Source organism: Pelmatolapia mariae, linkage group LG5, assembly GCF_036321145.2.
Source record: "Pelmatolapia mariae isolate MD_Pm_ZW linkage group LG5, Pm_UMD_F_2, whole genome shotgun sequence".
Taxonomy (NCBI): domain Eukaryota; kingdom Metazoa; phylum Chordata; class Actinopteri; order Cichliformes; family Cichlidae; genus Pelmatolapia; species Pelmatolapia mariae.
The window spans coordinates 21,606,766-21,716,832 of record NC_086231.1 but is presented as its reverse complement, the minus strand read 5'-3'; the positions used below and the strand labels follow the sequence as shown (position 1 = coordinate 21,716,832).

The window sequence follows — 110,067 nt, the reverse complement described above, 5'->3', positions numbered from 1 at the left end:
ACAAAACAATTAAACATCCAATGAGCATCTCAAGAACATCTCGAACAACGTAACCTCCTCTGTGTGCAGTCATACATGCCCCCTTTCCCTTTCTGTGAGGATAATAAATAAATAAAGGAACGACCAGGATATCACTGAGTTACATGTATTAGTGTCTTTATTTGTTGCTCTTCTGGTTAATAATACAAAAATGTATCCATTTATATTTTATATTAATTTATGATATGGCATTTGTTTTTTAAAAATTAACACTTGAATATTTTATCATGATAGCAATGACACTGCTCAGACTTCACATGTAATATACCCAAATAACCTCATGCTGTTGGCACTTCTGTAGCATCTCACTCACAGCCTACATGTGGATGCCCTCTTTCAGGAACACATCACAACCTGAAATCATAACGTGCTTCTGTTTGCTCAGCAGGGGCACTGTTGCCAGACATGTTGCTAAGTGACAAAGTAACACAACACATTTTTGTGTGTGTGTGAAAAGAGTTGAGCTGGGTGCCGTGTATCAGGAGCATGCAGGCGGGGGAAAAGGAAAAAAAACAGGACTCAGGTCGTTTCAGGCGAGAGCTGTAAGACCTCAGCTTTTCTCTGTGTCTCTCACAACTGTAAATAATTAGATCTTGGATCCAGAGTTCATCATCCTTTTCATTTTCTCCGCCAGCAAAACATTTTGGCCGAGGAGTCACCCAGTTGTCTTTCCACACCTGCAGACAGATCACTGGAGCAAAATGAAAACAATGGTAAAAGTAAAACGACAAGAAATTCTGCCTACCTGCAGAGCTACAGACAGATTACTAAATCATAAATTGAACTGAATCATAAATGCTGGTGTCATGGTTATTCCCACATAGGTACCAGTTTATTTTGCGTCACTTCCACCATCCTTGTTAAAAGAATCAGGTTTGTGAGAATAATCAAGTAAAAGAAACTGGCCTTTTCAAGAAAAATGTCTCTAATTTCCAATTTGTTTGTGATTTTATAATATATTTAAGTGGCTCCGTCTCATGGAGGTAATTCTGCTCTGAACCGCACCACCGGCAGCCCGTTACCTCCTCTGACTCAGGATGAAGGTGCAGGTAATGATTCTCTTCCCTCCCTCTTGTGAGCATATAACAGGTGTCACATCAGAGTTGGTGATGAACTCTTAATTTAGGTATCGGTCTCACTGCTGAATCTTTATTTTGTTTATGTTTTTTCACTCTAGGCACATTTAAAAAAAACAGTGTTTCACCTCGAAACATGTCCCAGTACAGGAATGTGTTCAATGAGCGTGCTAGGACGGGCTTCTGCTACTGGCTTGTGGAGAAGAGTCCAACATGTTAGTACTGACTGAAGAAAAATGAAGCAAAACGTACAATAGATATCTGCTTATTGCAACTTTCATGCACGTGTTGCTGGATTATCTAATGTGATACTGATGACCCGAGTTCCAAAAAAGTTGGTAAGCTGTGCAAAATGTAAATAAAGACAGAATGCATTGATTTGCAAATCCCATGAACTCATATTTGAGTTACAACAGAACATAGAAAACATATCAAATGTTTAAACTGTGAAAAATTTACCATTTTAAGATAAATATTTGCTTATTTTGAATTTGATGACAGCAACACATCCCAAAAACGTCGACACAGGGCTGTGGTTACCAATGTGTAGGGTCAGCTCCTCTCCCTTACAACAGCGTGTAAACATCTGGGAAAGGAGGAGACCAGCTGTTGAACGTTTGGGGGAGGAATGTTGTCCTAACCTTGTCTGATACAGGATTTTAGCTTCACAGCAATTCTGGGTCTTCTTTCTCATATTTTCTGTTTCATAATGTATTAAATGTTCTACTGTGGTGCCATTGTGTTGTAGTAGATCAAGTATACGGTTTAGCATTATCTAAAATAGGTGAGGCCTTCCCTGAAAAGTACATCATCTGGGTTTTTGATTTTTTTTTTTTTTTTTTTTTTGTAGCTGTGTCCATTGTGCACAGAAATTTCTCTAGATTCCTGAATCTTTTGATGATTTTAAGTAGATGATGATGAGATACTCAAAGTCTTCACAATTTAATGCTCACAATAGAATAATTTTATGTTCTATTGTGAATCTAATTTTTGATGGCAGACCATAAAATGAATCAAGTGATTCTCACAATCAAAATCTGTTGCACCACAGCAGATGATTGTATAAGAGATAATTCTTATACAAGAATGTTCATGAATGGGTTGCTGTTATAAGGAAGGACAATGATACATGACTAGTTTACACATTGACATCTTTTTCTTTTCATTCCTCTAGGTAAAGGATGCAGCTTTGGTGCATATAAAACCTTTCTGGGATTACCAAAAGTTTGAAGAAACAGTTCACCAGACCTCTTCTAAAGATGCCCACATTAGTTTGAAAAGCTGAGCTTGCACTTACTTGAAAATCTGTAAAGAAGCATTATCAGAAATACACATACTTCTGGAAATTTGTTAAATTTCTTATTTTTTTCTGCACAAGTAATGAGGTATGGCAAATTACAAAACTTTATTTCCAAAAGAGACTTGATATATAGCCTGCTCAAGTTCTCTTCGCAAAAGAGTTATTTTGTTTTTAACATAAGTAATAATGATAATGGCAAATTTAAATTTAATAAGTTAAGCCTCACCTCTCATCACCTTCCTTCACAAGTTGAGTGAAAATCTTGTATATTCCCTTGTGCTATAAACGCTGTATTCGTCTTTTTTATGGTTGACTTTGTCTTTAGTTTCAATTCATTCAGAAATGCCTCTAAGTGAATATACAGAATACAGCTGATTTTTGCACACACTTTGCTGCTTTAGCCGGTGTAAACAATTCTCGCGAGATCTTACACGATTGCGTGGCGAAAGCGCAAAGGAACTTTTAAATGTGCGCTCTTATCGCCACCTAGTGGTTAATTTTATAACAAACCTTTCTTGGTTCAACTCAATCCATTAATAATAAGTGAAGACAGTGAAACGTTTCAGTGTTTTTGTTTACAGACCGGTTTCTGTAGGATCCGTTTAAGCTGCTGGTTGACGCTTTAATTGCCGTTTCCACCGCGGAGACCTACCAGGTAACAGCTCCTCAACGTCAGGCAGTGCTACTTAAAACAAGCAGCTTAGCTAGATTAACGTTTTATAAATGTAAAATAATTGTAGTGATGTTGATTTAACTAGTTGGATTGAATATTTTGAGGTAATGATTATTGTTGGCAAACATTCGTGACCGGGAGTTTTGTGGCAGTCAAGCTGCTAGCTAGCACACAGTTATTGCCAAAGTTTTACCGTCAAGGCGCTTTTTTTCCCCTGCGGAGTGCTTTCACACGGTTAATTTAGTCTCACAGCTTTAAAAAAAAATACACAAAATCCTACTGTATATAGGTTATTAAAGCTGTGTTTTATTGTTTATCCCGCTAATAATTTTATCACCTAAAATTGCCTCCAGGTGCAACCAGCGGAGCCCAGCCCTGCACTTAGAAACAGATATATTAGACCCACAGGTAACCATGCAAGTTAATTCATTAATAAACAGGGATAGGTTTGACGAGCTGAACTAATGAATTAATGGCTACTCATTCTGCAGAACTTTGAGATAGAGATACTCAAACTTATTTGAGGCCAGATTATTTTTGTTAATGCTGTGAAAAAAGCTGTTTCTTTGTAAACATACATTTGTATTTAAGTATATATTAGTTGTAGTTTTGGCTGCAGTATTGGGGTTGATGTGTATTGATTTGTGCAGGGAAATGATAAGCCCATATTCACGCTAGTGTTAGGATTTACGTGATCTTAGTTTGAAAGACAAGGGTTTAAGGTCAGATGATAAAGTAAGACACCCAAGCTTTTCCGGAGCCTTTTCCAGGTTAACAGTGCATATTACCACTTAGAGCTGTGGTTCGAGCAGGGAAATATCAGCCCCTAGGGATTAATATTGATACGTTTTTATAGATTTACTCGCATTATTGATTCTGCTTACAGGGCTAGTTCTTAATCCATCTCCTTTTTAATTGCTAATCAGATATATGTAGACCAAAAAAAGGTTTTCACCACAACAGGAGAGCTTCATTAAGTCAAATAAGAGTATAAAAAGGCTTGCATGACATTCAGTGCAGAAGCTCCACTGCTGAATGTGGTGTCCTTGTTCTGAACTTCCAGTAAGAACGTGCCAACACTGATAAAACGAGCTGGTAAGATTGGAGAGATATGATTACTGTGGAATGAATTTTTAAGAAATTCTCTTAACCAGGTAACTCAGTGTTGGGCCCGCTTTATGTAGAGTTAATGTTATGTAGAAGCTAATAAAATGATCATCATTGCATGAGAGCCAGTCCGTGGTCATCCATATCTAGAAGCTTATCCAGATGTGTTCATTCCTTTTCTAACTGCGTTTTGGATCAGGATCTTAGACATGGACAGCAGAAGAAAGAAGGTGGCCTTCAGCTGGCTCCGAACTACAGTCACTTCACCAGCACATCATCAGGGTGGAAACGCTGACTCAGTCACACCGCCTTGCCGGACCATAACGCAAAATGAAGATTCAGAAACTTTGCCCCGCAGTGATTCTCCAGGATCTGCACGGCTTGGAGCACTGAGTCTGGATACTCCCAAGAGAAAAGCCGAGATGCTCTCTGAAAGTCTGCCCTCTGTAGGCAAACTTAAGCTGCGGAAGCTATCCAGAAAAAACAGTGAAACATTTAAAACTTTGAAGGTAAACCTTTGCCATTGGATTATAATTTTAGATTGAATATTTTGAATCTATCTTGAGTCTCGCAAGTTGCAAGGTTCCAGTGAATACATTATTTGTTTGTGGTTAATTTGGCACAGGACAAACCTATGAACACCTCAGCCGCACAGCTAGAGTCCAAAAACATCCAGAAAGCTTCACCACCTCCATCCCACTCTTTTATCTTGAAGAAGAAAGCGAGGACACCTGAGGAGGGATTAAAGGCTATCTGCAGGAAGGCACTGATGGCAGCCCTTGGAAACACAAAAACAACGTGCAGCACTACTAATATCATCAGAACTGACACGAACAGCTTGTCTTCACCTCTGCAGACTGAACTTCCCAGTCCAGCCTACCTTGAGACAACCGTTGTGGATATTAACAGCTCCTGGAGCCAGTATGACACTGCACCTGAGGACCGAGGCGGTAGCAAAGGAGATCAGTGGCCCACCCTTCAGGTGTTGGAAGACTCGGACATCAAAGGTGATGCTTCAGAGCCAAAGACAGATGGAAGGGTAAGCAACTACAACTCGTAATAAAAGTAATATAGCATTTCTTCTTGTTATGTTTTAGTTGTGCATTAGTTGTTATTGATTGTTTTGAATTCTAAAGCAGCTTCAGTTTTTATTTTAAAATGCTTTTAAATCATACCCTAAAATTATCATGGCTCTGAATCAAGATTTTGTTTTTCAGCGTTTTGTGGTTGAAGGAGAGGATTTGCCCAGGATGTTTGTTAGTGAGGACTCTGTTTCTCTGGAGAAGACCTTCCAAGACAGACCATTTCCTCCAGACAATGGACTGGAAGCTGAGGACCATGCCTCCGCCCTCCCTTCACTAGAGTACATACCAGATTCTTCATCTTGTTTCTCATCTGACCAGAGCTGTGATCAACATCAAACTTTAGTCGATAGTGAGGGAGGTGTAACTCCCACTTTTACGTTTACACCCTCTAATGAAACCACTGGGACCCTCGAGGCAGCTGCTAAAGACATGGAGGTGCCTTTCTCATCACCACAGAGGAAAGTTTTTGTCTCACTGAAGCAGCCCCACTCACCGCACGTGAGCGTTTTAAATGCATCCACAGTTGAGGCTGACAACATTTGCTCATCCATCATTAGGGGACGTTCATCGGATCCCTTTGCTCTGCCCCGACACTCAAATATGGGAGCGTCAAAGCTGTGCTTCGACCCCACAGCCTCACGCAGGCAGTCGGACGGTGTTTTCCGCATGCGTTACCCTGGTTACTCCTCATCTCATACTTGGACTCCTAGAAGACTGTCCTTGGGGGCTGAACCTTTATGGACCAGCTACCCCTGCTCGAGCAGTGAAGCTGGCTTCATAGACACGCATTGCCATCTGGACATGCTCTATGGAAAACTTGGCTTCTGCGGGACGTTCAGCAGCTTTCGAAGGCTGTACCAGAGTAGCTTCACTGGAGAGTTTCAAGGCTGTATTACAAACTTCTGCAACCCAGATATCATGGTGAAAGAGGCGCTGTGGGAAGGTCTGCTGGCTGAAGACATGGTATGGGGGGCATTTGGGTGCCACCCGCATTTTGCCAAAAACTACTCGAGTATTCAAGAGCGCAATATACTGACGGCGATGAGGCATCCAAAAGCCGTGGCCTTTGGTGAGATGGGCCTGGACTACTCCTACAAAAACTCTACTGACACCTCAACGCAGAAAGAGGTAAGGTAAAATCTGAAATGGATTTTCTAATTTGAGACTCAGTTTTTCTTAAGCAGCGTATGCCTGGATATTGAAAATAAGAATGTCGTGGTCTTTGTTTTGTTTCTGTGCTTCTCTGTGAAGGTGTTTGAGCGTCAGCTGCGTTTGGCCGTGGCCATGCAGAAACCTCTGGTGATCCACTGCAGGGATGCAGATGACGACCTGCTGAAAATCATGAAGAAGTGTGTTCCCAGGGAGTACAAAATTCACAGGTGTGTTGTGTGTGGAGTAAAACCCTTTAAACTCAGTTTTTCTTTTTATAGCTTCTTCTTAAAATTATTTGCTTATTTTTTTTAAAGAAATTAAAATGTTTCAGTTTAGAGAAATAAGATAAAGGCTTGCACTTTATTTTTGACTAGCCTTTTGGTAATTGTCTCGTAATAGTTGTTATTTTTCAATGGTGATGAAGAAGAACAGAAAACTGTCAAAGTCAATTTGAATTATTTAATATGTCTGAAACACAACAGCTGTTCTGCTCATTTCCACATCAGAACTGACAACCTGAGGATTTTTAAACTCTAAAGACCTTTGGAGTTTAAATCTTAGTGCCTTTAATCAGAATTTTAATTTGAATTACGTTGTGCTTTCCAGGCACTGTTTTACAAACAGTTATCCAGTGATTGAGCCCTTCCTGGCAGAATTCCCCAATTTGTATGTGGGATTCACAGCCCTAATCACCTACTTGAGGGCTACAGAGGTCCGAAATGCCGTTTCCCAGATCCCTCTGAATCGCATTGTGTTGGAGACAGATGCGCCATATTTCCTGCCAAGACAGGTATGTGTAGATAGAGGCTCGGGAAATCCAAAACACACATCTTGTGTCATTAATGAAAGAAAAGGTTTCTGCCATTTTTTTTAATTGCAAAATATTAGAAATGTATTATTGAACAAACTAGAGGTATGTCATACAGTTTATTAGGTACGCCATGCTAGTACTGGTTAAATCTGCTTTTGCCTTCAGAGGATCTTTAATTCTTTGTGGCACAGACTCAACAAGTGGTCAGTTCTCAGAGAGTTTGGTCTCAGATCACAACACAGAAATGCCCACTTTGCTATCAGATTAAACATTTGAACAGTCTTATGTTACCAAGATATGATCACAAAAGATCCTGTTACCGTTATGTTCAGTGGTTTTTTTGTTTTGTTTTGTTTTGTTTTGTTTTGTTGTTAAACCAGCATAAAGGAGGATGAAAGGTATATAATGGTATGACGACAGTCTTGGGAAAACAAAGAAAGTTAGATCTATATCAGAATCAGATGTAAAGCATCAGAGCTGATTTTTAACAGACAACATCATCATACTGTGTGCAGCAGATCCAGCAGTGGAGACGTTTTTATTCCACCATGCTTCTGAAAAGAAACACCTGCCTGTTGGCCTGTCTCTTGTGTTCTTTGACTGCTTGATCTCTTGTTGATCTGAAACTAAACTTTTCACTCCAAGAGTGGAGTGAAACTGGGCACATATTTCTATTTCTATTGAGTCTAAAACTACTATCAGAATTTAAAGCAAATATCCGTGTTGTTATATTCGAGGTATTAATTATTATGAGACTCCATGTTGACCTTTTTGAATGTCATACTCTTTAACAGGTTGGGAAAGGTGTCTGCCAGTTTTCCCATCCTGGAATGGGCATCCATACTCTGCGGGAGCTGAGCCTACTGAAGGGGGAAGACATGGCCACTGTCCTTGACACCATCCGAAACAACACCACACAGCTGTATGGTATATGACCTTCAGAGAAAACGCTGCAAACTGGCAAGAAAGAAGAGAGACGTTTCCTGTTTTTGTTTTATATTTGTCAATTCTCCATATATGGATGTTGACGTGTGGAGAAGACATCTCATTTTAAACAACCTGAAAGAGAAAAAGGAGACAAGCCTGATTGGAATGAAAATATCTCTTGTCTAACAGAGATCCAAGTGTATAATTGTTTATCTGAATATTTCTTTTATGCCATTGTTATTACAGATTAATTTCTAAGCAGTTTGTGTTTTTCTTTTTTGTGTGTTTCTGTAGTTTTACATTGCTCGCTTGTTTGGTTTGCTGGACGTTTGGCTGCCTTGGTGTGATGCAGTAGAGATGCATTAAAAGTCTTTATAATAGTGCTTCTTTTTTCTCTGAGACATGTTTTGTTAAATTAGTCATCAGTGCGAACACTGGTGCTGATGGAGGAGCGCACGGAGACAGGAAAGCATAGTCTTTTACAGTGGAGCAAACGTGTACACTGAACAAAGCCGATTCTGCATTGAGGAAAGGAGAGGGCCTGCGGGAGCGGTCCATTACTCCACTTTAATGACGCCCTGCTCGTCACACACATTTGTCTGAGTGCTCTTTTTTCTTTTTCTTTTTTTAAATCTTGAAAACCATTATCTGCGTAAAGGTTAGTGTGTGAAATAAAGAAACAATATCGAGAGTGAACAGATATGTGTTCATCCTGCCAGTTTTTTAGCACATTTCTTATTATAGAGCCTTTAAAAAGGTCAGAGTAAACTCTCACTGAGGTTTGGACAAGATGTTCTTCAACATCCTTCTTCCTTTTTTTTCCTTTTTTTTTTTTAAAAAAACATGGTCATTTTGTGTTTTGTAAAACATTTAGACTTTTGATTATAGCTTTAAAGGTACCAGTTAAGTCTTTACTCAAGTGTTTGCATCCTAAGCATCTGTTTCTCTTTAATATTTTTAGCTCATACAACCAAAGTTCACGTGGTGAGACATTCATAATCCATGATATCATGAGGGTCAGAATTTAATCAAACTGGCACACAGTGGTCACCTAATGGGTCTTCACCCAAATCGTACTCAAAGTCAAGCATAATGTTTATGCACAAGGCTTACACTTTATTCTCCCTGATGTATTCAACAATATTCAGTTCAGGTTATTTAGCAAAGTCGTTAACGAAACATTCTTATTAATAAATTTTGCATGCTAAAAGACATTCCCAGGCCAGTCGATTATATCTCTCGACTGGCCTGGGAATGTCTTGATGTTCCCCGAGCTGCGCTGGGGAGAAGTCTGGGCTTCTCTGCTTAGGCTGCTGCCCTCCCCACGGCCAGCCCAGCCCAGGGTGAGTGGCGGAAAATGGATGGACAACTGTTTGTGGGGTTCCTTGACTTCTCAGTGGATTTTAATTTTTAGTTTTTGCAGTACAGCTAATTACCACCAAGAAAACTTACTTTGTTATGCACCCATCAGGTAACCTGTGACTCATGAACCGGATGAGCTGTTGCATCACAGACCTTCTGATTTAAAGACTCATTAAATATAATACAGTGAGACAAAAGGTTGATTGATGCTTTATTGTATAAGGCATACCCAAATACTAAAGAGACAGATGGTACAGTGTGTGCTGTAGTGATCTATACAGGGTATCATTTTTTACAGGTTGACTAACATTAGATCGTATTTCTCTGCCGACACAGGAGTTTTAATAATGAATGCAAAATGTCAGAGTGTGAGTTAAACATTTGGGTGTTTGGGAGACATTTTTCCTACAGCTGCACCACGGGAAATTCATAATGACAGCTGAACCAACCCCTTGATGATGAACATAATCTTTGAGGCTGAAATCTCCAGGAAATGCTATTTGGCTGATTGATGTGTTCCATTTTACACACAGGGTCACATGGTAAGCATTTTAATGTATTAGGCATCATTCATTTATCTTGTATTTCATGTTATTTAACCACAGTCTAATAACTTAGATAACTAAAGCTGATTATGGAAAACACTGACACAGTCTCTGATCTTCAACGAGGAGATGGTCTCTCTGGGGAAAAGGAATATATATAGATATATATATATATTGTAATATTTAAAGGAAACACTTTTTTAAATGTATAAACCAGAAAGAAGGGACAACCTGCTGATTCTGTGTTTCCCAGCAGGCGTTGCACAACCTCCTGCAGCTCTACAATGTAGTCCGCCAAGTCTTCTGCTCTCAAAGTGACGCCAATTTCAAAGGGCGCACTTATCTGGTCAGAAGAGAAAAAAACACAAAGCTGCAGGATTGACTGCTGGGAGATGGGCTGTATTTGTTTTGTATTTTTCCCCAACTCACTGTCATGGTTTTGTCCTCATTGGTTTGATTTGGCTCCTCCATGGCTTGGCGACCGATTCTGGAGGACTTCACTTTGTTCTGTGATTTAAAAACGACATCTCATCATTGTTATGAAATAATTTCCACTTAAGAGGTTTAACTAACATAAGAAAACCTCCCTAATTCAAATGGCATGGGTGAGGTACAGTGTAGAATAATGTCACTGGTTGGTTGGTGAATTCACAGTCTAAATAGCTGGTAGAGTTTTAATTTTTAGTCCATCTTAATAAAGCTTTGGTGGTTATGATGGGTGATAATAGGTTTAAACTCAAAGGCTGAAAACAAAAAACATAAATGAAATATTTATAGGGTATTACAAGCGTTAAAAAGAAACCAAAACTGAGTGAAGTTTTCATAAAGATTTGATAAAAATGTAGTTTAAAAAAAAAAGATTAATTAGGACAGACAGTATCTCACCTGAGGTTTCTGTGATGGGCTGAGGAAGCTTGAGCCCGCACTGGTTGACTTGCACCACAAGGTCAAGGAACACAAGAGAAAAGCCAACAGGCAGGTGTTTCTTTTCAGAAGCATGGTTGAAGAAAACCGTCTCCACTGCTGGATCTGCTGCACACAGTATGATGATGTTGTCTGTTAAAAATCAGCTCTGATGCTTTTCACCTGATTCTGATATGGATCTAACTTTCTTTGTTTTCTGTCCGTCTTCGTACCATTATATACCTTTCATCCTCCTTCATGCTGGTTTAAAAAAAAAAAACACTGAACACAACGGTAACAGGATGTTGTGTGATCATATCTTGGTAACATAACACTGCTCAAATGTTTAATCTGATAGCAAAGTGGGCATTTCTGTGTTGTGATCTGATATGAGGTCAGATGGACATCTTATCAGTGGGCTATGGACAGAATAGTATTGCAGTCACAGACTTCTACAGCAGCACTGACTCTCAGGCAAGAGCTGTAATAAAGTTAGCAATCATCTAATGTTTGATTAGACAGGACACTTACATTTATATCAGCATAGTGTTATCATTACATCAGTGCTCAGCTGGAATGAATGCTACTTTAATATCTCTGAAATAAACAAATAAACCGAAGTAACTGGAGCGGATATTGACACAGCCATGTGGCATTTGATTTACAAGGATTTTCACTCACATTTACATGTTTGTGTTGTGTAATTGTGCTTTCAGTCGAACTGTGATGGTTCAAAAATGGTTTTTAGTTTTTAAATCAACAGCCTACTAATTGACAAAATACACAAAGCCTCAAGCATCATGCATAAGACACAGTATGAAGGACAGTTTATATGAAATGGAAAAACTTGCATTGGTCAGACAGCTACTCCAAGAAGTGTAATTACATTTCTTTGATTTAGGAAATTAATCTGTATTTAATATTTTTCTTATTTAGGCATCACACCTATCATATGGTTACTCAATACTTTGTTAGGTACAGGTGTCCAGTTACTCAGCACAATTATCTAATCAGCCTCAACTCAATACATTTACCCATGTAGACATGATCTAGACGACTTGCTGAAGTTCAAATGGAAGATCAGAATGAGGAAGAAAGGTGATTTAAGTGACTTTGAGTGTGGCATGGTTGTTGGCACCAGATGGCCTGGCCGGAGTATTTCACAACCATCTATAGGGTTTACAGAGAAAGGTCTGAAAAAAGAGAAAATATTCATTGACTGGTAGTCAAGCAGTAACTCGGTCCCTCGTTACAGCCAATGTGCACAGAAGAGCATCTCTGAATTTGCAGCACATTGAATTTTGAAGCAGATGGGCTACAGCAACAGAAGACCGCACTCGGTTTCTCAGAATAGGAAAATGAGGCTGTGACATTAAGATGTTCAGGAAATAAAAAGTCTGAAAGCATGTATCCATCCTGTCTCATAGCAGCAGATCAGTCTGCAGGGGACATTTTTGGTGTACGCTTTCCCCCCTCAATACCAACTGATCATCCTTTAATTTCCACAGCTTACCTGAGTATTGTTGCTGACCAGGTCCATCCCTTAATGAACACACTGTACCCATCTTTTGATGAAAACTCTCAATTTCAAAAACAAATCCCTCAAACACTTTTGGGATGTGTTTAATTTTCATTGAGGAAATGGTAAGTTTATCCAAAAAAGCTTCTACCCAACAAAGGTGCAGACACTTTTGTCCTCCTAAACATGTTGAAATTGTGTTGGATTCTAAACCTTGGATTAATGCCAATAGCCCTGTTGCAATTAAAGCAATTTTCATAACTATCTCGCACATAAATGCATATAATCACCAATAAAGCAAAAAAGAAAAGAAAAAGAAAACTACAGAGACTCCCTCCTGCACGACTTTTTTTTTCTTCCTTATAAAATCTGTTTTCCTTTATCTAGACTAGACAATAGTCAGCTCATTTTATTTTAGTTTATAGTTACTTTTTAACAAAAAAGGTGAAAGACTGAACGTTTGAAGCGGAAATGCGTGCAGTGTAGGAAAGACGCCACTAGTTGGCTGTAAAGCGACAGTTTGGTAGCAACAGAAACACCAACGAAGAAGTCGGATTGCTAACAGCAACAAACTGGAGGTTGAGGTGTAGGGAAAAAATGGATAAAAAGAAGAAACCTTTAGACGTGACTGCTTCATCGGTGAGTTGAATGTACAGGCAGCTCTTCAAATATTTGTTTGACAGAAACTGCAGATGCTTAAGCTTAATTATACGGATAAACATAGCTAACTTACTCTCAGGGTTGCTAGCAGCACATAAAACGAGCATGGACTGTATTTAGAAGAAATACATAACGTTTGTTAGTTTTTTTTTCTTTAGAGAATAAACAGCTAAATCTTAAATTTCGGTTTTATTTCGTGCAGCTAGTGGACCTTAAAGCTGAGCTGTACAGGAAACAGGAGCAGTTCAAACGGGAGAAACTTGGACAAGAAACTTCTGGAGCAGGATTCAAAGCAAAATCAAAAGATAAGGTACAGCACGAGTGATTTCAGAACGTTTTTTTATAATGGTGTGCAATGACGGACTCACGTTTCTAATTTTCCTCTCCACATGTTCCTCTGCAGAAGCCCAACATCTGGAGTAAACAAAATGCGGGTGTTTCAGCAAGAGCTGCTAAAGATGCAGAGCAGCTGGAAGAGGAGCGAAGCACCATCGATACAGCAAGGTGAGTTCAGTACTGCTGAAGTTTTTCTGTATAACAGTTGGGTGACCAAAACCTCTCACGCCTTTTTTTTACTCTCACAACAGGCGTAAGTTGGAGGAGAAGGCGAGACTCTACGAACAGATGACTAAAGGAGACTTTCCTGGTTGGTGAACTGTTTGTGCCTTATGTCTGCTACAACAGCGTCAAAGTGGGCATACTTTGTATTTACCTTGTTGTGTAACTCATCAGATGAAGAGACGGAAGGGCTGTTCCTTGTTGACTTCACCCAGAAGATTATTGACAAAAAGAGAGAAACACTTGCCCAGAAGGAGAAAGAGGACGAGGAACAACTCAGCTCATCACCCGTCCCTCCTCCTGAGAACCCGGACGAAGAATGGTAACTTCACATTGATTGCATTCATCAATATTCAACTTGTGCTGGCACCATATAATATATAAATATTAGGCTTATATGTTTTCCAGTATTTGCTAATACATTATATTGCCAAAAATATTCGCTTGTCTGTCTTGAGTGACATTCCTTTCTTAATCCATAGGGTTTAAGATAATACTGGCCCACGCTTAGCTTCATCTCTTTCAGCTTTCCACAGGTTTAGGAGTGAGTTTATGGGAATTTTTGACCATTCTTTTAGAAGCACATTTGTAAGGTCAGACAGTAATGTTTGATGCGAAGGCCTGGCTCATAGTCGGCACTCTAATTCAGCAGTGGTCAGGATTCTGTGCAGGCCAGTCAAATTCTTCCACCCCAAACTTGCTCATCCAAGTCTTTATGGACCTTGCTTTGTGCACTGGTGCTCAGTCATGTTGGAACAGGAAGGGCCGATCTCCAAACTGTTTCCACAATGTTGAAAGAATGAAATTGTCAAAAATTTCTCAGTATGCAGAAGCATTAAGAGTTCCTTTCACTGGAACCAAGAAGCCGAAACCACTGCTGTAGAATCCAGTGGCAGCTGCTCGGCCATAGAAACTCATTCCATTATGCTGGCTACCCACTGTTCTTGAGCTAATCTGAAGGCCACATGAAGTTTGGAGGTCTGTAGCGATTGACTCTGCAGAAAGTTGACGACCTCTGCACAATGTACACCTCAGCAGCCGCTGACCCTGCTCTGTGAATTTACATGGTCTACCCCTTCATGGCTGAGCTGCTGCTGTTCACAGTTAGTTCCATTTTGTTATAATACCAGTAACATCTGAGTGTTGAATATTTAGTAGCGAGTAAATTTCACAATTGAACCTGTTGCACAGGTGGTAAGGAGCTCCTAAGAGCAACCCATTCTTTCACAAATGTTTGTAGAAGCACCTGGGGCTTGCCACCTTTTGTTTTTAGAACAGAAGAAGCCTCTTGTATAAGAGCTATGACGTCTTCACAAACTTAGTTCAGTTGCCTTTTTTTCTTTTTTAAGTTTTCTAGACTACCATGAACTGGATGATTGAGAAGCCACAAAGGTTGTATCAGCCACTATATGCAAATATAGAAGGAGTGATCAGACTCTATCACTGCTTTTTGACATTACAGATAAACAAATGGGCTTGTGTTATTTGTCACAATATTTAAAAAAAAAAAAAAAACAAACTATTTTTTTTCTCTGCAGGGTGGACTTTGTGGATGCTTTGGGACGATCTCGGCGGTGCATGAAGAAAGACCTGCCAGACTTTAAGAAAATGGACCAAGACCTTCAAGGGAAAGGGTAATTATTTATGTATTGTAATTTTTTTTTTTAGAGATTTGTGTGATTTTTTTTTTTTTCTTCAAGGATGTTAATGAAATATTTGAAACTCTTTTGGATATGCCTGCTCCCTGTAGAAAAGCTTCATCAGACAAGACATTACTCTCAGAAGACATGCGACGAGAGCTGCAGAGGCAGGAGTGGGAGAGGGAGGAAGAGGAGGCAATGAAAAGGCCTGTTGGACCGATTCACTATGAGGATATCAGACAACAAGGTTAGTGTCACAGCAAAGAGCTTTGAGCCCTTACATTGTCTTTCACTCAGTCAGCCACAAGGCGATTTGTTTGTGGGTACAGATTAGTATTGAGCCTGTGTCATCTTCCCTCATAGTTGGCTACAGAGTTAATGATGATCTTGAGAGTTTGAAGTTAGATCTTTGTGGGTTTTGCTTAATCGCCACTGAATTCTTTGCCAAATAATATATACCAAAAGAATTTATGGACTGAAAATAAGGTCTTTTTTTATGCTACGCTACACTTTGAAACAGAGGAAGTTTGGTTTGCAGGTTTGAAACTGTTCTTTTACTGTTGTTGTTCTTATCTCAGAGGCTCGGGACCTTGGTGTGGGGTACTACGCATTCTCTCAGGATCAGGAGCAGCGGCAAAAACAGAGAGAAACTCTGGACATGCTTAGAGATCAGGTGAGCTATTAAACACATGTAAAATGCCGGTCCAGGACAACATTATGGTTTCAGATAGAGGGATGGACATATAGATATTCTATTCATCCCAGACTGAGTTATAGCAGCAGCATAAAGAATTAAAAAAACATTGATAAAAGCACCACAGGCCCATATTGAAGGCCTTGTTATGTGAGGAAGTGCAAAATTGTACATACAAGAGAAAGAGATAATTTGATAACAACGGAGAGAATTAATAAAGGAATTATTTAACTGTTTACAACACTGAAAATGTATAATGTAATAAAAATATTTAGATTGTGATTGTCATTTAAATTAGATCCATCAGGAATTATTTATTACTTTATAATCTAATAAGTGTTTTATTCCACCTGTTCTGTCCTGCAGACTACAGATCAGCGCACAAAGAGAGAACGACTGAAGGAGAGGAAGCAGGCCATCCTACAGGCTCGACTAGCCAAGGTAAGGCAGAGGAAGATGAAGAAGGCCAAGCTGGATGGTACAGAGGAAGAGGAGAAAGAAGAGGAGAATGAAGGTTCGGTTCTGCACGGCTGTTTGTGTAGAAAATTTGTTTGCAGGCTTCAGTTCAATGATCACATGAATGCTAGTAAGGAACTGTTATGAATTCTTGGTTTCAGGAGAGGAAGAGGAATTTGAAACAACAGGGACCTCCCCTCAACCAGAGGAGTGCCCAGAGGTCAGCATACTCAAGAAGGTGGAAGTGGAGATCCAGGAGAGGAGAGACACCAAACCAGGAGTTCCTCATGTCAGAGAGTGGGACAGAGGCAAAGGTAAGTCTCATTTAAAAAAAAAAATACACTTTCATGTTATGAATATAATAAACGTGCTGTATGTTTCAGCTAGATAACACGTTAAATAGGATGTTTTCTGTAGATGATGAAGTTAATTCATTATTTAGATACAGCGGTTTCTGTGTCATGCATGCTGGGTCACTGGCATGATTTAACTGGGACCCTTGACTCAAACAGAGACATCATTGATATTATTAGTAACACTTGTTTGTCCTTCTGTAACAAATCAAAATGTGTGGTGTGAAAAACCCAAAGTTCAAGTCCCCAACTGATAGTTATAGTATGATATACAGTACTCCAATAAAAAGGCTACTTGGTTTTCCATTTGATGAGCTCACACTGCTTTAGGCTGTAGTAATGTTGAGATGTGTATTTTTTTTTTAATTTGTGGAAATTATTGCAAATACAGAGCAGATCAACTATGTTTGCAGATGAAAACTTCAGAGAGTCTCATTTATAAAACTGCTAAAAGAAGTACAAATGCACAAAAGCTGAAAATATTTGTGTGCCAAAAACCAGCAGTCAGCGTTCCTGTTATAGATAATAGACCACGCGGAAATGTGTGGTCAGCCTCATACTCTGCCCTCTGCACACCCACATTCAGCCAACAATGGTGACGCCAAGCACCTCATGAAATTTGATGCATAGAGAAGAGCCAGACCCCACAGTGCTCGTTGCTTGTATTTCCTTTGCCTTGATCTGCATTATGAACAGGACTCATAATGACTGTGTAAGAGCTTTTATTGACTTAATGCAGTCTATGAGCAGGTGGTGAAGGCAAGTCAGGTCAAGTGCCAGTAAATGTCAGAGGTGACTCATTTTCACACTAAACTAAAATTGCACATTTGCGTATTTGGTCATTATTGATGAAAAATGTTGTTGCACTTTTATGCAATTTGTTAGTGCTCCTTTGCTCTTTGAACCAGGGCTGATAATCACCTTTACTTTCAGGGAAAGGCAAGTCTACAGCTATAACTCCAACTGAGCTGTGCTCCAAAGTCAGCCTCTTCTGACTATAAAAATGACTACCACCAGGTGTTCATCCTGAAGTGTCCAACTTCTATTATTAGCACAGCACAAGTGGATGGAAGTAGTTATTTATTTGCCTTCTGCCAGTTCTCTGGAAATTCCATTCATATTTGCTTGGCTGTTTGGATCAAAGCCTAGCTAGTTCTTCTAATAAATTCAGCACCATCCAATAATAGATTTACAGATTGGCTTTGTCACTTTTAGGTGGAGTTTTAAGGATCAAGGCACCTCTGTTTTCTGGAATGTAACCTCCCTAACATTAGCTTTTGTCTTTGTTTCCTTTCAGAGTTCATGTTTACTGAGTGGAAAAGTCGGCGTCGGGAGGAGCGGGATTCTGAATTTGCACCTCCGTCTGCATACTTTGCAGATGACAAGAGGCTGAAACCAGGAAAGTATAAAAATGAGGAGAATAAATCCAACATGTCCTTCAAGTGGGCAAGAGCTCCAGGAGGAATCTCTGAGAGCAAAGCAGAACCACAACCTCAGTCTAAAACTGCATCTTCACCTCCTGAACCTCAACCAAACCCTCCCCCGTCTGCACAGCCACCGCCCTCAGACAGCTCGTCGCTGTCGGCTCCCCCCTTTCATCCCCAGTATCCCCCTCACCCGCTATTTTATCCTCCATTTCCTCCTCCACCTACTCCTCAGTTTGCAAGCCCACCTCACCTCCTTCCTCCATTTCCACCACCGTTCCCACATCAATATCCACCCCAGTATCCACCTCAGGTGCAGAGCCAGGCGCAACCTGCAGGTGACAGCCAAACCCAGCAACTCCACCAGGGCCCTCCTCAAAGTCTGGATGACATGTTGTCCTTCTACAGGAACTCTACCTGAGGTCTAAATACTGCTTAATGTGTAGTTGGGTCATATTTTGAGTTTAAACACTGCTCTTTTTTTTTCTCGCTCTTTGTTTATAGAGTAAATCACAGAAACAATAAAACACAATATGTCAGCTTTTTGGAGTTTAGATATTTAATAAATATCAAGAGTGCATCATTTGCGTTTGTGTGTATTTTGGTCACCAAGGGGAAAAATTATTAATTTCAGCTCAAGCACTGCACATGAATATCAAAACTTTAATCCAGCTACGAAGGATGACTGAGGGGATGTCATGCAATGCCTTGTTACTTCAGGGTCAGAGGTCGGGCAGAGACCAGTGACCTGAAGCCAGCTGAGATCTTCTGCCTTGACCTGAAATACTGAAGTTACACCGTTTTCTGGAGAGGAATGATCAAAAATGAATTGTCATCATCGATTGACTGCTCAGCTTCTTTAAGACATTTCAAAGAATAAATTTCTCTTCTGGCTCTTGGAGGAGGCGGATTCATCTTTCACCCTCTCCTTCTCTTATCTTCCCTGCTGCTGCTTCTATGTACTTGTCTTGTCTTGTCTGACTCTAACCCTGAGAGAGCCTCTCATTCTCGCTCTTGTTCTCTAAAACTAAAGAAGAACTATGGATTTGATCAACTGGTCCTTAATGCAATTGACACTCTATTCTTGATGAAAAGCCTGAGTTCGGGAGAGCCCGAGTGTCCCGGAGGGACGTTCCCCGCTGGATACACGATGGATGGGTGGTAGAAGTGGCGCGTCGTGTGCCTGGCGGGACTGTCTATCGAGGACATTGAAGACATCTACTTATTCGGAACCATGATAACAGGGTTCTTGCTGTTTGGAGCTGGCTTGGCCCAGGCTTATCGGAAATTGAAGAAAGCGGTGACTGCTGTTCAAAACCCCACAAGGCTAGCCGCTCTGATCGAAACTGTGGGAAGAGTGGTGAGTGCTCTGACTGTTCTTACTGAACGAAATATGGGAAAGATCTTCGAGGAGCTCACGACTCTTAAAAGAGAGATACACCTGGAGACTTGTGATGGACATTAGAACGAGTGTAAAATGAATGCAGTTCGTTCGACCTAAACCAGTTACCGCCATCTCTAATGCGGCTATACCTCCACCTCCGACGGCGCCAGCTGCTTGAAAGTTGACGCCGAGGAGAACAACAACATTCTTCCAGGAGAGATGATAATGAGAACGAACTGACTCTCTTTTTCCTCAAGGCCACCTGCGTAGGACTGTTGATCTTTGCCTAACAGGCGAAAGGACACACTCTCAGGCTGAACTCAGGACACACACCCCGACACGCACGCACACATGTACACTGATACTGATATGCACTCACCACACTCCCTTCCCCGGATCCAACGCCTCCTCCCATGCTTACCTCCCCCGATGGAGACAGCGGCTCAGCTGGAGGCGCGAGGAATTGCAGCGATCGCTGTGTACATCGGCGTACCCCCGCCCTTATGTTGCTTGTCTGTGTTTCATGGCGTAAAGTGTGATGATATCTGTGCTTCTTTATGTGCTATGGAGTTTTCTGTTTTCTCCTCATGATGACTCCCTTGTTGGAAGTCATCATGGGCAGAAACCCCCTTTTTTTTTTTCTCCTGAGCTTTGCCCCTATATGTTACATATCTCACTGTCTATCCCTTTTTTTGCTCCCTAGCCTGACCTGTCTCCCCAATGTAAGTTTGTATATTGTATGTATTGTCTGTATGGTCGACTAGGTCTGTCATTTCAGCTGCAGGCAACTGCAACTGACAAATAAAGCTTATCCTATCCTATAAAGTTAAAACCATTTGTGAGTTTTTGCTTAGATGAAGATCAACCGTTCTTTTATGAGTAATCAAAACAAAAATCCTGCTAAATCCTTCCAAGGGGTTCATAAATTTTTATTGCAAGAGTATATCGATCACAAAATGATTCATATTTGTGTTTAATGTCAGTCGGCTCACGGAGCTGTTTGGAATCTGGGAGTGTGTAATTTAGTTGCAGTATATAAATATCCACCAGATGGTACCACATACACTTTTATGTGAAGTTCAAGTGGTGCATTGATTTCTTCACTATTTCTTTAAGAGTTGCAGTAGCCTTTGTTAGTTGTTTATTTACTGAGTATTTATTAATGAAATTCTTATGCTTTGTCTCAAAACTGGCTTCGGCATAGCGTCTTCAGATGCCTTGATTTATTCCTTTGCCAATCCAAACTGGGAAACTTTTTTTTCCCAATCTTCTCTTGGAAAAAACGTGCTTGAATAAAGGTGCAGTTATGGTGAGCCTGTGTGAATATTAGCCTCAGTTTCCTGTTCTTATTTGACAGGAGTGGTCTTCTGCTGCTGCAGCCCATCTCTAATATTTGATATGTGCAATCATACCTCGGCTATGAAAACTGTTTATTTAGGTTACTATTTTGTTGCTATGAGCTTGAAGTAGTCTGACCATTGTCCTCTGACCTCTGGCATCAACATGACATTTTCACGCTGAGAACTACCACTCACTGAATATTTTCTTTTTTTCACACCGTTCTCTGTAAACCCTTGAGATGGTTCTGTGGGAAAATCCCAGAAGAGGAGCAATTTCTGAAATACTCAGACCAGCCTGTCTGGCACCAACAACTTTAAATCACCTTTTTTTCTTCATTCTGATACTCGGGTTGAACTTTAGCAGGTCTTCTTGATCATGTGTACATGTCTAAATCCAGGCCATCGTATCATCTTTGGAGAGAATTTAGCAGAGCCCAATATAACAACTGCTCAGCTAAATAACCTCACATCACTGTTATGGGAGTGACTCAAAACTAGCTTTAATCATGCTGATTGACTCTGAATGCGGGCTGAATGCAGGCTGTTACATAAAAGCATCTAAAATTACCCTATAACGGAGATTCAGGCATGCAGCATTACGTTACAAAGGACAGCACTTCTGCCGTGGGATAATGTTGGTTTACATGTGCTGAAACATAACACAGACGGTTATCAGTTTTCTCATTCTGACCTCTGACCCTGTGCAGCTACACAGAAAAATCACAACACACCTCCTCACCAGGGAGCTATTCAAGGGATTAATAAAAAGCCTGATTTGCCGCTTGACCCTCATCACCCTATTAGCCTTCCAGTTAGATATTTGGCCTGGGTTCTCCCTCCCTTGTTTCCTCTCTAACGAGAATGTTAGTTTGGCGCATTGTGTGTTTTGTTGATCTCTCCAACACAGAATCGGTTTATCTTCCTGTTGAGGTAGATTTTTGACCCAATTGTAACCTTAAACATGATGTTTTTTTCCTCTTTTTGTTACTCTAGTCTCACATTGAGTCCATGCACTCTCAGACAGCTGAAGCACTGTGTCACTGGTAGGTAGATGTATTTGTGTGTGTATCTCTGTCAAGCATGTGTTTGTATGCACTGTTGAAGCTAAACTGGTGCCAGGTAAATTTTCTGCCTGTGGGGTGACAATATGTTTCTATAGTAACAGGACCTCACAGACTAAGAGTCATATAGTGAGTTAAAGAGCAAAATAATAATTTATTTCCTCCCACATGGTTCCTTTTAATGGTATCGCTCAGCTGGTTCATTTTTTTGGTCCAGACTGAAATATCTCAGCAGGTGTTGGACTGATTATCACAGACTGTTTTTCCCAGGATATTAAAAATGCTCTGGGTTTTTCTTTACAGCCACCATAAACGTGATATTTGTGGCTTTTAGTGAAATCCCTCAACAACTGACCGAGTTTAAATTTGTCCAGTACTTTGGTTTATGACCAGATTTATGCAAACTAATGACACTTAATCAGCCTCGGCTTCCACTGTGTGCTCAGCAAATGTTAGCATGATAAAACACTAAGAGTAATATGTAGATCATAATAAATGTAAATTGCTGAACACCAGCATCATGTTTCAGGTGCATGGTCATTGTAAGCAAATTAGTGTGCTGATAAAAGGATTAAGCTGGAAGTATCACTCACTCTATATAAACATAATTAAGGTAATAACAATAGTGACATGTATAATCTTTGGACAGTCTGTTTATTGCCAAAAATGAAAAAAACAAACAAACTAGAAAACAGTGATTTTCATTCTGTTTTTGTTTGCATGTCATCGAAAGCTTACACTGACTGGCCACTATATTAGGTACACTCTTTCAACTGCTTGTTGATACAGTTACTCACATGCTAGAAACTAGACACAGTCAAGACAAGCTGCTGAACTTCGAACTGAGCCTCAGAATGGGGAAGAAATTACACTTAAGTGACTTTGAATGATGACTTTAATTGACTGTGATTGCTGGTTCCAGACATGTCAGAAACTCCTGGTCCTCTCCAGATTTTCCCACACAACGGTTTCCAGGCTTTAAAGAGGCTGATTGGAAAAAAGAGAAAATGTCCAGTGAGCACCAGATCCCTGCGTGAAAACTTCTTGCTAATGCCAGAGGTCAGAGAATGGCCAGACTACATCGAGCTGAAATGAAGGCAACAGCAACTAAAATAATCACTCGACACAACCGAGGTATGCAGGAGAGCACAAGACATCAAACTTTGAAGCAGATGGGCTGAAGCAGAAGAAGAAGAGCACACCAAGTGCCACTCCTGTCAGCTAAGAACAAGAACCTGAGGCTACAATTCACACAAGCTCACTAAAATTGGACAACAGAAGAGTGGCAAAGCATGGCCTAACCAGATTAGTCTCGATTGGGCCAGAATTTGGCTCAAAGAAAATGATAATCTGTATCAGAGTTCAGGAGTGAAATGGTATGGGGAATGCTTTACTGATACAGTTTTGGGCCCCTTAATACAGCTAAATATTGCGTAAACGATACAGCCACCCCATTACTGTTGCCGACCACGTCCTTCCTTTTATTACCATAGTTATCTTCTGGTGGCTGCTTCCAGCAGGATAGCACACCATGTCACAGAGCTCAGATCATCTCAAACTGATTTCCTGAACATGTCAATAAGTTTCCTGAACTCAAATGGCTTCCACAGTCTCCAGATCTCAATCCAGTGGAGCACCTTTGAGTTCTGGTGTAACGGGAAATTTGCATCATGGATGTGCGGCTGTCGTATCTGCAGAAACCGTGTAACGCCATCATGTCAATGTGGACCAAAAATCTCTGAGGAATGTTTCTAACACCTTGTTAAGTCTTTAAGACATGTCTAAAAGCAAAAGAGGCTCCAGCCCAGCACGACCAAGATGCACCTAGTGGCAAAATAAATGTGTCGATGTCATCAAATTTCAAAATCAAAGTCAATATTTCTCAGTTTCAGTCACTGTAGTCCAAAGTGAGTGGCTCCGAACACTGACCATGACTAATCTGACCATACAGCCTTAACTGAGTGGGGCCAAGAAGTAAGTCAGTGCCTTTTGTGTGCAGTTTTACCAAAGACTGAACAAGATTTGACTTGCTGACTCATCACTTTCATGAATCTAATCACTTATTAGGGACATGAAGGTGTGTCCTGCTGACAGATCTGCCTTTCTCTCAAGGATCAGCCACACTGGGAAATCATTTCTGTATTTCTGTGTGGCACTTTAATTCTGCTCTGGGTGAGCAAAAATGGCAATCAGCCATTATCTTAATGGACAGTAAATGATCTGCACATTGAGGATACTTACAATGCACTCTGATGTTTCTTTTTTTCTAATAATTTTTTTGGGGGGTAAATCGAAAGCATTAAGTTTCGCCAACAGCCACACATGTGTTGATGCAACTATGAAGCCACTCAGTGCTGAAGGTTGCAAACTGGGGGTGATGTGCACCACTTTCTCAGCGATGCCCTCTAGACTTGAGCTGATGATCTAATCTCTGCAGGGCCCTGATCCAGAGAGGTGGGAGGAGAAGGTCTGTCCCCCTGTTAATGCACTTACACTGACATAAAAAGCAAACCAGGCCAGTGAGCTGCAGCGTTTATCCCTTCTACCTGCAACATCAAACTACTGGCACTGGGAGATCAAATAAATCCTCTCTTCGTGCTCCAGAGAGGTTCAGATAAACTAGAGCAGTGCAGAGGTTTCACACTGACTCTTTGTATTAAAGTTTGTATAGTTTGGAGCTGATCCTGATTATTATATTGATATATTGAGGCAAACATTTTCTGTGTCCTCAAGTCTGTAATTAATCGAAATTGATCAAATTAGATTTTTTTTGCTTTGTAGTGGAGATACTAAAATCAAAAGTGCAGCTACAGCCGCTTGTTCACTGGGAAGAAGGGAAACAGCTGGCCTGCCTCTGTCTGAAGGCAAACTCTTTGTGTAATTATTATTTACTTACTTCTTGGCCATGAGCTATATACTTCCTGAAATCTCACGGCTTAGCTTACACTACAACGTCACACAGGTCTTTCCAAAAATCTGTTCACACTGTACCGACATTACTTTAGTTAGGCCCAGGCGAGCTGTGAGCTTAGACGACACACCCGTCTTTGGGATGTTTTTAATCCTCTGGGCAGTTTTATGATGCAGACTATCAACAGCACAACAGGGGACTGAACTCTCAAAATGGAAAAGCAATCAAACTCATAAATTGTCAGTGCAGGACACACAACTGCAAGTTCACTGAGCTGGATGGAGGTTTGGTAATAAAACTAAACCTTCATCAAGAAGTTTTTTTTCATCAAGAGGTTTGCTTTTAAGGTTTAATGTAACGGTAAGAAAGGAAATAGCAGGGTTTCCTTTAACGGTAATAAGGGATTAAGTTTATTGATTAATGACATGCACATTTAAACCAACAGAGACATTTAGAGACAGTGACAGATTACTGAAATTGTTATACGCAAAACATTGCAAAAGAATGTGTCGAGTATTGGAGATTTTCTTTTACATAAACTAAAGTTTCTAAGCATTTGACTTAAAAAAATCAGATTAAAGTTTTAAAGATATGCAGAGAGCAGGTTAAGATGGTAAGCACACATTGGTGTGTGTGTGTCTGTGTGCATGTGCTCACTGAGCAAAGTAACTTAAAGTTGGATTTTCACTGGAGTCATAAAACAATAGGGGGGCCTTTTTGTGAAGTCCAGCAATCCTGAAAGAGAGACTGGTGGAAAATCTAAAATTCATTAGAGCTTATTATGTTTCATTTCTGACACGTAAGCATTTTTATGCCTCTAAAATTAATTTCACCTTCTGTAAAGAAGGACAGCAGCTTGGTTTCATTTCCTTTCAACAATCCATGATTCCTGCTTTGGGATCCGTGGCGTTCTTCTGTGTGCTTATCTCAGCTGTGGAGCGCTGCAGGAGCTTCAACTTATTTGATTCCAGAGTCCTCCTAGAAATGCCACATGATAGAAATTAATTGAAAAGTTGCAGGGGAACAGAAATAGAGAGATAGAAAGAAGAAAACACTAATCAGAACAGGCTTCATGCCTTTGTTTTACCACTGTTGCTACTTCTTCTCGCTACAGCTATTACAAAAGAAATGGGTGAAACTCATGCTGCCCCACTGCTTTATAAAAATGAATAGCAATGGCACCCAAACAAAATGTGTCATTAGAACATCCTTTAAAAAAAATCTTCAATGAGCATCATCTAAAGATAATTAATTAAAAAAGAGAGCTCCATTAAAAAAATAAATACAACAACAACAAAGAAAAAAAATTAAATTTGTGCACGGAGCAGACAATTAAATCACATTATTAGCTCGACATCCCACACTGCTCAACGGGAGCACTGCTTTGCTGCTGTAGGCTTCCTTAATGGTTCATCAGTGAACAGTCTTACACTTATGTGTATTGCCACCTCCACACCATGAGAGGATGTGCTTCAGATGGAGGCCCGGGTCCCTCTGTCAGCATCACCCCACGGTGAGCTGTAATGAGTTGGTGAGCATAATGATAGCTAATGCTGCCACGGCTACTGAGCCCCTCTTGCCACAAGGCCGTAATGTGCTCCTGCTGCGCTGTGTCAAACAGCCACATGTAAAACAGACTGGTGCCAGTGAGCTTGATGGCAGGCCTGCTGCAATGTCTCCCCAGCAGCAGATGGATCAGAGAAAGAGGGGACAAAAGGGCCGTGGAGTCTGTAATGACAGTGTTTGGCTGCGGATCACATCACGACTTGGGGCAGCTGAATTTATGTTGTTAAATAACACCTCCTGCCTCCTCTGATCACACGTTGTTAACACGGGGGTGATATCAATTAGACTTTTTCAGTTCCACTGGCAATGCAACCACTCGGTCCTGATACTGCTGCTTTGTGAGACGTATGGTTAAGAGACTCATGGTTGCATCAGCTGACTAGTGCAGTGAGTATTAGTATCCAAAAAAATGCCATAACTACTTCTAACAAGTCAACAAACTGCATTCACAGTCCTACTTGGTTAAGCAAACACTTATTGCTACCCAAAAGTAATAATGAAAAAATTAATTGTACATATAAATGTCCCTGGTTGCTATTACATTGTGTATAACATAATTAGACAATTAATTCTTTAATCCATCAGTGTACCGGCAGCATTTGAGTGCTGTATGAGGGACCACAAAGCAAAACACCTGGCAGATTTAATCTTTTCATTAATATGCTTATGTTTGTTTGTTTTTAAGGTTTGAAATAAATGAATCAAGTCCAACACAAGAACCCAAGACTTTGAGTATAGTGTATATGAGTAATATAAAGGTACAGAAACCTTTTAAACACTGCTGGGTGACATGTTCAAGATGAACAGGGATGCGTTTTTCAGTTTATCACTGTGGTGAATATTAACAAACATACCAAATCAGTCTGCATTAATCTTTAGTCAATAATAGTCCTCCTTGAGTAAGTTTTGGTAAAACTCACTGAAAACTGCTAAATAGTGTGCTTTTTTCTAAATTAATAATAATATTTGTGACAATTTGAGACATGCTTCCTGAGCACATCCTCTCTGTCAGAAGCTCAAAGCCACAGACTCTGTAGGCAAGTGAGAAAATGCAGAAAAAGTGTATTTTATGCAGTTAGATAACTGTATATACTAAACTGTATACACAGTAGTAAGTGTACCTGATTTGAATCTACGGTAAAACTGATGGCTGAACGTGTTTCTGTACATTTATGTCTTCACTTGTATTGTTGCATTGCTCCTGATTCTCTGGGATTTTGAGCACTTTCCACTTTTCCTCCATTAGAAGAAAAGGTTTGTGCTGAATTCATTACTGAAGTTGTTTTCTTATAGAAGCAAACTAATGTGTCTGAGATGCTGAGGAGTGTAAAATGCATCAAGTGTATACAGTACTTCTGGGCTGAGCTGAGCTGTGAGCTTGGAGGTAGTTTGTCTCCTGGGCAGTGTATGTGTCGCCTGTCAACTCTCCCACACACACACACACACACGCACGCACACACACACACACACACACACACACACACACACACACACACACACACACACACACACACACACACACACACACACACCACCCACTCTTCACGATGGTGGATAAAGATATTAGCTGGGCACTGTTGACACTGCATGCACACCCGTAATGGCCACATAAATTCTGCTCATGTGAAAGGGGAGAAAAAAAGGAGTGAATAGGAAGGAAAGGGACTGGGGACTCATTGCAAGTCTACTCATTCTCCTGCTGCTCTAAACCACCCAGCAAGCTTTCTACCTGCAGTTAACAGATGCAGCAAATAGTCCTGCAAGTAGCATTTGACATTTGTGTTTACGATACACTTCAGATCTCTGCTGCTTCATGTTGTGGTTTATACGGTTTCTTTTTGGAATGTAACTCCTTTTTAAAGCGCTGCTGAAGTTCTTATATTACCATGTTTGCTATTGTTTTAACAATTTATTATTTACTTTTCCCCTAAAATGGCAAAAATAGTATGTATATTATATTTATGGATTTATTTTAGATAGATTATGGGTATTTGATTGTATGAACGTGGAAATTCAATTTGTGTGTAATATAGTCGAATAATGGTGCTGCCAGTTTTTGTCTTTATGTCTGTTCAGTTGATAATGTGCTGTGTTTGGACTCTGGTAAACTATTATTTGGTCATTACCTGTACATGAAAGATGGATATTGTCACCCTAACATCACCTGCTTTTCTGCCATTCTAGGTTTTAAAACCAGATGTTAAGAATGAGGGATGGGTAGGGACAACCAGTTGGTATAAAATAGAGATAAAATAGACAATAAAATATGCAATAAATAAAAGTAGAAAGACTAAACAAAAAAAAAACCAGACTAAAATTATCTTGACTAACTAATATTAACTCTGGTGTGTGCTTTTAAATGTGATTTAAAGTGGAGGACCAACTCATTCTATAATTTGGGGGTCACAGACCTTTGTTCGGTGTATATGTGCAGAAGGTCTGCCAGGTAAGTGGGAGCCGAGCTCTAAAACAAAAACTGCTTTATTTACTTCAAGTAGGACCTAAAAAAAATTTAAATTAAAAGAAAAAAGGATTAAAAAAGACTTGAAAGTAATGATTACATTTCATGGAACATGTTTGTTGAGATCTTACCTTTAGTCAGTCACTTTCTGATTATTTGTAACTTTTACTTTTGCCACCAGATGAGTCAGCACCTGCTGGTTATTTGAAAAAGAAAAAGAAAGTCCTCCTTTTGCATAAAGCTCCATAAACATATTGCGCATATTAGTGTGTTTTAACTGCAACTGTCACACCAGCTGCAGTATTTTGTGAACTTTTACAACTTCTTGAGCCTCTGACCAAACATCTCATACCAATTACATCAAGACATAAACAACCAACATCACCTGATGCTAGCTGGCTAGACAACTTTTTGCCCCTCCTATGTGAGACACAGGGTAGGCTTCATCAACACTTCTAAAGAAACAATGCTATGAGTGAGTTACAATACACTACATGCAACATTTACCTTAACAAAAAAGGGGGCCATGTGACCTCATTTGAAGGTTTTGTGACATGTGGAAAGTAGAAGTGGCAGCTGAAAACTGTCTAGAGTCAGACTACTGAGTTGAATTTGATGGTGATCTATGACAGTCAGTGACCTTCCCTAAATTAGATGCTGTAAAGAACGGAGGCAGTGTTTCTTAGCAGCAAAGATGTCACTCTTGCTAGCTCCAGAGTCACATGCCCAGTATTGATTGTTAGATCCAGGAGCTGTTAAGGGGCTGCTTGCATCTCAATGTGTCCTTCAGCAGAGAATTAATGCTACCTCTGTAAAACAGCCTCTTTCCTGCTGGATTTCACTTCATTATTAATTAAGCACAAACAACAGTTTACGAAACCAAAGTAAACTAAAACATTCAGCAGGCACAGATCAGCATTCTGGTCAATACTGTTGTATTTATTTGAGAATTTTGAGCTTTCACAAATGCATCTCTGTGGTAAATACGAGGCCACAGCCAGGAGTCAGTTAGCTTTGTCGGGTAAAAAAGCACATTTTTACACATTTCTGTATGTATTAAACAAACTGAAAATGAAACACCCAAATCAGGGACATTAAAGGGATTTCATGCTTACAAGTTGTGAAATGGAGTCTGTGACTCAGACTTATTCCACAAATTCAAAGAAGGCAAGACGATGGTGTCAGTGCACCTGCTAATGCACCTGCTTAATGCATGTTGTCTCAGTTAATGCAATGCAGCAGAGCCGATATATGAATAAGTACATATAGTACTCATTCAGAAATCATACTTGTTATTAATCTCTGGCTCTCTTCCACAGCATGTCTTTTATCCTGTCTCCCTTCTCTCACCCCAACCTGTGGCAGCAGATGGCCCCGCCCTCCCTGAGCCTGGTTCTGCTGGAGGTTTCTTCCTGTTAAAAGGGGTTTTTTCCTTCCCACTGTCGCCAACGTGCCTGCTCATAGGAGGTCATATGATAGTTGGGTTTTTCTCTGTATGTATTACTGTAGGGTTTACTTTACAATATAAAGTGCCTTGAGGCGACTGTTGTTGTGATTTGGCGCTATATAAACAAAATTGAATTGAATTGAATTCAGAGGATGTCAGCTGATGTAGCAGATACACAACGCGCCATGTCCACCTGGGCAAATGTTAAGTGTATCCTTATTTCCTAAAGATGAAATACTCATAGAACTAAACCACATCAAACTCTTAGGAAATTTATGTATTCAAGGGGGAAACATGGGAGAGGCATAACCCATGAGACTTTTCATGAGTTTCACTCCCACACGAGACCATCATTTAATTAATTAGTTAATATATTTATTTTTACTTATTGTTGCATTGCTTTAAGGACTTTGATTTTATTTTTTTCTGTTTGTTTGCTAAGAGATAGGGCAGAGAACAATGTGCATTTGTGGAAATATCCACATTTATTTCTGTACATTAAGCAAATTAGATACTCTGTATCCCTCTAATATAGACAGAGACAGATTTAGTCCAACAAAATGCCTGATGTAATCTGATTTAGTGTGAAACACTGAACTTTCGTTCTCTCATTTTTTTCTCACTTTGTTGCAAATCTTCTGGAAATACAACGCTTAAATAATTAAAGGAACACTTTGCAAACCCATCAGATCTCAGTGGGAAAAGACTCTATCTACACTGATATGGGTTTGGTAATATGTTAGAAATGAAAGGATGCCACATTGTTTTATTAAAAATGAAATGATCAGTCTCCTCCCAGATGTGGGAAGCATCACTAAGCTCCTGGACAGTCTGAGGTACAACCTGGCACTATCAGATGAATGAAATATATTGTCCCAGAGGTGTTCTACTGGACTTAGGTCAGGTGAGTGTGGGGGCCAATCAATGGTATCAATTCTGTCATCCTTTAGGACCTGCCTGCAAACTCTTGCCATATGCGGTGAACCTGCTCTAATCTCTGAAAAGCAAAGAGTGCCAGTGGTGGCCTGCCAGTTCTGGTATTCAATGGCAAATGCCAGTCGAGCTTCATGGGGCAGTGGGCACAGAGCCCACTAGGGGTTGTTGGGCCTTCTATTTCTGATTGTGTGGTCAGAGACATTCACACTAGTGACCTGCTGGAGCTCATTTTGCAGCTCTGGCAGTCCTAATCCTGTTCCTTCTTGCACAAAGGAGCAGATTTTACAGCCTTGCCCAGCTTTCCTTGAGAGAAACTGTCTCCTCCATGCTCTTGAGACTGTGCTGGGAGACACAGCAAACCTTCTGGCAATGGTATATCTTGATGTGCCATCCTGCAGCAACCTCTGTAGGCGCAAGGTATCACCTCATGTCACCAGCAGTGACACTGACCCGAGTCAAATGCAAAACCAGTGAAAAAACAGTCAGAAAATATGAGCAGGAAAAAAATGGCAATGGCCTCCAACTATAAAACATTTTTTAGGGAATTGTCTCATTGTTGCCCCTCTAGTTCACCTGTTGTTAATTTCATTGACACCAAAGCAGCTAAAACTGATTAATGAAGTTCAGCAACCTGGCCTCTGCGTGCAAACACACACTGACATTTTATTACAGGACACACACAAAATATTCAAGACAGAGTTTAAATTAAGTTAATTTTTTCTTTTGTTTTTTTGAAATGATAATTTTAAAAATTTTGCATCAACAACCTTATGTTCACAGTTTTCCTTTGTAAAAAACTATCCCTATTGTATACTTCTTGTACACTATTGTATGAAAGTTCTCACAGAAGAACAAAAACAACCTTCCAGCTGTGTTTTCTTCCTTGTCATGATGTGAAGGGAAACTAAAATTAGACCGCCATGACACAAAAGTTTGTTCCTGCATCCTATTGGACCCTGTCAGTTTACTGGATTCAGTGTTGCCAAAGAGAGAAAAGTCAACAAAACTTTTCAAGGATACTGAACATGCGCCTTTATTTTTCACTGGATGTACAAAAATAAAGTTTACCTGTTAGTTACCCATCAGCGTGGATATTGTACTAGCCACCTACTTGCCTTCTGATTTTAGTTTGTCCCTCTACTTCTTCTAAAAAGTTTTTCTTTTGTTCATATTTGAAATACCTCCTGTCATTCTTATACATTATGAGGTACTCGATCCAAAAATGAGACAAAAAAGTAATTTTGTGGGATTTCTGCACAAATGGAGACACAAATTAAAGTAAGGGAAAGAGACATTTTTCTCTCAAGTAACCTCTCAGTGCTGATAAAAAGTAGGACAATGAGGCCCTGGTTGAAAATAACTGGAATTATCCTTTACGTTTGTTGACTACACCCTGTGTGTTCTAGTTTCACTGAAAGGCTTGAAAACAGTGACAGGAAGGAGTAGATCAAGATGGAGTTCCTTTTTTAAGCCTCGGCCTTATTGTTTTACCTCAGAGCAGGAGAGAGGAGCAGACGCACTCTTTTCTTGTCTGACACAAACAGGAGACACACAGATGGAGATGAACCTCCGAGTTTATCTCCACCCTCACTGTAAACAAACTGCTTTTCTCATCCATTAGTTGTTATTGTGTATTTTCAACATAACATGACTGCAGGATGCATGTGTAGCCTCAATCACTATTAGGTTATGTACTCATTGTTCTTTAGTGATTTCTTATTATCTGTCATATATATGTACTATTGCAGTGATGGATGTAACAATGGGCACACCCAGTGGTGGGGGCACGCTGCTCGGAAACCCGACAATGGGTTTGTCATACTGTGTTTGGGTATTTTGCTGGCTTGTCTTCTTAGAGGAGAGATTAACTGCAAATCAATATAAAGTTGTTCTGAGTAATCACCTTTATCCTATGATGAAATATTTCCTTTATTCAAAGATATCCTTTAATTTTTCACCTATCCGCATGCCCAAAGAGCAGGTCTAGAGAGATCTTATCTTCTTCTTATTGCAAACAAATCCAATTAAAAACTCAAAAACAGCAGTAAATCTATTCTTTAAAAACCCAGAAAGTTCTTTTTCCTTCTCCAACAACTTAAATTGCCAAGGTACCTTTCTTTGAGTGGCGTGAACCTTTATTGAAGGTACTTTAGTGACAGAGTTTGCACTAGTGCACAATAGTGTATCAGAGCAGAGTGTAAATGATCCTGAGACAATCATACCTAAATTCACACCATTTTTTCTTCTTTATGCTCAATTTTTGTTAAAAAAAACTTGCTATGCCCAGCTGTTTTGGAAAACAGCCAGACGCCGACAGACTGGGGAAGTTGCAAAGTACTGAGGGACAAATTATCTCATTGTTTGTTCGGCTCTGTACTTTAGACTGACAATAGCATCACCAGCCTTACCCTATTTTATTGTGTGTGTGTGTGTGTGTGTGTGTGTGTGTGTGTGTGTGTGTGTGTGTGTGTGTGTGTGTGTGTGTGTGTGTGTGTGTGTGTGTGTGTGTGAGAACACCCACTCATCCTCAACATGTTTTTCTTAGCGGATCTGTCATTACTGTTTGGTGCTAGAGCTCACCTTCCCCCCTTTATTGACTCAACATGAAAACACAATTATTGCACCAACAAAATCAGGGTCAAAGGTGGAACCACATGATGTTTTTTAATGAGTCTAACACTCTCTTAATGACAGGACTATTCACAGCCTCGCATAGAGCAGCACATTTGCGGTGCTTGTCATTTAAGCAACTGTTTGAAATCAGCCTAGTTTTGTGTTTCTTCGTCAGAGCATCTCAGGCTTTATGTTGGGCTGTGATAAACCATCTATTGTGGGGTCAGAGATGATATTTTCTATAGCTTAATGCATGCAAGATTGACTGGCATTGTCGGGGGATTGATTTTTGATCTTAAAGTGTGATGCAGAAGAATATCAAATGTGAGGCTATTCATCCTTATGTTGCATGGCCACATAAACTCTCTGCTCACTTGTAACCCACTAAATATACACAATGGGATAACAGCCAAGGAAATGTCCATTATAAATGTTTGAGACACAAAGTCTACTACATGTGATTTGCCCTGGATTAGCCTTTCTAGCAATTTGTAATCTAATTTCACTCATGTTTTGTGATATGAAAAAAGGATATTTAACAAAAGAAAAAGAGATCAATTCATTTGCTGTTTTCTGTTTGATGTGAATTATGTGTTTTTGAGTCAAAACAGCTGTTACTTGACTCCCCTCTTTTTCGCATGCTGGACTTATCCCCCACTGAGCCACTCCTCTAACCCTGCTGTTTGCTGCTGTAACACACACATATTTTTGGTGTTATAAATCTTCACCAGCTGACTACAATTGATTAGTAAAAATAACTCCCCTTACTTCACCACCGGTGAGTCACAGTAAAATGCACTGAGGGGTTAAATGATGTCCATAGGCTGCTAAGGATGTGAAGTTGGGCTGTGCAGGAAACATGGGAGAGCAGCTTCCTGTTGTGCAAAAAAGGAGCCTGTTGTACAGCAATCAGACGGACAGATGGGCGTGCAGGGAAACAAAGCCGGTTTATCAATGCAAGAGAGCTGTTCTGAAATTTCAAATATATTTTATGCTGCTAAGAAAAACTGTTTTATGAGAATATTATCCAGTCATTGCTCTGATTTGACACTAATAAATCAACCATTGAGTTTCACAACAACAACTTTAAAAAACTGCCCATAAGTTGCAAGCCATGACTTTGTTGTATATTTTATTATCTCGTGATAATGTTTAACATTTGGTTACTTTGTAACTGCTAAAAATAGAAACTATAAGAAAGTATATGATGATAACCAATATATATATATAAATATATATAAATATATTTATATAAAAATACCCTGGAACAAAATGTTGCATTTTTTGCTTTTATGGGATTTTCCCAGAATTGTCCTTTTTGTGTGTAGTCCACCTCATGAACAGGCGTTAAATTATGTTTCTTTTACACAAATTGAGTGACTGTCTACGTAAAACATCCACATCACTCCGTTTAATCTCATCCCTGTTATATTTACTGATTACAGTAAAGTACCAATCATCGCTGAATTTCATTTGTAGGCGGACTGTAACATTTCCATCACTTGACTGGACCTGCTGCTGTGCAGGGATTCTCCTCAAGTGCGGTTTATTCCAGTTTCCAATCGCGTCCGGCGCGCACCAGGACGCGCCAGCGAGCGATCAGCTGGGCAGCGTTTCCCTCCCAGAAGGCAGGACTGCGTTGAGGCACACTCACTCACTCTCTGCTTGGACTATTCAACAGAGTTTGCTGTTTGTTCCATTTTTTTTTATTACTTTTTGTGTCCTGGCTGATTTTGCGGACGAGATGTTGGAGATACTCGCTTTCCAAAAATGAACACAGGTGAGACGATTTGCCTCGAGCCACGAACTGCTTCACTTTCGACATTTTTAGAAAATTAGAAGACATACGAAGTTTACAGTTATATATATACATATCACTTTAACTCCTTTCTTCGTAAATGAATGACTCCAGCGGTAGCAACAGGATATGGAGCAAATCAAAGTGTGCCTTTACCCAGTGTTTCTTGATTTTACAGGGAAGTATGGTGTTGGTTATATAGAAGAAAAGAGAGCGCTTTAGCAAAAATGAAGCTCGCTTGGGATTTGAAAACTTCGAATCAAGCTTTAACTGCATGTTTTCTATTTATAGGCAACTGCCATAATTGCCTATTTAATTTAACACTTCCTTTATATTGATATTGTGCATCGCATAATGTATTGATGTAATTCATGTATTGAATACACATGAAGTACATGTGCTGATTTATTAGCACTGTCCTTTGCGACATGTAAAGTGACCCATTGTTCTTAAAGCAGTACAGGCAGCCTGACAGGAGTGTCTCTTGCTTGAATCACAGGAAGTGAATCAGGGAATTCCCTTCAATTCTTTCTTGAAGAATATCAAAGTATACATTACTAATTTAGCATCTTTTATTATAATCTTACACCACCAAGCTGTACCAATTGGAGGAGCTATCTTGGTGTATTTCTGAAAAGTTTGTACTGTCAGTTTCATGTATGGAAATATATATTTTTACAAAGAAATATTCTACAGATTTTGTGAAGAAAATGTGCACAGCTAAATATGACTCTTACACACGGTTCAAAGTTTTATCATTTGTGAATCTTTAATCAGTTTTAGGTCACAGTGAAACAATGCAAATGACCTGCAATCTATTTTAAAGCACATAATCTTACAGTTTCCTTTTCCTGTTGTTCTTTCAGACTGCACCAAGCCCTCTGTTGCTCCCAAGCCAAGATTTGTTTGTCACGCCAAGCTGTCCCCCCTTCTGTCTGCAGCCAGGGGTCCTAAACCTTCTATAGCCCCAAAACCTAAAGTCACATCAGAGGTAAATGGCAGCCAGGGAGGATGCAGTAATGGCAGCCTGGTAACCTCAAATTGTGAGGCTGATGAGGAGCACAAGACAGAGAATGGTCTAAACAAAGCAATTATAGACACATTGCCAACGGAGCAACAATTTAACTCCTACATCCTCAAATCACCACAAACAGACTCACCATCGCGGTCACATGGGCTGGAGGACAGCGATGTGACAGAGGAGGAAAAAGAAGATGAAGATATGATTCTGAAGATGGATGAGGACTGGAGATTAACTGACAGTGCTGTGACAGAGGAAGCTGATTCCCTGGAAACACTTTGGATCAGTGATGCTAGACCCACGGCTGACTCGGAGGAGGCAGTGGAGATGATTGACACAGATGTGACGGAGGACATGGATGCTGAAGGTTGCGATGCAGGTGAGGCGCTGGCCGACACAGATGGCATCTCTGTGGGAGACTTTTCTGTTAACAGCATCGATGAGGACGCAGGCTGTTATTCTGCTGAAAGTCGAGACCTGAACAAGAAGCAGCGCCAAATTGAAGAGGATGCAAATACAGCAGACGATCTAACTGAGTCTTGTACAGATGAACCTGATGTCCTGGGTGAAGAAACCACAACTGAGGCTGATGACAAGTGTGTTTTTCTAGCAGAAGATGAAGAGAAAGCAGAACCAGTCTCTGACTGCGGTTTCACTTGTAACATCCTAAAGCTGAGGTGTAGCCCTAAGATTAAAGAAAAAGGTGAAAACCAAGAGGACACCCGATTTTATGACTTCACTCCTGATGACAAGAAACAGATCTCTGGTGCAGCTAAGAGACACACTGGCTTAGAAGGTGATCCAGGTTATGAGCCATTTTACATCTCTTCGAAGGACATTATAAACCGAGACTTGATGCCAAGGAAAGACAAAACTTGCGGACCACTGGAGAGTGCACTCACACAAGGTACTGTTTCTTCTTTAAACAGCCATGGAGTATCAGCCAGGAAATATGAGGAAACAGCCGAAAATATACAAACGGAGTGTTTGGGTTCTCAGGATTACATTAACAACACTCATGAAAACAAGGTAAGGATATGTCCGAAAAGGATGCCTGTCAAAACTGAAGAGCTTAATTCTCATGCAGTGGGAGACGTATTAAATCATTTGTACTTCCAGCCGAGGTTCAGGCAGGTATCCATCTCAGTACCAACAGATGCCGATACCTCACTGACCTCTTCATGCTCAGGAAGCCAACTCCTGTCCCCAAACGACTCTGACGTCTTCAGAGACGACGATGACTCGGAGGGCCACATTGTGCCCTTTCTGGATGACACCACTGACACGGAGCAGGACACCAGCGATGAGCATCTATACGAGGAGCCAGGGAAAAGTTTGTATGTGGAAAATGGTTTTCCTTTTGATAGGAAAGTGACTGGGATTCGATCCCACTCTTTGTCACACCGCATTACTAATAAAGTGGAGGATACAGGAGTGCAGTTTCTTCAGAAGCCCTACACGAGTGGATTTGGACAACCTGCAATGAGCAGCAGCCCCATGTTAAACTCAACACGGCACAAAAGTTACTCAAAACCCCATTATTTGTCCCTGTACCCCCGTTCCCTGTCCATGGAGGGCCAAGACTCATCTCTGTGTGTCTACAGGGAAGGATCTCCTAGACAAAGAGGTGCCCTTTGTTCATCTGAAAGCTTCTCCAGGCGCTCCCCTCTCTCATCCAGTGCCCTATCCACACCTACATCTGCAGTGGATATCCCTCCTCCATTTGAGCTGGCCTACATCACTAAGAGGCCTATTACAAAAAGTTCTCCTTCCCTTCTCATTGAGGGAGACTCATCAGAGAAAAACAGGAAAAAGAAGTCCTCCCTTAAGCGCTTTCTTATGCTTAAATTTAGGCGGAAGACAGAGAACAAGCCCGCGGTCGATGTCAAACCATCGTTCTTTAAGCCCTCAGCAGAGTCCAGCCAACGTACGCCCAGCAGACTGCTGGATTTAGATAGAAGCAGCATAAACAGCTCCCCGCAGCTGAACTCACGCTCAGTCTGCAAACTACAAGTTTCACCTGAGCCGGCCTCTCCCTTCCTGTTCTACAAGGAAAGCAGAAGGAAAGGGAACACTGTGGCCTTCCTCAATCGCAGTGTTGTCCGCGTGGAGTCCTTCGAGGATCGCTCTCGTGTGCCTTTCACTCCTCTCCCCCTGACCAAGCCTCGGTCCATCTCCGTCCCCAACACAGATACCTCTGACTACGAGAATGTTCCGGCCATCAGTTCAGACTACGAGAACCTTCAGGTGCCGCAGCGGAGGCCTGTTCGGCAGATACCTCTCACAGACTTCTTTGTCCGTCCCAGTCGAGTGCTGTCTGCTGCCAATGAGACAGATGGTTATGTGGACATGAGCAGCCTCCCCGGGTTTGAGAAAAAAACTCAGTCACTTGAACAGGAAACAGAAAGGTATGTAAATGAACCAAAGCTTGTAGCATTGCCTTGAGTTAAATGATGACATTGCTAAAAACAATAACAATGTTGGTTTAAAATGTTAGCTTGGTAATTGCTTATTACCACTAAACATCACATGCAAGGTTTTATGTAATTCAAATTTGACGTGTTGATGCTATCAGAAGAAAGACATGTTATCTAAGTTAGGGCTCCAGACTGGATTCACCGTCTGGAGATTATGAATCTCTGCAACAATTTTTATGTCTGTCCATCCCAGAGTTTTTGCAATAAATCCATCAGCACCAAAGCAGTGGAGTGTCTTACTAAAAGACCAAGAAGCCAAACAGCTAACACGCATGGCAATTGTGCATTATATTAGTGATTCCTGCCACTACCATTTTTTTATTACTTCATGGTCACTTTAATAATGTCCTTGGAATTATCATTATTTGTTATATAGAGACCCCCCTGATGCTATGATCCCTGCAGGTATGTAAAGAGGATATGTCTTGTCATGGCTTGTTGAGTGGGAGAAGAGGAAATGCTGGTGTAGGGGTAGTGGCTTAAGATGTAATTGAAAACGGGCTGTTTTCATTCATAAATCATCCCTTTAGGTGCAGAAAATGGGGTCCTTTTGGGCTGATGTTGTAGGCAGAGCCTCTTGTGTCCCTACTGGGATGCTGTTTGTTGGTATGATCAGCCAGGCGGCTCTCACTTTAACCCACCTCCTCCTTACCCCCCACCCCCACATTCCTGTTAGCTGTGCCCATATCATACAGGCTGTCCACGATGATTAATAGTCAGAGTCTTTTGGAGTCATTGCTCGTCTCTAGCCATTCAGAAACAACAGGCAGTGATACAATCTCAGTGTGTTCTGTAGTCAGCAGTTGTTCACCAAAGAGCTTCCCTCTCCTCATGTTCACCATTTAGGTTATACTATATGTGCAAACAAAGCTGTACAGCAGGGCTTATAATACACTAATTCTGCTGAAGAGGCTGACACAGTGTGGTTTGACACAGACCATTGTATTTTATACTCTATATCATTTCTGTGAAAATTAACTCCTAAAATCAACCATTGGAAAACATACAGGTGTACTTCCGACTCTTAGTCATCAATGAACAGCTTGATGTCTTCATCCTTTCATATATTTTCCTCACAAGAAGTTTTTACAGTCTATAAACTTAAATATTTTACGTTTTAAATCAATAAATCAACCTGCACACGCCTTGAGTTGATGATGAACATGTGAACATGTTGTAGGGCTGAGCATATCATTATTATTACTCTGGTTTGGGCAAACTTTTTTTCTGGTGCCTTAAACTACACGTGGATACTATTATTTAGGGACTTGTTTAAATTCCAGCTTTTTCATATGGACACTGTGCTCACTTGCATGTGCACACACTGGCTCCCCATAGTATTGCAGCGTGAGTTAACACAGTAAATTAACCTGTTTATCTACTACACATTTGAGAACTGTGAAAATGCCCAAGACAATATTGAAGAGCCCAAGGTGGCTTCATCAAGAATCTTTATTTTGGCCAAAAAATGCAAAATATTTTTAAAATAATGACAAATAAAAAAAGTAAGAAACGTGAAAATGACCTAAGGGATACATTTCAAGCAAAGACCAGGCAGGTAACTTATGCACACAAACACAAAAACCAGAGCATTTGCTGCTTTCTCTTGTCATGGTTACAAACACTGGTTTAGCTCACTGATTTGAGCAAGTGGCCCAAATGCCATAAGCCTAATATAGAGGCCTAGGTTGGATTATGCCCCACAGCCATTTACTGCATGTCTTTTGTCCTGGTCTTTCTCCCAGTGTCTTCTTGCCACTGTTATATCAAAGTAAAGGCTGAAACCCAACAAATAAATTTAAAAAACAGACTTTATTTAAAAGATACCTCCATGACGTCCTGTTGTGAAGCCTTGTGTTTGGTACATAGACAGTATAAAAGACATAGCCACCCTGACTGTATAACTGTAACTTATAAATTCTGCATTTTGAAGCTTCAACATCAGCATTTTTGTCTCTGTGTTATTTGGAGCCAGACATTCCCTTATATGGATAAATGATGGTATAAGTTACCACTATAGCCAGCATGGTGAGCAAGCTACTTTCATAAGCTGTACCAGGTAATATCAGCTAATTAAGCACAGACTTCTGCAATGGTCTATCTAACAATAAAGCTAAAGATCAGTCAGATAACACATTAAAAGTGCTCAAACAGCACAAACATGACACACACAAATGCACACAGAGTTGGGAGGTCCAGTTTAATGACTTGAACTAGGGTGAGGCCTACCCAACTGGCTCCAGCTGCCTATCCATCGATGCTGAAACTGTTTTTAGTACCAGGCTGTAAATGTGTTTTTCTGTCCTGTAACACTGGACATTTTAAAGTGTGAGCCTGTAGGGGCTGACTGTCTTTTGCAGAAAGCTTTAAGCATTGTCTTGAGGAACTGCAGTTTTTGCCACTTCTGTGCTGACTTCATATTTCATTCACAGAGGTTGCCCCCTGGTTTGACAATATAATCGTCACCATCTTGATTTTTTGGAGACAGAGCAATCATACCTGGGAAAGAGAAAGGGTTACAAAATTAACACTAATAATGTTAATAATAATAATGATGATGCTAGTGCTAAGATGTAAATTAATCATTAATAACAATGATAGAATTGCAGGGTCAAGGTGCATAAAAAGCAAATTAACTGGAAAAGGCAAATTAACGTGAGGCTCATTAGAGACTCATGTAACGTTAAAATTGTTTCAAGAGAAAAATTATTTTGCGAAAAAATGGTCAGCTATGTATATAATGCTTAAAGTTTAACACTGAATATATAATATATATTTTTAAAGAATCATCACGCTTTCAATTCTTACAAAGGGGGTTTATAAAAAACCCATAAACCCTTCCAGTTCCTGCTGACTTTGTATCTGTCTAGTAGGGTCAGAGATGTAAGTTCCCTTTCAAAACAACAACGATTTTAAAAAATAACAGTACTAATAATCTACTTAATCCAGTTGAGCCTTATTTGTCAAAGCAAAACGGGGAAAAAAAGTATTTAACAAAACTCCATCGTAAATACTACGTAAACAGTGAATAGCTACAACCTCAATAAATCAGCAAAGTTGTCAAATTTAAGAAGCTACAGTAACAAGATTTTTTCATTTTATGGATTGAAATAAAACTTTTTAAAATAATTAATGAATCAGTTGTTTTTTTTAATTATTTGCTGATTTTTATGCACGACTAATTAATTGCTTAATTGACCTTTTAATGTTAATCCTAAACAAACAGTGGCATTAATATGATTTCTGCACGGTGTTTCAGCTTCTACAGAGTAAAGCCAGCATAATCACAGTTCTCCAAATGGACAGCAGAGTTAGAGGCTGAGGATGTTAATTTTGCAATAGCCTGAAGGAGCCATATTAACAGATAGTTTGGAGATAATTGGTGTCTTTTCTCCAGTCAGCTTTCATTGGGAACCTAGCTTGAGGAAAAAGATAGAAACAATATTTTTTATCTCCTGTAATTTATCGCTGCACATTTCGCCTTGAGACGTCATACATTGTGGCAGGAGTGTGTGAAGAGACGGAGGCAGTTTCTTTGGCAGTGATATAAAAGCCTAATATAGAGACTGTCCGTGCAGTTTTGTGGTATCTCATTCAAAGTTTGATCTAGTAAACAGTAATGGGCCATGCAGCTCTAATGTGTGTGATGCAGAGATCTGAACTGCTCACATATGTTGTTCATATGTAGCTAATTTGCATCTCAGTGGGATTTAATCCACCGGTGCTTGGAGTGAAACATGGCAGGAAGATTGGCAAAGCAATTATCTGGTCACGTAGAGGACTACTGCATCACCACTGTAACTTTAAGGATGTGTTGTTATTTGCATAGCTTACATTCCCCGCTGAGCGGCAGACATTAGCATATTCATTTGGGCTCCCCGCAGAAGGAAATCTCATAGCATAAAATACCAACATGTGTCCCTGATCGGGTACAGTTGTCACCGCGGGCCTTTCAGAATCAGTTTATTGGCTTTTGCAGACCTGCAATGTTTTATCTATTCACATTTAATTCTAACACCGACTATGTTTATTATAGCGATATTTCAATGTGAAGCATAAAGATGATTTGAATGGTTAAATAAAATTCATCTGATTTATTCTCACATGAATGAAGCTCATATTATAGAATCACTTGGTCAAAGTGTGGGGGAAAAATGAAATGACACATTTTAAGGCTAGAGTAGTGGTTTTCAACCAAGGGGATGCAATATACACTCACCAGACACTTTATTAGGTACATTATGCTAGTTCAAGGTTGATTTCCCATTTAGCTTCAGAACTGCCTTAATTCTTTGTGGCACAGAATCAACAAGGTGCTGGAGATTTTGGTTCATATTGACACTGACAGCATCACAGAGTTGCTGCAGATTTGACTGATGCACATCCATGACGGGTGTCTTTAGATCTACCAAAACACAAAGGTGCTCTATTGGACTGAGATTTGGTGACTGTGGAGGCTATTTGAATGTAGGGAATTAACTTTGAAGTTTAAGGAATACTCAGGAAGGCTGTGCTTTTTAAACAATACTCAGCTGATGCTAAAGGTGCCCAGAAACTATCCCCCACATCATTACACCACCACCATCAGCCTGAACTGTTGATGTGAGATAGGATGGATCCATGCTTTCAGCAGCATCTTACAGCAGAAATCAAAACTCATCAGACCAAACAATATTTTTTCCATCTTTTATGGTCCAATTTTGGTGAGCCCGCATGGATTGTAGCCTCAGTTTCCTGTTTTTAGCTGACAGGAGTGACACCTTGTCACTGTTTCTTGGTCTTCTGGTGCTGTAACCCATCGCCTTAAAGGTTTAATGATTTCATCCATTCAGGGATGTTTTTCGGCATAACTTCATAACTAGTGTTTTTTGAGTTACTGTAGACGTCCTATCAGTTTTAAGCAGTCTGACCTCCTCTGACCTCCAGCATCAAAATGCATTTTTGCAATTCAGTGGATATTTTTCTCTTTTTCTGGACCATTCTTCGTAAATGCAGAAGTCAGCTGGGTGGGAAAACCCCAGTAGATACTCAATACTCAGACTAGCCTGTCTAACAGACACCAAAAAAAAAACCCCAACAACATGCAAAGTCACTTAAATCATTTTTCTTCCTCATTCTGATGCTCAGTTTGAACCTTAGCAGGTCATCTTGATTATGTCTACATGCACTCTGTTGCTTCCATGTGATTGGCTGATTGGATATTTACATTATTGAGCATTTGAACCAGTGTCTATAACAAAGATAAGATAAGATAAGATAAGATAAGATAAGATAAGATAAGATAAGATGACCTTTATTAGTCCCACACGTGGGAAATTTGTTTTGTCACAGCAGGAAGTGGACAGTGCAAAAGTTATGAAGGACAATTAGAATAAAATAAAATAAGAATAAATACAGTACACAACTGTACAGAATAGAATAAAATAAAATACTATATACAGTAGAATAAAATAGAATAAAATATACAATAGGATAAAATAGAATACAAATGCTATATACAACAGAGTGAAAAATACAACGGTGCCAGAAAGATTATTGCACATTTGTGTTATTGCACATTTGTGGATGTGTGTGTTTGATCAGTTAAAGTCTTTGTTGTGGAGTCTGACAGCAGTGGGGAGGAAAGACCTGCGAAATCTCTCCGTCCCACACCGTGGGTGCCGCAGTCTCCCACTGAAGGAGCTGCTCAGTGCTGTCACAGTCTCATGCATGGGGTGGGAGATGTTGTCCAGCAGGGATGACAGCTTAGCCACCATTCTCCTGTCACTCACAACCTCCACTGGTTCCAGAGGGCATCCTAGAACAGAGCTGGCCCTTCGGATCAGCCTGTTCAGTCTCTTCCTGTCCCCAGCAGAGATGCTGCCACCCCAGCAGACCACACCATAAAAGATGGCTGAGGCCACCACAGAGTCATAGAAGGTCTTCAGGAGTGGGCCCTCCACTCCAAACGACCTGAGTCTCCGCAGCAGGTACAGCCTGCTCTGCCCTTTCCTGTAGAGGGCGTCTGAGTTATGAGTCCAGTCCAGTTTGTTGTTCAGATGAACACCAAGGTACCTGTCGCTGTCCACAGTCTCAATGTCCATACCTTGGATGTTCAGTGGTTGCAGTGGAGGATGTTTGTGCCTGCGGAAGTCTACCACCAGCTCCTTGGTTTTACTGGCATTGATCTGGAGGTAGTTCAGCTGGCACCAGTCCACAAAGTCCTGAGTCAGTCCTCTGTACTCCTTGTCGTCCCCATCAGTGATGAGGCCGACTATAGCAGAGTCATCAGAGAACTTCTGCAGGAAGCACTGGGTGGAGTTGTGGGAGAAGTCTGCAGTGTAGATGGTGAAGAGGAACGGAGCCAGAACCGTTCCCTGTGGGGCCCCCGTACTGCAGACGACCCTGTTCGACACACAGCCCTGAGTCCTCACATACTGTGGTCCGTCGGTGAGGTAGTCCAAAATCCAGGTAGTGAGGTGATGGTCCACTCCAGAGTTCTCCAGCTTGTCCTTCAGAACCGAGGGAAGAATAGTGTTGAAGGCACTGGAGAAATCAAAGAACATGATTCTCACAGTGCTCCCAGAGTTCTCCAGCTTGTCCTTCAGAACCGAGGGAAAGTGTCTGTGGATATATTATTATTAAGGAATAAGAAGGAACAAGCACTTTCCACATATATTTAGATTTTTGTCGATTAATGATGAAAACAATTATGGATCCTGAAGGTAGGTAAGTTTAGCCAGACTTCTTGTAAGTCAAAAAGCAGAGACAGCTGGAATGTTTTGGTCACAGCAATCACTTTTCTGTGGATTAAATAGGTTAAAATGTCGTATTTAGTGAGCTTTAAGATGCTCCTTGGCAAATATTATTTTGTTTCAGCGTTAGCTCTGTGTCCTTGTATTTATGTTAAGGTGCTAAAGTTCTGCTCTCCATATCTTCATAAAACCCCTTACGTTCTGGACTATTGTCCATCTTAAATAATACCCCACATTTACTTAATTTAGTCAGTAACACTATGAGGCCTGTGACACCAGACTTGGGAGAATTTGAGATGAAATAAGTCCCCTTATCCTTTTTACCAGGCAAAAGTGTGATTTGAAAATATTTTTGCTCTCAACAAATCAAAACTGTAAATTAGGCAGAGTAGTTATGAGGCTGTTACATCAGTGTTATGAGCCAGAAACCAAATGAGGTACAGTCTCATAAACGTAAGCCAACAACAGCGATATTATTAAACATATTTTTGAAATTTTAACTTCCATTTGACCAAATTCAGTGCAAAAGAAACCAATAAAATGCTACATGAATTTTCGTCATTATTGTTAGGAGTGTGCATATACTCTGTAGCATTTTTTTGGACTGTATATCCAGCATGCTGACTTGTTTCACACCAGCCACCCCTTTTTTTTGTTGCTTCCCACAGTGCCTATACAGAAGCATACAACATGTGTGCGCTGGCAGCTGGTCCACAGGTTAATCCAGTGGGTGAAGATGGGAGAAAGACAATGGGTGAAGAAGACCAAGAACGCACCTCTGAGGAAGAAGAGGCAGTGACAGAAAACAACTATGACAGACAGGTTGGGTTCCTTACAGGCACATTGAGGGGAGAAAAAAAAGTTTTTATAGGTAGAATAACAGATTTCTACAACAAAATGTTAAATATCTTGTCCATAACATACTTAGCTTAGAAGTCCCCATTCACTAAGCCTTTTATTCACCTACTCTTATTTAGAAAATCCTCCATCCTCAGAAATAAAACTTAATTATTTAATTGTTTTTACAGAGAAGTCACCTTTCCTCCAAAGGACTGGTAGAAATGAAGATGTATTGTAAGAAGGGAGTAACATAACACAAAGTAAACTGATTTTTTTCACCTTGGCCAACTGCAAAAATGTCCTCCAGTGCCAGCATTTTAATGCAGGTTAATGGAGGTTAATGGGCTACTACAGGGCTGTCCTCATTATTTAGAATTTGATTGCTGCTTGGAGATGATGTTGAGTGGTTAGCCAGCTACATTTGAACCTGCGCCAGAATGCTTTAGTTTCTCCCAACGTGAGGCTTATTCCAAGTAAATAATATGATTGTTTACAGCCTGATGGTCGATCCAGAGCCTTTTACATCGTCAAAGAGCTGGTGGATTCAGAGAGAACGTAAGTTTCCTATTTAACATATTATTTCTTATTAAACATATCTGCTAAAAGCAGTCTTGTTCCCAGTACTATCCTGCTGAATTGTGGCTTTATTTATCTACCCACAGACATGTTAAAGCCCTCAAGGTGCTCCAGGAAGTAAGTGAAGTATATATATCCTTTTCCAATTAACCAACCCACTCTACATCTCCTGTATGCATCCAGATATTCAGTATGGGTAACATTATAGCTCAGGTTTATATTTAATACCTTTATTCCTGCGTCTGCTTTGCTGTGTGTTTGGACCATAGTTACTCATTCACAAGCTCATTTTCACCACACTCATTTAGCACAAGTACACTTTTCTTCTGCTGTCCTCTTTGTAGCTCCACTGAAACAGTGTGGAGCACCTCTGCTGTGATAATGAGACAGGAGCAAACCCTGTTTTTTTCATTTTGCTTCCTGCTACAGTATAGGGCATAACCAGTGACCTAAACCACTCCAGTACTTGAAGAGATGATGAGATTCCTTGATATATTAGCTTATGCTCTCCCTGCTGTGGGAGAGCTGTGGGAGAAAGGGACGGATTGTTGGAGGCTAACTGCATGGTTTTGGGAAACTGGAAGTAATATTTTAACCTAAACTGTGACATAAAGTTAATTCCTCCACACTCATCCATGTGCCAGGACTTTCGTGAGGCTGTTCGGTCGACAGTAGGAGACCAAGGGGAACCTGCGCTGGATGATGAGAGACTTCGAGAGATTCTTAATGAGCTTCCTGATGTTTACACCCTGCACCGCACGATCCTTACTGAGCTAGAGAATCGAATCCAACACTGGTGAGCGATGGGACAGCATACATTACTGTTAAATAGCAAATACTTCAACACACACACACCTATGAAAACACATCAAGCTATTATTGAAAAAAAAAATCCTTTCCAACCTTTTTCTTCCTCTATTGTGTTGCTCAGAAAGCAATCTAAGGGCAGTGGGTACTTCTCTGTCATGATCTCACCTCTATTTGTTCATTCAGGGAGGACAGCCAAACGATTGCAGATATATTCCTGAGCAGGAAAGCAGAGTTTTTGGTCTTTACCACCTACATCGGACACTACGATCGGAGCATGATTTTACTGGAGGACAGCTGCCGAACGTCGCCCGCTTTTGCGGAGATTGTTCAACGTTTTGAGGTATGACCTATGACAGGCTCTTTTAACTGACTTGTGAAAGGTAGCACCAAATTCAAAATGGCATATTGTTAAAATAAACTATAAATTTAAAAAAAAAGAAAAAAAGAAAAAGGTGTTTTTGAGAATCAAATGGTCTTTGCTGTGCTCAGTGAAAGCTGCACAGCTATGATTGCATTTTCTTACTATAAGGACATTATTAGATAGCCAAGAAGTCAAGTAGAAAACCTATACTGTTATTGTATGTTCAAAAAAACAAAAACAGAGTTAGTGATGATTAAATGCAGGATACTTGTCTAAGTAGGTATGGATTTCTATATACATATATGTGTGTGTACATGTGTGTATGACAGAGAGAGAAGAAATAGAGACATAAGGCTTTGAAAAGTCAGACACTAAGTAGCTAGAAGTCATCATTTTATTTCAAGCGGCAGCTACATTCATCTGCCAAAAAAGGAGCAATTATGGCACCCAAAGGACAAATAAAGACATTAAAAAATCTTTCAGAATGACAATTTAATCACCAAATCTTTCTTAAAATTTATGTCGATTGCATTTACCAATGGCTTTTTGAACTTTCCCAACACAGGCACAAATTAATTAGCAACTAATTTTAGCTCCAAGGCTGCAGTTATAATTAGCCTCAATTAAACAAGCAGACACAGGAATGTGTTTGTCTAACCAGAGACCAACAGATAGGAAAGCCTTTAAGTTGATAAGTTTGGAGTATGAAAAACAATAAGTACAACAAAAAAGCATTATAAGCATTTCTTAAATAGCTGTAGTTTTATTCTCAGTCGCATGTTATTTAGAGTTCAGAGCAGGTCAGTCTCAAGTTTGTTCTTGCTGTTTTTCTCCTCAGGGTTTGGTTACACCAAGTATTATGTTTTTTAATAACGCCAGTTAATTGTAGATCAACGTCGAGTGGCACAGTGTACATGTGTTTTATTTATGGACAGAGGAATTTTCAATATTTTCCATCCATTTTACAGACCACTAAGGAGAGGAGTTGGCAGTAAAAGTTTGCAGAGCTGGGCAGTTTTCTCTGTCTAATTTAAGAGCACCGGTGTTTAAAAGTCCTTAGATTCTACTTTGTGCATTAATGCCAACGCAGTGAGCTTCTTTGTCTACCCTTTAAAACAAGAGGCTGCTGACAGAATAGTTGTTTTTTATCACTATGAATTTAAAAAGTGAAAAATTATCACAAAAATACTATAAACAGAAATATGTTACAGTGTCCATTACATTTATTTACTGGGCAAATACCTTCAATACTTGCCGAGCCCCATTCTTAACAGTAGCATTGAACCAATCTTTCTAATGACTAATGAAGATTTTCATTTTTGTAGCTAGCAGTGTCTGTGTGAAATAACTAAATACAAGTTCAGGCACACACTCAAACTCACAAACCGCTGTGCTAACAGGAAGTTTGGGTTATTGGCCCTTGTTCACATTTAAAATATGACTGTTTCTCCTCAAAGCTCCTGTGATGTTGTATAGCTTGTGTGTCGATACAGCTGTCCTCTTTTTTGTAGACAGTTTCATTCCTTGCCTTTTTAATCACTCTGGCGTTGTTTGACTTGTGTTCATGTGAGCTTTAGGGCAGCTGTGATTAAGGGAAATAACAAATATGTATGTATCTCAGGAGAAAAATCCAGCTGGGGAAAATGCCTCCTTTAAACATCAGCTTCTGCGGGTCATCGTGCGTGTGGCTCAGTATCGTATGCTCCTCACGGGTGAGCCAAAATTTAATTAAATCAGGACAAAGCGTCCGTCCTACAGTATTTAGATAATATATCTTACTCAACATTGTTGTCTTCTTTACTTTCTGGAGGAATTCATTTCTTTTCTTTCTCTTGCAGATTACTTGAACAATCTCTCTCCAGATTCCAAGGAATATGAAGACACTCAGGGTACAGTAAACATATCACAAGAGCAGGCAGCAGTGTGCACAGAGGCTGCAAAGTTCACACTCTCTCCTACTCACAGGAGAGCTTGGCCAGCTTCTGTTTGTGGCTGTGTGTTTAGAAAGAATTTATTCGTGCTCATTTGGCATGTAGAAATGGCCATGAGAGAGCCAATTTAGATTTCTTTGTTTTTGGTGGTAACCCACCGAGGAGTCATTCAAAGTATTTTCTGCCTGAAGACAGTAATGTGTAATTCATGAGAAGGCACGTTGAAGCAACACTATCTCTTGCTGTATCTCCCATAAGGGAGCCACCTAGTCCAAACATGCAGACACTTCCAGACTCCTAACTTAATCACTTTGCACACAGAAGCAAGGAAAAAAAGAAAGGTCTCATCAGTTATACAAACCTTTAATGTGACTGTGGTCGTGACTGAAATGAAATAAATCCAGTTCAGCTTTATTTATGCCAAGTCACAATAGTACTAACACCTTAACTTTATGGTATTGCAGAAAGAAACCAAACAATCCTCTCTGACGTCTCTACCCTGATCCCTCTGTCTGTGTTTGTTTTACTCAGCTGCCGTAGTAATCATGTCTGACATCGCAGATCAAGTGAATGACAGCCTAAAACACGGGGTAAGGGTCACATGTTAACTCTTGTACACACAACACCACCTGTGATGCAGAATTACACTTTTTAAAAAATCTTATTAAGAGCACACACACACAAATGCAAAATTCAACAAGGAGTACAATCAATGATACTGGTTTATAGACCTATTTGAGAAGGAAAGTTCACTGCTCCCTTATTAATGGTGTCACTTTTCAATGTGAATGCATTATTAAATGCACACATTTAATAATGCATTCAACCCAAGATATCATCAAAATTACACTGTTTAAACAGCTCTCCTCTTTGTCATGTTAGAATATGAACAAATATCATTTAATCCTTTCTTATTGTCATTCAGACATCTTTGCAGCCACACTAAACTGAGACATATTTGGTGGTTCCCAACCTTTCCAGCTTTTGGAAGGAAAAATCTGATATTTTCAGTCAGAAGCAAATAAGCTAAAATTTCAGGAAATCCCCCCCCCCAAAAGAAATAAAACACTTTGTGTAGTATATATTTGTTTATTTCTTCTAATCTACATCTACTTTATCCTTTTAGCCTTTGTGAACCATCTGAAAATACCTGAAAGTGCAACAACTGCTGGATGTACTGACAGGAAACTGGGCACACTCTTCCCCACTTTTAAAAGCTGTAGCTGCGCTCTGAGAGTGAAATCTTAAATCAAACATTCATAGTCATAAGTAGAGACTCAAATCAGCATCCAACTACAACTGTGTAGTTGGAGTCACATGTCTGGCATAATGACATTTTTGATTGGGCATGGTCTAAAGCGAAACATATATGGTATGTTTGTCTGATTTAAGAGATATCTCCACTCTGGAGTCAGACAAAATATAAAAATATCTTGATGTTGTCAGGAAAATGACGATAATGCCCTTTCATCCATCCGTCTCTTATTTTGGCGTCTCACCCCTCTCCTTTTCTTTCTGTCTCTCAGGAGAACTTGTTGCGTCTGGTCAACATAGAGTACAGTGTTCGTGGCCAGCGGGACTTGCTTCAGCCTGGCAGGGTATGTGTCTGATAACAGTATTGTTTCTGCTTAAAGCTTGCCAGCCCACCCTGTCTCTGTTGCACCACTCCTTGCTGCCCTTTACACAATCATTCAGCTGGGAATCCCCACACTGCCTGGTCTAAAATAACATTAATTACCGCAGATGCCCTCTTTGTATCAGGATTTGATGAGTTGTGAAATGCTTGGTTTGATTAAATCATGTTTTTTTTTTTTTTTAACCGTCAGACTTTTGTGAAGGAGGGCACGCTGATGAAGGTCAGCAGGAAGAGTCGACAGCCCCGCCATCTGTTTTTGGTAAATGTTGTTTCCTGTTTGCAGGACATTGGTATTAAAGACTCATGTACCAGTCTCTTATTATACTAACTTTTTAAGATATGTGTGCTATTTGCTTAATTAGAACTTCTTATTTTTATTAAAGGTGTAAAATGTAGAGTGAGGCATTTTCTGTCTGGTCTATTTCCATGTCCAGACTGAGCTATTAAGAGCAGGGTTTCCTGACAGGATGTTTCTGAATGCTGGCTTCCTGAGCCAGTCCTTTACTGACAGCACAGGGAAGGTCAACAAGAGCTCCTTAAAAACTGAGCGATCCATGTAGAGCTTTACAAGGCTAATTGTGTTTGGTAAATATTAGACTAGCATGCGTTTAGCTCCTTCATTTGATCCTTATTAAGTTCATGCGATAAGATGATAAAGGAGTAGAGAAGGATGTCATTGATGAAACAGAAAGCATAAACTTAGTAACCACCTTAATACAATCGCTCTGTTTATTTACTCTAAAAATTCAGTTTGAAAAATCAATACAAAGATATAAAATATAAAATACTGCAATCAAGAGAGGTTGGGAAATTAAACGCCTTCGCATATTATCCATAGAGCATGACCGAGGTGGATTGTTTTTCCCTCCTGTGGTGTTTTTGAAATTTGTGGTCTGAGCTCGACACTAAAAAAAACCCTCGTAAATGTCTCTTCTGGAGGAATATTGATAATCATCGCAGCATAACTTTTATTTTCCAAGCTTATTGGGATTAATGTTGGGGAGAGCATAATAAAACAAGACTGCAGGAGCTGGCAGTTTCCTCAAAGACGGTACTAAAATGCAGAGGGACAGTAAATAAAATTATGTACTGGAAAAATAATAAAAACTTTAATGATGCAATTTGACACCGACTTTGATAACTGTTGTCTCAAATATCTCACATATGTATAATCATAAACATTTATAAGTAGGAGTTATCAATTCACAGATCCCCTGCAGACATGAAATAATAATCTGCATATTTTTATTGGTTGTCTCACAACTTTAATCCTGGATTTCCTCATTGAAAAATTCTAAAATTTGGTATTTCAAACTGCTGGATATTGTTTCATAAAAAAACACATTGGAAGCACAGGCAAACTTTCCCTGTTAGGAGAAGAATCTAAAAACGATCTTCTACTGTCAAACTATGCATGTACGTTGGTGTTCTCATTGGAGGTCAAACATACAGGGGACATGACACATGAGACGCAATCTACATAGAGGGTGACTGCACAGTTTTATTTACCATTTTTCAAATTAACCGATAAGTTCCTAATGAAGTGAAAATCGATTATTGGTTTCTTTTAGAAAAGGGTCTGATTGTGTTTTCATGCATGAGAAATTATTGTTTGTAAGCATTCAAATACACTGTGACTGTTTTTACTTTGTGCAAGAAAACTGCTGATAATTAAAAGGAAAAAAAATGCTGTTCTTTTTTAAATGTGAACATGGTGGTCAAGTTTTGCATTACCCTAGAGTGACGCCTACTGGAGAAAAGCTGCATATACATGAACAATGAACTGCTCAGCTGACTGTTTTAACTGCTGACTATTGTTTTTATGCTTCTAACAAAGCCTTTCATCTGCACTCACTAACTGTGTCTCATGTCTGCCTGTTGTCAGATGAATGATGTGCTTCTTTACACCTACCCTCAGCAGGATGGCAAATATAGACTGAAAAACACTTTGCCCCTCACTGGGCTGAAGGTCAGTCTTAAGATTAGAATCAGTAATGCTCAATCGCCAGCTTACATGCAAGTTACATCCATAAAAGCACATGGATATTTCAAGAATGTGTTTGAATTTCTTGTACGTTTTTTCTTCATGTCTGGATGTCTGATCTTGAATGATTGCTCAGGTCAGTAAACCCATTATTGAAAATGTCCAAAATGCACTGAAGATAGAGGCAACAGACATCTCCATCACTTTGTCTGCAAGGTGGGTCACAATATAGAGCATCCTGTAAAAATGATCGATAATATCTGTGGTACTGATGGTGGTGAAAAAAACCCCCAATGATTTTGCTACCAAAGAAGTCTAAAACCTTTGAAACTAAAGAGATGAAAGTGGATACTATCACATTAGGTGTCTAGCTGAATTGAAACAACAGAGCTTGTTTTGAGCTTGTGTGTATATTTTGCAGTTCCTTTTTTGAAAGAGAGGACTGGTTTTACACTCTTAATCGCGCTGTGACTGAGCATATGAGAGGTTCTGTGACATTCAGCAGCTGCTCTGGAGAGGTGAGCAAACCCTGCTTCCAAACAACTGTGTTAATACTTTACTGATATTTCTTCAGTCATGCTTAACCGCACCAACCACAATGAGACTGATATATCTCTGTGCGTCTGTGTGTGTGTGTGTGTGTGTGTGTGTGCCAGGCCAGAGATCGCCTCCGGCTGACTCTAGGAGAGAAGGCTCCCACACTTGTTCCCGTCTCACAAGTGATGATGTGCATGAACTGCACCTCGGATTTTAGTCTCACTCTTCGCAGACACCACTGCCATGGCTGTGGACGGGTGAGCCACATACAAATAAAACACTGAGCTTTAAGATAGTTTAAAATCTACAGTTTAGACAGGATGCAGCAAACTGTAGCTTTCGCAAGTGTTAATCGTCATTAAAGCTTGTTTTAATGCGCTTTGTGGTTCCTTTGTATATTTGTGTCACAGATTGTTTGTCGGAGCTGCTCCAGGAACAGATACCCTCTGAAGTACATGAAAGATCGCATGGCCAAAGTGTGCGATCACTGTTACAATGAACTAAAGAAGAGAGGTGAGAAAAATGTGCTCAAATACATTTGAATATCATATATTAAGAATTTCAACTCAGTTTACATCATGAGTCACATGCAGCCGACTTTGACCTCAAATGGGTTAGAACAGTGAAGCTCCCCCCTTTTTTTTAAGTATAAAGAAGTTTAATCACACATTAAATCCCTCAGTTATCTATATATAAGAAAAAGAAGTACTATTTCAAAAACGTCCCAGTTTCTCTACATGACAAAGAAATACTTAAATTGAAATGTACGTTAATATTTTCTACTGTAGATAAGTGAATAATGTGAAACATTTCTTTCATTTAAATGTTCACCTATTACTTGATTACTGTGGTTTAGTATGAATGGCCCCATAGGGGCTGTAAAACTTCTGAAAATACAGTTAATAATAGAAAATCAATCGAAAATGTGGTGGTGCGGATTGGAGTCTTTGGCAGGCCGCTTTGGGGCACTGAGCCATATGTTTGACACCCATCTCCTTTGTCTTTACCTGTACATGCAGGTCCTTTTGATTAGTTAACTTTATGCTCGGACTGAGTGTGAGTGGAGTCAAACAGCTAGAAGATTAAAATGTTTATTTTACCAAAGGTACAATACTGGGCAAGAGTCTTGAGTCGCCCCTCCTTTCTTTATATTTTGCCAGAAGATCTGAAATAGGTGCATTGATTTAGTGAAACGTGTGCAAACAAACAGGAAAATACAGGGAAATATGTACCTTATAATATTGTTTAAAACTGCTGGTTCATCCCTTCAGTTAGGTGTCTTTGTTTGCTTAAATGATTCATAGATCAGTATTAAGTGGCTAAACAAACGAACAAACAAATAAAAAAATTCCTTCAAAAATGGTCAAGAACGTGGATGGGACTGAGTAAAAAGCTGCCAACATCCAAAGAACTTTGAGAAAGCCTGGAGAGCTATTGCTCAAAACCACTATAAAAAACAAAAAATCAAGAAAGTCTGGCTCCTCTGGAAGTCTGGAAGCAAAATATAAAGAAATGAAGCTCAGGACCTTTGAAATGTATATTCGGAAAAGACAGGAAGTTGTACTATTGGAAAATAAAATAAACAATCTAAATTAAAGATGAAACTCCTTGGCTGCTATTATGTACAACAGCTTTTTTACTGTCAGCTGCACCACGGTACAGTTACCTATTACAGGTAAGTGGTCAGACAAAATAATAAATGTGATTGTGTTATCATTGCATTAGTATATTACTTGAATTCACACAGTTGTTACTGTGCAGTTTTCATCGTTATTCGTGCACGTCTTCATAGTCGCAGCAAATATGCCTCTGCTGTGAGTTCTCATTTGATTGGGTTGTAATTTAGCAGCTGTACTTCACGCTGGTTGAAGGAGTGTGGGCTCTCTCCACAGGTGGAGACGCCGCTGTGATGTCAGGGCAGACTAGTCCTCGGTCAAACCGCTCCAGTCGTCCGCTCTCCACCGTGTTCCAGAACATTCATACTCCCAATATTTGGAGACATCGGAAAGGCACTGCATCCTTCACACAGGTAAATTCAACAGAGTCTATGCATTATGAAGGTTAATGAATCGCTGGTCATGAAGTGACAGCTATGCCATTTTATTAAGTAAAACTGCCATTGTTACACAGGTGACAGTGTCGGAGGAAGGCTCAATCAGTGGCAGTCTACAGCGAAGCAAGAAGAGCAAAAGGAACTGGAAGAGACTGTGGTTCCTCCTAAAAGACAAGGTGCTTTACACCTACAGAGCCCAAGAGGTGAGGGGAAATATGCACTCCCCTTTAACCTAAACCACACATATTTTACATCTGTACAGACTGCAGGTTTAATAACAAAGTGTTGTATGTTATAACCTGTTTAGTTTCCTCTGATTTATCTTCCATCTGCAGGAGAAAGTAGCGTCAGAGAGTTTACCTCTGTTGGGTTTCACAGTGAGGCTGCCTGACAAGCAGAGGAGAGATGAAGAGGCCAATGTCTTCCAGCTGTACCACAAAAACACTTTGTACTACACTTTCAAAGCTGAAGATAACAACACAGCCCAGAGGTGAGAAGCACATTTACCTGATAGCCCATAAAATGGAAAGAGGCTCGCAGCTCTTAGCCTGACTCAGTTTGAAACACAACAAGCATTACTGCTGTATGGATGCCGGTGTTGATCTTGGGAACTCACAGTGTCTTTGCCAGTAAAAATAACTAAATGATGGCTTCACATTGACGGGTTGTTGCTTTCTGGGAGAACAACTTGACCTTAACCCACAGACCATCTACAGCAATTCTTCAACTCTATTTAAGCATGAATAACACCAAATTTGGGGAGAAAACAGAAAAGCTACCATTCTTGGCCAAGATAGACTAATATTAAAAACTGAGATATAAGACATAAAATTAGCTCAGTGAATAACGTAGCCACCCGATAGCCCTGGTTATTGTTAGATGGTGCAGACTAAAATGACTCTTTTCTGATCTAAAATCTTTTCCTTGTGCAGATGGGCAAACGCCATGGAGGAAGCCACAGTTTTATAGAATAAGCTGAAAGAAAAGTCTGCCTTTCTCTTTCTACACACTTGCTCCCCTCAAAAAACTTCTGACTGTGAAACCACAGCGAAGAGGAACAAACACTGTTTTATTACTGCAGGTTTACAAGTTATAACTTGCCAGCTGGACTGAAGAAAAGAAGACATTGTGTTCTTTGAGAAGGGACATGATCACCTACTTTGTCAACCTCCAAGTGTCCCCTGCCTGCTGGTAGAGCAGGTGTGATGCTGAGAACCACGAGATGCATTGGCCCAGATACCTGACAGTGTAGAACATTAAAATGCTGTGACCTGTATTTCCCCCAGCAGCTGATCAGCGTCACTCCTCCAAATTGTGGTGAAATGCTGTCGATTATTTCCAAGTTTTATTACTAACAATATTTTGAATATGTTGAATACTTCAGAAGAGGCTGAAACGATAATAACACCTGTCAGCTTAACTCAGAAAAGGCCTCATCTTTAGTCAAACATGCATTATTTATGCCTTAATTTCAACATTTGTTCTTGCACTGGATCTCATTAATTTGCTCTGAAGCACAGGCTGCATCAAATAGGGAGTAACTTTATATGTATAATAGTGTCTATTGCTTTGCCATGTACTGTATTGTGGAGATGAAAGTGAATAAGTAGTTTCTATGCCTTTTGCACTGATTTGAAAAAGAAATGATTGTACAAATGAGTGTACATTCATTACTGGGACCAAAAGGTTCAACTACTGTACTTAATATACAGCTACTGGGAAAATGTGGAAAACTATGTCTTTAATATTTTAAATCCCTATAATAAGTATATTATAAATCCATGTTTGTATAAGACTCATTGAGCTGGAGCGGATCTGCAGACGTGGACTGAAACATGAATCACTGATTGCACTGATCTACATAATCAGTGTTTTGGACTTTGTACTGTACTAAATGTTTTCTTATGTTTATTTACAAGACAGTAATTTTAAAACAAAGTAAAAGATACTATATGATCAAACAAAGAGTCAGTGTCTGTGCTTTCTCTTCATTCTGCTCGTGTCCTCTAGATGGCAGGTGGACTATATTTTAAAGCTGTCATTGATTTTCTGTTACCGTGTCCTTGCTCGTGGTTTACAACACATACTTTAGATTAAAATAGGAAAAATTCAACATGCAGCAGCTTCTAAATAAACCTAAAGGTGCCTGGGCTGACACATAGTCCATGTGACGCTTGTTCCGAGACCAAGCTGGTCAGTTTTTCAGCTCACGTGCAGAGCTTCTCGGGAAGACACAGTGGGACTAAGTGATACACAGACCAGTGTGCTGTTGGGCCAAAGACAGGCCAGGCCTGTTCTGCTTCTCATCTACCCCTGAGGCTTCCTGACCCAGAATAATATCAGGCAGAAAGTTTGCTTTCTGGGGCTACTGAAAAGTTGCAGACACCTCGTCCTACATAAAGGACAGATCATTCATCACTGTGTTCTTCCTCTCTAGCCCCAGTTCTGCTTTCTCCCTACTCTGTTTGCTTTCATCACATATCTTCAGTTGGGACTTCTCTGCCTACGTTGCATAGCAGTTGCCAGATGCCACAAGGAAAGCAGGGTACAAACCTAGTTTACCTAAATGTAGAACTTCTCTGTCAGCTTCCAAATGCAAATTTAGTGTGCCTGTATTTAAAATACTTCCCCTTAACTTTTTTTCCTTCTTCTAAAAACAGGAACTCATTGCATATATGAAGGCATATATGACTAGAACAGGTACATCCAGCGGCACTTTTAATGATTATTTATGTGCTAGTTAAGAAGCACAAAAAGAAAGCCTTCTGTGTGCTTGACGTGTGTTTTTCAGTGAGGCAGGAATGGTGTCATAATCCGGTCTTACTTCCACATTGCTGCAGGCGGGAGCAATGCAGAGTGAAGCAAATAATCAATCGTACACACAGCCTACTCAATAAGGTCAGATGCATGCAGCTCTGTTATATGTGGTCTGTTACCATTAACAACTGATGCTACGGAGCCGCTTGAAATCTATTCTGAGGTGAGCTTCCTTACCTGTGGCTTTTTACTCACAACGCACCAACAGCACACACAACAAACTCACACTGACACGCTCGGACCGCCAGTCTTTGTCTGAGAAGGGAATGCAGCGTTTGCGTTGATGTCGTGAGCTACAACAGGATAGCTTCTCATCTTTCATAGTGCTGTGTGGGCAGCATCGCCTCAGGGGAAAGGAAAAAGAGTTTATTACGCAAGAGCTGGATGTTTAATAAAAAGAAAGACTCCGTCCCCTTGACATTGGCTTGACATTTCTGGGTTTGCACCTTGTGTTTCTCGTTCTCACTCAGAGATGGGGAGAGGAAGTGGAGAAAAGATACAGAGAGGCTGGAAGAATAGAGGGACTCACTCTTATGTCCCACTTTGCAAACTCTTTGCAGCCTACACTGCCAAGTCAATGTTACACCTATTCCACCTCCCCTAAAGCTTTAAATAGCCCGCTTTCCCTCAAAAGGACAAACCAGAGAGAAACACACAGCCTTCAGCACACTCTGCACCTCCGACTGAACATACATTATTCCTGCTGCCTAAACGGGAAGTCTGCATTGTGCCTTCTGTTCTCTGGTGATCAGTGTGTCATAAGCATTTAGAAAGAGATAATTAAACATATGTCAACAGGACCAGGAGCCAACAATAAAAGGCTTTGAGATATGACATCTCAGGGGAGGCTTTTGCAAACTCCAAACACTTAAAAAAATGCTTGTGTTTTGGTGACCAGGCTTTAGAGCTGTGTTAATGAGAGTTAATTTAGAAGACTGACATCACACTCAGGACTTTCCATTTAAAGAGGATCTTTTTTTTTTTTAAATTCTGACCATAGAAACACTTTATTTGAACCATTTTAATTAATAAAAATAAGGAAAAGCCCGATAGGTTAAAGAGTGTGACGACTGGGGAACAAATAGATTTTCAAAGCAAACAAATAATGCCTTTCAAATCTATGGAGCTCACTAACAAGAATCTTGTTTCTAGTTGAAAACGCAGAAGTGAAAAGGTAACCTTGTCAACAAACATCACAATATTTTACCCTCATGCCCTTCATCCAGACGTGAAGGCTTTATTTTTTTATTTTTATTTTTTTTGCACTACACTTCAGGTTGTAGTTTGCTTGGAGTTTATTTAGAAGACCATGGGAATCAATCATAAGCCTCGGCGGCCCAAATAGGACTGGGCCAATACTCCACTGAACTGAATTTGTGCTTTTAATAGTATTTTTTTTAATAAATAATGCAACAGTTTTCCAAACAATTAATTGCCAGTGACAGATAAATTCTTGTTTTTCACTATCTACTATGTAAATGGCTGAGCAATGAGTCATTTTAAAATGTAAGCCCAAAGAGTAGTGCTGGCAGATTTCTTTCATTTACTACAGTACCATATCTGCATCATGCAGAAAAACTGAGACATACTGGTCAAATTTCACTTATTTTTCTGATATTAAGATATTTCAGGGAGCAGATGTGTAGGTAAAATTCATTACACTGACAGAAAGCAGAGTTTCACTGGTCCAACCCAGCTGGTGAATTTTGGGTTGGATGAATCAGACATCTCTGTAACAGACAATATATTAGCTGGAGGAAATTGCAACCAACACAGTACAAGCAACCGCTGGTTTATTCTATATAGCCTCCATAAAAACGATGAAGTGCTGCTTTTCCACTTTGTTTTTGTACAGATTTAATAACATTAACTGTGTTAATTCACAAGGTCAAGTTGTGGTGGAGTTTCCGCCACAAAAGCAAAAAAGCTAATGTTACGCACATATCCTTTAAACATGGGAAACGATCTGTTTATCCTAATGCTTGTAAATGGAAATGCTCTAAATGTATTTTCCACAGAGCAATCAGGAGATGCTGCTGTGTCTCTCTAGCATTATGCACGAAAGTGATTCATCACACAGTCTTTATCTGCAACTGTCAGGCACCCCCAAATTTTTTTCTTCCTATTTTATAGCTGATGCTATGCTGCTTAAATCAGCAGTTATGATGTGCTTTTTTACATTTGATTTTTTGAATTGTACAAAATAGAATTAGAATTTAAAATTCAAATGTATCCTCTATTTACAGCAACAAAAGAAGCAGATTTGAATAACCTGACCCCCAAAATAATTAAAGAAAAAAGTCTTACAGCTGTAGTTGACCATAATAAACATTTAAATAATAAACTCCCAACTTAGTATGCACTAAAACCCATGAAAGAAACCTCAGCTTCAAATGACGAAGCCTCTTCCTTAGCTTCCTAGCCCACAGAGCCATTTAGCCATATGCATCATCTGCATGCATAAGGAGTTTCTATGTAGATGATCATTCTCTCTTCCATCTCTGCAGGCTCAATTTAACATCCGCCTGTTCTCCAGCCTATGAATCCCACTGGTGGATCATCACAGTGTGTGTATGTGTGCATGCCTGTGCTGGAAAAAGAACAGAATAACAGGGTTTCTTGAGCTTTGAGGGTGCCTCAGTGAGAGTCAGAAGAGTCAGTGAGCATTGAAATCTTTAGTGCACACACCTAGCCTGCAGACTTCCTGTGTCTACCATGAGTCAGAATCTGCTTGTTATGTAAATCCACAGAGAAGTGAGGGGGACACCGGCACACCTGTGCCCTGCCAGCCTGCTCCTGTCCAGGTTTTTTTTTTCCTTCCCTTTTTACACAGAGCAGCAATTACTTATTGCTCCCAGTCATTGAACTATGACTCATCCTGGAGGAATTAGGCCCTCAATCAGCCAGTATGTTCTATAGCTGCCTCTAATCAGATGACGATGAATACCAAGTTGGGCTTAACCCCCCCCCCCCCCCCCCCCCCTTACTTGTGCTGACATACAATTATTTGGATCTATGTGTGCATGTGTGGGGGTGAACACAGGCATGAAACAAATAAAGAATGTGGATAATCTGGAGTGCCTGTTTAGAACAAGAAAAGATCCTTCTTGGTACCGGAGCCAAATCTGCCACCTCCTCACCAGCAAAACCTAGCGCAAACCTCAAAACTACCCCCGCAGCCTACAGTCCCAGCCACGTGACCCCACCCCCTGCCACACAAACGTGGAAAAAAAAGACTCTTCCCCCACATACCGGCCTGTAATCTAGGGCATACTCACCAGCAATGCGGATCTTTATGCACAGTTATAATGTGTTGGGTCGCTTTTTCATATTTATAACTCATATAGCCTCATATATGATCAACAGGTCTGCTGTGACGAACACGCCCGTTAACTTCAAACAGGCTTACATGTCAAGTGGCACGCGTGACTGAAAAGTGATAGACTGTGTGTGTATTTGCCTGCATCTGTGCTGTGTTTGTGTGTGTTAAGGGAATACTCCCAGCCCTGAGGGGGGAGAAAAAAGAAAAAAAGTATTATGATAAGTGGCACGGCCCTAAATTCAATGAGGGCAGCTAAGTGTACAGTGCCCCGCCACCGCTTCACGGACTACCCTGTGTGAGTCTGTTTGTGTGTGTGAAAGAGAGAGAGAGGGAGTGAGTGTGTGTGTCTGTGTGTGTGTTTGTGTGCATACCAGGTAAACGTCACAGCTTGCAAAGAAAGCCTCTGCGCTGCGAGCGCGCGCCACACTTCCTCAATCGACGGAATCACAGAGAGAAAAAAAAACACTAGAGGAAGAAAAAGAGCAACTTTCGTCGAGAACAACCGCCTGGTTTCCAGTACAAGGTGAGTCTGCCATTACAATCCTTTTCAGGCTTCAGTCGAGTGGGTTTTTAGTAACAGAGTACGGGTTTTACGTCTAAACTTTACAGAAAGTTGCTTAAAGACCGAAAAACAGTACCACTTCGTCTGCTTCTTTCATCCTTTGGAAAACCTCACTGTGAGGGTGAGGCGAGTAACGCTAAAGGCTGGCTAACTAGTTACAGTTTTTTTTTCCTCGCTGAAAGCGTTAGCTGTTGTAGCGTAGTGAAAGTTTAGCCAGACACGTTTCATTTCTATGAAAAGTCAACAAGGCAGCTGGCACTACACAGCTGTTTTGGTTAAAATAATAACCCCCGACAACTTTTCCGAGTAGCGACTGGAGCTGCTTCAGTGAAACAGTGCACAGGAATCCGTGACCCCGTCACACTTGGTGACGCTACGGGGTCACAAAAGGTACTGACAGGTGAATTATCGCGACCTACTGATCTATGCCCACTGCCCCTTTAGACTGGAACATCTGCAAGCATCTGCGGCCCTGCCTTAACACAGTCGGGTTGCCAGTAACTGCATGCAGTATGTCGGTAATTCTGCTTATGTGGAATCCGTTAAGTGACAGAATATCACCGGGGATGAGGAGGAATGTGAGCAGGTCTGGACAGCAAGGATGGAGGAGTAAAGACAAAAAGAAGAAAAGGGAGAAAAGGGAGTAGGAACAGTTATTTACTTGTCATTAAGACAATCTGGCTGCAAGCTGCTGTCTGAGTCAGACGTGAGGTGACATCTGCGTTCAGCCAACTGACAATCGACCACATCCTTTGGAGAATAAAGAGAGAATGAGATGCACTGACTGATTCTCGGTGAATGTGACCGTCAGAGTTTAGTTTTTCATTATGCCAAGACTCAAATCTAGATAGGACCTGTGTCAACCTCAGCAATGGTTTAGGTGTTATGTGCGATCACATGAGGCGTTCAAAAGTGTTTATGAGGGGGTAATTACATCGAGGAAGAAAGGCTCTTTTTCATACCACGATGAAACACAGTCAGGCTCTCAGAATCAGGTATTATGTTACCATTTCAGTCAGTAAAAGCGATGTTAGTATTCTTCTGTGTGGAAGAAAATTAAAATTTTAATTGAACTTTAAATTAAGCAAAGGTTCAGAGGAGAGTACAGTCATCAAATTATGTTTCAGTGCTTAGGGGTTTATTTTTTGTAATGATTTTAGCACATTGCCTTTGTGAATGAACGGTGTGTAATGGTTTTTGATACAATTATTAAGCAATAATAACAGAAATCAGTAATTGTGTGGTTTGTTAGGTCAGACATTAGGAAGTAGACAACATAAAGCTGAATAACAAGCTTCTAGGGGATGTTTACCAGTTACAGTATGGTGGGGAGGTAACTAGACAGGACAATTTGAAACTGCTCACAGCTGGTTGGGAAATCAATCACTATTGGCCTGAAACACACAGCATGCCTGCTGTTGATTAACTCCCAAAAGCCCTGGCATCACAGCTCCCAGCAGCAGTACGTGAGTGAAAATGGTTGCATGCTTTTTTTACTTGCCTGCATCTTTTATTCCGTCTTACTTTTCTGAGTCTGAGTGTAGGCGGTTACAGTTTCAGGCTTGTGATAGCAGCTAGGCTTTCTTTGGAGCACAGCATGCATTTGGATCAGTGACATGTTGAGACTAGCTCTGACTTTGTAGTGCTAGGAAACACCTCTTGTGTTGCAGCTGCAACCTGTCAGAAACTGCACGCATAGTGATAAGGAACCAAACAAATGTGACTTTGTGCTCACATTTTAAATGTGTATCAGTGGCAATAAGAAAATAATAATTAAAGACCCCATGGGTGTAACAGTTAACAGGGGTTACCTAATGTATTGCACATACTGAAACTAGTGGTATTTGGGTTGTTATAGAGAAAAGTTGTGGCACTGTCTGCAACACTTGTGGGGTTATGCAAGCAGCAAATCATGCGTGAGGTAACAAGCACCCAGCACAAAGGGGGACATTGATCGCTCATTATGTGTCACCACTGGAATTTCACTTCTAATGCAAAATAAATCCAGTTATTCAGGTATTTCATCTGTAGGTAAAAAGTGAATGATTTTTTTCTCTTCAGTTAGGAAAAATATGGAAAATATATACATGACATAAAATTCAGGTCATGTACTAAATGTGTGTAACTTGCTTCCAACAAGCAGTTATTTGGAGTAATAGCCAGTCCACCATAAAAAATTGAGTCAGAGTAAATCTTGCAGTGAGAGAAAGCAAAATACAAATTTGTGCTGCAGCCAGAGGCAAATTTTGCTCATTGCAGGTGTCTCGCTTAGTGACAGGAAATTCTCAAATACCAGTAAAAAGACCGCTTATCTTATGTTCTGTCTTTTTTTTTGTTTGGGGTCAAAATGCTCAGATAGAACCTAGCACTATTGCTTGACATTTTGCAATATTTTGAGACAATGCGATGATGCACCTTAACAGTAATAAAAATGTGGTTGTCCTTGTCTGAGAACAGGCGATCCTGGTACTTGTCACCATGGCTCCTTTCTTGAGGATTGCCTTTAACTCGTACGACCTGGGTATCCTGCCTCCTCTGACTGACCCACCCTTCTGTGCTATCAAGATGAAGGAAGCCTTGACAACTGGTGAGATCATTTTTCTGTCTTTTGCAGAAGTTGCTACTTCTGCTTAAACAACAAACACAAATTATGTTATCTTATTTTGTTTAAATTGAAAACATGCCAAAAATATTTTTTCTACTTCCTCTATCTGCCCATCTGCTTCTCAGAAAGAGGGAAGACCCTGGTTCAGCGTAAACCCACCATGTACCCAGCCTGGAAGTCCACTTTTGATGCACACATCTATGAAGGTCGTGTGCTCGAGGTACTGCTGATGAAGACAGCGGAGGAGCCACTGGCTGAAGTGTCTGTCGGTGTGTCTGTCCTTGCTGAGCGCTGCAAGAAAGCCAACGGGCGTGCTGAATTCTGGGTAAGTCATTACACACTGTACTTTGTCATCAAGAGCAAAATGTCAGGATCCTGTTTAACTGTACTTATATTTTGTGTTCAGGTGGATCTCCATCCTTCAGGAAAAGTAATGATGGCAGTGCAGTATTTTCTGGAGGATGCAGATGCAGGTGAGATTAAATTACTTTATATTTTTATATTATTTATTTTTATTTTCTCTTCTATGCACTTCTTTTTATTTAAGTATGTTTTGCAGCCCCTTCAAAGACAGTTAGAAGGGTATCCCCCTCACCCACACCAGTCATCTAACTTGGTTTTCAGCTGCTAATTTAATCTGGCCCTTAAACGCTTTAACATGTGATTCCCTACTACAATCATAAGGCTATCAGTGTGTAACAAATCTGTAATATGACCTCTCTTTTTCTGTCACAGTGTTGTATATGACTGACTTGTTTTTCTCTCTTTATTTGGAAGAGAGCAAGCAGCCTGTGAAGGAGGAAGAAGCTCCTACTCTAAACCGTAGACGCGGGGCCATAAAGCAGGCCAAGATACACTTCATCAAGAACCATGAGTTCATTGCAACTTTCTTCAGACAGCCCACTTTCTGCTCTGTGTGCAGAGAATTTGTCTGGTCAGTGTCCATCTAAAACTTTCATCAAATTAGGAAACAGGATATTGAGAATCTAGTGTTCAGGAACTTGTTGATATTTAGTATTAGTAGACTTATTTCTGATTCAGACTGTAATTCTTTTTCTAGATCAGTGTTTTGTATGTGACACTTTTAATGTGAACAGTTCCTGGAAATATGAGTTCTCTAATTAAAAAAGAAGTGAGGACAATCCCCTGACATAGTTTGGCAGAACCTCTCAATAACTATTTTTGTTTGCCAGACCATGACCCAAGACTTTGATGACCCATTTTCTTGATGTTATTTATAAAATGCTCATGTTTTCCTTTGAAAACTTTAGTTGTCCAGTTATCTGATATGAAGCACATTTTGATGAAATTGGAAATTTTGTGCAAAAAGATACACAAAACTACATCCTCTACTTTATTTAGAGCCACATTACAGAAATGTACTATTTTAGGCCTAACATTAGATAAGCCTAACATTATTTTCCCAAATTGATTCTACAAAAGTAAAGTCTAAATATAGGAGGGGTCCTATCTTATCTGACTTCACTTTATCTTATTTCAGATTAGGAAATGATAAATATACACCCCAACATCGCGTTTAAGTCCATTATTGACCACCCGCTGGTACTTTTCCATCTTACTGAGCTCCACACATCCTTGTTACCATTAGCTTTCTCAATGATTGCTGTTGCCACGTTAGTTAAATGAAGTTCAGAAATAAAGTACTACCACTAACCCCTTCCTCACACATCTGTACTTACTCACTCTACTTGATGGAAGAGGGATTGTTGGTGTAGCTCTAAGATTACCCTAAAGGTAGGAGACTTATGCTTTTGGGAGGTTATGTTACTTGTGTTATGCACTTTAATGTTCTTAGGTAGAGTAGCAAATCAGGGCCTGTTCCTATGAAGTGTTTTAACCTTAATGAGACTTAATCACCATCGTTACCACACAGTTAAGATAGAATTTACAAGTTAGAAAGTGTATGCAATGCAGTACCTGTTCCTTATTGCTTTTGAGTGATAAACTGGGAAATCATTCACAAAGCCTGTCTTTGTCTCACACAGGGGACTCAACAAGCAAGGCTATAAATGCAGACGTAAGTGTACTTCATTAAAAAAATCTCTATACATTGTGTTATAGCTAAAACAGCAACATAGATGTTCAACACTTTCTCACTCCCAAAGCGTTACATTTTACGCTAGGTGACAAATCGTCGGCATACTATGCTTCCGGCACCCAACACGTCCCTATATTATGAGATCGGAAAAATGAGGAAACATGAGAAAACATGAGAACCGTTTGAAATGAATCTACACATGTACGTTCGTTTTACTTAAATTGCTTTAGAAAACACTATCTAATGTCATTAAAGTGCTAGTTAAGGTTAGGGATAAGTTTATGGTTAGGGCTGGAATACATGGCTGGAATGTGTATTACCGGCATTATACTGGAATTCATCTATAACCAGGCGCGTAGCATAATACACGTTCTTATGCTTTCGCGTTCCTCAGGAACGCCTCGGGACTTAACATATCGTGAGTATATTACACCTCGGGAGTGAGAATGGCTGAGATGTTAAACATAAAAAATGTCTACTTAACCATAACCATTGTGTACTGTATTTATTCTTATTTTATTTTATTCTAATTGTCCTTCATAACTTTTGCACTGTCCACTTCCTGCTGTGACAAAACAAATTTCCCACGTGTGGGACTAATAAAGGTCATCTTATCTTATCTTATCTTATCTTAAAAGCAAACTGTAAAATGTACATATTCATTTCTTTTACTGTTATGCACTCAAAAAAATGCTGATTGCTGAAATATTTCCATGTAATTTTTTTACAAGGTAAAATGATAGATTTAAAGGAGTCTGGTCAAAAGAAATGTAGTGGACTACCATATTCCTGCAAGATTAATTATATAAATAAATTTGATTTGACATATTTTCGCTGAATTTTATTCAAAATCACTGCTTCGTGTTTATGAAAGCATGTGTGTGTACAGCTTATAAACTAAAGTATTAATCTGCTATATCTTTTCTTTTTCTCAGAATGTAATGCAGCCATCCACAAGAAATGTATAGACAAAATCATCGGCAGATGTACTGGTACTGCTGCCAACAGTCGGGATACTGTGGTGTGTAACACACATTTCTTCTGTACACCATGTACTGTTAGTGTTCGCCATATGTGTCCCAATTAGTGCGCAATAGTCAGTTTAGTGTTGGCTTTTTTTCCTCTGTGATTTACGATTTTGATGTATTCCTCCTTAGCAAATCAACAATGATTGGTTTATCAAATTAAAGCGTATAGTTGAGTCAGGGTTTAACACAAAGGCACATACCTGTTAGTTTCCACTTCCAGTGAAGCATTTTTCAATGTCCATCAATATTAGGGGATAATCAAAGTCCAGCTAACCTAGATAGCAGAGACAGGAATGAGCACTGCACCCCCACACATTGTGGGAATAACAGATGGGGTGTGGTCTTAGGGAAATACTTTAAATTCAACTAGCAGGGACAGATCTGGCCCATAAGTAGTAATCTCTGAGAATTTTTTTACACAGTGCTGTAGTGACTTTTGACACATTGAAGTTAGAGAGAGAAGAAGAAGACAAGGGGAGAAAAAAAAGGATGAGGAAGGTGCGCAGGAAAGCTAGATGTTACAGGCCTGTGAGCGTGAGTCCTTTGGTCATACATGGCAATGATGAATCTTCTCCGTGCCCAAAGTTCCAGAAGGAGCGATTTAAAATCGACATGCCGCATCGTTTCAAGATCAACAACTACATGAGTCCCACCTTCTGTGACCACTGTGGAAGCCTTCTGTGGGGTCTGGTCAAGCAAGGCCTGAAGTGTGAAGGTACAGCAGAGACATGATTGACTGGATGGTTACAGGAGCGTAAAGTGTGCTTCTGTACTCTACAGATTAAAAAAATATTTACGCCTAAAATGTTGACTTTAAGTAACTTAATTAAAAGTAAATTTTCTGTGTATTTTTTTACATAGTACAATGTAAAACATTAAATTTAATGGATTTGGTCAAATTAAATTTACCGTATTGAAATACATTTAGTTTATCCTAAGCATATTTTCCTTAATGATTATTTTAATAAATAACCCTTCAGTTTTATATATTTCATTTTTATTTTACTCAAAATTATTGCTTCATATTTATGGGGGCCAAGAATAATTTTTTTCAGTGTAGACTTGTTTTTTCTCTTTGCAGACTGCGCCATGAATGTCCATCACAAGTGTCAGGACAAAGTAGCCAACCTTTGTGGTATCAATCAGAAACTACTAGCCGAAGCCCTCACACAAGTCAGTCAGGTGAGTTCAGTGAGTCATTCAGTGGATTGTATCTTTTGGTATTCAAGTCCACATCAACATGCATGACATTACAATGAGAAAGAAGTGTGACTCAGGTGTCATTCTACTATTGCAACTTTGCTCTTGGAGATTTTGTGACTCAGAATGATAATGAATAACAAATGTAGATAAGCACTTGATAACATTTATACAAAAGATTATTTAAAAACTGGTTGTTGCTGTTCTGTTTTCTGTGTGGTGCCACTTATTTGGATGTTTTCCAGAAATATTAGTAAACATATTAGCAGCAAATTTCTTTATAACTTTATAAACTTTCTGAAAAAAATGAATACTTAAGCCTTATAACTACATCTCTATATTTTATGATCATTTAAGAAATGAAATACCATTTAAATTATTGAAGTATTTACATTATTTATCATAATGTGTAAATGTTTGTTTTGAAAGGATAGAGAAGATTCAAATAGATCTGAAATCAAATCTAGGCACTTGGCTTGCAATGTTGCCAGTACACAGAGATGCTTGTGTTCGCTGGCTCAACAAAACCTAAAACTGGTTTTAGAGATAATGGGTGTCATGATGACAGTTATCAACTTTCTTTGTTTACCCAAACTTTCCACTTCAGGCTTCTTACCTGAAGTGGAAAACCTGTAAGCCTAGATAACAAGCTGATTAATAATAACTACCTAGCAAAAAAGGTTGACTATCTTATTTGTTTCACTTGAATGTGAAACTCAAAGTTACTGGTGTGTGTTGACCTAATTTTCCTGCCCTTCTGTGGTAAACGCCTGACTCATTCTGTTCTGTCTTTACAGGCCTGTCGTTCAACCCAAAATCTATTTAGTTTTGAAGACAGTTAAAGAGAGAAGAATCAAACAAGTTTTTGACTCAAGTGTACCACGGCTGTTAGTAGACCATTGTTAGGAAACAGTTGTTTGAGTTCTTCATGTTTATTTTTTGTTTACGTGTTTATTTTTCTTCCTTTTTTTCATCAGAAATCATCCACTCGCCGTTCAGATCCAAATCTGCCAAATCTCCCGGATATTGGAATCTATGACGAAGTGAATAAACTTGCTGGACTTGAGATCAATGGTGAGTGAGCCTTTATTTGTTGGTGCTTTTTCCTCCAACCATTCAAGCAGAAAGTTAAAGTTCTGTACTGATAGCAAATGCTATGCAAATAAAAACTGCAGAAAATATGCAAAGGTTTGAGATAATTGTGTAAATATGTCATTTCTGTGTGTGGTAATGTATTTGTCCATTAGATGGGTCGACATACGGCAAACTTTGGGAAGGTTCCATCCCACGGGCACCGTCTCGTCTTACCCACTTAACCAAGATCAACATGGACAACTTCATCTTCCACAAAGTCTTAGGAAAAGGCAGTTTTGGCAAGGTACGGAGCAATGACGTCAGTGTGAAACAAACTGTGAGACTGCTGTCTTAAAAACTAGAGAGAAAAAGAGAGAATACAAATAAGTGAACCAACAACACTCAAGTCAACCCATATCAGCTTTCATCATTACAATGGAGGCTGTAGTTCTCTTATAGAAATTATTACATAGACAGTGGGTGTTTCATCAACCAGCGAATTAAAATACTTCTCTTCTCTTCTTTTCTCTTCTCTTCTCTTCTCTTCTCTTCTCTTCTCTTCTCTTCTCTTCTCTTCTCTTCTCTTTGTAGGTCCTGCTGGCAGAGCTGAAAGGGCGTGGAGAGTATTTTGCTGTGAAGGCTCTGAAGAAAGATGTAGTGCTTATGGATGATGATGTGGAGTGCACAATGGTAGAGAAAAGAGTCTTGGCTTTAGCCTGGGAAAACCCCTTCCTCACACACCTTTACTCCACCTTTCAGACCAAGGTACTTCCCCTCCATGTCATTGATGACTGTATTTTCTTCTGCATCAGTAGTTACATGACATTACATTGCTGTGCCTTTAATAGTAAAAAATAAAATGTTTCTCTAGGAGCATCTGTTCTTTGTGATGGAGTATCTGAATGGAGGTGATTTGATGTTTCACATTCAGGAAAAAGGGCGCTTTGAGCTCTACAGAGCCACGTGAGTTCCACCTGTCACACAGCCATCGTGACATACTGTACGTTACTCAGTGGAAACACAATGCCTGCCATCCTTACTCAGTGCTCACATGCTTGTCTAGCTGCCCAGAGACTCACACTTACAGAAGATACTTGTAAAGATGAGCATATGTTTATTGTCTCTTTGTCACTTTTTTAGCCTGCGTCTTGTTTTCTTTTATATGATGTATAAAGTCTGAAGGACTGGGGCAATGCTGGCATCTATTAGCTCCTGTTCTTTAGAAGACAGGCCTTGTAAGGAGTGAACAGCTCTTAATGTTTGTGTATGGGGCGATATCAGTTACTACCACCCACTTCTCATCACACTATGGGAATCTCTCCAGAGAAAAACAATCGCAAGCTGGTGAAATAAAGCATTATAAATCCAAAATCTGGTGGCACCTTGACTGCCAACTAAACTTTTACTTTTTTTAATTAAATTGCACTTTTATAAACCTGCTGACATTTCTTAGCAAGTGCTAAGGATTCAGAGAGATTAATATGAGAGTAATAATCATGTTATGTGGTGTTTAGAACAGATGAAATTCTTGCTTTTTAGTCAGTTATAAATTTAATTCACTGAGTGCAGAAATCTTTTGAAAAGTAATGTTTTGGCTGAAGACTTTTGACAGAATTTGGCTGTAAGTAGCAGAAAAATACAAATAGTGTACAGTTGGGTTTTAAGACTGAATGCATTCGCTGGATTTTTTTCTTATAAACCACTGAAGTGCTTCATGTTCTGCTTTCTAACTGTTGTGCTTAGTCACTGATCTTACATCTCCTGTAGTTAAATCAGCGGCTGTGTCCAGTACCTTTGAGATGACAGGAGTAATTTTGTACTTTGCAAACACTGACACCTGATCCTTTGTTGGCATCCTCTAGAATTCTCCTCACTCAGTGACTGTATTCACTCTGAGTAATTTATCCTCAGTGAGTGAGAGAGAGAGTGGGCTATTTTATTTCCCTACTATTCATTCCTTTACGTGTTTGCATCTTTTTTATGTTAATGCTTAAAACAAACATGCCACAACAAGACAGCAGAAATTCTGTGGTTCATAAGACCGAATTTAAGTCAATCCCAGCAAAGCAGTAAATTAATTAAACAAATTTGCTTTAATTTAAATGTATGTGTGCACTTAATGTAAGTTCACTTTGGTAGTTTTGCCTATCTTGTTGACAAACAGCATACCTCCACCATGACTATAACATTGCCTGTTATAGCCATGCTGGAGCAGGTTGGTTGTTTAAACTAAAAAAAAAAATAGGATGCTTGTAGATGAGGCATTTATACACGTTTATAGTGTTAAACAAATGAGGATGGATGGATTAAAATAAGGACTTTAATATTCTCTGCAGGGAAATTATTTTGTAACAGTTCTAATACTGGCGAGTTGTAAAATCCCACAAGCCTAACACAACACAGGACTACAAGAAATCACTGGGATGGATAGTCTGTAGTCTCAATGCAAGTGTGGATGATGTCACACGGAGTTGCCAGTTTGCTGGAGAGCGCGATGTAAACAACAGCCAAGCTGGCATGTGAAAAGTCTGTGGGTATATAGTGTGGAAGTAGCCCCATGTTAAATATGTGGGCTGCAGAAGCGTTCCTTCACAGTAATGTGACAAGGGTGGCACCATCTGTTGTTAATAAAAGTGGCAAATCATCCACATCTTTATTTATTACGCTTGGATTTATTCCTGTTCACCCGAACTGTCTGAAAGCGGTTGATGGTAATCAAGGGATCTGAAATATACCCTGTAGCTATGTCTCTGTAAAACGTAACTGCACACTCATTAGGCTCATTACCTTGTCCATCTCATGCCCATTAACATAATTTCCTGCACTGGTAGAGGTGAGATATGGCTTTGATCCCCTCCTTTCATTTTCTTATCTATCTGTTCCTCCTGTGGCATTTCCTCTTATTTCTGTAGGGATGCTCATTATTGTTGTGAAAAAGACAAAGCAGTATTCTTCCATCAACCTGCACTTCCACCGCCATGCCAGTCAGGAAGTCATCTCTTACCTGCAATATACATAATCTTCTGGTGACTTCTTTACAATAGAATAGTTTCTGTAAAGTTGGTACTGAGCTCTGATGACACACAAGATTAATGTGTCTAAACTGTCGTGTTGTATATTGCTGCACAGGCTGTCACAGAATATAAGGCATGTGCTGGATCTGGTTATGCAACATTTTTCCTTTGGCAATGACTGAACTGCAGAGTCTCAGTTAATCTCGTTGCCACCACAAAGGCTGCTGCTAACCTGACAAAGACTAGTTTCATGCACCATTTCAACTTTCCTTCAGCTTGCATGCATATCGAGGTGTCCTCTTACAACTGTGTGTTTTTGTTTTGTTCTTCGTGATCCAGGTTGAGACGTTCTTGTACATATGCCTGCACTGTCTGACTCCTATTCTATGAGGACTGCATTTCTAATGATGTTAAGTGAGAGATATTGACAGTCTATTCAGTCCTGTTCAGCAGGTCATTTAGTGTCACTGTGCAGGAACTGGGTTGGAGAGATGGCTTTGTGTGCTCTCCGGACCTGGTTGTTTTACTCGACACAGATGACAAGAGAAGCAGGTCAGCGATAGGCTAATCATTCGGCAAGCAGCAGCTCTTGGGTTTCACATTATGAGAGTGTTATTCACCTGTCTCCTACTCCATACAAATGTCCTCTTCAATAATTCAGGTGTACACTGAAATGAGTCTGCAGTTACACCAGTGTTAAGCTGCCAGCTATGTACTGAGATAGCTCCGCACAGGCCTGTAGCTTTCCATCAGAGATGAGTGTCTGATATTTCTGCCTCTGACTCCTTTGTCTTGCCAGGTTCTACTCTGCCGAGATCATTTGTGGTCTTCAGTTTTTACATTCCAAAGGCATCGTCTACAGGTCAGAGCACAGAATAGGAATTTCACATGAATATAAAATACACTTAAAAATCAGTTTTCTTTACATTATTTTGTTGTTGTTTTTTAATGCGCCAATGATTTCAGTTGCAAGTGTAATGAGAAAATGAACTTGCAAAGTCTCCAAACTTGTTTAGTTAGGTAATCCCACGCATTTTTGACACTTTTTTTCCCTGAAAGTTTAATTATTATTGTGTGGCATGCATTGAGCAAGGGCTGTTACGAAAACTGTGGACTTGGATGTAGTCCAAAAATGTGATTTAAAATTTTTAAAAAAGATTTTGGGAAGAGGAAAATGTAAATGTGTTTATTTGTTACACTGAGAAAACCAGACTCCTGACATTTCAGGACAACACAAAACTAAGATAACTGTTACAAAATTTCTAGTAAATGAACATAGAAACAGTAAACCAGTCAATTGGACTGCATATCACAAAGACCTTTCATATCTCTGCATATTTTTTTTTTAATTATAGTGAAATTAACTGAAATCACCTATAAGTATTGTCAAAATTAAATATCCTTAAAGAAACTCGTATAATTACTGCATGCATTTTACAAAACTGCTGCTTTGTGTAGTGAATAGTAGTGTGTAAAAATCTCACAGTTCAAAGTGCAAATGCATCTGTAATCAAACACTAATCCCCTTAAAAGTTTATTTAAAGCATAACCTTTTATTGTAAGTTGTTATTTGTGTGGTAAATTCTGTTCTAACAAACACAAAATAGTTTTCTAAAACATTATCATCACAATAGCTCATGTTTATATCCTAACTTGGTGCTACTTTTTATTCATTTTCAGGGATCTTAAGTTAGACAATGTGATGCTGGACTGCGACGGGCATATAAAGATTGCTGACTTTGGCATGTGCAAGGAGAATGTATTTGGCGACAATCGCGCCACAACTTTCTGCGGCACTCCTGATTACATCGCTCCAGAGGTGCAGTCTTCTTCCAAAATTCTCTCTTGTGCTGAAATAATCAAATCTGCAGTTAAAAACAAAACTTTTAAACGTCTGTCTGGTTTAATTGTTATTTATAATTTTCTGTTTAACTTTAGATCCTGCTGGGACAGAAATACTCATTCTCAGTTGACTGGTGGTCATTTGGGGTGTTGCTGTATGAGATGCTGATTGGTCAGTCACCTTTTCATGGAGATGATGAGGATGAGCTATTTGAGTCCATTCGCATGGATACTCCCCATTATCCCCGATGGATCAGCAAGGAGTCGAAAGACCTGCTCGAGCGGGTTTGTATCATATCTTTAATACTAAATATAATAACCCCAAAAAGCGTTCAGACACGAAATGTCCATGAGTACCAAAAAGTTGACTCTGTTCATCTGGACGTAGCGTTTTCAGTGGGAGAAATGTTTTGTCACTCATCCAAGTGAGTTTCATGTGTTTATTTCACAAAGTATTAGGTAAACTAGTATTTGTATCACTGACAACAGACTGGACATTGAACATGTTCAGAAACATGAAAAGAAGCAGCTGGGGTGGGTTTCAAAGCAGCTTGCAGATGCACAGAAACAATGGGCAAGAAAAAGCAGCTTACATTTCATACCCTATATGAAATAACCATTTGAAAGGGTTTTAGGGTAACTGAGCTTAGTCCTCTGCTGGTGTGGGCTAATACTGGGATCAGCTAATCTGCTGGGATTGTTCCAAGACTTGCCTTTGTGGCCTGCCTGAGCTAAAGCTTTGCTTGAGGTTTAGTAAAATGAAATCAGCCTCTCTTTTGAGGGAGCATCCAAAAGCCCTCCAAATATTAACAAAAAGTATTTGGACAAGTTCTAATTGTCACACTTAGTGCAACATATCCATTGTTAATATGGTCTACTACACCTGCAGTTACTCTGCCAGTTGTAAGACCTCGCAGAGTCCTGACCTGAATAACTTAGATTGTCTGTGGAGTTGGAAATGACGGTAAAAACGTTTGCTTGTTGATGCACTTGAGTGGAGGGAACATTAAGCACAGCTGTTAGAGTTCAGTAGAGAGTTCTGCACACTAAAGGATGGAAAACTAAATGCTAAAACATTGTAACTGAGATGTTTAGTGAAGCTGCTATTGGTCCAAATATGTCTTGCCTTTGTTTGCATTTATTATTTCTATTATTTAAACCTGAGAAGGTTCAGGTTTCTGGCACAGCCTTACCTACTTCTAATGTCCATGGAGAAGAACCAGCTTTTAAAGAGGTTAAAGTGCACCCCCAAGACTTAAAGCACACTTAAGGATGTAAGACTGTGATTGCATGAGATAACTAAAGAGAGTAAACTCTAGCAAAACGTTTAGTAACAGCAATAGTTTACTTGACCAATGCATCAGGGTCATCAGTATGACCGTAGTGAAGACCGTAGTGAAGCTGTTCTTTATTCTACAAGTGCTCCTGGAACTTTGACGTCTTTAGTTATCTCATGTAATGACAGTCTTATACATAGAGAATTCTGCAACTCTGCTGTTAATAACATTTAACTATTTATTTAAACCTAATATCTCTAGCTGTAGCTTAGGAGGTCGAGCAGGTCAAATCCTGAACGGAAGGTTAGTCGTTCAGTCGCTGGCTGGTACGGTCTGAGAACATAAAAAAGCAGTCCATTTAACTGAAAATCCTTTGTGTTTGACACATGATCACATATATTCCTTATGCAACCTTTCTGACCTCCCTTCCCTGCAGTTGTTTGAGAGAGACCCAACTCGCAGGATAGGAATTGTGGGTAATATCCGGTTACACCCCTTTTTCAAGAGCATTAACTGGCAGGCGTTGGAGATGAGAGAGGTTGAGCCCCCCTTCAAACCCAAAGTGGTACGTCACACACACGTCACTGAGGATTTAAAAATTGCGGCTCTTGTGCTATGATTACATTTTGCTGAGATTTGTTTGTGGAAACTTCCAGAAAGCGCCGAATGACTGCAGCAACTTTGACCGGGAGTTCCTCAGCGAGAAGGCTCGTCTTTCCTACAGTGATAAGAACTTCATAGATTCCATGGACCAGTCGGCATTTGCTGGGTTTTCGTTCATGAACCCCAAGATGGAGCATCTTTTAGAAAAATGATGTCATTCATGTCAGACTCATGTTACTCTCCTCATGTTTATGGAACAGTTCGCCTGCTTGCAGATGAGCAAGCTGTTTCACAATCAGTATTTGTTTCACCTTATTTTAAGCACAAACTATTCTTGGGTACGATCAAACAACAAACGGGCCCATGTACTGTATATATATATATGTGGATGTTTCATTTATGTGCATGCTTATTATTTGTATAGGTTATGAAGACCTGTGTGAGTAATAATATACTGTGGGAGTGGGAGTCTGAAAAATCCTTACATTCCACTTGACGTCATTGCTACCATCTGCTGCCATCATGTTTCCCTTTCATGTTGAAAATCAACTCCACTGGGGATAGAAAATATGAAATGGAGGAAAAAGGCTACAGGAACTAATTTTACTTCATGCTTCAGATATAGGTCGTATTTGTGAATGAAGTGACTGCATGTTTAGAGATTTGAGACCAAGAAAAACCCATCCATCTTAGCATTGTGGCTTAAATATGAATGTTATAATTTCAAACATCCGACTTCTTGCCTTTGACTAAGAAGAACTTGTGGTTGTAAAGTTGACTGAACAGTGCCATGTAATGATCAAACAGCTACAGCTGTTTTCAGCTGTACAGAAAAGTCCTGTTTTGTGGAAGGAGGTGCAATGAGTGCAGCCATGGGTACAAAAAGAGTAGTTAAATGACTAATTGGTGAGCCACTTAAACGCTGTATATAATATTTATGTATATTGTTGTTAACATGTATATTGGTTTGCAAAGGATGTATTTTTTTTTTACTGTCTCCATATTTCCCATATGATTAAAAAAAACATCAACTCCCAAGTCTGTGCTCCTTTTGTGTGATTTTGAAGTGCACTTAATAGAAAAGGTTTTAAATAAATTGACTTTCAGGAGCTGGATTGGAGGCGATCTAAAGCAATATAATCTTTATATAAATTACATTTAAATTTTAAAGCCTTTTCACTTAAAAGCGTTTTGGATTTGATCATCGAAAAAAACAACCCATTATCCTTTGATTAAATTTGATTCATAAACAAACCAAAACAAGAATCAGTATCAGTCAACAAAATATTTTTTTTTCTATTTGTTAATAAATCTTTTTATTTGGACAGGAAATATTAGACACATTTTCCCATAAGTTATTATTATTATTTTTTTATCAGAAATGCATATATGTGTTTATATAGTGAATATATTGAGACCCTATGGATGCTTGTTTCTGCCACTAAAACAACAACCCAGGTTTGAGTCAGAAAGTCGAATTTGGAGATATTAACCAGTAATGCATTTTTCAGTGGCGGAAACACGTGGTCCACGTGGACCCGTAGTACATAATAAATTCCTAAGCATTAATTTTTGATTTCATCTATAGATTTTTCCTAAGCATTATTACGCTATCTAGTGGCACTAGGGTGAATGCAACGTTGCGTGACGTCACCACGTAATGCGCTTGCGTAAAATGTCTACGGAAGTATTGGTGTACGATCCACAGCTTTAACTGCCGGGCACAACTGACAGCTCATAGTTGCTCTACTGGAATAATGTCTGGTGCCGCCGGTTTGTAATGCGGTCGAGATAAAAGTTCCCACACTATGGCAGCATTATGATTCTTCTTCGTAGAAAGCAGCGGACACCTGGTAAACTCCACACCTGACTACAGTTTTCACAGAGCCAAAGGAAGTTCAAAATGAGCTCTCAGGACATACTGCAGAGTGTGTCCACTCTAGCGTCCTATAACGTGTTGCTGCAGGTAAATAAACACGGTAGTGGATGTGTGTTGAGCATTTGCAGTATTTCTTTATTTCCTTATTCATTTATTTGTCCGGTTTTATGTCCTCAGGTAATGTTCCGTGTGCTCACCTTTCTCCTGAATGCCTTTACGCTGCGGTTTGTGTCCAAAGAGCTGATTGGGGTGGTCAATGTCAGGTAAAGTTTGCAGGAAAACAACACAATGGTTTTCGGGCTCCAGCCGCTGTAACATGTGTCCTTACGTGTGTCTTTATTATGCAGGCTTACACTGCTGTATTCCACATTAGTGTTTTTGTCCAGAGAGGCTTTCCGGAGGGCCTGTCTGAGCGGGCAATCGGGCAAAAACCACAGCTGGAGACCAGTTATCAATCTCCTATGGATGACGTGAGTTGATTAGATGGTAAAATAGGCATTTTGCTTTTCAGTTTTTGATGCTCACATGTTATTTCTAATTTTTCAGGGTACCCCTTGGTGTGTTATGGGCAGTACTGCTGTCATATGTGTGGCTTTGGCTCCTAGAGGTCCCAGATGCTCACACTGTCCCTTACTACAGTCCTGCTGTGGTGCTGTTTGCCTTATCTGGGGTGCAGGAGCTCCTGGCGGAACCCTTGTGGGTCTTGGCTCAAGCTCACATGTTTGTCCGATTGAAAGTGGTGGCTGAAAGCTTAGCAATGATCGCAAAGTGCAGCATAACTGTGGTGCTGGTGGTGTTTTCCCGTGAATGGGGCCTTTACATCTTCTCTGTTGCTCATGTAAGAAATCAGCTGAAGTATCAGCTGCTTTATTTCTGCAGATATTTGTTTGAACTTTTCATGACTTTGTGCTGTGTTCACTTTTTCTAGTTGGTGTACACAGGGATCCTGGTGCTATGCTATGCTGTTTACTTCATTCGTTTCCTGGGTTCCAAAGAGGCAGCGAGGAATAGTTTCCCACTGCGCCATGTTAGAGATTTGCTGCCCCGCAGACAGTATGGAGAGGTACTTGACCTTGCACGTCATTATACATTACTCATCACTGATCCCATCAAAGTCATACTGAGTCATTGCATCTCAAGTCACTGTGTGCCTTCTGCTCGACCATCTCTAAATTTGCATTCTAAATTTATGGTACAAAGTTTGGATGTATGTAATGATTGCTGTGAAATATTCGCACTGAATATCAAATCATTTTCTCTCTTTCTCTCTCTCTCTCTATCTATCTATATATCTTTTCATAAATCAGACAATTTTTCTGATTTATGAAATTCCTAGTCGCAAAAATTAAGAAAATGGCATTAGCATTCAACTTTCATGCTGGTAGAGCAAATATGACAATTTGTACCACAAAAACAATAGCAGACACAGCAGACAGTCTAACCTGAATAGAAGAGAACTCTGGGGTTTCCATATTGCACTGTAATAATAACTAGAAAAATAATTTTGTGCAAAGTTTTCATTTTTGAGACCCACTTTTAAGGCATGCACACTGCCCTGGAGGAATCTCATCATTCAGATTAGGTTTAAAATAAATGCAACAATGTATCATTTTCATGTATATTACAATATCATAGACAGCAGCCTTCGTTGCAGCAGTCAGCATGATGATTACCTCATCCCTGCTTGCCTGTGGAAGTTCTGGCGTTAAGGTTAGGTTTGGGTTACACTGCCTCAGATGCCTCAGGAAAAAAAAGGCCTGAAAGTGGGTGGATAGGCCATTAAACAATCTAGAAAAGTATTTAGCATATAAAGCTAAAAATTTCACAGCAATCATGATTTATATCCAAGCTTTGTACTATAATGTTTTAGGTAAATTAGAGACAGTCAAGCAGAAAATGTTGTAAAAATCTGATTATTTGTGATTATTAATTATATTTTGGTTACTATTCACGGCGGACATTCTTAACCTTTTTCTGTGTTTAAAGCCGTTAGTCGACAGGAATCTAGCGCGGCTCACTTGGAGCTTCTTCAAGCAATCCTTCCTGAAGCAGATCCTGACCGAGGGTGAGCGATACGTCATGACCTTTTTGAACGTCCTCAGCTTTGGAGATCAGGGTGTTTATGATATCGTCAATAATCTGGGCTCCATGGTGGCGCGCTTCATCTTCTTGCCAATTGAAGAAAGCTTCTACATATTCTTTGCCAAAGTGCTGGAGAGAGGGCGCGATGTCAAAAGTCAGAAACAGGTCTGAACTGTGGACGTTATCTCAAATAAATGTCTGTGAGCGGCTATGCTGGAATTGTTGATTTGATCTCTTTTTGCTGGTTTTTGTTACAGGAAGAAGTTGCCATTGTCGCAGAGGTCCTGGAGTGCCTGCTGAAACTGGTGCTGGTGATTGGTCTGATTATCACAGTGTTTGGTTATGCATACTCTCACCTGGCTCTGGATATTTATGGCGGCTCTCTGCTTAGTAGTGGGTCAGGTATGTGAGCTAGAATCCGGATTCTACAACATTTTGCTTTGCTGGGTATTTGTAAAATCTGTTTCTTTATTTTTTAGGGCCCAGTTTGCTGCAGTGCTACAGCTGCTATGTCCTCCTGCTTGCTGTGAATGGTGTAACAGAGTGTTTTGTTTTTGCTGTCATGAGCCAAGAAGAGGTTGACAAGTGAGAATGCAGAAACACACACACACACACACACAGTTATTTTATAGCATGTAAAAACACACACACACACACAGTTATTTTATAGCATGTAAACTGTCATTTAACACTGAGTTTATGTCCTCAGGTACAACTTCATCATGCTGGCCCTGTCTGTCTCCTTCCTCTTCCTGTCATACGTACTGACAGGGTGGGCTGGCAGTGTTGGCTTCATACTGGCAAACTGCCTCAATATGGGCCTCCGTATCTTACACAGCCTGCTTTACATACACCAGTACTTCCAGTTGAGTCGGTGGAAACCTCTGCGAGGCCTGTTGCCCTCCCCTCCCATACTGCTGGCGTTAGGCGTCAGTGCAGTTGTCACAGCAGTTTCTGAGGTTTGTTTTTTCTCGAAACGGGAACTTTTGAGCTGCGCTTTTAGTAAACATACTTATTATTATTTTTATTCTGTAGAAGTCTGTGATCCTAACTGGAGCATCTGTTTTCTTTTCTCCAGGCTTTTTTCTGCTGCGACAGCGGCTTGCTTCTGAGGCTCGTCCATATCGGCGTGGGGGCAGTATGTCTGCTTGGTGTGGTCATAGCTGTTCTTCTCACAGAGACTAAGCTTGTTCAGTTTGTGAGCACTCAGCTGCTGCCTCGATTCAGAAAGAAGCGCACTTAAATTAGACATAAAACTGTTACACCTGACTCAAAGAAATCATGTGTTTCCACTACAAACTGAGCGACAGTTACTGAGTATGGGAAAGCCGGGGAACAACCTTTTCTTTCTAAGGACCTCACATGTGTCATGAGCGTGTGTGAATCTGTGAGTTTTATATAAAAAATGTTATGAATGTTTCAGGATTTAGTTGTGGGTTTAAAAAAGTGGATGTATTTTAATAAAACTCTTTATTGTTTTACACAATGACCATGACCACTGTATTTATATCTGTGGTGTTTTTCCAGGAATTAAATGTAAAAAAGTTTGGGTTTAAATACTGCGTTTATGTGTCGCTCACCTACCTCTGTAGCTGTTTTGGTGAAACAGTTGTGCACAAACTAAGGCAGGCGCTCTCAGTGTTGACTGATTGGAGTAGAGTTGTATTTAAGAAGCAGTACAACATGTTTACTAAAATGAAATGAAATGCTTGACTTCTGCTACCTTACTTGGACCAAATATTTTGTTTATATTGTGAGAAGTAGTTACGTTCTTGAGCCTGCGCTAGTATTTTTTTTCTTTTTTTAGAAAAAAAAGTTTGAGTTCAGTGCTTAAGTCAACTCAGCTACTTCGTAATTGTTTCCCTGTCTGATAACAGACAGCCATTTAGTTGCTTTTCTTGCCCCTAAACTAATTTCCACTGAATTTGGGGTCTCCGTGGGGTTAAATAATGATGTAATTATGGAAAATGAACCTATCCAATCACCCCAGCAATTTTCACAAAGATGGATGGATGGATGGATGGATGGATGGATGGATGGATGGATGGATGGGTGTGTGGGTGGGTGGGGTGACATTCTTTCACAGCAGGAAAAATTAAGTCTTCTCTTAAGAGAATCAAGTACTTATCTCGTGATTCACATCTTATAAACTTTGAGTTTAATTTGCGTGGCTTGTTTATTGTCAGCGCTGTTAGAAAGCAGCTGCTCAAACGCGCCTGCAAGATTCCTACATCTTCGATTTATTCGACAAAAAGTAATGCCACAAGTTGTAGAAGTGTTTCATTTTCTAAGGAAGAAGCAGACCCTGAGAAAAATAGGAGGGAGAGATCGAGAGGAGGAGTCAGTTCCCTCATTACGTCATTTATTGTGTGTTAGGAACAGATTTATTGCCCACTGGAGACTGACTCACTGTTAGGTTGTATATATATGAGAGTGTGTGTTGGGTTCGGCCTGTTGGAGAAAGAGAGCCCGCTGAAAGAAAGAAGAGAATTTATTCCAGGCCATCTTCAGCTACTCAACAATCATGTCTCAAGTAAGAGCAGTGTTTAAGTTTTCAAAGCAAGGCACAATTGTTGCAGACACGGGGATTGTCAGTAACCTCTATGTGTTTTACTTTCCCTTTACTGCCTTTCAGCCTAATCAGGAAGATGAGCAAATGCAGCGTCCTGAAGTGAGAGAAGAAGACCTGACTGAAGCAAAGAACAAGCTGGGTGCTGCCGGGCCTCCCAAGAGCAAGACAATGGAAGTAATGGAGGAGTGCGGTAAGGACACTAAACCAGCAGATGAGAGCGAAAGAAACTATTTTGCTTTCTGTATTTGGTTAAGCTAAGACCACATTGCAGCCGTGAGTTAATGCGAGGGGCGTTTCTCATGATGCTCAAGTTTCCATTCCATATACAGAGAAGGAAAGAAAAAGAAAGGGGTTGTAATGATGGGAGATTCCTGTCACAGTATTCCCTCTGACACGGAGTGGGACACAATGTACTTATAGAGCAAATATTTGTCCTACATAATCCTCATTACTGCTGCATTTACAGTGAGATATCCTACTGTTGTTTCCTGTTCTTCACAGAGAAAATGGGTAAAGTTGCGCCCTCTGTGTTCAGCAGAGCGAGGTCAGGAGCAGAGACTGCTTTCAACACTCGCTCAGGCCAGCCAATCAGGAAATAGGAGAAAACCTGACCGTGGCTGAATCACACCTGCTCCATGTTCATGTGTTTGGAGCAGCTGTTTTCTTGTCTTACTTCAACCCAAGGAAAATCTTGTTTAAAGCCATTTTTTTCTGTATTTTGTTATGACAAAATTTTACACTAGATTTATATTGATAGTTCCTTGAATTTTAAGAAAGATGCCTAACTGATGAACTCAGTTTCAGTGTTTAAAACAGATATCTGTTGATCTGTCTGATACGACTTTTTGTTACACCGGAAGTTTCAGAGTGGGAGTATAAAGTAGTGAATGCAGTACACTTCAGAAAAAGCTTAATGATAATAATAATGATCATAATAATAATAATAATAATAATAATGAACAGAAAGACAGATTTATTCAGCAATGATGAAATTACTTTGCAATAAAATCTCTTGAAATGATGCAAATTGTGTCTTCTTGCCTGTCTGTTATCACAGTGAGATGCTAGTAAACTGTACTTCTAAAATCCAAAAATAAGAGGCAAAACTAAGGAAATTTATTTTTTTCCTTTTTTATTTCAAAACTTTCCATTGACAAATGGAACAAATAAAAATTCATCTGAACAAAACTACTATAGAAAGCAGAGGCAGGGACACCGGAGTGAGTTACAGTGAAGGGCGAAGATGATAAAATGCAATGAACATTAGAGTGAAACTAGGATGGACAAATACAATGATCACAAGTTTTATTTCATAAACTTGTGATCCTGATCTTGGAGGATTTTTGCTGAAGACTTGGCGTCATAGAACAGCTCATTGATCTCCTCTACCTGCTCCCTCTCCACTGTTTCTTTTCCCTGAACGCGGCCTAACAGACTGGCCGGCGTCAGCAGCTGTACAGCGTATCTGAGACAAAACAGGAAATAGGAAACACTCAGTACACCCACATACACATATTTATAGTAGAAGATGGTTTAATGGATGCAAATCCTACAAGTGCTTTACTACAGTATACAGTCTTTTATCTGAAACTTTATACATGTTGGTCTCAGTGACATAGCTGAGCTATTCTAATCCCTTTGAACAAAGTTTTTTTTTTTAATATTTGGCAACAGTTATGGCTAAACAAATCTATAACGGTACGTCAAAAATAGAAAGAGTACACATGAATTTTTAGACTTTGTTGAGCAAACTGTAACCTTCTTACTAAGTTGAGGCATCTCATTATAACAAACCCACACCCAGAGTGTTTGGCCGTACCTGAGGGTGGTCTTCGTGCCAATCTCTGCCAGGTGTGTAAGAGCCTCCTCGCTGATGCTGATTCCTTCGGTCTGAGCCCGAATCTTGATGATCTGCAGACCACAGCCTCGTTAGTGACGCATGCACAGACAGCTTGATGTCGCACATCACATAATCCACAGAAATTGGTTTTCAGACTTACTTGCTTCATCTCCTGTGGTGTGTACAACATGGTGCGAATGATCATGACTCTATCCAGCAAGTCCAGAGGAATGCCGTGTGGAGAACTGATGTCCTCCGTCCCCCTGGTCAACAAAAACTTGTTAAATCCTGAAACTGTTTTGTTTTACCTTAAAAATAAACAAAAACAAAATGTGCTTCTCTCCATAAAGCACTTCTCACCTGATTAAACAGTTTCCCCTGTTAGAAGCGAATACGACAATGGGGGCGATGCTGCTTTCCAGTGCTCGATGGAGGTACGTGAAGCATTCAATGTCCAGCATGTGCACCTCATCCACGAACAGCACGCCGGGTACGAGCTCAGCTATACCTTGGTCTATGTAGCGGTTCACCACCTTGTTGATCTCAGCACGCAACTTATCTGCAGTGAGAAATTGGCAGTGGGTCAAGAACTGAAGACAACTTGAGAGATTTAGTCTGAGTTAGCTGTTACACTGTCTCTACCTGTGATTTCTGTCTTTTTGGGCTTCATCAGTTGTCCCATCATGGAGAGAATGTCCTGGCCTCCCTGAGATGAAACAATGAACCGTTTATAAAGAGTACCAATATAAAAACAATCAACTTTAGGATGTATACAGATGTGTTTATCCCAAACCGATGCTACTTTATTATTGCAGTTATGTACCTGGGGGCGAGCATTTGCAACATCCAGGTCATGCAGTGTGACATCTTGGACAATCTCCTTCTTTTTGTGGACATCACCTTTGGGCAGCGGAACATACTCCTCTGCCTCCAGGTCAAACTCTGTTGCAAAGGTGTCACAGCGGCCTTGTCTCTGCAAAGGCACAGTAATAGAAAAGATTAATGTCTCACATTGCTGCAGTCAACAGTGAAGGGAAAGGTACCACACTGCAGGAGGGAGAGCAGATGTATGACTGAACTCAGTGCCAGCCCACTGCAGGAACAAGGGCATGTGGCTGAAGGATGAAAGAGGTTCAGAAGGCAAGTCATGAGGTGGCTGTCAACAGTAACAAATGTGTCGCCCAGCTCTCCTCCTTTACCCTCTGACTAGAGCCGACCTGTGCTTCTGGCCCACCTGCACTGATTAAAAGAACCGCTCCTGCAGCCTTTCAGCACAGGCCGCAAGCCCCACTGTTGGTAAAGAGGCACTGTGGGAGATGGAGAGATAAATGGAACATGAAGAGCCGCAGGAATGAGAGGCTCATTCCAGAGTACAACACAAATGCAGCAGGGTGGAGAGAGATGAAAGCATGCCACCATGAAGGGTTGAAGAGGACAAGCAAGATGGAAAAACCCTCAACTTTGACCCGACTAAGACGTTTTTTGGAAAAAACATTTTTCATCTGTAAACTATACACAATCTGGTAAATTAAAAATCAGCCATGATCAGTTTCTCGCTTTTGCCAATAACCAAAATGTGCTGCAAATGTAACATAAAAGCATAAAAGTAAAATAGTTTACCTTCACGGCTCCGCTGTTAGCTTCGATGTAGATGACGTCTCCCACCTCCACACGCTCTTTCTGAAGACTCTCGTAAATACTGGGATCCAGCTAAGGAAACACAACAACTTTAAATGTTTTAAAGCAAAACGCTGGCCTAGCTTTGACTGTCAGCATTATGGTTTTTTTTGGCCTTTTTCAGCTTTATTGACAGACACAGTGAAGAAAGAACAGGAAAGCTGAGGGGGAAAGACATGCAGCTTAGGGCTGCAGATCGGACTCAAGCCCGGGCCGGCAGCTCTCAGCCATAGAGCATGTGGTCGCCCGCTCAACGCACTGAGCTAAACCGGCACCCTGCCATTAGCATTATTACATCAGACTATACTTTAAATCTAATTTCCCTCGGCAGCATTAACCTGATTACTAAAACTATAATCACAGTTAGAAAATAAAAACAACTGAAAGCTAAATTTGAACAGAAGTCATTAATATATTGATAATATGTAACTGTTGGTGCTTTAACATTGGTCCTTATTTGCATTTCTATATGGCTTGCTCACACAACATAACTGAGTTTCCAACAGAAGGAAAACTACAAACACAAACTAAGAAAGATTTAAACTCTCAGTCTGACCTTGAGCTGCTTTGTGCCTTTGGCAGTCTTCAGACCGATGATGACGTGGCTGATGGTTTTGCCGTAGCCGCCCATGGGATTCTCGGTCTCGCACGGGGTCAGCTCTGTCACCTCCCCTTCATACACCTCCTTTGTTTCTTTGATGCGCAATCCTGAATATGGCGCAGCATTACAGTTACACATTTACACACATACAAACTTATGCACAACCTAATCTGGTCTTTATATTCCTACATGAGCTAAGCCGCAGCATCCATTGGGTCACCGAGCAACGTATTTTATTACAGAAAAGAAACATGTGTGTCCTGTGAAATGACTGGGCATCGTTCAGTGTAACACGATCATGCTCTTGTTCCTGTTACATGCAGCACACAGGTGTCTAATCCTCGGTGCTGTAGGCACAGAGCAGCTCTAAAGGCAGGGACTGTCCATCAGGGTGCTGTTATTGACAAGGTGATGACAACGTTCAAATGAAACCTGGTCTCTCTGAAGAATCTGCTCAAGGGGTGGAGTGAATGTGCTAATGACCACGTCTCCCTTCACCTTGGCTCCATTTGCTGCCCACTCAACAGGTAGCATCAGCAGTCTCAGATCCCCTTTCTGCCATTCCTTCTCACCACCTTCATAAATTTGCTTTCCAGTGTTACCTTTCAGCTCATGACAACTGTGTGTGCAAGAGCTCACTGCTAGTATGACCTGATCTTTTCCCACCAGTACAATAGAAGAGATGCATAAAAAAAATATGATTTTCAAAAAGACAAAATGCTTTAGGTGTATCTTAATATTAAATCTAATTAAATCATTAGGTCAGTTTCTTGTTTTCTTACCAATTAAATGGTTATAAATGAACTGTCAAGCATTTGCCAAAGTGCCAAAGTGCTTGCTCATAGGGGGTCATATGATATGATTGTTGGGTTTTTCTCTGTATTTAATATTGTGCTATCTACTGTATAATATAAAGCGCCTTGAGGCGACTTTTGTTGTGATTTGGCGCTATATAAATAAAATTGAATTGAATTGAATTTGGTAATAGTAAGCTCATTTTCACTTCTACAAGCTAAGGCTACGTTCACACTGCAGGTCTTAATGCTCAATTCCGATTTTTTGATCAAATCCGATTTTTTTGTCTGCTTATTCACACTACAAATAAAATGCGACAGCAAACGCGCTCTAGTGTGAACGCTCAAAGCGGCCCGCATACGCAAAAGAAGACATCACACACAACGCGCTCTGTTTAGACCCAGAGCAAACAATACTGTTTGACTGATGGCCCTTAATATAAAGACTTCGGACTTTACGTTTCCCAATTTTTGCTTTAAGTTATTTTGTTATTTACATAATAATGTAAATAACCTAATAATTATCCTTATTGCTGTTTTAGAGAGGAGCGGTGCTTCAAAGGATAGTTGCAGATTTCGGTCAGAATCTGCAGATTATACAGTACAAATAAAATGTTCACGTTGTCTTCCCAACAGTTTCACTAACATCTACACTGGATGGCCAGGAAGCGTTCGCGATGTCTTCTCGGGCGCTTCTCGGGCGCTGATAATTGGCGTCTGTCTTGTGTCAGTGACGTAAAAGACGGATTTAATGCGACATGACCGTTCAAACAGCAGTTGCTTTCTAAAACATCGGATATGTATCGGATTCAGTACCACATACGAAAGTGACCCAGATCGGATTTGAAAATATCGGATTTGTGCCGTTCACACTGTCATACCATGATCGGATATGGGTCGCATAGGGTCAAAAAAATGCGCTTTCGCCTGCAGTGTGAACGTAGCCTATATGCCCAACAGGTCACAACCCATCGAGTAAACCTGGAGAACAGAAAACTAAAATCTGAGTTAAAAATCTATCCAACACTCACCAATCGCCCTCCTGAAATTCTCCATCAATACTTCTGTCTTCTTGATTTCAGATGAGTAGACCTCACTGCCGACCATGGGGCAGAACGGTACCTTGTTTCCCAGCTCCTGTGCCATAGCCAGGGCGAGGGCAGTCTGAAGGTGCGCAGGCAGGAAGAAATAAAGAGGCATGGTTAACAAACGCTTCAGAGATATCTGCTATATTAAATTAAACCTTACTGCTGAACATAGCACACTTACCTTTCCTGTTCCAGGTGGCCCTGCCAGTAAAATGGCCCTCCCTGCCATCTTTTTTGAGCGGATCAGCTCAACAATGATGCCACAAGCCTGGAGAATAAGACAAATTAGACTATTATGCACACGCGCAAGGCTTAAATGCAATACAACTAGCAGAACCCCCACTCCTGAACCCAGGCGTTATACAACCCTGTTGGAGAACTCTAAAGCACACGAGTCAACACATCTGTTGTGGCTAAAGTCACACTCTGATACAAACGTCAGTTCCTTTAATGTGGCTGACAAAAACAATTCAATTCAAAAAACACAGGTCTTTTAAAATGAAATGCTCATTGGTTTCCATTTTAGAAAGAGTGTTTAAAAGTTTAACAGCATACAACTGTCAAAAAGTACAATAATGTCATAAAATAAGATATACATGAATCTAAAATAAGGCATTAACTAAAACCCCCTTTTACTCTGTGTTCTTGGGGACAGGGGGGCTTTCTCTCATTAGTAGGAGGCAAAAAGAGTTCAGATGGTGTTATATCTCATGGATGAGGTAGATCTGGTGTGTGTTCATGTGCGTTTTTGTGCATCTGCGTGTTTAAGTGTGCTAGCGTATCAGTGAGCGAGTCTGTCTGTAATCCCTTTAAGGGTGTGTAGCGTCGCTGCCATGAAGAAAAGCGAGCAGATCAACATTCTGAATGTCGCCCTGTGGTTTGATGCAAACGGGATGTTACGATGATATAGATGCTATTAATAATCAAGTGTCCACCCTAACAGCACCAAGTCAGTGGTTTAGAGTTTTACTGGCACGTGGACATTTTTTAGGCCTGAAGAAAAAAGCTTTTATATGTTTTTTATTAGAAAACACGGTTTTATTAATAAACCATTTTATGTTATTAAAATCAGAAAAATACTGTTACGAAAGCCTTGAAATAAATGGCCTAATATACACCATGTCCCACCTTTAGATTCACCCCTGCTTGCTACAGGTTTGTGATTGTGATTGAAAGTGCTGCTGTTGTGTTATGAGCTTTTTGTTTAAAAACTGGGGGCTGTGTGGGTTTAATGGCTTAGTTTGTTTCTATTGCATCTCTATTTTTAGTCGCAAATATGAGTGAGACGCTGGCATTTGTTATGGTGAGGACTGAGAACAACAGAGCTGTGGGTAAAACAAAGCATAGAAGCAAAAACAATTTGCCCCAAGGATTTTTTGCTCTTTATAATCGAGTTATTCGAGTTACTCTGAATTGTAGCAGCTCTACAAGCTGTGTCAATGTAGTTTACAATCTGTGCAATCCTCTGTAGCCCCTCACGTTAACTGTCAGAGAAATAATAATGCATTGTATATTTGTATCAGAATAGCAAATAACAGCTTGCACAATTACTTAAGAAATGCTAATTGTTCTCGTTCCCTTCCTGTGATCCCGCTTTTATCATCTACAAAATATTGCCTGCCTCGCTAAAATTCCGCCCAAATCGGAAATGGAAATCATTATTCGTTCTTTTGTTTCCTAACGACTGGATTACCGCAATTCACTGTACATTGGCTTCAATAAGTCATTTGTTGGATCGCTTACAAATAGCCCAACCAGCAGCTGCGAGGCTACCTCCAAGTGTTCTGATGTGACACCCTATTTGACGTCTTCACCCCGGATCTCCATAAGTTCAGACTTCAGCTTAAGATCTTTGCAATCATTTTCAGAGCTCTGCATGATAAAATGCCTGCTTTCATTAGTAAACGATTGCATCCATATACAGCATGCAGGTGATTGAGATCTTCTGGCCAAAACATCATTGTTCTACTCTGAAGACCCAAAATGAAAGGAAATTATGCATTAGGGATCGTGGAATGTATTACTATTACATTTAAAATCTGTGGACTCTAATGAAACTTTAAAGGAGCTTATTTGCATAGACTTGCTTTTTCCTAGTGGAAATTATTGTTGTGTTTTTATATCAGCATTGTTCTTTGTTGATTGTTGTGGTAAAGCGTTTCATCTAGAAATGTGCTATATAAATGTGTTTTACCTACATTCTTTACAAAAACATCAGCACTGGGTGCAGCACATGTAGCAGAGTACACATCGGAGGTGGGCAGGGTCAATGTAGGATTTTTAAGAACGAAATTAAAAAGTCAATTTTCTAATATCGGATTTTTTATCTGTCAGAAATATAAAACATAAACTGATTTCCCTAACATTTGTTACTGTAGTAATTCATTAATTTGTTTACGCTCTGCCCAGCTCTGCGCTTGTTGTTGGTTCTGTGGTGTTCCAAATAACAGGGAAGTTGCAGAGTGCCCTCTGATGGACAAACTATGCAGTGTCAATACGTCGTTCTCTAGTCTCCTCTTTATATTTTTCCTATTTTCACTGTTAAGGCAGTATAAATGCCAATACTAACAGACCACCAAACAGCTAATAACTGCTGATAAACCTACCCTGCTGATAAATGAATCAGGCTCTAGTCTACGGGTGTCAAACATATGGCCTGGGGGCCAAAATAAACCAAGCAAAGACTCCAATCCAGCCCATTGGATGACTTTGGAAAATGTGCAAGGTGGAATAAATTATTATTATTTTTAACTGTATTTTCATAAGTTTTACAGCTTTTTCCTGCTGCTAAAGACATCCCTATTCATATTACACCAAAGCAACAGATAAGCAATTAAATGACAGAAAATTTCCTGTTTTTTTCTCCACTATTTTCTAAAAAGGCTCCTTTTTTTCCACAGCGATTCCCAATTAAAAATATTTTTTGTGACTTAAAAAAAAAATGCTGTTTCATAGTTGCAGGCCAGTCTGAACAGGGAACTACTAGAACCTTTTCAGCAATTTTAGACATTTATTTCTTTCAGTTTAAGACTAAAGAATCATGTTGACAGATTTCTTTTACTATTTACTACAGTAAAATGTCTATATCATGAAGAAAAACTGAGACATGCTGTTTAAATTGCACATCTTATCTTATGTTAAGATATCTCAGAGATTAAATGTGCAGTTATACACTGATGGAAAAGAGTTTCACTGGTCCAGCCCACTTAAGATCAAAGATGGATGTATGTGGCCCACAACATAAAATGAGTTTGACATCCCTGCTCTAGTCTTTACCATAACTTTGCTATTTAGTTTGTGAAAAGCTTTGCTGGGTTAACAATGAACCTGCAATATTTAATTTTCAATAAAACTCACACTAACTTGCAAATATATCAGTTTGGACATTCAAATAAATATTACTTACCAATGTCAGTGGCCACTGATCACTGAATTGGTGTGTTACATGAGTTTTGTGGGTGTGGGTTTTCAAATATAGTGTGACACCCTGAAAGACTTTACACCACTTTTTTTATTAGTAATGATGATTTTTTTTTTAAATTACCAGCACAAAATGGGAAAAAAGGCAAATAAAAAGATAAATACAAAATATTGACAATGGCCAACAAGAAAAATTAAAATTTGTATCCCATTAAAATTTGTATCAGCTCCCATAATTCACTGCTGTTCGGGATCATTCTCTTATTTAATTTTCCACTTAAGAAAAGGGATATATTACACCACCTTTGAATGTTAAAATGGCTTTAAATAACTGTAGTTCATCTGGTTGCCCTTATTGTACCTGTACCCAACAGCAGATCCGTTTTTCTCAACTAGATCCATCAAAAACTGATACCTCCCTGCTGTCCGTTAGTAAAAAAGTTATTATAAATTCACAATTCATACTTTTAATCTAGATTAAGTTAAAATATAGGGATGTATATACCGTCTTCTTATAAGTCAGCGTCTCTCTGTCACAAATCGGACCCGCAAACGACAGCGACCCCACTCAATGCTAATAGGATTAGCTTGTACTGTAGTGCCTGTAAAGCGCTCAATTGTCCTCGTAAATATTCCCTTCTTACATAATATTCCCCCAAAAGAAAAAAGAAAGCAAATGACGTGAAACACGAATATTACCTCTCTTGCAGCCTCCTGGCCCACGAGTCCACATGCTGTCTGTTTAGCATTACCGGCCTCGTCTAGCCCCAGTCCTTTGACGTGACTGTGTGAAGCGATCCTCTGCGTTTTTGTTGTGCTTTTTACCTCCTCGATCTTCATAGTTGCGTTATTTGTGCAAATGTATTGTGTAAAGTCTGCCAGATGCGTTAAATACACATAAAATCTCTACTACGAAATACCGCCTCAATCGGCGGCGAAACTCAAAACACAGGAAAATCTGTTTCCATGTGGGTTACTAGGGAAAATAAGCGGAAGTGATACCTTTAAGTACCGCCCATCTAACAACTGTGGTAAACTATTGGGCTATGCCAAATATCCCCGAGCATTCATTGGATTAGAGCCTGTCAATCACATTAACACTCCAGAGCCCGCCCTTTTGTCGTTTCCAATTTCCGTTTGTGTTTCTGTTGGTTTGTCGTAGTAGAAACTGTCAGAAACTTGCAAATATATGAATTAAAATACAATATAAATGCAGGAATAAAAAGGTAGACGGGTTTTAATAATTTCAAAATTAAGATGTGATTAAAGTGCTATTATGAGTGATCACTTTCCTTTTATGATTTTTGTCTGCTAATAAAAAACAGTTCCCCCTTAACGTGTTGTCCCTGGGATAGAATACACTGACACTAGGGAAGACTTTCAACAGTTTCCTCGAAAGTTATGTCAGATTTATTACTAAACCACACGCTGTAAGCCACAAAGTATTCGTATATTTTGTTGCTTGAGGTGTTGTGGCTTTGCTAAATAAGCGCAGTTTGTGGCCATAAACTAGCCCCGCTTTTTGTCTGTTTTTGGAGCCGAGTTAAGCGTCTCTCCCAGAGTAGAGAAATATACGCGCTCCAGGTAAGAGTTCAACAACATGTCCGAATCTTCTGACACCCGCACGAAAACGTTAAATTTCAACGTCGGCGTGCTCGGACATGTCGACAGCGGGAAGACGTCGCTCGCCAGGGCGCTGAGCAGCACCGCGTCCACTGCCGCCTTCGACAAGAACCCGCAGTCCCGCGAGAGAGGCATCACTCTGGACCTCGGCTTCTCCTCCTTCACTGTGGATCTTCCCGATCACCTGCAGGACAGCGTGGGGAAGCAGCCATATGACAGCCTCCAGATTACCCTGGTGGATTGTCCGGGGCACGCTTCTCTCATTCGGACTATCATTGGAGGTGAGCTCTGATGTAGGAGGGTCACGATTTCCCATTTTAAGTACAGGATTATCAAAAGAAATGACAACAACGATTTTATCGCGATATTTACAGAAAATGTAAATGTGCAGTCAGTTAAATCTACTTTGTGTGTGTATGTGACTGCATGGTGATGCTGTCTTCTTGGGCAATAAAATAACTTGCAGAAATCTGGGTACAAAAAGTTTGGATGTGAGACCACAGACATAAAATACCTTCATAAACCTCAATTTCACATAATTTCCTTAGGGCGTCTTGATGCATGCTCAATCATCCAGGTAAGTAAATCCCCAAAAGTTGATTCTGTTCATCTGGGCGTAGCGTTTTCAGAGGGAGAAACGTTTTGTCACTCATCCAAGTGAGGCATTTTTTTTAAAAACACCACGTCTCAGTGGCTGCAACTTGGTCCACCCCAAGGATCGGTCCCCCGACACAAACGGAGTAATATAGTGTACGCTGTTAAGTGTCAGGAGAATTGCCAGGATTTCTACATCGGGGAAACCAAACAACCTTTGGCTAAGCGGATGGCACAACACAGAAGAGCTACCTCGTCAGGCCAGGACTCCGCAGTAAATTCACACCTACAAGCCAGTGGACACTCTTTCAATGATGAGGATGTACACATCCTGGACAGGGAGAAATGCTGGTTTGAGTGTGGAGTCAAGGAGCCCCTTTAAGTGAAAAGGGAAAGACCATCTCTGAATCGAGGAGGGGGCCTAAGGGTACATCTCTGCCATCTTACAATGCTGTAATTGTAGCCATTCCCCAACTCCCTGTAAATGGTACTCATGGTCATTGATCAGTGATCTTTGATCGGTGGTTGTTGTCATGAGAATTTGCATATTAATGATCAAGGAACTGACCTCCCAGCCCATTGTTCCCTCAGTGGTGCTAGTTTCAGTCATTTTGCAAATGTACTGTTTATAAGGTTGGGGAAACCTGCAGTCAGCTGAGACTGAAGAATTCACTTGGATGAGTGATAAAACGTTTCTCCCACTGAAAACACTATGTCCAGATGAACAGAAAATACATTTATGCAGGAAAGACATTCAGAATTCACAAATTCTACTACACGTATTTGACTGACTATGACTGACTCACTGGGAAATAGCATTTGAAACAGAGTGGATTACAGGCAGTCACAACATCACCCAAGTTTATATATAACCATGAAATGAAAATTGGAAAAACTAAGTGCTGGAACATCATAAGATTTAGTGCTGATCAGTCAACAAGTTTGTACAAAACAAGTTTAACAGTATGTCCATAAAAACATTAAAACATGTCTGGGATTCCTTCAGTAGCACAAACACTGATAGTGTTTGGTGTAAGGGTGTACATTATCAGACTAGTATGTTTGTATCAGTCACAACAGATCATTCTTTCAGATCTTTGTGAGGGCTGCAGTCAACAGGCCTTATTAGGATAGTAACTACATCCTCGCTACATTTGAGCTTCAATTTATTGTCCAGCAGAGGGCGCCCTCTCTTTTTCAGCACGCCTCAGTGGGTCTGTCTGTGTGTGTGTGTGTGTGTGTGTGTGTTTTGTTTTGTTTTTTTCAAAGCTTGTTTGAAAGTATGTTGAGTTTAAAGGTTGGAAGTATTAGGAGAAACAACTTTAGGATTTGCAGACGTTCAAAGCAAAAAGTCCTGTTTTCTTATTTGCTGAACAATAAAAGGTTGTTTTAGAAGCCCATTAAACACTAAATGCATTTGCATTGTGTGACCAGCACTGTAAAAGGAAAAAAAATGCAAGAGCCATTTAGGTGGCACATGCTGTAGATTATGGAGGAGGAAAATTGTGTGTGGATTGGGGTCTATATTAAACTTCCCCTGTAGTCCCAAGTGGGGCGAGCACAGGAAAGAGATGGAGCCAAACAGAGGGAGAGAAAAGAAGGGAGCACAGGAAAGAGAGATTGCCAAAATCAGGAAAAGAAAGAGGGAAAGGAAAGACAACCAAGTGAGCTGCGGCTCCAGTTTCAACCCTCTAGCCTTTTACTCTCTCTTTGCCTCTGTGCACCCCCTCCCTTTATTTCTCCTCTTTTTCTCCTGTTATTTTTGGGTGTCCGTGTCCATTCCTGTTTGCATTGCTGTTGTCGGCTACATAGCCTCTAAGCATTTGCATCTTTTTATAGAGCAGGAAAGCTGAAATGCCTTTAACACAAAGCACTGCATTGTTCCCCTTCAGCTCACTACTTTTCTTTGACCTCTGTGACATCTGCCTCCTCTAGGTGCCCAAATCATCGACCTGATGATGCTGGTGGTGGATGTGGTGAAAGGGGTGCAGACTCAGACTGCAGAGTGTCTGCTGATAGGGGAGCTCACCTGCCCTCGCATGGTTGTTGTCCTGAATAAGATTGACCTACTGCCACCCAACAAGAGACAAAGTGCCATTGAGAAAATGACCAAGAGACTCCACAAAACACTGGAAAGCACCAGGTCTGCAATTGTATCTAAAATAATAATTGGGTTACACAGCTGCATAATGTAGAGCCACACATTAGTGGGGTTACGGGGATCCCAAGCTCTTGCAGTAATCACAGGACTAACCCTCATAACAGCTCCCACATTTATTACACTTCATATCTCTCCCTCTGTGTCCAGAGTTAGTCTGCTCAGCCTGCTTATATTTCAGTGATGCTTTAAAGAAAACACCCCCCCCCCCCCCCCAAAAAAAAAAAAAACAAACAAACAAAAAACTAAAACATAGAAGCATGACTTGATTCCACCTTGTTGTTTTTCTGTCGGACAGATTCAAGGATTGTCCTGTGATTGCCGTAGCAGCAAAGCCAGGGGGTCCAGAGGCTCCTGACACAGAGGAGCCACAGGGAGTGCCACAGTTAATAGAGGTAAAAGAGACTGGTTCCACTCTGTTGTTACTAGTTAGTCAATAATAAATGAGTGATCAGTAATTTACTATGATTACTTAATTGATGTGCTTAAAAATGAGTTGGTCACAGCAAGTATTTCTTTATCACACATTCTCAAAGTAACAAATTCAGCGAGTTAACATGCATGAAACATTTTTAGTTATTATTTAGAATGTGTCTGCTGAGTTTGGCAATTTATGTTGATAGGTTTTGCTTTTGTGCTGATTCATTCATTCAGTCAAGTGAGTGAAAAAGTAATACAATACAATACAACTTTATTTATAGAGCATATTTAAAAACCAACACCAACACTTTACATAAAAGACAGAAAATAAGACAAAAATATTATAAAAATTAAATATGATTAAATATTATAGGACCATAACAAAGTACCAAGTATGCTAACAGGTCAGTGTCACTAATACACAGGAATAGCATAAAATGCATATCAGATAAAACATGTTAAAAGCACAAAGCCAGAAAAGATATGTATAAAAGGTAAAATAGAGTAAATTTTACCTTTTGTACATAGGAAGCTTTGCTTCCTATGCCTCATTAAGCGCAGTATATCATGAACTGTAGGGTTGAGTATCACATACTTGTAGGCCACATTAAGTGTCACCACTGGCTCACAGGATGTACATGAAAATTAAATAATCCACAAGGAGCCAGAGCTAAAGAAATTCTAACAAATGTAACTAAATGCTGTCAACACTTGTCTGTAGTTCTGCCATGAGATAAAAATGTGATGATAATGTTTTAGGCTATTCCTTTTTTATGCATATCTAACTTACAAATAGTTTTGATGCCATTATTGTTAGTATTTTTTTATTTTCCTCATTGTTTCGAGAAGATAAACGTGACAAACGTATGCAATAAGAGCAACATTTGACAGTTGGAAAAGAAGCTCTGTGCTCTCTGGTGGTCAAACTGTAATGGAAACATTACTTCAGGCACATCTGGAACATGGAGTTTCTTTGCTGCTTGCTGATTTCGATCAGCTGCAGAGAGATAAACAATTGATTGATTTTACTGGTCAAACTCAGTCAAGTATTCAATAAAGCTGAATAAAATGTAACCTAAGGATGGTACTCTGGAGAGTTTATGTACATTTTCCTGGAGTGTGAAAAACTGCTGAGTCAGATCAACTCTGTCAACATAAGAGGCCGAGCTTCAAAAACAGGATTAATGAAGAGAAGATATGGATCTCATTAATGCTTGTATGTGTCCGAAAGCATAGACGTGACCTTGATTTTTTTTTTTTTCAAATCGATTATAGTCTCTTTTTTGTATTTTATTTTGAATATGTGCTTTCTCCTTCTAGCTTTTGAAGAAACAGACATACCTACCGAAGAGAAACCCTGGAGGTGACCTCCTAATGGCTGTGGACCATTGTTTCTCTATCCGTGGTCAAGGAACAGTCATGACTGGGACCATCCTGCAGGGGTCACTGGCCATTAATGACACTGTCGAAATCCCAGCGCTAAAGGTGTGTTCCAAAAAAATGGGCACAAATTTGGAATTTCTGATATGTACAAGCAAGAAACATTCCCGAGCAGTGGAAAAGCATTCGAAGGAACCGCAGAGTTTCGGAAGTTCAGAAGTTGAGTTGGCTGTGGGCAGAAAAAGGGACGGCTTGCCGGCTGGGATCAGAGGATGTGTCAGTTTAGTACGAGGGGACTGGGGGTGGACTGGGAGCACAGGAGTTGGGTAATTTAGACCAGATGCAAACTATGAGCATGTCTCAGTGGTCTTGTGTGCAGTCATCATGGTCACCTCTTGGAGGCAGCATATAGCTAAATTGATAGCCACTTGTTAAGGAGCTTTGATCCAGCTTACGGGTGATTTTGTCTGTGTGATAGGCAACAAACACAACCATGAAATTCTCAATAGAGTGTCAAGCTACGGATCGAGAGTGTGGTGTGACATATACATATACATAGATGCTCATCTGGACACCTTTAAATCATCCATGTGTTCACCTGTTTTTGGAGATGCGTATTTGGTGTAACAAAACAAAGCTTGGCATCTATTTTTCAATCAGTGTCTTATTTATCTTCATATATATTCAAATATGATTTTTACTCTTCAGGTCCTTTTCTCAGAAATTAGTCATGTATAATATTTTACACTTTAGTGGGACTTTTTAAATAGCCAAGAAGTTTAATTATTTGTCTTTGCATTTATCAAAACTAATATGCTGACAAATAGTTCTTATCTTTTAGAGATGAACAGTGCACTTTAAACTGTAACTTATACAAGCTTTTTGTTTACATGTGTGCATGTTTTATTGATAAAATGCCGTTAAAGGGCGTTTTTGTGTGTTTTAAATATCAGAGTACAGGAGATAATGATAACTATTATAACTGATGTTTCGTTTCTTTTTAATCTCTGCATGTATTCTGGGTTTGTTTTTCAAATTTTACCTCTAAAATTAAAACATCGATAAAAAAAAAAATGTTAAAGGGAACATAAAACATTATTCTCTTTCAATAGGAAGTTAAATTTTAAGCTGTAAACTTTACTATAGAGCCCTAGTATGCTTTCTCCTTCTCAGTTTTGCAGTTGTAGCTTTGTATCTGTTACATCTCAGTCTGTTATTACGTTTACATGAGGAAACTTTATTGTTTGTATTTAAATGTGTTTTGAGCTGTGTTATTTATTTCTCTATGCTCTCTGACATCAGGTGACCAAGAAGATAAAGTCGGTGCAGATGTTTCGGAAGCCCGTGTCTGGGGCCATGCAGGGGGATCGGGTGGGTGTGTGCGTAACACAGTTTGACCCTAAACTGTTGGAGCGTGGTGTGGTGTGCACCCCAGAATCCCTGCGCACGCTCTTTGCAGCTGTCATCTCTGTAAGGAAGATAGGCTACTTCAAGGGCTCTCTGTCCACCCGTGCCAAGTTCCACATCACAGTGGGTCACGAGACAGTCATGGCAAAGGTGACCTTCTTTGGCCTGCCACCTGCGGGTGCCTCAGAGCCCCCTCCAGACGCTAAACCGCCTCCATCAGAGCCCTGCTCACTGGAAACCCCGTTCACCTTTGACAGGGAGTACTTCTACCAGGATGAATATGTAACTGGTCAGGGAGAGGGGAGTTTGGGGCCTGACCCAGAGCAGTGGGCTCTACTGGAGTTTGAGCGGCCAGTCACGTGCCCTTCGCTCTGTCTAGTAATTGGCTCAAAGCTAGATACAGACATCCACGCCAATGCATGCCGGCTGGCTTTCCAGGGCCGTCTGCTGCAGGGGTTTGAAGATAAAAACTACGCTGAGACCAATCTACCTCGTCTGTGCATTTACAAAACCAAGCACAAGGAGGGACAGGTGGAGAGGGTGAGTGCACGCTCAGCAGTTTGTCTCTTATATAAAATGATCAGTGTTGTGACCTTACAGCCTTCTTTGGAGTCCTCTCCTTGCGTCTCTGCCCGCGTCTCTGCCCTCTCTGTCACCTTGCGCCCCTTTTGCTTGCTCTGAATCTTTGGATGTTTCTCATTGCTGGTGGCACTGGAGCGTGCCTCTCAGACAGAGCCCCTATTGTATATTCATAAACAGACACGTACACACAAACAAGCATGCATATGCAGCTCTGGTGAGCAATATTTGAGGCATGGGATGGGTATGCATGCCTTAGCATGTGCTGTGACAGAGGTGTGCGTGGGTGGCCGCCTGACGCCACTAGTCCTGTCTAGCTGTCAGAGGCTGGCGCTGTTTGGACACACCTGAGTGGCACACGAATATCCACATCCACTGTGAATTAGTCTAGTTCTCTCTTCTGTCTGCCCGAGTGTCTTTTGCTCTCATTCTCTCCCTCTCGCCATCTTTATTTTCATATTTGTGTGATTGCTGTTTCATTGTGTTCTGAATCCCGAGCCGCTCTCTCTGTGGTTTTCATCAAACATCTAACCGACTTAACTTGGATTTGTCAGTTTTTCAGAAACTTAACAAGTTATATTTATATTTTTGTTCACACTAAGTGTGATGTTGATAATAGCTGTTGTCATTCTGTGTGTTACAGTTCAGCTTCTCTGCATGTTTCCCTCATAGAAAGGCAGATTCAGGTCAGGGGTCAAGTGTGTGAATTAGTTTCCTGCTTTAGCACCTCAGGCTGTTGACAGCTCCACTCGCTAACTCAGGAGCAGAACAGCATGTGCACGAGGTCAGATGGTGGTCGTGTGACGTTAACGTTGTCGCTCGTGTGTCTCCCAGAATGCAGCAGTTATGCTTCAAACTTAAAGAATGTCCTTTTGGTAAAGGAACACATTAGTGGCATTGTTGAGATATGACGAACTCGGAACAGTCACAATTCAGACGGTCTGTCAAACGACATATACAGCAACTGTATTTTTTTTTTTATCAGCTCATCAGTCACGCTTGCGATACATCAGGGTCAAATGTTCAAGAATGAATGAGGGTTAAGCAGAAGAGAAAGGAAGAGCTGGTGATGAGGGTGAGCTGGTGATGGGGGCGAGTTGGAGACAGAGCGGTGCCCTCACGTTATCAGATTAGCAGCGGGTTATATTGACTTAGTGATGGATGATAATCGAAAAATAAAAACAAATATGCCATTAAGTGCACAACCATGAAAAAGAGAGTGCGAGACAGCCAGGCCGCGGGACTCGAAGAATGCAGCTGAACGGTGCAATTGAAGAGGGTGTGGGACGGATTAGCTCTTTGTGACGGCAGGATGAAGTCACCACAAGATGAGCAGTAAATTAATTATTAGATCATACGCTGCCTTGCACACTGTTTGCATCATTGTTGCTCTCTTGTGCCCAGGTAACCGATGATTACACTGTGATTGGCCGCAGCCTGTTCAAGAAGGAGACCAACCTCCAGCTCTTTGTGGGGTTAAAGGTCACCTTGTCCACAGGAGAAACTGGTGTCATTGAGGGTGGGTTTGGGCAGAGCGGGAAGTTCAAGATTCGCATACAAGGTAAGGATTTAGTGAAACGACTACCCTGATGTTTCTGCTGCACATAACAGTCTCTCCCCCTTCATCAGTGCTCACATCAGGAGCAAATTCTCTGTCTTTCCTTGAATTTTTGGGGCTCACCGGACAGTTTTCAGGATGTGGTAAAAGTGGTAGGCCTGACATCCCGAGCCACATTCCCAGGATCCCTCCGGGGATTGCACGTGTTCCGGGGGAAGCCTGATCAGTGTTTATTTTACCTTCTGTTGCTCAAAACCCACGACTCCACACCAGGAGGGAAGAGAAAACAAAAATATCTAGAAAGAGAGCCTCACCTACATCCTTTTTGCTGCCTTACTCCTGCATAATCAAAAGTCTTACATATACTGTCACGCACATCTTCAGGCAGGAACATAACATAAGACATTCAGGGGTATAAGACAGAGAAGTCATGATAGGTTATGATCTGTCTGAGCAGTTGTACTCCTAACCCTCAAGTGAATCCATCATATTTTGTATAAGAATACTTTTTTAATGGCTTTACATACTTTACACAGTAAACTCAAACAGATTCTTACCAACATAGTAGGATGTGTAGCAAGGAGTAGCTCAAGTGTAGCAAGCGTTAAGTGAGGAGGTCTCCTGTGAGCTTGAGCTGGTCTCTTTCAGGAATACAGTAAGTTCTCTGGCTGCTGGGAGTATTCAGGAATCCAACAAAAAGATATGATTACAACATTAGTAACTAAATCACCCTAGGTTGAAAGAAAATTCAAGTAAATTTCTTATGAATAAGTATGATAAGCCAATGACAAATAGAATGTAACGCGACATCTCTGTTAATTGTGTGTAGAAATTGGATAGCCTCACCTGTGCTCTTCACGATATCAGTAGCCTCTGAAGTGATGAGACTGTCTGGCCTTTTAACAGTTAATAAGCGATTCGACTGAGAAGCTCGCCACCATCCATGCTAAAAATTCAACTAGGTTATCTTGTATACCACAGAAGTGTGCATAGCAACAATTTAAATTAGCAAGTTTGTTAATTACATTGCAAAAAAATTGCCATTAAGAATCTACGAGGACCAGCCAGAGTCTATGAAAGACACAGAAAGTAGGTTGCTATGGTTGTTTTTACTCTCTTTTAGTATGACTAAAAGAGAGATTAGCAGTTGACTGATCTTCTGCTTCCCTGTGTTGCATAATCATTTTAAACACCGATCTAAACAGATCGTTAATGTGTTGAACAGCAAAGATGGAGCAAGACAAACTTGAAGTCTCTTAATGTCCCCTTAATGGTTCAGAAACTTAACGTCAGCATGCGACATGTACACAAATATGTATGTAAAGTAATGGATCCTGGTTTCAATATTTTTTTATGCTGTGAGGAGTTTTGGCGTCCCAGTTCTAATAAATCTTTTCTCTGCTTTAGATGGGAGGTATGGTCCGGATATTCTCAAAAGCAACAATTTTCCTCGATCAACCAGATTTCCTCAATCAGCTCTGGTTGCTCTGGTTGTTCTGGTTGCTTAATTGTCAAACTGCACGTACTTCAGGATATCTCTGAATCTCCCATGGTACACCACAAAATATTAAAGAGCAATGTTTAGAAGCTGAAAAATACAGTAAAGTCAAAGCTTATAATGTTAAAGAAAATAGAAATGCATGTGCCTTATTTAACGTCCTGTAGAAAAAAAAAACATGAAAAGTGGAAGATGTAGATTCCAACAAATTCATGATAGGAAACATTTTATTTTTAAATGTTATAAGCTTATAACAGGAGGAAAAGATGGATATGTAGTAGTTTGGAGGTTAAAGCAGTTTGTATATGCTGGAAGTCCGAAGTAGTTTCTTTCTCACTCAGTGTAAAAAAAAAAAAACAAACAAACAAACACACACAAAAAAAAACTAGTATTGAAATGCTTTTACTCTAATACACAAGTTATTAATACCTGTAAATATTATGAGCTTTCCTGTGGCCAGCACAGTTCTGTTTCTAATGTGTGTGCCTGCTTTTACACAGACTTCACCCACAGATTATTTCCTGTTCAAATCAGCTGTTCATACCTCCATTATTTATAGGGCTGCAACTAATGATTATTTTTATCATTCAGCTGAGCATATAGTCTAAGATAATATTCCTATAATTGTGTGTTATGTTAGAAATAGTTAAGAGGCTTATCCACAGATTTCTTGTACAGAGTAGAAGTAGTAGTGACCGGCGTATTACTGATTGTCCTTACTTTTCCAAATATACTGACACAAAACTGTCAGTATATTTGCCACTGCACATGTTCTCCAAGCTGTGTACTTTTCCACTGAAAAGCCCAAAAAAACTGTGTAATACATTAGGTTGCTGTCGTTGTATTGATTCACTCACTTCGTATCTCCACAGAAAACAAAGTGATCTTCACACCAAAGACAGTTTTTATCCGTATTTTATGCTTTTTGGTTATTAATTTTGAACCACATCTGACAAATATTTTTAAAGTAAAAATCCTCATGCTTTGAGAGACGCTTTAAGGTTGTGTAGTACCTGTAAAATTTAATTTTGCTTTGAGTGGAAAATGCAAAGACATTGGCAGCATTTGTGGGCAGAAAACAAAATAGCAATCCTCATGTGTCACTTGAACTCAAGTGATAGGGTGTGGGAGGGCGTGTTTTGTGGTGGCGAACGGGACATTTTCAGCTGATCAAAGATAACGAGAAGAAATTTCTGGCTGCGCTGCAACCATAACAACCCTCACGCTGGCATAACGATAACAAGAAGAATGCTGGCGCTGCTGTACGTGAGGTCAGACAGCCAGTGTGTAAAGCAGTGAACTGAGACCATTTCTTACCTTCCGTGTGCAAGACAGCAAGCAAACAAGCATTCAATTTGTTTCCTCGAAAAGACATACAGACAGACGACAAGATATGATAGAGAAGGACTTGCATTGCACGCCTAACTGGCATCGAACAATAAACTGAGCACTCGCATGGGTTAGTATGGCTTAGAATAAGGCCAATATGAGAGGAAAGTGATGACTGAGAAACTAACAGATAGATGCGACACAACGTGGAACTGTGTAGATTATAACGAGGAGCAACTGCGACCTGGTTTTCTACATACTGTCGTCAGTTACATCAGGAGCACGAAGGCATCAGTTGATCTTGAGGTCAGCACATTGTTACAGCATCAACTGCACACATAACCGAAAAGATCCATATCATGTATCACATATGCCATCACAACTACTGTTCATACTGTCGGACAGTATACGGTAACGTTTTCTGTGTTTCCATAAATACAGTTTTTAATACAGTTTGAGTTGACCTTGATGTTGATGTTTTTCTTCAGAGGGTCTTCGACCAGAAACCAAGCAGCTGTTTTCCTCCACCTCTAAGAAGAAAGGGAAGAGTGGGAGCAAAGGTGGAACTGCAAATGAAGAGGAGCCCAGAACAGATTTTCAGCCTGTTAGCATTCACTTGCATTTCAAGCGATATGTCTTTGATCCCCATAAAAAGATGGTTCAGTCTTGACCTCTGCTGCACACACTTATAGACAGACACCATGTTGCAGCGCTGGTGACAGAGAGTAAGATAGAGAAGTTGTTTGAGAAGTCTTGGCACAAAGTGAGGTGACTGCCAGGCTGTGTTAACTCTCATTGCCTTTCTTTTTTTCTGGAGATGGAGACAGTCTGCTGAAATGCAATGATTGTGGAATGCTAAACGCATGCGAAGCAGTGATTGTTTTATCTCAGTTTAACGAGCTGGATCTAATCCTGTTTGCTCCATCAGTAGGGTGAAAGCTGCTCAACAGATCTCAATACGTTTGATTTATCTTTGAAAGAAATCAAGGCTTTTGTTCTTCTTTATTGATAAAATCAGAATTGAATCAATCATTCTGACTAGAAACTAACTTTTCTCTTTGTTGTGTATGTGTGTGTGTTTTGTTTTTTATTTAAAATTTAATCTGAGAACTTGTTGGCACTGTAGAAATACTAAACTCACGTTCACTCAGATCTCTGTGCTCAGTGGGTTTGGCTGCATCTTTAACTAATCGGTGATCATTGGCAGTTTGTATGATATTTGATTTCTGTTCAATATTGATGATCTCAGAGAATTAAAACAAAACTCCTGTTAAGACTGTTTTTTGTTTTTTTTGGGAGGGGGGGAGTATTTATGCATAAAGTAGTACACTGGGGGTTCAATACGAGCCCTACTGTACTGTTTATATACTGATAATGCTCCAGCAGAGTGTAAGTTACAGAAATGACATTAGTTTTGCTAAATTTATAGGCAATAAAATATATAATGCACACTATATATCGTCAAATAATAATGCAAGCAATCAAATTGCTGTTTGAGTTGAAAAGAAGGAAGTCTTGTGCATTCTGACTCTCCAGACACAAGAAGAAAAATGGTTTGCACATGATTTAGAGTCTCCCTTCTTTAAACCCTAAAAAAAGGGACATCAGTGTTGCTGCTAATCAGCAGTTGTCGAGAATTTGCTGTTCAGCCACGGTCACGTCTCTGTGCCTGAGTATGTGTGTATGTACGTGTCCATCCTGTCAGTGTTATTGGGCGGGGCTGTGAGAATGCAGGACGCTCGATATGTAGCAGATGATGTCAGCAAACTGTTCCTGTGAACAGCGACTCTATCTCAGCAGGAATCTGTGGAAATTGGAGAGGGAGGGGGGGGAGGGGGGGGGGGGGGAGCAGCAGGAGCAAGAGGGGACACTGGAAGGATTGTTCCTCTGAGTGACAGTCCTTTTAGTCTTATCTCCTCTCGTTCCTCTTATAGAAAACCAGACAGAAAAAAAAAATCTGTCGCTTTTTACTCCTGGTCTCTCCAGTTTCTCTTTCTTACTCCCCCTCTTTCATTCTGGTTTTTATAGAACCCCCTCCCCTTTTTCTCTATTACAGGTTTCATTATGAGGCTGTCATTTTTGGATCCTAAATATTTCCCCAGTGTTACAATTAAACCGGCATACCATGACAGCGCACATATTTGCGTCATTGCCCAAGTTTAAGATCTTAAACGTAACAAAACAATAGTGTGCATGTTTGGTTTGTTTCCATATATCATAATCTCCATTACTATAAGAATGTCCTTAAACAACAAAAGCATTAAAATCAAAACATGGTGGATAAAAGATAATAGATCGTGATTACCTTGATAAAGATCTTGTGTTTCATTAGTACAGATGTGATAGCGAGCACACTGAACAACCCCCCCCCCCCCCCCCCCCCCCCTTTTTTTAAACATGCATGGTAATCCTGTTGTGCGTGGATGAGACAGAGGGAGTCAGTGGGTTACACTTATTCCTGCAACATTGTGGCCGACATGTCCTCATATTCTTGACTCACTTTTCCCACACATCCTGTAATGTGCTCTCTTTAAATCTTCCCCCCTTTTTCTGTTTTCCTCCAAAGAGATGAAATACAGCAATGACCATTTTCCCTTCAACACCCCTTTCCTTTTTACTGGTGACCTCCAGGTCAGACAGGAGTCGAGGGTCAACGTCTGAGCGTCTGATTGTTTATAGATGGAAAACATTCGCTGATGAGCGCTGATAACAAGCTGGGTAGGAGAAAGAAAAGAAGGAAGAGTAGATTATTGGCAAGGCAGAGGAGGAGGGCCGCAGAGAAGCATTTCAAGACAAGAGGAGCTTGAAAAGACTAATTAGCAACTATTTGATTGGTAAACGGCTGTATCATCAATTAACAATTAATCCAGGGAGGCTAGGGTAAATTACTAATTCTTCTGCATTGTTTTATATCTTATTTTCCTTGCAAGCAATTCCAGATATTCTTTGTGTTTGGTTTTTTTACATTTGTATTTTATTTATTTATTTTTACCATACAAATGAGCCTAAAATAGCTTTTTAAAGAATCTTTATATTTATTTCTGCTTATTTGACAACAGAAGCTTTTCTTTGCCATCAGACAGCTGCACCGTACTAATGAGACACAGACAGATAGAATCACTCTCGGCCTCATCACTCCTCTGAACCGTCACATGCAAATATAATTAGCTATGATTAAAATGAGCGGTGTTTAATTAATACCTCCGCAGCCTCTTTCAGTCGACTTTTCCATTTCCTGCGCCGCTTATCTCCGATCCTCCCATCAGCTGTGTAAGTCTTTCTAGGTGTTTTGTTCTTGACACGTGCTTTTGTAAAATATGGATGTGATCAGAGAAGCACATTAGCCCTATATAAAGTCACAAGGTTTATTTCACTTCCAAAACAGTTTGAAGCACTACTGCAGT

General features: G+C 40.1%; 9 protein-coding genes across 12 annotated transcripts; 7 read left to right on the top strand and 2 right to left on the bottom strand.

The window, feature by feature from the left end:
• Positions 1 to 4,404: 4,404 nt before the first annotated feature.
• tatdn2 (TatD DNase domain containing 2) lies at positions 4,405 to 8,237 on the top strand. The gene is made up of 6 exons (XM_063474978.1): positions 4,405 to 4,704; positions 4,821 to 5,234; positions 5,413 to 6,408; positions 6,532 to 6,659; positions 7,039 to 7,222; positions 8,038 to 8,237. The coding sequence occupies exons 1-6, from the start codon at positions 4,405 to 4,407 to the stop codon at positions 8,176 to 8,178; spliced, it is 2,163 nt and encodes a 720-aa protein (XP_063331048.1). The 3' UTR covers positions 8,179 to 8,237.
• Positions 8,238 to 10,195: 1,958 nt separating this feature from the next.
• Positions 10,196 to 11,076, bottom strand: ghrl (ghrelin/obestatin prepropeptide). The gene is made up of 4 exons (XM_063473065.1): positions 10,963 to 11,076; positions 10,507 to 10,584; positions 10,309 to 10,420; positions 10,196 to 10,215 (listed from the first exon to the last, which is right to left on the bottom strand). The coding sequence occupies exons 1-4, from the start codon at positions 11,074 to 11,076 to the stop codon at positions 10,196 to 10,198; spliced, it is 324 nt and encodes a 107-aa protein (XP_063329135.1).
• Positions 11,077 to 13,035: 1,959 nt separating this feature from the next.
• Positions 13,036 to 20,480, top strand: ccdc174 (coiled-coil domain containing 174). Its single transcript, XM_063473064.1, has 11 exons — positions 13,036 to 13,138; positions 13,362 to 13,469; positions 13,563 to 13,663; positions 13,747 to 13,805; positions 13,892 to 14,039; positions 15,256 to 15,351; positions 15,468 to 15,604; positions 15,936 to 16,030; positions 16,418 to 16,565; positions 16,669 to 16,821; positions 18,158 to 20,480. The coding sequence occupies exons 1-11, from the start codon at positions 13,097 to 13,099 to the stop codon at positions 18,703 to 18,705; spliced, it is 1,635 nt and encodes a 544-aa protein (XP_063329134.1). The 5' UTR covers positions 13,036 to 13,096; the 3' UTR covers positions 18,706 to 20,480.
• Positions 20,481 to 35,570: 15,090 nt separating this feature from the next.
• On the top strand, positions 35,571 to 58,714 carry LOC134627791 (FYVE, RhoGEF and PH domain-containing protein 5). Of its 2 annotated transcripts, none has more exons than XM_063474181.1 (21): positions 35,571 to 35,783; positions 36,668 to 39,230; positions 46,702 to 46,855; positions 47,370 to 47,428; positions 47,536 to 47,566; positions 48,094 to 48,245; positions 48,443 to 48,599; positions 50,242 to 50,332; positions 50,459 to 50,509; positions 51,083 to 51,141; positions 52,078 to 52,149; positions 52,378 to 52,446; positions 54,073 to 54,156; positions 54,308 to 54,387; positions 54,593 to 54,689; positions 54,828 to 54,965; positions 55,119 to 55,221; positions 56,601 to 56,737; positions 56,839 to 56,937; positions 57,097 to 57,251; positions 57,694 to 58,714. In XM_063474181.1, the coding sequence occupies exons 1-21, from the start codon at positions 35,774 to 35,776 to the stop codon at positions 57,728 to 57,730; spliced, it is 4,398 nt and encodes a 1,465-aa protein (XP_063330251.1). In that variant the 5' UTR covers positions 35,571 to 35,773; the 3' UTR covers positions 57,731 to 58,714. The 2 variants fall into 2 exon arrangements, with proteins under 2 accessions (XP_063330251.1, XP_063330249.1); XM_063474179.1 differs by having other exon boundaries at positions 56,839 to 56,964.
• A 4,492-nt stretch (positions 58,715 to 63,206) lies between these two features.
• prkcda (protein kinase C, delta a) lies at positions 63,207 to 79,195 on the top strand. Of its 3 annotated transcripts, none has more exons than XM_063474175.1 (18): positions 63,207 to 63,423; positions 65,920 to 66,049; positions 66,193 to 66,392; positions 66,474 to 66,540; positions 66,845 to 67,001; positions 68,074 to 68,105; positions 69,062 to 69,147; positions 69,740 to 69,869; positions 70,236 to 70,336; positions 71,332 to 71,428; positions 71,602 to 71,732; positions 72,020 to 72,193; positions 72,300 to 72,391; positions 75,242 to 75,304; positions 76,123 to 76,261; positions 76,381 to 76,569; positions 77,998 to 78,126; positions 78,218 to 79,195. In XM_063474175.1, the coding sequence occupies exons 2-18, from the start codon at positions 65,941 to 65,943 to the stop codon at positions 78,374 to 78,376; spliced, it is 2,055 nt and encodes a 684-aa protein (XP_063330245.1). In that variant the 5' UTR covers positions 63,207 to 63,423; positions 65,920 to 65,940; the 3' UTR covers positions 78,377 to 79,195. The 3 variants fall into 3 exon arrangements, with proteins under 3 accessions (XP_063330245.1, XP_063330247.1, XP_063330246.1); XM_063474177.1 differs by lacking the exon at positions 63,207 to 63,423 and adding an exon at positions 64,851 to 64,924; XM_063474176.1 differs by lacking the exon at positions 63,207 to 63,423 and adding an exon at positions 64,862 to 64,928.
• Positions 79,196 to 79,852: 657 nt separating this feature from the next.
• Positions 79,853 to 83,810, top strand: rft1 (RFT1 homolog). The gene is made up of 10 exons (XM_063473063.1): positions 79,853 to 80,130; positions 80,221 to 80,306; positions 80,391 to 80,513; positions 80,590 to 80,881; positions 80,972 to 81,106; positions 82,030 to 82,290; positions 82,383 to 82,527; positions 82,605 to 82,710; positions 82,835 to 83,084; positions 83,204 to 83,810. The coding sequence occupies exons 1-10, from the start codon at positions 80,068 to 80,070 to the stop codon at positions 83,366 to 83,368; spliced, it is 1,626 nt and encodes a 541-aa protein (XP_063329133.1). The 5' UTR covers positions 79,853 to 80,067; the 3' UTR covers positions 83,369 to 83,810.
• Positions 83,811 to 84,296: 486 nt separating this feature from the next.
• On the top strand, positions 84,297 to 85,718 carry mustn1a (musculoskeletal, embryonic nuclear protein 1a). The gene is made up of 3 exons (XM_063473062.1): positions 84,297 to 84,658; positions 84,761 to 84,887; positions 85,199 to 85,718. The coding sequence occupies exons 1-3, from the start codon at positions 84,650 to 84,652 to the stop codon at positions 85,294 to 85,296; spliced, it is 234 nt and encodes a 77-aa protein (XP_063329132.1). The 5' UTR covers positions 84,297 to 84,649; the 3' UTR covers positions 85,297 to 85,718.
• A 107-nt stretch (positions 85,719 to 85,825) lies between these two features.
• ruvbl1 (RuvB-like AAA ATPase 1) lies at positions 85,826 to 95,091 on the bottom strand. Its single transcript, XM_063474178.1, has 11 exons — positions 94,817 to 95,091; positions 90,879 to 90,965; positions 90,641 to 90,773; positions 88,771 to 88,922; positions 88,158 to 88,247; positions 87,361 to 87,510; positions 87,180 to 87,243; positions 86,898 to 87,096; positions 86,698 to 86,800; positions 86,517 to 86,608; positions 85,826 to 86,162 (listed from the first exon to the last, which is right to left on the bottom strand). Exons 1-11 carry the CDS (start codon positions 94,955 to 94,957, stop codon positions 86,003 to 86,005), a joined length of 1,371 nt encoding a protein of 456 aa, XP_063330248.1. The 5' UTR covers positions 94,958 to 95,091; the 3' UTR covers positions 85,826 to 86,002.
• A 402-nt stretch (positions 95,092 to 95,493) lies between these two features.
• eefsec (eukaryotic elongation factor, selenocysteine-tRNA-specific) lies at positions 95,494 to 107,937 on the top strand. Its single transcript, XM_063474174.1, has 7 exons — positions 95,494 to 96,021; positions 98,270 to 98,477; positions 98,791 to 98,887; positions 100,233 to 100,397; positions 101,595 to 102,239; positions 103,683 to 103,839; positions 107,152 to 107,937. Exons 1-7 carry the CDS (start codon positions 95,718 to 95,720, stop codon positions 107,331 to 107,333), a joined length of 1,758 nt encoding a protein of 585 aa, XP_063330244.1. The 5' UTR covers positions 95,494 to 95,717; the 3' UTR covers positions 107,334 to 107,937.
• Positions 107,938 to 110,067: the final 2,130 nt, after the last annotated feature.

What these genes read in the sequence shown, in the direction of transcription:
- tatdn2 (XM_063474978.1), top strand. Translation starts at nt 4,405, where the DNA reads ATGGACAGCAGAAGAAAGAAGGTGGCCTTCAGCTGGCTCCGAACTACA. An exon ending in AGCCAAAGACAGATGGAAGG is followed by an intron (nt 5,235 to 5,412) that starts GTAAGCAACTAC and finishes TTTGTTTTTCAG; the next exon opens with CGTTTTGTGGTTGAAGGAGA. An exon ending in AGGGAGTACAAAATTCACAG is followed by an intron (nt 6,660 to 7,038) that starts GTGTGTTGTGTG and finishes TGTGCTTTCCAG; the next exon opens with GCACTGTTTTACAAACAGTT.
- eefsec (XM_063474174.1), top strand. Translation starts at nt 95,718, where the DNA reads ATGTCCGAATCTTCTGACACCCGCACGAAAACGTTAAATTTCAACGTC. An exon ending in TCGAAATCCCAGCGCTAAAG is followed by an intron (nt 100,398 to 101,594) that starts GTGTGTTCCAAA and finishes CTCTGACATCAG; the next exon opens with GTGACCAAGAAGATAAAGTC. An exon ending in GTTCAAGATTCGCATACAAG is followed by an intron (nt 103,840 to 107,151) that starts GTAAGGATTTAG and finishes GTTTTTCTTCAG; the next exon opens with AGGGTCTTCGACCAGAAACC.
- ghrl (XM_063473065.1), bottom strand. Translation starts at nt 11,076, where the DNA reads ATGCTTCTGAAAAGAAACACCTGCCTGTTGGCTTTTCTCTTGTGTTCC. An exon ending in ATGAGGACAAAACCATGACA is followed by an intron (nt 10,421 to 10,506) that starts GTGAGTTGGGGA and finishes TCTTCTGACCAG; the next exon opens with ATAAGTGCGCCCTTTGAAAT. An exon ending in GGGAAACACAGAATCAGCAG is followed by an intron (nt 10,216 to 10,308) that starts GTTGTCCCTTCT and finishes CCTTTTCCCCAG; the next exon opens with AGAGACCATCTCCTCGTTGA.
- ruvbl1 (XM_063474178.1), bottom strand. Translation starts at nt 94,957, where the DNA reads ATGAAGATCGAGGAGGTAAAAAGCACAACAAAAACGCAGAGGATCGCT. An exon ending in GAATTTCAGGAGGGCGATTG is followed by an intron (nt 88,923 to 90,640) that starts GTGAGTGTTGGA and finishes CGCCATATTCAG; the next exon opens with GATTGCGCATCAAAGAAACA. An exon ending in CACCACAGGAGATGAAGCAA is followed by an intron (nt 86,609 to 86,697) that starts GTAAGTCTGAAA and finishes TGTGGTCTGCAG; the next exon opens with ATCATCAAGATTCGGGCTCA.
- prkcda (XM_063474175.1), top strand. Translation starts at nt 65,941, where the DNA reads ATGGCTCCTTTCTTGAGGATTGCCTTTAACTCGTACGACCTGGGTATC. An exon ending in GCAAGGCTATAAATGCAGAC is followed by an intron (nt 68,106 to 69,061) that starts GTAAGTGTACTT and finishes TCTTTTTCTCAG; the next exon opens with AATGTAATGCAGCCATCCAC. An exon ending in CCCCCTTCAAACCCAAAGTG is followed by an intron (nt 78,127 to 78,217) that starts GTACGTCACACA and finishes GGAAACTTCCAG; the next exon opens with AAAGCGCCGAATGACTGCAG.
- LOC134627791 (XM_063474179.1), top strand. An exon ending in GAGAATCGAATCCAACACTG is followed by an intron (nt 48,246 to 48,442) that starts GTGAGCGATGGG and finishes TTGTTCATTCAG; the next exon opens with GGAGGACAGCCAAACGATTG. An exon ending in GTATCGTATGCTCCTCACGG is followed by an intron (nt 50,333 to 50,458) that starts GTGAGCCAAAAT and finishes TTTCTCTTGCAG; the next exon opens with ATTACTTGAACAATCTCTCT.
- mustn1a (XM_063473062.1), top strand. An exon ending in GGAAGTAATGGAGGAGTGCG is followed by an intron (nt 84,888 to 85,198) that starts GTAAGGACACTA and finishes TGTTCTTCACAG; the next exon opens with AGAAAATGGGTAAAGTTGCG.
- rft1 (XM_063473063.1), top strand. Translation starts at nt 80,068, where the DNA reads ATGAGCTCTCAGGACATACTGCAGAGTGTGTCCACTCTAGCGTCCTAT. An exon ending in ATCAATCTCCTATGGATGAC is followed by an intron (nt 80,514 to 80,589) that starts GTGAGTTGATTA and finishes CTAATTTTTCAG; the next exon opens with GGTACCCCTTGGTGTGTTAT. An exon ending in AGCCAAGAAGAGGTTGACAA is followed by an intron (nt 82,711 to 82,834) that starts GTGAGAATGCAG and finishes TTATGTCCTCAG; the next exon opens with GTACAACTTCATCATGCTGG.
- ccdc174 (XM_063473064.1), top strand. Translation starts at nt 13,097, where the DNA reads ATGGATAAAAAGAAGAAACCTTTAGACGTGACTGCTTCATCG. An exon ending in GAGAACCCGGACGAAGAATG is followed by an intron (nt 14,040 to 15,255) that starts GTAACTTCACAT and finishes TTTTCTCTGCAG; the next exon opens with GGTGGACTTTGTGGATGCTT. An exon ending in AGAGTGGGACAGAGGCAAAG is followed by an intron (nt 16,822 to 18,157) that starts GTAAGTCTCATT and finishes GTTTCCTTTCAG; the next exon opens with AGTTCATGTTTACTGAGTGG.